The 144,179-nt window shown below is 44.9% G+C and overlaps 1 protein-coding gene across 1 annotated transcript; it reads left to right on the top strand.

The window, feature by feature from the left end:
• Positions 1 to 39,107: 39,107 nt before the first annotated feature.
• On the top strand, positions 39,108 to 126,739 carry LOC147462702 (30-kDa cleavage and polyadenylation specificity factor 30-like). The gene is made up of 7 exons (XM_086485039.1): positions 39,108 to 39,648; positions 118,127 to 118,540; positions 118,628 to 118,790; positions 118,899 to 119,009; positions 124,925 to 124,993; positions 125,077 to 125,163; positions 125,257 to 126,739. Exons 1-7 carry the CDS (start codon positions 39,287 to 39,289, stop codon positions 126,202 to 126,204), a joined length of 2,154 nt encoding a protein of 717 aa, XP_086341165.1. The 5' UTR covers positions 39,108 to 39,286; the 3' UTR covers positions 126,205 to 126,739.
• Positions 126,740 to 144,179: the final 17,440 nt, after the last annotated feature.

Here is a 144,179-nt window from a genome sequence, read left to right as displayed (position 1 = left end):
ACAAGTTGAAACGTAAGGCAAATGGTGTGATTGATCTCTATAAGGCTCGACTTGTTGCAAAGGATTATACATAGCAGAAAGGCATAGATTATGAAGAGAAATTTTCTCCCTCTTGTTGTATGACTACTGTGCATTTTTTATGTGCATTGGCACTTCATTTTGGTTGGGACATCAATCACACATTGTTACTGATTTCTTGAATGGTGACATATTTGAGTAAGTTTATGTAACACAACCTCACAGTTTTGTCAAGAAAGGGCAAGAGGATAAAGTGTGCAAATGTAAGAAATCTTTGTATGGGTTGAAGCAATCTCCTCGTGCTTGATATGAGAAAGTTGACACTCATTTGGTCAAACGTGGCTTTCTTATCAATCTAATAGAAAGCACTTTGTATGTGAAGCGTGAAGGCGATGTATTTCTCATTGTTGTTCCTTGGGCATACAGTTAAAGCAGTGTGATGGTGGTATTGCCTTGTGTCAAAAAAGTTACATAGAGACATTGCTATGTAAGTTTGGACTTGACGATTGCAAACCTATCGACACTCCCATGCAAACAGGTTTGAAATTGAGTCTTCATATGATGCGGGTGATCCTATTGATGTCATTGTTTATCAAATTGCTATTGGATACCTTATTTATGTATGCAATACGAGACCGTATATTTAGTTTGTAGTCTCATTGGTCATTAGATTTACACATAGACCAGGGTCTAAGCATTGACACACTGTCAAGCAGATCTTTTGCTACTTGGGTGGAGCTTTACATCTTGGGTTGTTTTATCCCAAGGGGGGATCATTGTCGCCATATTTACATGCTTTTTTGGACTCCGATTGGGCTAGTTGTTTTGACACTGAATGTCCACGAGTGGTTTTTGTTTCATGCTTGGCAGCTCATGTATCTCATGGTTGAGCAAGAAGAAACCTATTGTGGCCACTTCTAGTTGTAAGGCTGAGTACATGGCAGTCTTCACAGCTACGGTTGAGTGTGTATGGCTCAAACGCCTTATGGCTGACCTGGGTGTTGGACAAGACACTTCCAACACCATCTACACTAACACTTAGAGTGCATTGGCAGTTGTGAGGAACCCAACGTTTCATGCTCACACAAAGCACATTGAGGTGCATTACCACTAGGTCAGGGAGAGGCTCTTAACAGGAGAGATCAACTTGGCTTATGTGCCAACACAGGACAACCTTGCAGATCTTTTCACAAAGGCATTGTCTCGTGAGAAGTTCAAAGCTTTCTGCAAAGCTTTGGGCTTACTCCCCTTTGTGGACTGCTCATTTCCTCAGGGCATGGCACTTCCCTATACTCTATGTGCCATCTCTCGTTCATGGCATCACTCCCAGGGGGGATTTGTTACCATATTCATGTGGTAGTGATGTGTGTGAACACACTTAGGACCACCCGGGTATTTTTTCTCTCATTAGGAGGTTTTTTCCCTTGTGCATTGTATATACGTCCATCAGTCTAGGGCTATCTTATCTTTCTATTTCACACTAAGTAAAACAATGTCTGTTGTGTGCCTTGAGCTTCCTTCATCTTCTCCAAGATGTGTGTGTTCCCTGTAACCCTATTTTCAACATTTATTTATTGTTCAAACCTGACTCTAGCCAAAGATTCTAGTCTAGTGCTTGTGACAAGTTGTCTGCCATTCCGACTGCATGGTATGCAATTTTGGTGAGAACTTCAAGTGCCCCCAGGTACTTTATCCCTTTGGTTTTCTTTGTGTTTTTAAGGGTGTTTTAGCACATAGGCGGCATAATCAATAGGCATTGGTAGCCTGGTCTTCAAAGAAATTATAAAAACAAAAGCCACTCCATGGTTAGGACATATGTATCTCAATGGCCACTTTGTCAAAAAATGGAAGTGCTAATGGAAGAGTTTGGTGGGCTCCTCCGTCGGCTTGTGAATCATGTCCTGGAAGGTCGCTACAGTGGTGTTTCTAGTGAAGATTCCATTTCTTTTCTTCTCTTTTGATCTCATGGATTCCCTTTTTGTCGGCAATTTGAGTGCCTCGACCACTATCTCTTTGGAAATATTAACCTCTGTAGGCTGGCCAGTAACATCTGAGATCTATGCAATGCCATCTTCCTACATAGTGTTGAGCAATTTATATGCCCTTTGGAGATCTACTCCACGTGGCTGCATTTGATAGAATGCATGGATTCCAAGCTTCCATTGTGTTGTTTGTAGCTCTAGTGCTTGAACAACATCATAAATTTCTTATGGTAGCATCTGTAAAACTCAATTGCTTCGTTGTCTATTTTTCTGAATCTCCCTTGGAAGATTGCTACATTTTTCTCTAGGAGGTCTCCAGCAAAAGTCTTTTTTGCTTCCTTGATAGATTCCTCCTCCAGTTGGTACTTTGGAAGGTCGAGTAGCCTTTGGGCTTTTTGAGTCTTTTTCTTTGGGGTGGAAGGCTGGTTCTGCATTGATCCTTGGGCAGACATACCGTATATAGACATAAGGTGCATTTTAGAGTGGAAAATCACTTGCTAAGTTGGAATTGATATTTTGTAGGTCAAATTCAAAACTAAAGCCAAATATTTACCACATTGACCCATACAAACAAAGTATAAACATCAAAAAGATGATTTGACCAAAAAAAAAATCATTAGAGATAATAAGCACACTAATTATCTAGGGCATTATTTTGGCATCAAAATTGGGTTTTGGCTATGTATATGGATTCTAGGCATTGAAAAATAGATAGGATTTGAACTTTGGTTGGATTTGGATGCATAGATGCGTGGTTGGGATCAATTTTTGGCTGAAAGGCTCTAGAAATGACTAAGTGTTGGTGCAAAATTTTTGAGTGTCCAAATTGAACCAAAATTGGTTTTCACACTTGTGAGAGCATGATAAAGCTGACACAAGAACAAAAAAAATCAATTTTTGGCTCATTTTAATAAGCGCGCTGATTATCTACTGCGCCATTTTTTAAAATTTTTTGCACTTTTTTTGGCTTGGGCCGGTTGTACAAGGTGTTTCCTTGTTCTAAATGTGCTTTTGCACTTTTTGGATTTAAAAATGGTTCCCTTATGCTAATTTTTGGAAAGTGGAAGCTCTAGTGCGTTTTTTGGTGATCTAAGCATGATGTGAGTGGTTTTTTGCATGTAATGTGATATTCAGGGCCTTGATACATCATGAGGATAGTGTGCATTAGGAGAAAATGCCAAAATGGGCCAATTTGGGGTCGATAGATACTAAGCATGCTTATTATCTCTACTTACAAAAAATTAGCTTTTTCAACTTCTAATGCTATAGTCTTGTCCTATAGGCCTAGTGAGAAATCCTCAGCCCTAATTTGAATTGATTTTGGTCGCTTTGAGTTTGTTTTGCACTAGACACTTTGATTTTGGCGGTTTTGATCCTGGCACTTGAAATGGATCACTTTTCCTCCAACCTTGAATGGGATGGCATTTCATATGCCTAGAGGAGTGGATCCCTCAAATTTGGTGCAATTTGGAGTGGTTTTGAGACCATATCTCAAAAATGATGCTTTGTGGCCGTCCGAGTCAATTTATTGTGTCTGGATCCTCAGCTAAGATTTCTTTTTTATTCCACCTAGGGGTACATTAGTTATGACACCTATGGGGAAGCTTTCTGTGAAGTCAGATTGTCATTCTGACTCCGGGCCAAATTTCAGTTTATTATTATTTGAGCCTCAAGTCATATGGTCATATGACTCATTGGGAATGTTCTAATAGTGGTCGCTATTCCCCCTTCAAGTTTTGTATAATTTGGTCCACAAATCTAGTAGTTACAGTCGTTTTTCACTTCATGGTTTTTTGAGAAGGTTTTGCTAACCTAGGGTTTTCATGAGCTACCTTGACCCCAAAAACCAATTCAAACATGCACATTAGTAAGTTAGGAACCCAACCCTAGTGTCTCCTACGAGACTGTGTAGTCAAGAGATCAGTAGGAGTGGACGTATGTGCGGAGAAAACAAGCTCTGAGGGCTCTCTCCAAGAAGGTCAAAGTAGAAATGAGACTAGATTTGGCCTATCTTGTTACCATATACATGTGGTAGTGATGTGTGTGAACACACTAGGACCGTCGGGGCATTTTTTTCCCTCTTTAGGAGGTTTTTACCCCTGTGCATTGTATATATGCCCATCACTTTAGGGCTATCTATCTTTCCATTGCACACTAAGAAACACATTCTCTATTGTGTGCCTTGATCTTCCTTCATCTTCTCCAAGCTGTGTGCGTTTCTCTGCAACCCTAATTCCAACAATTGGTATCAGAGCAGGTTACATCCTCCCGGGCTTAGTCGCCAGCTGCTCCAGCACACGCCTTCTCCCTTTCTCTGATTACAGTGAGGTTTGGCGAGCGTTCACAGCTCAACAATTATTTCAGCTAAGCTCGTAGAGCTTAGTTTGCTCAGATTTTTGATTCAGGCTCATTTCGGCCTCCGTTTCCACTACAAGCAGGTCCACACAGGCAACTTTGTCATTTTGTGTAGAATTTCTGTCAGTGCCGATTTCTACATAACAGGTGCCTTACAGTCTTCTGTGGTTTGTGCTATATAGCACGTGTTGTTCCCGCTCCGTTCTCCTATTTTCGGGCAGTTTTCACATCAGGTGTAGCATTTACCATGGTTAACAACAACACAGATTTCTTCAAGATGTTTGCTGCTGAGGACAGTTTGGATGGGGACAATTACCCTATGTTGGCTTATATAATGCAACACGTTCTTGTGCCAAAGGGCGTCAAGAATATTATGCAAGGCATTGATGTACATCCTAGTTCTCAGGATGTAGGCGATGTTGAGGACGTTGCAGGTCTTGCTGCAAGGATTTCTGCTATATGAGTTGTTTTGCCTACGGCAGAACAAGCACGTTGGGATGTAAAGGATGCACAAGCTCATGCATTGATTGCGTTGTCTGTGAAGCGCACCATTGTTCCTCACATCCGTTCAACAAAATCTGCGAAACAAGCTTGGGATATTCTAGCAGGTCTTTATGCAAGCCGCAATGAGGCTAAAATTGCTTTGCTGCGTAAAGAGCTGGAGTCGAAGATTATGCATGAGGAAGATGATATGGACACTTTTCTTGTTGGTGTCAAGGATATCAATGCGCAACTTATTTCGGCAGGTGAAGTCATTTCAGACAGTTCCCTTGTGCAGACTGTTCTTGTTGCCTTACCAGATTCTTACCAGACTTTTGCTAGTACTTGGAGACTTATGACCCAAGGAAATCTAGAAGTTGTCAAGTTTGATGCATTATTCACATTGCTGTTGCAAGAGTCACTTTACAGAAAAAACAGGACAAGACATCGTGCAGTTGAACGGGCTTTTATTGCTTCTCAAAGAAAGGGTGGTAACAGTAATGCAGCCACTTATTATGGTTCTGCTACGAGTGGCAAATCTTCTGTTCCTAATGCTTCTGCTGGTAGCAATTCGTGTGGAAATTATGGTGATAAGGGCAAAAAGAAAATGCGTTGCCATTATTGTAAAGCTAATGATCACTTGATCAAGTTGTGTCATAAGTTGAAGGCCAAAGAGGCTAAGAAGAAAGAGGGTGGTTCCACTGCAAATGCTGGTTCCACTACAAATGTAGCCATTGTTGAGTCTTCTGTAAAAGGAGACTGTAATGCTGATGTTGATGCAGAATGGGCTTTTAGTGCAGAGTGCACTTACAATCCTGTTGTCCATGATGCATGCATGTCAATTGTTGCAGATTCACATGTGTGGTATTTCAACAGTGGTGCTACAAAGCACATTACCTCACATCGTGAATTGTTCACCTCTCTCAAGTCTGTCCCTCATGAGAATTCAGTCACTTGTGCAAACAATGCCTCTTATCCGGTTCAGGGAATTGGAAATATTTTCTTTACTGCTGCAAATGGCAGTTCCTTCACACTTGTTGATGCACTTTATGTACCTGGGATCAAGAAGAATCTCTTGTTTGTATCCGCACTTGCTAGACTTGGACTTGTAGTCAAATTTGTGGATGACAGATGTACAGTTTATGATCTCAGTTTTGGTGATGAAATTGTTGCATCTGGGCTTTTGTGCCGTGGGCTGTATAAGCTCACTTTGTATGACAAGTGTGGAAAAAATTTTGCAAATGTAGTTGCAGATTCAAGGGCTATTTCAAATGAAAAACTTTGGCATGCGCGTTTTGGTCATCTGAATTTTGCCAATTTGCTGCGTTTGCAGAAATCTGATATGGTTTCTTCTTTGCCGCCTCTTGAAGCACCTATCAAACATGTTTGTGAAGGCTGTATTTTGGGTAAGATGCAGCGTTCTATGTTTCCAAAAGATGGTTCAGTTCCGGCCACATGCAGGTTGCATCTTGTGCATAGTGATGTTTGTGGGCCCATGCAAACTCACTTTCATTGATGATTACTCCAGGCATGCATGGGTATTTCCACTTAAAGCGAAGTGCAAAGTTTTTATGTGCTTCAAAAAATTTCTGGCTATGGCTAAAAATGTCTGAAATGTACTATGGGCACCCTCCGTTCCGATCGAGGGGGGGAGTATATGTCTCATGAATTCAATGCATTTCTGGCTAGTCGTGGGATAAAACACCAATGTACAGTGCCTTATACACCTCAGCAAAATGGTGTTGCTGAGAGGAAAAACAGGTCACTTACGAAAATGCACGATGTATGGTCAAAAGTCAAGCTTTGCCGCATTCTTTTTGTCTTGAGGCCATCATGTGTGCCACTTATGTACTAAACAGGTGTCCTACGAAAGCTTTGCAGTCTATTACTCCATATGAAGCATGGCATGATAGAAAGCCTTCTATTGAGCACATGCGTGTTTTTGGCTGTTTGGCATATGCTTTGAATGGTGACATATTTGAGGAAGTTTATGTAACGTAGCCTCGTGGTTTTGTCATAAAAGGACAAGAGGACAAAGTGTGCAGATGTAAGAAGGCTTTGTATGGGTTGAAGTAATCTCCTCGTGCTTGGTATGAGAAAGCTAACACTCATTTGGTCAAATGAGGCTTTTGCAACAGTCCAACAAAAAGCACATTGTATGTAATTTAGCATGAGGGTGATGTACTTCTCATTGTGGTTGTTTATGTCAATGATTTGCTGATCACTGGACCAAATGAGAGACATATTGCTGAATTTAAGGCTGATTTGAGTGCTCCTTTCAAGATGAAAGATTTGGGGATGTTGCATCATTACTTCGGTATACAGTTTAAGCAATGTGGTGGTGGTATTGCCTTGTGTCAGAAAAGTTACATAGAGACATTGCTATGTAAGTTTGGACTTGAGGATTGCAAACCTATTGCCACTCCCATGGAAACAGGTTTGAAGTTGGTAGCATTTAGCATGGCTGACACAACACAAATGTGTTCAAGATGTTTGTTGTTGAGGACAGATTGGATGGGGACAATTACCCTATGTGGGTTTACATGATGCAACATGTTCTTGTGTCAAAGGGCGTCTAGAATATTGTGCAAGGCATTGATGTACGTCCTGGTTCTGAGGATGAGGCGATGTTGAGGATGTTGCAGGTCTTGCTGCTATGAGAGTTGTTTTGCCTACGGCAGAACAATCTCGTTGGGATGTAAAGGATGTATAGGCTCATGCATTGATTGCGTTGTCTGTGAAGCGTACCATTGTTCCTCACATTCATTCAGCAAAATCTACAAAATAGGCTTGGGATATTTTGGCTGGTCTTTATGCAAGGCCTTTATGCAAGTCGCAATGAGGCTAAAATTGCTTTGCTACGTAAAGAGTTGGAGTCAAAGATTATGCATGAGGAAGATGATATGGACACTTCCCTTGCTGGTGTCAAGGATATCAATGAGCAACTTATTTTTGCAGGTGAAGTCATTTCAAACAGTTCCCTTGTGCATACTATTCTTAATGCCTTACCAGACTTTTGCTAGTACTTGGAGACTTATGACCCAAGAAAATCTTGAAGTTGTCAAGTTTGATGCATTATGCACATTGCTGTTGCAAGAGTCACTTTGCAAAAAAGAAACTGGACTAGACAATGTGCAGTTGAACAGGCTTTTATTGCTTCTCAAAGAAAGGGTGGTAACAACAATGCAGCCACTTCTTATGGTTCTGTTGCGAGTGGCAAATCTTCTGATCCCAATGCTTCTGCTGGCAGCACTTTGTCTAGCAATTCTGGTGATAAGGGCAAAAAGAAGATGCGTTGCCATTATTGTAAAGCTAATGGTCATTTGATCAAGCAGTTTCTAAGTTGAAGGCCAAAGAGGCTAAGAAGAAAGAGGGTGGTTCCACTGCAAATGCTAGTTCCACTACAAATGCAGCCATTGTTGAGTCTTCTGTGAAAGGAGTTTGTGATGCCGATGTTGATGCAAAATGGGCTTGCAGTGCAGAGTGCACTTGCAATCCTATTGTCCATGATGCATGCATGTCATTTGTGTTGCATATTCACATTTGTGGTATTTTGACAGTGGTGCTACAAAGCACATTACCTCACATCGTCAATTGTTCACCTCTCTCGAGTCTGTCCCTCATGGGAATTCAGTCACTTGTGCCAACAATGCCTCTTATTCGGTTCAGGGAGTTAGAAAGATTGTACTTACTGTTGCAAATGGTAGTTCTTTCACACTTGTTGATGCACTTTATGTACCTGGGATCAAGAAGAATCTTTTGTCTGTATCTGCACTTGCTAGACTTGGACTTGTAGTCAAATTTGTGGATGATAGATGTATAGTTCATGATGTCAGTTTTGGTGATGAAATTGTTGCATCTGGGGTTTTGTGTTGTGGCTATATAAGCACACTTTGTATGACAAGTGTGGACAAAATTTTGCAAATGCAGTTGCAGATTCAAGGGCTATTTCAAATGCAAAACTTTGGCATGCACATTTTGGTCATCTAAATTTTGCCAATTTGCTGCGTTTGCAGAAATCTGATATGGTTGCTTCTTTGCCACCTCTTGAAGCACCTATCAAACATGTTTGCGAAGGCTGTATTTTGGGTAAGATGCAGCGTTCTAAGTTTCCAAAGGATGGTTCAGTTCGGGTCACATGCAAGTTGCAGCTTGTGCATAGTGATGTTTGTGAGCCCATGCAAACTCCGTCCTTGGGAAATTACCTTTACTTCATGACTTTCATTGATGATTACTCTAGGCATGCATGAGTATTTCCGCTTAAAGCGAAGTCCGAAGTTTTTATGTGCTTCAAACAATTTCTGGCTATCGTTGAAAATGTCTCGAAATGTACTATGGGCACCCTCCGTTCCGATCGAGGGGGGGAGTATATGTCTCATGAATTTAATGCATTTTTGGCTAGTCGTGGGATAAAACACCAATGTACATTGCCTTATACACCTCAGCAAAATGGTGTAGTTGAGAGGAAAAACAGGTCACTTACAGAAATGGCACGATGTATGGTCAAGAGTCAAGCTTTACCACATTCATTTTGGCTCGAGGCTGTCATGTGTGCCACTTATGTACTTAACAGGTGTCCTATGAAAGCTTTGCAGTCTATGACTCCATATGAAGCATGGCATGATAGAAAGCCATCTATTGAGCACATGCGTCTTTTTGGCTATTTGGATTATGGTTTATTGCCATAAGTGCAGCGCAGAAAATTGGATGATAAGGCTGTCAAAATTATTTCTGTTGGTTACAGTGCTGAAAGCAAAGGTTACAGGTTGTCTCATCCGCAAACAAAGCGTATTTTGGTTTCATGCGATGTACTGTTTGTGGAAGATTCTATTCAGCCCTTATTGTCACGTACTAGAGACAGTAATGTAAGCTCACAGGACATTTATGACACCTTGTTGCCTCTTTTTAGTGGTGGAAGTTTGAATGTAAATTCCAATGAGGCATATCTACAGCCTATGGGGGTTTCCAAAAATGTTACAGATCAGCCTATTACCAATCCAAATGTACATGATCTACTTGATGAGGAAAGGGCTGAAATGAGCAGGCTAGAGGTATGCCAAAATGGCTAGTGCATACATTGCGTGACAGTAAATTGGATGCACCTTTGTCTAGTCATATTAGTTCAGGCTCTCGCCATGCATCTTATGCATCAGATTGTTATGCTTTGGCTGTGTCTAGCTTACATGATGTTGAGGAACCTTTGTCTTTTGATGAAGCACAAAATTCAGAAAATTGGATGGCTGCCATGCAATCAGAATATGATGCACTTATAGAAAATGACACATGGACTTTATGTGATTTGCCTCCTGGCAAAAAGGCCATTGGTACAAAGTGGTTTTAAAAGTTGAAACGCAAGCCGGATTGTGAGATTGATCGCCACAATGCTCAACTTGTTGCAAAGGGTTATGCACAGCAAAAAGGCATAGATTATGAAGAGACTTTTGCTCCAACTTGTCGTATGACTACTGTGCGTTATCTATGTGCATCGGCAGCTCATTTTGGTTGGGATGCACATCAATTAAACATTGTTACTGCTTTCTTGAATGGTGACATATTTGAGGAAGTTTATGTAAGGCAGCCTCGCAGTTTTTTCAAGAAAGGACAAGAGGACAAAGTGTGAAGATGTAAGAAGGCTTTGTATGGGTTGAAGCAATCTCCTTGTGCTTGGTATGAGAAAGCTGACACTCATTTGGTCAAACGAGGCTTTTGTATAACAGTCCAACAGAAATCACATTGTATGTAAAGCGTGAGGGTGATGTACTTCTCATTGTGGTTCTTTATGTAGATGATTTGTTGATCATTGGACCAAATGAGAGACATATTGCTGAATTTAGGCTGATTTGAATGCTACTTTCAAGATGAAAGATTTGGGGTTGTTACATCATTACTTGGGTATACAGTTTAAGCAGTGTGATGATGGTCTTGCCTTGTGTCAAAAATGTTACATAATGACATTGCTATGTAAGTTTGGACTTGAGGATTGCAAACCTATTGCCACTCCTATGGACACTGTTGGGGTATAAAGCCCAATGTGGTCGCCCAGGTAAGTGGGCGGGCCACCAGGTATGTACACATATTCTTTTGTAAAAACCTAATAAGAACTCACTATGCTCTACACATTACAGTAGAGCGAGTTCACCATATCGTCGTGCTCTTCTTCTCGCACTCTCTCTCACGTCGCACTTCCGCTCGTACTCCTTCAACTGGTATCAGAGCTCAGATCGAGGCTCGGGGCAGCACTGCAGGAGGCTAGAGTCACCAACTCAGATTGGAGTGAAATTCGACAGGCAAAGACACGGCCCCAAATCTCGTGGGTGCGATCGAAGGACTCGGTGTTCTCAGAATTTCATTCTGAGGTCATCTCGGCCACCGTTAGCCTTCGACAAAGGTCTGCGCAGGCCATTTTCGACTACGTGGTCTCGGCGGGTGCAGATCCGACTCTGTAAATTTGGGGTTTTCGGCCTACAACTACAAGTGCTGAGGATATCGACACTCCCAGAGTGTTGATTTGTGGCTGTCTACACATCGAAGGACGGCTCACAGTTCTTGGAGGCGTGTCACATACGACACGGGCGCATCTACACACAGACTGTAGGCGACATCCACTAGTTCATCAGGTAGCTTTTCTTTGCTGCTTGATATTCCAGATTTCATCCTGACATTGTAGGTACTTACACATGGGGTGTATTGTCAGAGATGATGTATGTCTGTTGAGGGTTTGCTGGCTGTGAGTCACGCAGCAAACAACCGCCGCAGCGGTTACAGCATACAGTGGGAAATTTGTGGATGTATGACTTTGTGGGAAGTCTATGTACTGTCAGATTTACTGCAGCCTTTGTTGAGGGTCGAGTGAGGTTTTATTGAGCTGGGGGATTCTCGAATGTTGAGATCCTTTCGGTGATACAGGTCTTGGAGCGATCCCTCGAGCACCCTTAGATAGGCAGCTAGGATGTATTGACTGTGAGTTAGACAATTGGGATTGTATCTTTGCTTTACTGCCGTTGAGGCATTGTCGCAGTCTATGCTTATAGGACAGTGACAGGATAGTGAGAGACAGTACAGGTGCAGGACAGGTTTACCCACAACTTACAGTGTCAGAGAGACAGTGTTTTTTGGTCTGTTTTTAGTACACCAGAGCCATTTTACAAAGGAGACTCTGCCAAAATTTCTGCAGAATCTGAAGCTTTCTTGGTTCATTTGACAGGTTGATATTGGTTCAGAGGTCAGTTTACAGGGGAAACTCTGCCAAATTTTTCCCAGAAAAGTAAACTACTGTGAAGCGTAGCTATGGCTGGATCACAGGACACTGCTCTTTACAATATCAAGAAGCTGGATGGAACCAATTTCCCATTGTGAAAGAAGCATATTTGGCACGTGTTGGTACAAAAGAAGCAGATAAAACCTATAAAGCTCAAGGGGATAAAACCAGAAGATATGGACGAAGATGAATGGAGCGAAATGGATGAATTGGCACTTTCTACCATTATGCTGACTTTGGCAGAAAGCGTTTACTTCAATGTAGCAGACGAGATGTCGGCTTATCAAGCATGGTTAAAGCTGAGTGATCTTTATGAGAAGCAGAGTGCAGCTTCACAGGTATACTGGCTTAAGAAGCTTGTTGACTTGAAGATGAAAGAAGGGACACCTATGTCCAATCATCTGAATGAATTCAACACAATCTATAGTCAGTTGTCAGCTCAAGGTTTCAAGTTTGATGAACCTGTTAGAGCTATGTTCCTGTTGATCACATTGCCGGAAAGTTGGGACACTTTTCGCACAGCTTTGAGTAATTCTGCACCTCCAGATGGTTTGAACATAGCAGGTGTAGAAGGAAGTCTGCTTACTGAAGAAACCAATAGAAAGACAATGGACAAAGGCAAAGGAACAGCCTTAGTTGTCAGGGGAAGGACCAAAGAAAAGTACAAAGGTGGAAAGAGGAATCAGTCTCGTAGCAAGTCCCGCACTGCTAAAGGCAAGAGTGACATAGAATGCTACCATTGTGGCAAGAAGGGTCACATGAAAAGAGACTGCAGAGAATGGAAAGCAAAAAAAGGCAAAGAGAAAGCTGAAGACCATGGTGAGAAGAACAAGTCCTCAGTGAAGATTCAAGAAATAAATGTGACAAACACTGTTGCAGAGGATGACAGTCTAGTGTCAGGAGACATCTACTTCTTGAAGAATACAATGGACTCAGCTCTTCTTACAGCATCTGATGGAAATGCACTGAGTGACTGGATTATAGACTCAAGGGCATCACTTCATGTGTCTCCAAACAAGGAGTGGTTTACTTCTTATGTGAACACTAAAGATCATGTTCGGCTAGGCAATGGGCAGACATGTGAGATCTTAGGTGTTGGAGATGTTCAATTGAAGTTTCAGAATGGCTCTTCTTTCACACTGAAGAATGTGAGACATGTTCCCGCAATTACAAAGAGCTTGATCAGCACAGGTTTACTTGATGATGCTGGCTACGTCACCACTTTTGGACAGAACATGTGGAAGATATCCAAGGGTTCTATGACAGTAGAACATGGAGTAAATTCTAGAGGACTTTACATGATTTATGTATCAAATGTCTCTAAAAATGTCATCGATGTAACCGAGCAGCCGAACGTTTCTTTGTGGCATAGCCGGTTAGGACATATGTCCAAGAAGGGAATGGAAATCTTGTCTCGTTCTGGTTATTTGCCTGGCTTTTCATTTAATGATTTTGAATTCTGTGAACATTGTCTGTATGGTAAGCAAACACAGCAGCCACATAAGCATAGAAGCAGTAGAAGAGATACACAGTTGGCACTTGTTCATAGTGATTTGTGTGGACCTATGCCTAACCTATCTCTAGGGGGAGCTTCTTACTTTATGACATTTATAGATGATTACTCGAGGAAAGTATGGGTTTACTTTCTCAAGCACAAGGATGAAGCGTTTAGTGTTTTCAAAAAGTTTGTGACACTTGTGGAGAATCAGAGTGGCAAGAAGCTTAAATGCTTACGCACTGACAATGGTGGAGAGTATGTTTCAAAGGCCTTTCAGGACTTTTGTGAGTCAAAAGGTATAAAACGTGAACTTACTGCTCCTTACAATCCTCCTCAAAATGGTGTTGCTGAGAGGATGAATAGGACCATACAAGAGAAGGTCAGAAGTATGTTGTCTAATGCACAGCTGCCAAATGGGTTTTGGGCTGAAGCTGTATCAACAGCTGTTCATCTTGTAAATAGATCTCCTAGCAAGGTTTTGCAGAAGGATTCAGTGCCAGAGATGGTATGGTCAGGCAAAATGCCCTCATACAAGCATCTCAGAGTCTTTGGCTGTGAGGCATATACTCACGTTCCAAAGGAATTTAGGAACAAACTTGAGCCAAAGAGTAGAAAGTGCATCTTTCTAGGCTATGGTAATTCTGGTGAGATGGGGTACAGACTTTGGGATCCCGAATCCAGAAAGGTTGTCCGCAGCAATGATGTTCACTTTAATGAATCCAAATATCATTCTAAACCAGAGAGGGTTGAGGAGATTAGAAGAGTTGTCTTCCAAGAAGATGGACCTGCACGTGCAAGACAAAATGTCAGGGCTCAAGAGGAGCAAGGACAGGATAGAGTGGAACCACAGGTTGTGGCTGAGCCTGAGCCACCTATTGTGCGTAGATCTGGACGTGTCACACGACCTCCTGATAGGTTTGTTCCATCTATGAATTATGTCATGTTGACTGATTGCAATGAGCCTTCATGTTACAAGGAAGCAGTGCAAATGAAGGACTCCGGGAATTGGCAATTGGCCATGCAGTCAGAGATGACAGCTCTGCATAAAAACCAGACATGGAAGCTAGTTAAATTACCACGGGGCAAAAAGGCTCTACCCTGTAAATGGGTTTACAGGTATAAGATCACCGCTCATGATAGTCAGCCAAAGTACAAAGCAAGGCTTGTTGCCAAGGGCTTTAAGCAAGAACAAGGCATTGACTTTGATGAAGTCTTCTCTCCGGTGGTCAAGATGACTACATTGAGATGCTTTCTTGCATTGGTTGCCATATTAGATTTGGTGTTGCACCAAATGGATGTCAAGACAGCGTTCTTGCATGGTGATTTAGATGTGGAAATTTACATGCAGCAGCCAGAAGGGTTTGTTGAGAAAGGCAAGGAAGATTGGGTATGCCAGTTGTTAAAGAGTCTTTATGGCTTAAAACAATCACCGAGGGCATGGTACCATAAATTCCACAAGTTTATGCTTTCTCAAGGCTACAAACGTAGTGAGTTCGATCACTGTCTATATACAAAGAAGGCTAAGGATGGCAGTTGGCTGATCCTTATTTTGTATGTGGATGACATGTTGATTGCTGGCAAGCACTTGGAAGAAATTTCAGCTTTGAAGTCAAAGATGGCAAAATCGTTTGACATGAAAGACATGGGTGAGGCAAGTCATATACTTGGTATGCGCATTGAGAGAGACAGATCAAAGAAGTTGATTTGGTTATCTCAAACAGAGTATATTGACAAGGTTTTGCAACGTTTCAATATGGAGAAGGGAAAGGCATTGAGTGTTCCATTGCCACCATATGTGAAACTTAGCAAACAAGATTGTCCTGTGTCTGAGGAAGAACAGGCTGAAATGGATAAGATTCCATATGCGTCTGCAGTGGGTAGTTTGATGTATGCAATGATTGCTACTCGCCCAGACATTGCATTTGCAGTGGGAGTAGTAAGTCGATACATGTCAAACCCAGGCAAGAAACATTGGGAGGCAGTGAAAGGAATATTGAGATACCTGAAAGCTACAAAGAGTATGCGTATATGCTATGGGAGTCAGGAGCTAAGTGTAAAGGGTTTTACAGACTCAGATTATGCAGGTGACTTAGACAACCGAAGGTCTACGTCAGGGTATGTCTTTACATTGGCTGGTGGAGCAGTATCATGGCGTTCTAGATTACAAGATTGTGTTACTCAGTCTACTACAGAGGTTGAATATGTTGCAGCATCAGAGGCATGCAAAGAATCAATTTGGCTTAATCGACTAGTAACAGATTTGGGAATCAAAGAAGAGATGCCTGTGTTATATTGTGGTAGTCAAAGTGCTATACAATTGGCTCGCAATCCAGTTTATCACTCAAAGACAAAGCATGTGGATGTGAAGTATCATTTCATCAGGGAAATGCTCGAGGATAAGCAACTTCAGCTTCTCAAAGTTCACACCACAGAAAATCCTGCTGATCTACTTACAAAAGGACTTCCCTCAGAGAGCTTTGTGCATTTTTGCAAGCAGTTAGGTGTAGGGTAGTACATCACTTCTCTACATCTCTTGTATATTAGCTTGTATAGTAGCTTCTCTCACACTTAAAGCACCACATTGGACTTTAAGTGGGAGGTTGTTGGGGTATAAAGCCCAATGTGGTCGCCCAGGTAAGTGGGCGGGCCGCCAGGTATGTACACATATTCTTTTGTAAAAACCTAATAAGAACTCACTATGCTCTACACATTACAGTAGAGCGAGTTCACCATATCGTCGTGCTCTTCTTCTCGCACTCTCTCTCGCGTCGCACTTCCGCTCGTACTCCTTCAGACACATGTTTGAAGTTGAGTTTACATGATGCTGGTGATCCTGATGATGTCACTCTTTACCAAAACTGTTGTTGGATGCCTCATTTATGTATGCAACACGAGGCCGGATATTTAGTTTGCAGTCTCACAGGTCAACAGATTTATGCATAGCCCAGGGTCTAAGCATTGGCAGGCTGTCAAGAGGATTTTTCACTACCTTAGTGGGACTTTACATCTTGGCTTCTTTTGTCCCAAGGGGAGATCATTGCCGCTAGACTTACATGCTTTTTCGGACTCACATTGTGCTGGTTGTTTTGACACGCGAGTGTCCACAAGTGGTTTTTGTTTCATGCTTGGTAGTTCATGTATATCATGGTTGAACAAGAAGCAACCTATTGTGGCCACTTCGAGTTGTGAGGCTAAGTACAGGGCAGTCTTCACAGCTACGGTTGAGTGTGTATGGCTCAGACGCCTTATGGCTGTTTTGAGTGTTGGACAGGACACTGCCAACACTATCTACATTGATAGTCAGAGCGCATTGGTAGTTGCGAGGAACCCAGTTTTTCATGCTCGCATAAAGCACATTGAGGTCAATTACCACTATGTCAAGGAGAGGCTCTCACTAGGAGAGATCAGCTTGGCTTATGTGCCAACATAGAAGAACCTTGCAGATCTTTTCACAAAGGCATTGTCTCATGAGAAGCTCGAAGCTTTCCACAAAGCTTTGGGCTTACTCCCCTTTGTGGACTGATCATGTCCTCAGAGCATGGCACTTCCCTTTACTCATGTGACAGCTCTAGTTCACCGCATCACTCCAGGGGGGATTTGTTACGATATACATGTGGTAGTGATGTGTGTGAACACACTAGGACTGCCATTTTTTCCCTCTTTAGGAGGTTTTTCCCCCGGTGCATTGTATATACGCCCAGCACTCTAGGGCTATCTATCTTTCCATTGCACACTAAGTAACACACTCTCTCCTTGAGCTTCCTTCGTCTTCTCCAAGTTGTGTGCGTTTCTCTGCAACCCTAATTCCAGCATATCTGGCTATACATACCTGGTCTTCCCGACTCATTTTCTCCCAAACTCCCCGATATTAGTCCTACTAAAATGTGTAGTACACTTTCCTTTCAAAAACTTTCTCATTAGGACTCTGATTGCTCATTTCCAAGAATTTCACCAAATCAGGCATTGCGGCCCCAATTTAGGGTTTTTGTCATTGTCTTCAAAATTGAACAAGATTTGACATGCTCGTTCATCTTCTCTTCTTGATCATCAAGGTATCTTTTGTTTCTCCATCTAAGCCTATTTACTAGAGTGTTGCTCAGCTTAAATGAAGACCTCTAAAAATGAGTTAAAGCTCACCTTTGTATCCAAGGCTCTAAAAGAATAAAGTATTAGATCATGTAGGCTTGATATCAATCTACTCACCCAGGATCATCATCTATGAATTTATTACAAGCTATATCACTTATTGGGGCCAAGTAATTTGTTACAATCCCACTTTATGAAAAATATATTAAGACTTTACATTTAAATGGGAATACATATCGACTAATCAAGATGTTGTGATTATAAATGATACAACTTTCAACATGTTGACTTGATTGTAACCAACAAGAATACATTTCTCAGCCTTATTATAAAATTTTCTACGTTGATGCTCGTGCACCAAATCATAAGCCCAGCAATCACATACATGTAAGTGACCAGTGGATGGCTTCATGACATGCCAAGCCTCATACAAAGTGATAAGCTACAATGCTTTAGTGGGATACTTGTTTAACCTACTTACATAGCAGACATGGTCGCCTCAAACCAGAAACATGTGGAAAAACTTGGCTTGTGACCATACATCATGCCATCTCCATAAGTGGCCTATTTTTCCTCTCTACAATGTCACTTTGTTGAGGGGTATATGACACTGTACATTGGTGCTTTATCCCATGACTCACTAGAAAGGCATTGAATCCCTTAAACGTCTTGTCCCTTTCTCGTGTGGAATAGAAGTTTCCCACACTACAGTTAGATACACTTTTAGCCAAAAGCAAAAAAAAAAAAATGAAGCACATAAACACTTTGGACTTTGTCTTAAGTGGTTACACCCATGTACGCCTAGAGAAATCATCAATGAAAGGCACGAACTACGAATTCCCAAAAGATGGAGTATGCATCCGGCTAGAAACTTCTGTATGGATAGGCTAGAAAAAGTGAGTACCTCCACATATTCATCCTTAGGAAACTTAGAAACTACATTTTTCCAAAAGGACAACCTTCACATACATTTTTCAATGGTGCCACAAGAGGATCCAATGAAGCAATCACATCAAATTTTTCCAAACAGAACAAACTTTTAAAAAATTAGATAATCAAAACTTGCATGCCGAAGTTTATCATATGAAACCATCTTCAAATCAAAAACTACATATGTTGAACCTTCCACACACAACTTGTAAGCATTGAGCTTGTAAAATCCATGAAACAAAGGGCCAAATGTTACACTATATCACCAAAATTGAGACCATGCATAGTACATCTATCATGATTCCATAAACTTGAATACAAGACCAAGTTTTGCAAGTGGAGATATAGACAAAAGGTTCTTCTTGTTCCCTTGTAAATACAAAGTATCCAAAAGTGTGAAAGATTTGCCACTTGTACTATTAAGCACAATCCTCCCAACTCCTTTGACTAGATAAGAGGCACCACTAGCAGGTAGTATCTCCATTAGGGACAATCAAGATAAGTGAAAAATCACGATGAGACATATTGTTCTTAGTTGCACCACTGTCAAAGGAACACATGCATGATAGATTTTGTAAAACATGCATAATGAACATATGGATTATATTAACACTACACAGTAAAAGCCCATTCTATATCATGCATAATGTTTGCCGATGATTGTGCATTCGAAGAAGCATTTCCAATGGCTTCATTTGCCTCTATCATTTGAGCCTCTTTAGCGCGAGAGCGAGAGAGAGAGAGAGAGAGAGAGAGAGAGAGAGAGAGAGAGAGAGAGAGAGAGGGAGAGAGAGAGAGATCTCACAAACTTATAAAAAACTCACTTTGATCTTTATGGGGACAACTTTTTAAGAAATTACAATTTATCATTAATATGCTCTCAAAAAGTGGAAATTACAATTGTTACTATGTAAGAAGCCACACGTGCCCTACTCTTTGCCAATTTCTCCTCCATGTCGATGCTCTCTCACTTGCCTTTGACCAATGGTATCCTTGCGTTTGTCGGCCACTAACCACTTTCATAATATGGCGCCTAAGAGACAAGTTTCCCCATGCCCTTTGCTTCTTCCTATCGGTTAGTGCATGGTAGAACCAATTGAACATCTCATGGAATGCATTGCTAAAGATCTTGCCACCACCATGCTAAAATAGGTAGCCTTTGCGTGATAGTGTGACCTTTCCATCCCTTGATTTCTCCAAAGTGCAAGGATCCATACTCATCAAGAAAGTATGGACCATGGGCAAACAAGATATGCATGTAATGTGTGATATGGGTTTCACCCCATGCATCGACGATTAGCTCTATGAATTTAGTAATAGACATATTGAATGATTATATCTCATCTTCACTAAGGTGTGGCTGCTCAAGGAGCCTCATCATCTCATTGCATGCTTCCCACACACTCACTCTTCATCCCTAGTGGTGATGTCTCATTGCCAAGGTAGGTTGTTATGTTACACACTTGCTTCCATATCTGAGAAGGAGTATGGATTTGAGCCTCATCATAGTGTGAAAGCAAGTGTCTTGCCTTTGCTCCACTCATACATATCTTATTAAGGTTATTGTGTGTGGTTGTTGGGTTTTGGCGGTCCTTTGAGAGGGTAACTGCACCTGAGGATCAACTAGTTATAGGGAATGATGAACCCACTTAAAAATGCTACTCAAAAGACATAAATTTTCTTTGCAAAGGATTGGGACATTGCTTGATGATGTGATCATTTTGTTGCCATGTATATGGTAGTGATGTGTGTGAACACAAATAGGACCACCAAGGTACTTTTTTTTCCTCATCACTAGGAGGGTCCCCCCCCCCCCCCCCCCCCCCCCCCCCCCCCCCCCCCCCTCTACGCCCCCATGCTTTGTATATATGCCATCACTCTAATAATACCTTATCTTGTATTTTTACACCAAGAATATATTCTCCATTATGTGCCTTAATCTTCTTCTCCATCTCCAAGCTATGTGTGCATTCTTGCAACCCTAACTCCAAAAATTAGTATCAAAGCAGGTTGCATCCTTTTGCGCATAGTCACCAACACTGCCATCACCGGGAAACTTTAGAAATGCAGTTATGGATTCTAAAGATGTTTCAAATCCTTAATATGACATGCACGTTTTGGGCATCTGCATTTTTCCAATTTGATGTGTTTGCAAAAATCTGATATGGTTGCCTCATTGTCCCCTTTGGAGGCACCATCTAAGTGTTTTTTGTGAAGGTTGTATTTTGGAGAAAATATAGCATTTTAGGTTCAAAAGATGGTTTAGTGTGGGCTACTCGCAAGTTGTAGCTTGTTGATAGTGATGTTTGTAGATTGATGCACACTCCTTGTTTTAGAAAGAATGTGTACTTCATGACTTTAATTGATAATTACTCACAACATACATGGGTATATCCACTTAAGGCTAAGTCCAAAGTGTTTATGTGCTCCAAATAGATTTTGTTGTTGATTGAAAACGTCTTCGATTGTAATGTGGGTGCCCTCAATTTTTATTGAGGGGGCCAGTATATGTCAAAATAATTCGATGCGCTTTTGGCTAGTCATGGGATAAAACACCCAATTTAGAGTGCCATATACAGCTCAACAAAATGGTGTTGCTTTGAGAGGAAAATTAGGTCACTTATGGAGATGGCACACTGTATGGTCAAAAGCTTTGCCACATGCTTTCTGGTATGTGGGTTGCCTACATACTTAACAAGTGTCCCACCAAAGCTTTGTAGTCTATGACTCCATCTGACGCATGGCATGATAAGAAGCCATCTATTGGTCATATGCATGTTTTTGGTTGCCTAGCAACAACAATGCAGGAAATTGGATGATAAGGCTATCAAATGCATCTTTGTTGGTTATGGTGCTAAGTTCAAGGGTTACAAGTTATATCATCCGTCATCAAAATATATCTTGACTTCTCAAGATGTTTTTTTTGTGGAAGACGTTGTTTAACCCGTGTTGTCATGTAGTAAAGAGACCGGTGTAAGCTCACAGGACATTGTTGATACCTTGTTGCCTCGTTTCAATCGTGTTAAGTCCAAATATTTAGCCTATGTAGGTTTCAATTCATGTCACAAACCAGCCCATTTCTAATGCAAATGTAAATTACGCACACATTCTACACGAGATGTAAAAATTGTCACGAAAGAGGAAAGCTAGAGTAGGACTAATACATGCTATAAAGCACAAACCAAAGAGGAATGTAAGAAGGTTGTTCTGCAAAAAAACGCACTAGTAAATTTTTTTTGCACAAAATGACAAAGTTATCTGCATAGTATTGCTTGTAGTGGAAATGGAGACCGAAATGACCCTGAATAAAAAATATAAGCTCACCGAGCTCTACGAGTTCACTCAAAGTATTAGTCAACCTGCAATGACGCTCACCAAAGCTTGAAAAAATGTAAGCTCTACAAGTTCACCCAAAGTATTAGTCAACTTGTTGACACTCACCAAAGCTTGCAAACCTCTAGCAACATGAGCGAAGAAGGGGTGCTAGCAACAATACTAGGAGGATGTGACATGCTCTAGTATTAGTCAACTTGTTGACACTCACCAAAGCTTGCAAACCTCTAGCAACATGAGCGAAGAAGGGGTGCTAGCAACAATACTAGGAGGATGTGACATGCTCTGATACCAATTGCTTGAATAAGGGTTGCAAGGATGCACACACAACGTGGAAAAGCTCAAGGCATAGAACCGAGAGTATAGTGCTCAAATACAAAGATAAGATAGCCCTAGAGTGATGGGCATGTATAAAATGCACAAGGAAAAAAACCTCCTAGTGAGGGAAAAAGTGCCCAGGCGATCCTAAGTGTCTTCACACACATCAATACCACATATATGGTAACATGGTGCTACCCTCAAACATTAAGATTGAGCATGTTAATCTGATACTTGAGAACATGTTAGAGCTTATGTCTATAAGAAATAGACTAAGTGGGAGGATTATTGAGTTTTCTCATAACACCATTGAACATGTTTCTAGAGAATTTAGTCCCTAAATACTGGTGTGAATATCAACCTATAGCACCGATTATAGTGGGGTTGGCCAATGAAAGTATTCACTTGGAAAAGTGCCTTCTTCAAGAACACATGGACACTCTACAAATTTATTAGAGTAGGGCGTGACAAGCTAAAGACCACTACAAGGATTTTGCAAATGAGAATAATTGCCATATTTCCCCTAAGGAAGGGGAACCTGTCTTTGTGAAGGTGCCAAAATTCTAAGGACTAGACTTAATACTAAGCCTGACCATGATATTTTGTATCATTGAAAAATATTTAAGAGGGTCAACGAACAAGCTTATAAGTTAGAACTAGTTGTTCACTCTTGTTTTTGTTTTTCATGTGAGGGAGCAACAAGGCATGGAGGATAAGTGGTTGATACAAACATGTTCTAGAGTTTGTTGAGCCTTTAACTCAATCACATGCGTCAAAAAGAGTTCTAGATCATCATGACTTAAGAACACAAAATCATGTTCAAAAGCAAGCTTTGAAGGCAGGTACCACTTGAGAAAACATTACTCCTCTTTGGAATAAATTTTCCTTCTTTTTTTTTGAGGACGGCTTAAAAGGCAGCGCATCTTGCCTATCCACGAAATGTTGGGCAGAGCTTTCTTCTCAACCCAATTTAGAGTTTGGAGGGTATGTCTGATCATGAATCTCCCTTTCCAATTATCATCAAGTAGCAAAGCATGAACGTGGGACAATAAAACTAGAATAAACATGAAGGCATTACCATGAATTTTGACAGTAAGTTATAGAATTTAACATTATAATGGCAATAACATGCTCAAACTTGGATCTTGATACAAACATATGGGAATTGCACAAACAAGTCATGCACGGGATCAAATAATTAGATATATATTTTGCATCAACAAACTTGCTTAACGTGGCCATTGGCATCCTACAATGTTTCATCACAATCTAATAACATCTTGTGAAAAAACTCCAAAAAGTTTTCAATCATATATTACCAACAACTAACATAGTAGCACAACTTTTGGGGTATCTCAAAATTGATGTAGGATCACAAAACTAACTCAAGAAAACGAAATGAACTAGACCAAATTCTACTTGTCTTGTACTAACAAGAATTTTTATTAGTTTTAGTGGTTAGGAGATACGCAAAGTTTCTTTTATCCGAGCTATGTATCCAAGAATTTCTTTTTTGTTTTAATATGAGTGGACACTACAAGAGGTACTTCACATTAGCGACGCTCGCAGTGCGATGTTCAAAAGTTAAAATCCACGGCGTCGCTATTTTTTTTGTTTCATAGCGACGTCTATAGCGATGTCCATATCTCATATCCGAGTTTCGACGTTCAATCCCTCTCTCTCTCTCTCTCTCTCTCTCTCTCTCTCTTTCCCCCCCCCCCCCTCCCCCCCCCACACACACACACACACACACGAGGAGAGGAAGGAGAGCTAGGTATGCTCCTTCCCTCTCCTCTCTCTCATGTTCCCTTCCCCTCTTTCTCTCTCTCGCCCCCCCCCCCCCCCCCCCCCCCCCCTCTCTCTCTCTCATACACACACACACATTGTGTCTTTGAAATAGAGAGAGAGAGAGTACACACATGCATAAACAAAAAACACATACACACACACCTGCATAAACAAAAATTGCATACACACACACATTGAGAGAGAAAAAGAGAGAGAGAGAGAGACATAAAGTAAAGAGAGAGAATGAGATATATATATATATATATATATATATCTATATATTTATATTTATATTTATATATATTTATATTTATATATAAAGCAAAGAGAGAGAGAGGAGAAAACAAAGAGAGAGAGAGAGAGAGAAAAAAAAAATCAAAGAGAGAGAGGGGGGGGGGGGGGGGGGGGGGGGGGGAGAAGACAACAAGAGAGACGTAAGGGGAGAAAACAAAAAGAGAGAGAGAGAGAGATAGATGAAAAAAAAGTAGAGAAAATATGAAATGTTATATTTAGAGTTATGTTACATTTAAAATTAGGTTTAATTAAGATCTAAGATAAAGTTAGATTACATTTAATTTATATTTAAAATTTTAGATAAATTTGAAATTAAGTTAAGATTTAAATTAGATTTAAGATTATGTTAGATTACATTTACGTTAGGTTAGTTTTAGGTTTATGTTGAATTTAAGATTAGGTTAGATTTAGATTTACTTTAGATTTACAATTAGGGCAAGATTTAAGATTAGCTAGGTTAGATTAAAGTTAGATTACATTAGGTTTAGGATTTAAGATTAAAGTTAGATTACATTAGGTTTAGGATTTAAGATTGGATTAAATTTAGGTTTATGTTGAGTTTAAGATTAGATTAGATTTGGATTTAAGATTAAAATAAGATTTAAGATTAGATTAGATTTAGATTTAAGTTAGATTACATTTATGTTTAGATTAGATTTAGGTTTATGTTGAGTTTAAGATTAGATTAGATCTAGATTTATGTTAATTTTAAAATTAGATTAGATTACATTTAGGTTAGATTTTAGGACATGTCAATGAAGGCTTTGCCCAAAGAGCAAACACTAGGTACACAACAATATGTATATTCCCATCAGAATTTGACACCTATTAACTCACCCACTAACCATGTTCAATTAGCTCAGAATCACCATATGTTCAATTAGGTTAGATTTTGAAGTAGTTTTTATATTAAAGTCTACCTTCGAGATTACGAAAAAAAAATTAGAGTTAAACGAACGGTGATCCCTCTCTTCCTCTCTATGGATGCCACCTTAAGTTGGAAAGCTTTCAACGGCATGATACTCAGATTGGAGGCCAACATGTAATGTGCTAAGTAATCCCTCAAACAAGGATCTTTTGTGAAGAGATGTTAAGATGTTGTGAATTGCTACAGCTAGAGAAGAGGCAAAGGGGTTTTGTCCACCACATGCACTATCATGTAGATGTGGGTGTGTAGATTTCTTGTACCCACAAATATATGCATTGACCAATAAAGACAAGATTATAACCCGGTGGTTCTGATCTTCGTGCACCTCTAGACCAAGGTGTGCGGGGATCGGACATGACTAGAGAATGTGAGGTAGTTTACAGTGTGATCAGAGAGAGAAAGAGAGAGAGAGAGAGAGAGAGAGAGAGAGAGAGAGAGAGAGAGAGAGAGATAAAAGATAGAGGATGCCAATAGAAGATTAAATTTATGTACAGGTTATAAGGTTTTTACATTCATTATGAGTAGTGACGAGGATGTGGGGCCGTCCAACCGAAACACCTATCTATCAACAAGGATCTTATGTCCTTGTAATCAATGCAAGCATGTTGTGCGACAAACAAGACGCGTTTCTTTGCAACATGTTTGCAAATTTGGCGAGTTTGATCCATCTATTATAGATCGAGTTGTTGCCAATTATAACTCGTCGGACTCTGGCACTGGTCAACAGACAGCAATCTTGCAACCCAATAGACGTGTTCGGAGGCGCTTTGATCAAGCAGCATACGTGAGGCCACAAGATACAGCCTCTGTGAGACAGATCGGAGGATGATCATGCAGACCACATTTCCAATGAGGCAATGTTTGAGCCCGAGATCGATGAAATGATCGAGACAATCATGGATTCAGAAAGTCTTATCTATGATGATATGAAAAGTGAAGCTGATACGCCATTGTATGATGGAGCGCGTGTGTTTAGATTGAAGGCGCTCCTGGTTCTTCTCAACATGTTGGCAAAGTTTGGATGGAGTGACACTAGCATCACAACGCTTTTCAGGTGATCTATTACAATGTGTTTACTTCAATAAAAAACTATAGATGTATAATGATCTGATAGATTACTTACACAAGTGTACCGCATTTTATTCGTTATGTAGATTGCTCAAAGAGCACATACTGCCAGCTGATAATGTGATGCCAGATTCTAGAGAGGAAGCAAGAAAGATCTTGCGAAACTTGGGGATGGATTACAATTCGATTCACGCTTGTCCTAACGATTGCATTCTTTTCAGAGGGGAATACATAGACATGGAGAAGTGTATGAAATGTGATTCCGAGAGATATTGAGTAGATCTCCACGGAAAAAAAATCCACAAAAGGTTTTGCGACATTTTCCTCGGCTTCCTTGCATCAAGCATTTCCTCAAATGTAAGTCCATGGCCGCCCTAGCATCATGGCACGAGGAGAATAGATCTTCAAATGGTGTGCTACGGATTCCTACAGATTGCACGACCTGGAAACATATAGATGATACATGGCCGGATTTTGCCAGGGAAGCTTGAAATTTGCACATAGGCCTGGCTATGGATGGCGTAAATCCATTTGGTCAGAGATCAACATCTTACAGTGTATGGCCCGTTGTCATCGTCAACTACAACATTCCCCCATGGTTGACTACCAACAAGTAGGGGCACCTGTTTCTAATCTTGATTGTGACGGGCAGTATAAAGTGAAGAATATGGATGTGTATCTTTGTCCACTATTGGGAGAGCTACAACAATTGTGGATTGGCATAGAAGTGGTGGATATGAGCCGACACACAGGTCGACGGAATGCTTTGATCAGAGGCATTCTAATGTGTACCATGCATGACTATCCCGGACTAAAAGAATGCTTAGGTGATTTACACTCAAACTCAAACACTATAAATCTTGGTTTTTCTCAAGCTTATCTATTGTCATGTGTATACATGAAGGGCTTCAAACAAGCGGATACAGAGCATGTGTCACATGTGGACCTAGACTTAATGCATGTCGGGCTCTCTCACTGAAGAAGCAAATCTACGAAGGTCATCAAGCGTATCTTCCAGAGAATCATGAGTTACGTGATGGCTTTTTGGAAAGAGAGCCACCGAGGATGTCTGCACAAGCATGGTTACAGCAGACTCTAGTGGTGGCGGCGGCAGTTGCTGTGGGGATGCCGTCGCTGATGCCTCGGCACCGCCTCGTAATCGACGAGGCTCCATACCTTCCCCTTCTTTGCGCGCCCCCTCACCAGCCACCATATCCCCATCTACGCCAGGTTTTGCACAGCTATCGACCGTTCCTGGCTACACACCACTAGCTACTCCTCCGGGAGTTACCCTAGTCGACACTCCTCGCTTTGGGGCCCACACTCCAGTGGAGACACCTTACGTCCGTACCCCCATCGAGACGCCGCTAGAGACCCCTGCCGAGACACCCAGGTTCACACGTCACATGCTAGAGGGCTTGCCGTACTCGGTCAACATTAGTGACGGTATCATCTTGGATGACGAAGGCAAGAAGGTGATCTCGCGCAAGCGCGGTCTTTGCTCTCAGGTATTGAGACACTACATACTCAACACCTAGAGTGAAGTGCCAAATGAATTAAAAGACAGAGTCATCATGTAACATTCAATGGTCTAGTAACTTGTAGCGGAAAATAGCATGAACATAGTGAGCATTTCATTAGAATAGCTTCCTAATGAGAATAACAAGAGTGCTTGGGTGGAGAGAGAGCAACAAAAAGTAAAACACCTAGTTAGATAGCATGAACAATACTTCAAAAGAGAGAGAAATTAAGCAATTGACAACGGTTGAGGACCAGATTTGCATGGAGCCAGTCCCCCCTCCAAAAGGCTTTGTATTATGGTTTCTTCCATCAAGAGAGACATTTTACAATACAATTCTTTGTGTTCCTTCAATATTAGCTAGTGCAATGAAGATGGAAACTTCATGCACTAAGCAAAACACTAATCAAACACAACATCAATTTCCTCACGGTCTCAGACCCAAGACCTCACACACCTTCGAAGATGGTGAGAGCTAGCGGGGTATGAGAGTAGATTGAGAGGAAGAAGGAGTATTCTTACAAGAAAGATGTACATCTCCTCACATAATCACTCATATTAGCATAGCTTAGCCTAGTAATTATCATGGTAGAGGAGATGAGCATGCATTGAAGCTTGGCTCTTGGTTGGATTTGCAACACAAAGCCAAGAGTTGTTGGTGTAGGCCTCCCTTCTCACAAGTTGGAGTAGGTGGTAAGCTTTCCATTAAAGCTTGAGAAGGAGAGAGAGTCTTCTTTGCTTCACACATGAGATTGTGTGAGTGTGTGTGTGATAATGCCTTGAAAAAATCAGCCCCCTCTCTCTCTTGGTCGACCCCCCTTGCTAAATGCTCATGCTACAACCCTATTGGACCTGCCCGGGCCTAGCCAATGGAAATTAAGCAACATAATTGATAGCCTTCTGACATGTGTCCCCCTTTCCCCTTTTGTGAGAGCTTTAGGTAATTATTTAATTCAACTAAACTCTCATTGGACCCCTTTGCCTCCTGGCCAATAGGAATCAGGCAAGCCATTGGACTGTTGAATGCTCATTGGACCCCGTGGGAGACTATCCAATAGTCTTCTAGAGAGCTTAATTCTTTTATTAAGTGTTTTATAATTAATTAAACTAGATTTACTCTAGCTTAATTCTCATTGGTCCACCTCCAAGGCCATCCAATAGGAATTGAGTACACCTTGTGGATATCTGTGCTAGGGAGCTGACATGTGTCCCTCATTCCCTTTGTGTAAACGGATCTTGTGTGTGTGTGTGTGTGTGTGTGTGAGTTTCTCTCTCATCTCTTACTTCTAGGGCTCGCCCCCTCCTATGTAGGGATGGTTGAAGACTTTTGGGACACACACAAAGCATCCAAATTTCCTAGCTTTGACCTTTGGACACAACCTTTGAATTTTGGAATCTTAGCATTTTGGAAGTCTTAATGGGCTGAACCTTAGGGTCTTTTAAGCCCATTGTTGCACATTTCTCTTTTGCAGATGGCCCCCCCTTTGGATCCCTATTTTCCCTCCTTTGGATCCCTACTGTGGCCGGTCTGCTAGCTTAACCAATATTCTAGCTTTTTCTCCCCTGGCACTTCCCCATATTAAATGATTAGTTTAGCATGAGAAATTATTTAGGAGAATTAGATATTGATTATTATGACATTAAATGCAGATGAGCTAGGCCTAACCATGCTCTTCTCAACTAACTCATGCACTTGCCGCATAATCTCCTCTTGTTGAGCTTGAGAAACTCTATAAGGAGGTTTGTTAGGCGGTGATCTTCCTGGAAGAAGTTCAATTGCATGGTCATCATTGCCTCATTTAGGAGGTAGCTCACAAGGGATGTCGTCAATAAAGACATCTTGAAACCCTTTGAGAATATTGGATAACTTTAATTCCTTTTGATTGTGTATATTCTCTTTTGCTAAAACATTAGATTCATTTTGAGAATCTTTAAAAAAAATCATGTACACGGAAATAGAGCTCTTTATTGACTGGTTGAAAGCTTGTGTATGTACAATGGGTATAGTGTTACCCATTTCCTTAGCATCTATATACATATCTTTTTCCTGGAACTTAAAGGAGATTCTCCTTTCAGGGAATTTAACATTAGCAACCATGCGATCAAACCATGGTGCCCCTAGGATTACATCCTCATGCTTGAGAGGAGAGAGAAAGAAGTCCTCTTTGTCCACATAGCTTTGGACATGGAGCCTCAATTTCCTGATTAAGGGAGTGACTGAAGCTTCTTGCCCCTTGAAAGCACCGTCTGCGGGTAGGACATCTCCCATCTCGTAGGCTTGTATGCCTAGCTTGGTGGCCAACTCTATAGATATAAATTTGTGAGTAGAACCAGGGTCAAAGAGAATAAAAGCATCATGTTCTCTTACCTTTCCCCAAGCATGGCATAGAGGAGATCCTTCGTGGTGAATTTCACCAAGGTAGCTCTAGGAGGTTCATGGCGGGTGTTCTTTTTGGGACAAGCGCGGTACGCATGCCCTTGCTCGCCGCACTTGAAACAACGGTTATCCTTGCGATAACGCTCAAGCTCTTCAGGAAAGAGTTTATTTTTGCCTTTATAAACTCCCTTCTCTTTAGCTTTGTTGGAGTTGCCCTTATGAGACTTTTGGACTTTGTCCTTCCCCTTAGGCTCATTGGAACCCTTGTTGGCTTAGAATTCCTTTTAGTCTCCATTTGGAAATTGATTCGAGAGGCCACCATATTATGGTGTATAACCGCCGATATGGTGCGTGGCCTTTGGGAGTTGACAGACTCCGCCATTTCTTTAGTTAAGCCCGCACAAAATTGTTGCTTTTGCTCTCCAAAGTCCAACTTTTTGAAGACAGTGGCTTTGAGTTGTAGGTCCCAAAACTTGTCTACATATTTGTGAATGGATTCGTAAGGAGAGAGCTTTAAGTTTCTCCATTCAATGAGTACTTTGTCTTTGGGATCGGTGGCCAGAAACTGCTTCATAATGGAAGCTCTTAAAGCTTTCCATGTTTGTGGAGCTTCACCATTGGCCCGTAGGCTAGACCATCATTACCAGGCGGACTTTTGAAAGTGCATAGCTACATGGTGTAGCTTAGAGGACTCCGTGAAGCCCTCATCTCCAAACGCCACATTGAATTGTTGGATAAAGGCCAAGACTTTGTCCATAGCACCAAAAGTGCCATCATAGGTAAGGAAAGAGATGCTCTTCCCTCCCTCTTTGAATTTCTTGAGCTTGGACGACCTCTTCCACATGGCATATGATTTCCTATGGCCTCTTCTTTTTGATGGTTCAAAGGTTGCACCATCAGTTTCTTCAGAAGATGAATAATTTGAGGAAGATGGAGAAGAGGGTGACCTCTTTCTCGCCTTTTTCTTTCCTTGATCTTCTTTGTCTTCACCATCACTTTCATGAGAGGAAGAGGATGAAGAAGATGGAGAAGAGGGTGTCCTCTTTCTCACCTTTTTCTTCTCTTGCTTTTTGTCATCCCTCTTTGAAGTATGGTGTGGAGAACTATGCGATGGTCTTCTCTGTCTTGGAGGTGATGGAGAGCGTTTAGCCCGTGTCTTCGTGGAGCCATCTCCACCGAGGTGGCAGGAGACTCACTTCTTTCTCGTTCCTTTGGTGAAGGCTCTTGAATTCTCCTTTGAGAAGGAGATGCGTCATCAAGGAGCAAATATCTGAGCCCTTCATATGGATCCTCTTCTTCTTTCCGAATCGGAGAGAGGCCTCTTTTGGAAGTCTCGCAAGGAGGCTTCCTAGGTGCTCTCTCGTCATGGTGGGGAGCTTGGAGATTCCCATGAGCACGAAGCTGCCGTTGCACTTCACTTTGGAGGGATGGATTGCCCATGGATTGTTGAAGCCTAGAAACAAGATAGTTAACAAGCATCGGGGCATCATTAGTAGCTTGCTCATTAGCAAAATCAAAGTTATCAACATTAATGTCACTCTTTACTATTGTCAGCCATTCTAACAACTTTTCGGTGTACTTTGGCACTTCAAGCCCTAGTCGCTACTCCTCTTTACCCGTTTAGAAAAAGCACTCAAGCTATTGTACCCGTGGCTTGAATACCATTAATTGCAAGGAATAGAAGAGAGGGTCGTTCAACACCAAAACAACACCGGCTCCTGTCAAGCTTCTAATAGCTCAATAGTGGTTAAGCTGTAGGCAAGCCCGTAGGACTCCACTATTAAGACCATAGCTCTCGACGGTGATGCCCCGTTAACTGCACAAAGGCAGGCGCACTGCAAGACTGAAAAATCCCTATTCTACTTACTCACACACAATTAATAGTACCAACCATTTATAGCTAGCTTGAGGACCTCCCTACTTGAGCAAGAAAAGAGAAACCTTGTGCTCTAATACCAATGTAACATTTAATGGCCTAGTAACTTGTGTGTAGCGGAAAATAGCATGAACATAGTGAGCATTTCATTAGAATAGCTGTCTAATAATAATAACAAGAATGCTTGGGTCGAGAGAGCAACAAAAAGCATAACACATAGTTAGATAGCATGAACAATACTTCAAAAGAGAGAGAAATTGAGGACCAGATTTGCATGGAGCCGGTCCCCCCTCCAAAAGGCTTTGTATTATGGTTTCTCCCATCAAGAGAGACATTTTACAATACAATTCTTTGTGTTCCTTCAATATTAGCTAGTGCAATGAAGATGGAAACTTCATTCTCTAGCAAAACACTTATCAAACACAACATCAATTCCCTCACGGTCTTAGACCCAAGACCTCACACACCTTCGAAGATGGTGAGAGCTAGTGGGGTATGAGAGTATATTGAGAGGAAGAAGGAGTATTCTTACGAGAAAGATGTACATCTCCTCACATAATCACTCATATTAGCATAGCTTAGCTTAGTAATTAGCATGGTAGAGGAGATGAGCATGCATTGAAGCTTGGATCTTGGTTGTATTTGTATCACAAAGCCAAGAGTTGTTGGTGTAGGCCTCCCTTCTCACAAGCTTGGAGTAGGTGGTAAGATTTTCATTAAAGCTTGAGAAGGAGAGAGAGTCTTCTTTGCTTCACATATGAGATTGTGTGAGTGTGCGTGTGTGATAATGCCTAAAATCAGCCCCCTCTCTCTCTCGGTCAACCCCCCTTGCTAAATGCTCATGCTACAGCCCTATTGGACCTCCCTGGGCCTAGCCAATGGAAATTAAGCAGCATAAGTGATAGCCTTCTGACATGTGTCCCCCTTTCCCCTTTTGTGAGAGCTTTAGGTAATTATCTAATTCAACTAACTCTCATTGGACCCCTTTGCCTCCTGGCCAATAGGAATTAGGCAAGCCATTGGGCTGCTGAATGCTCATTGGACCGCTTGGGAGACTATCCAATAGTCTTCTAGAGAGATTAATTATTATTGGTTCTTTATTAAGTGTTTTTGAATTAATTAAAGTAGATGTACTCTAGCTTAATTCTCATTGGTCCACCTCCAAGGCCATCCAATAGGAATTGAGTACACCTTGTGGGTATCTGGGCTAGGGAGCTGACATGTATCCCTCATTCCATTTGTGTAAAGGGAGCTTGTGTGTGTGTGTGAGAGAGAGAGAGAGTTTCTCTCTCATCTCCTACTTCTAGGGCTCGCCCCCTCCTATGTAGGGATGGTTGAAGACTTTTTGGATACACACAAAGCATCCAAATTTCCTAAGCTTTGACCTTTGGACACAACCTTTGAATTTTGGAATCTTAGCATTTTGGAAGTCTTAATGGGCTAAACCTTAGGGTCTTTTAAGCCCATTGTTGCACATTGCTCTTTTACAAATGGCCCCCCCTTTGGATCCATATTTTCCCTCCTTTGGATCCCTACTGTGGCCGGTCTGCTAGCTTAACCAATATTCTAACTTTTTCTCCCCTGGCACTTCTATATATTAAATGATTGATTTAACATGAGAAAATCATTTTAGAGAATTAGATATTGATTATTATGACACATCAGCATGCTGCATGACGAGTTTCCCGTGTCAAGTCGGGATGAGCGCTTCAATGAAGACCTGATGAAGGTTTGAATGCGCGAATACTGCAAGCACAAGCATTCTGAAGTACAAAAAGAAACAAAGCATGGGTGGAACAGATCAGATTGGCTGGCCAAAGAAGATTGGAAGAATGCAAAGCGAGCAGCGCGCGAGAATCCTGACAAGTGGAAGGAACAAAAGGAGGCAGCCAAAGCGCGAGTAGAGGCAGGGAGCTCGCACCACTTGGGGAGCGGCGGGTGGGCATCATTTGAGGCCGATTTTGTAAGTGTTTTTGCATTCCTCTTTAGGTTTGGTAGTTACATCTATTTGTACTTTTAAATTCTAACATATTGGATTCTTTGTATGTTGAACAGTGGTCGATGACAGGACGTGACCCCACACCGTACGAGCGCGAGTATGCAGGCAGAAAGGGCTTAGATGCCGTGATGGACATTCTGAGTTCTCGCGGCGACATGGTTAGTATTTCACTTTACTCTTTTATGTTTGTTGTATTTTAATGATAATAGATTGTTTTGTAGTTATATGTTTATACTTACAGAAAGTCTTATTGTTTTTTTCTCCAGAATCCAACAAATACGCCGCTTGGAGGCGATGAGACATCTGATTAGACGATGTCAGTCTAGCCCTAGCCAGATAGCATTAGTTTCCTTTTGTCATAGCATGTATAATGAGATGACGTGTATACGTCTTTTTGTAACTATTGGAAAACCATGAATTTTCTCAATAATGACAATTGTGTTGTAACTATTACATTTGCAAAGCTTAACAATCAAGTGATTTTGCCTATGATATGTATAATTGTCATTGATTTACTTTCGTCAATTTACTTTCGTCCAATTACTTTTGTCAGTTTTGTATCTTTATTCTGCAAACAATACTATGCATGATGGAGTTAATGGTTATATTGTCTTGTGGGTGATTACTTTGGGTCTATACCTTGCACTTTCTTTCAAAGGTGAATCTGGGCTTATCTTGGATTCATTTAGGTTTACTCTATTTTGGAAACATTCAATATGGTTGATGGGTTGAATGCCCTGCCACCCAGAATTTTTTACTCTCGGGCGTCGCTATAAGCGTCTCTATATAAGGTTCTACTATGTCGCCATAAGCATCGCCTACAGAAGGACTGCAACTGTCACCGCATATAGCGATGGTTATAGCGACGCTTATAGCAGCGTTCCTGTAGCGACGGTCTTAGCGATGCTAGGGAGTATAAAAACCCAATGTATTTTCGTCGCTAAAAGCGTCACAAGTGCACATAACCTCTTGTAGTGGGATCCATCATTAGAACCTTAACCAAACAACATTTAGCATTTGCATTTAATAAAAATTGAAGCATGCAACCATTGAAGAATAACGGACATGAACATCCATACCAATCGCATAGGTTATGTGAGGGTGCAAGTCTTGGTGGCTAAGAGCCTATGGGAATAGAACTAGGGGTCAACCCTATGAGATGCACTTGTGACAAGGAACCTTACTATAAAAGGAAATTCTTGCCTTTTTAGGGATTGATTGTGTAGAGCTTAGCAATTTATTTCTAGCATGATTCGGAGGTCGAGGGTATGCTTGGGTGTGTGCCCTCTCAGTGATATCATTAGCAAGTCGATGTTCTTCTTCAAGACTTGGTTCAAAGAGACAACTTGTTGGTTTCATTTTTTAGTGTAAGTGTTATTTTATAGCACCATATATTGCAGGTGACCCAACTCTATGCACTAGAGGAGACAAAATGGCCATCAAATTGATGGTGGTGGAGTTGAGCTTGTCTACCCTACTATCTAGAGAAAGTTTTGTTTTAATGTCAATGGCCAAAGTGGTCTCTCTCTCTCTCTCTCTCTCTCTCTCTCTCTCTCTCTCTCTCTCTCTCTCTCTCTCTCTCTCTCTCTCTCTCTCTCTCTCTCGTGCGTGCGCACACACATCGTCTATTGATTGGCATCATTGTTGAATGAAGCTTGTCTTTTTATATGAGAATTTGGTGACTTTTCTCATTCCATAGTTTTCAAAAAAAGCTAGCCTTTGAAGTGATATTGGGCGTGTGTTAAAATGCATCTTGAACAACTTGGAGGTCCTATTTTTGTTGTGTGTAGCAATTGCAAAGATCCACAAACAGCAATAGTATTATGTATTGATTTTGGTCATGGAGAAGCAACAATAAAGTGGCAATGAGGGAGCTCAAGTAAAATGGAGTGAGGGTTTGCTAATCGATTCTTTTTGTAAGCAAGAGTAAGATAACCTCTTTCTTATGTCATCGTGCATGACCTGAGATGGCCTATTTTCCAAGTACCAAAACATTTGCTTTTGCCGTTAGTCCAAAAAAAAAAGTGAACTTAGTTGCCAATAGGAAATGACTAAACTTGTTCACTATCGCATAGCCCATTCTCAAACCTTTGCCTTGAGTGGTTGTTTAATTCTTCTTAGCACAATAAACTACTTGCTTGCATAGCAAATAGAGAAGCCCATGTTTCCATCTCTAAGATCTACCAAAATACAACCTATTACAAAAAGAGATGCATCAATATGCACATGGAAGATCTTCATTGAATGCGGTGCTTTTATTAGTAGTGATGAGACAAGAGCTTTCTTGAAAGACTCTTCACATTCTTTAGAAGATAAAGAGGCATGGCAATTTTGGCATACATGTAAATCAAGTTATGGGTAGCCTCTTGATCATCGAAATGATGTCAAATTGGTTTAAGCATCAAGACTACAATAAAATGTTGACTATCAGATTTCTTATCAATGGGTTCTTAGATTTTGTACGTTTTTGGAGAACTCTCTAAGATTGGACCACACTGTACAATATACAATGGTAGTTTTTTGCATAGATAGTGTTATCATTTTCTTGAAGTTTCTAGTTCCAATTTTGGTGTTGTGTTCCATCAAGTACTATGATCCAATCCTCAGCCAATCACATTTTGACTTCAAGCCACTAGATCATCCTCCAACATGATGCAGCTATGTTGAAAGCTACTGTGAAGATGACCTCAACAATGATCGGGTTGGTTGATTTGCAAGATTTCAAGGATCTTGTAGCTCACGCTCAAGCGATCAAAGATAAACTTATGCTACACCATACCAAATTCACTTAATAAACTGAATTGTTTAACAATTTCATGGCATAGTTTATAGCCAATCTCTTTGTGGCCTCTAAGCAAGATGGTATAGCATCAAAAGAGGTCCTTTGAGATTGAAGTTTTACACAAGATGGTAATACTTCAAACTCCGATAGGATTTGTACGGATGAAGTATCTCAAACCTCATGTTTTCTAAAGAGTACCATGAAAACAAGAAGGATGTAGTTAACACTTTTCTCCACACACATATCGAGCATGGTTGACATCATACTTGTCGTCCAAATGAAGCTAGTCTAGCACTTGAAGTAAAGGCTTACAAGTGGTGGATGTTGCCCACATCACAACAAAACCAGAAGACTTGGGCTCAGTTCAAGATTGCATTCTAGAAGAAATTTATACCAAGTAATGAGGATGAGAAAAATTGAAAGGCTTGGGACACTTGCCACATGCAAAACTCTTCTCTTACGTTACATCTTGAAGTAGAAGGAGATTCTTCTCAGACTTGATGAATTGAAATGAATTTCATAATGTTTGAAGTTTCCTTTGAGGTTTATATCTAGATGCCAATGAAAAACTCACTTGTTTTCATCCAAAAAGATATGTTTTACAATGCTGATGAGAAGGATGTGTAGATGCTTGATCTTCAAAGCAAAATTTTTCTTCTGATTCCCATTCTCATGATAAATGTCAAGCGTTTATTATTGAGATGGAGTCTACCGACAAGAAGGGCAAGGGGCCTAGATGTTTTCTCTTTGTTGCAAATTTTAAGTTGGGAAAGAAAGAGAACGTGTGCTTCCATTAATGTCAGACAAGTATAGGAAACAAGATTGTCATTTGCTCAAGACAAAGGAGCATGAATAAGGCCAATGGCAAGGACAAAGACCAAGATAAAGGCAAGGAGACAATTTTACATACCATTTAACATATGCACTAGAATTCTCTCATTGTGAGGAGTCCTATTAGCACTAATTGATAGGTTCAATATGCAAGCGCATGATGGGTCCATGTGATCTTGTCAAGATGCATGACTTCATCAATGCACATAAGGCTAGACCTCTAATTGATGATGGAGCCACTCAAAAATTTCTCAACCTTGCTTTGATGAACAGTTGAAGCTACCATATACCAAGACACGTCATATTTATACACTATATCTTTTGCAAGGTGATGGTGAGGACATTTGGGACACTATGGTTCATAATGTTCCTCTCTAAGTTTAAGGCCATAGGATGAAATTATACCTCCAAGTTATGAATATGTCTAAAGCCAATGTACTGCTTGGACATGAGTTGCTTAATAGTTTTGGGACATCTCTTAGAAGGATTTATTAACATCATTCTATCTAGTTTGATGCCAATGTCACTCATGTTTAGTTATTGGAAGAAAATGATATACCTCCTTCTCCACTTTTTTTTGTACAATTGAGCTATAATTATAAAAAAAACAAATGAACTAAAAGAAAATTATTTGTGTTATTGCTTGTCTCACTCATCTGTTTATTCTCATGATGAAGATAATGCCAATATTGATTGTGTTTCTCAAATTGATAAACTTAATCAAGTATTAGCTAATTAATAGGATGTATTTTCCTCTTAGGTTGCCTCTCGAATGGTCAGTATAACATAGCATGATATCCATTAAGATACTAAACTTCTCACTAAGCCAACATATCGCCTTTGTAGATTTGATGCTATTGAGATGGAACATTAGCTTGCTAACTACCTTAGTAGTTAGGGATTTTTAATTTAAGCCGGTTCTTCCTGATGGGCTTCTCCAATCCCATTGGTGAAGAAAGGATGGTACTATGTGCATGTGGATAAAGTAACGTGGATTGAATACGGTTACAATTAAAAATTAGAATCCTATGCCTAAAGTTGATGAGCATATTTGTAAGATGGCTTTCAAAACAAGGCTTGAGCATTATCGATTTCTAGTTGTGCCTTTTGGTCATACTAATGGACCATCAACATTCATGAGACTTATGGATAGTATCTTATGGCCTTAGTTGGGATTGTCTTTTTTAGACATTCTCATTATGCTAGTAACAAGGTTGTAGGAGTATTTCTACTTCATGTGATAGGAGAGGATCCCGAGACAGGACATGCACAAGTGGAGAGGAGTTTTGATAATCAACCAACTATTCCATGGCATCCACATTTTACAAATTTCTTACTAATTCGATGCAAATACAGCTAACAAGCACTTAAGTTTAATGAAGGCAATGCACTTAAGTTTAATGACCTCACGCAGGCAATTCTAAGCTAACCTCGCTCTCGCTCTCGCTCTCTCTCTCTCTCTCTCTCTCTCTCTCTAACACGCACAGCACACGCGCGCGCGCGCCCACACGCACACACGTACAGGCGCGCACCCGCAGCACCAATTTTTTTTACTCTGGCTCTGCCATGGAGGAAGCAGAGGGAGTTCTGAGCTTCGATTTTGAAAGAGGCCTTGCCGTTAACGTGCAGGCTAATAATCCAGAGGGACAGCAGGTCTCAACAGTAGCCGCAGCAGCTCTTGGGCAAGTGGGTGATCCTACCGGAGCATCGGCAGAAGGCTCAAGGCCGGGAAATCGCAGAAGTATTCGTCAAACTGTTTGCAGGCATTGGCTGAGAGGCCTGTGCATGAAAGGGGATGTTTGTCCTTACTTACATCAGCTTGATCATGCCCGTATGCCCATCTGCAGGTTCTACATTCGTTATGGGGAATGCCGTGAGCCGGATTGCATCTTCAAACACACTTATGAGGATGCCAGAGAATGCCATATGTATGATTCTGACCTTCACTTTTGCAGTAGGTTCAGTGGCAAAATAATTTTCTATTTTGGTACATGGGCACGACTTTTTTGTTATGTCTTTTTTGTTATGTCGCTTTTTAGTCCGTGTCAATGTTCCGCGTCACTATTTTGGAGCTGTTTTCAGGAATTTCTTCTTGAACCAAGGGTTAGGTTTTTGTTGAAGAAGAAGCACTAATTTGCAAGCTTTTATTGAAGAAGAAGCAATAATTTGCAAAGCTTGGTGGACACCTTTATTTTTATGTAAATTGAGAAATAGGTAGTGTAGTCGGGAATACACAGTGCCACATCTCACTTTATCTTCTGGGAGCTAGTCTAGATCAAAGTATGCATCTTCACATTGCTCTCGCATAGCATTTCTATACCTCGTGTGACTTTTTTTGTGTTTAACTGCCCATACTCTCATGGATGCACATGTGGGTGCATGCATTCATATGGTTATTATGTGTGCTTCATAAGAACACATGCATGCTTGTGCACACATAAATATGTAAGGGTGTGCGTGCATGTATTCACACACGTGTGTGGATATGCATTAATACCTATACATATACCGTGTGTAAATGTGTGTATTCAGACTTTTCTTGCTTCGTGTTTTTCAACTAATGTCAGGTGCAACGGAATGGAATATGGTGAAGATCTAGGTTTTACACTTCCACAAATCCTTTTCTTTCTTTCCTTGCATCAGTGACTCCTCTTAGCTTGAATGATGGTTCCTTTTACCTTTCCTTGAAGAGAGGGAATGAGAGAGTGCAGTAGAGATGTGTAGAGGGAGAGAGAAAGAGAGAGAAGAGGAAAATGACACCTGATGGGGTCCTAACCAACCCTCTCAAGGGACCCCCACACCGTTGCCGATGTGGTATTTTCTTTAGATTGCGTCAATGGAATGTATACACATGCAATTTCTCAAGTGTAGACTCTATAACCTCGAATATGACTGTCGTTGTAGTAACTCCTCAAGACGAGGCACCTCTGGGGCTGATTTGATTCGCCTTTGGATCCTTCTTGATGTGGGATTGTGGATGGCCACCAAGGGGTAGATCTAGGGCTGATTTGCACTCTCTGGAAACGCTTATCTCGACGTTGCCGATGATGGACAGCGATGGAGTACTCATTGTCGGCGAGGGATGAAATGCTGGAAACACAGATCTCGACGTTGCTGATGAAAACAATGGAGCACTCAATGTTGGCGAGGGAATGGCTACGAGGAGGCTCGATGGGCTGTTGAAGTACCGGACCGCAACGGGGAGATCGCGAAGGCAGATCCAAGCCATTTTCGGCGACAGAAAGGAGTTGAAATCTGAAATTACTGGCTGTTGATCAGAAAACGTTGGCGCTGATCTGATCTTCTGGCTAGCGCTAGGTGATTTGCAACTTGTTTAAATGCTTGGCTGCCCGGCTCCCTTTATAGGGTTGAATTTTGAGTTATAAACTCCCTTAGGCTTAGGTAGGACAAACTGTCCACCAGACCCAAGAAAATAAATCATAAAAATAATTTATTAAGAGGTTTGGCCAAGGGATCAATTTCTGGGTGAAACTATCGCACATTTGCTGTCACGTGACACATCCAGCCCTATGTGTCCGTGGACAAGCTACAGCATGATCAGTGTTCAGTTCAATCAAGTCAGTCTAGAATAGGAAGTGATCTGGCACTTTTGTGAGTCTATTCGTAGACCGTGCATGCCAAGTCACTTAGTGTAGATGCATATCTTCTGGTTGCACACAGCATGATCATCAATATTCCCACTAGAATCCATCAGATTCCATCAAGGGAATTTTCCAGTGATTTTAGCCTATTTTTCCTATTTTTGACATTTTTCACTTATTAATTTAAGTGACTTCCCAACAAAAGTAGGTAGGGCAATTTGGGTAAGAAAATATATAAGCAAACCAAAGTTAGCACTAAATGGTAGAAGAGGCAACAGGAGCCAAGCTTAGCATGCAACTTCTCACAAGAACCTTGGTGGACTTTCCCCTCCAAGCAGCAGATTCCCTCACCTAGCGTTTTTGTACAACATCCCCAGTCTGGCGTTTTTGCATCAGATCTGCATCGCCAATAGCACCCAACACCTAGCGTTTTGCAAGGACCAATAACTGCTAGCGTTTTTGATCATCAGATCCCCTGGCGTTTTTGGATTTCAGCAGTAGATTAAGACCGGCAATTTTCACCTAAAGTGTAGCAGATTCAGCCCCAGAAAGACCTCAGTTTTCAGCCTTGAAGATCATCAGTTTTCGGCCCTAAACCTGCAGATTTTCAGCGTCAAAGACCCACAAAAAACAGCCCCCTAAATCAGCGTTTTGGACTAATCGCAGATTTCAGCCGATAGCGTTTTTGGACAGCAGTAGAAAGATTGCAGATTTCAGCCCTTAGGTCGACTTCGTCATCTCCGTCGTCATCGTCGACATAGCCTAGACTTGCATCAGTCTCATGCATACCATTTGTACCAGATTGTGCAATCAATAGTAGACGACTCTTGCCGACGGGAGTGGGGCCTTCGGAGAAGGGTTTTACGTCTCTGGTGTCGTATCTCTCTTCTCTCTCTATCTCTCAGTCTCATACACTTGCACGCACAGTGTCCATTCACTTTGTTTGTGATCATAGCATTCTCTCATTAAGAACGGAAGGCTCTACCTTCCATAAGAATAAAAGGAACCTTGAGCACAGTTTGGAGCACTCATCTTGAGCAAAGCGCAAACATTCATTCCGCTGCACCTAACATTGGTATCAGAGCTTTGGCAGTGTTCTGTATCACTCAAGGAAAGAACCACAAGAATCACAAGAATTTTTTTGCTTGTTGCGGTTGCACGTAACCCAAGTCCTCTTAGGCGTGTCGATTCCTAATCGTGTTTTTGAAGAGTGACAGGAAACCCAAGAAAGAAGGGCTTGTCCAACCTCCCCTTGTGTCTCTTTTCACTCATTGAGAGCGGACAGTGCACTTAGTGGCCATCCAATCGACGTGAGGTGGGAAAAAGCAACCTTGGTGTGAGCGCAAGGCCGCCAAGGGGTGCGCCCGCAGAAAGGAGTAGAACTCGGGTGATGAGAAGATCCTTCTCAAACGCGGTTTGCAAGCGAAAGAAAACCTCGAGAACCTCAAGGACTCAAGAGTCAAGACTCGCAAGAACCCAAGTTCCTCGTGAACTTAAGAACCCAAGACCACAAGAACCCACACGAACCCACGACTTCAGAATGATCATCACTCGAAGCGGATTGGATACTTCGCTTAGAGGTGATGAGCACGAGAGAGGCGAAGAAGAATTTTCCCCACCAGGAGGTTTTTTCGACCCTCCCCCTTTCCCATCTACATCAAGGATTGCACTAACTCCTATGGAGGCTTTGAACTAGATATTTATGGAAAGGAAGTTAGAACGCGAAGCAAGAAATGCAGAAATGGATCGCAGAGATGCAGAAAGAATAGCAGAAATGGAACGCACACATAGAAAGAAGAGCTGAAAGAGAAGCAGAACGAGAAGCAGCAAGGAAGGAAGCCAAAGCAATACAAGAACCGAGCGGCCGACAAAACAAAGAGTTTTGGCGACTCTATTCTCAAGTTCAGGCACAGATGCAAGAGATTTGGGGAAAGGAGAGTCTCTCAGTCTCTTCTTCTCTAAAGAATGACACACATGATTTGCATAATGATGATTTGAATGACCATGATTTGCATGATGATTTGGATGACAATGATAAGCATGATGATTTGGATGATAATGATGAATATGATGATTTGCATGATCAAGATGTGATTTCTCACAAGCATGATGAGTTGCATGAAGATGATGTGATTGTTCACAAGGATGATGTGTTAGTGGATGCTTTTTCTAGCGAAGCTAACCTCGTTGTAGATTCGATCAATCATGAAGAACCGATCTTGGCTTTCGAGTCGAGGTCCAAAGAAACCCCACAGGACGATTCGATAATTCAGGAAGAAGCGATCTTGGCTCTCGAGCCTAGGTCCAAGGACCCCTCACAGGAAGTATTATGTGTTCGCATGATTGATACGCACGCATTGTTCGAGTGTTTCATTCGTGATCGTTCCTGTATTTTAGTCAACGTCTTTATGTGATCCCTTTTATTAGGCATGACATATTGTGCGTTGAGCACGTTTCACTCATGGATGAGCACGGATGTATGCGGATTTTTCATGATAAGCTGAAAAGTATTTATGTAAGGAAGTCACATTCCATGTCTCTTCCTTCGCATGACACAGTATGAGCACCAAGCATGGGCATTTCCGTTGTGAATTGCTTCAGTTGATTGCTTTAGATCAAAAGAAAGACAAGATTGGATCTCATTGTTTGCGTGTGTGTGGTGAACGGTTTGGCACTCCGTCTCTTTGTTCATCTACATTGCATGCACAGTCTTTGAGGAAGACAAGATTATTTCCACTCACTTTACATGGAATAGATATGTTCATGGTTTTGTGCTGGAAATGGTTTTAGGAATTTTCAGCCATGGAGATTCTTGATGAAGAAAGAAGCATGACTCTCGACGAAGTTGAAGCATTGAAGGAGCCACATAAGACTTTGTGTCGCTTTCGGCGCGGCCCAAAGAAGCAAGCGTTGCAGACCTTTATGAAGTTCAAGTACTGCACGACCCACACATCAGAGTGGGCAATTAGGGCAATTCGTTAGTGGGGATGTCGTGGTATTTAGTCAATACTATGCATGATGGAGCTGATGGTTATATTGTCTTGTGGGTGACTACCTTGGGTCTGTACCTTGCACTTTCCTTTTAAGGGTGAATCTGGGCCTATCCTGGATTCATCTAGGTATATAAGCAAACCAAAGTTAGCACTAAATGGCAGAAGAGGCAACAGGAGCCAAGCTCAGCAAGCAACTTCTCACAAGAACCTTGGTGGACTTTCCTCTCCAAGCAGCAAATTCCCTCACCTAGCGTTTTTGCACAGCATCCCCAGCCTGGTATTTTTGCATCAGATGTGCATCGCCAAGAGTACCCAACACCTAGCGTTTTGCAAGGACCAACAACTGCTAGCGTTTTTGATCATCAGATCTCCTGGCATTTTTGGATTTCAGCAGCAGATTAAGACCGGCAATTTTCACCTAAAGTGTAGCAGATTCAGCCCCAGAAAGACCTCAGTTTTCAGCCTTGAAGATCATCAGTTTTCGGCCCTAAACCTACAGATTTTCAGCGTCAAAGACCCACAAAAAACAGCCCCCTAAATCAGCGTTTTGGACTAATTGCAGATTTCAGCCCATAGTGTTTTTGGACAGCAGTAGAAAGATTGCAGATTTTAGTCCTTAGGTCGACTTCGTCATCCCTGTTGTCATCGTCGACATAGCCTAGACTTGCATCAATCTCATGCATACCATTTGTACCAGATTGTGCAATCAATAGTAGACCACTCTTGCCGACGGGAGTGGGGCCTTCGAAAGAGGGTTTTTACTATGTCTCTGGTGTCGTATCTCTCTTCTCTCTCTCTCTCAGTCTCATACACTTGCACGCACAGTGTCCATTCACTTTGTTTGTGATCATAGCATTCTCTCATTAAGAACGGAAGGCTCTACCTTCCATAAGAATAAAAGGAACCTTGAGCACAGTTCGGAGCACTCATCTTGAGCAAAGCGCAAACATTCATTCTGCTGCACCTAACCATTGCCAACCTGGGAATTCAATCGACGTGGGGGATGGCTCGTTGGATATCTCTAACCTAACACTACATGCACGTCATGCCAGATGTCCACCGTAGTGTAATGATACCTGTCAGAACGCTCGTTGTCACAAACTGCTGACGTGTCAAGTCACTGAAGAACAAAGCAAATCTTCAGATCACGGCAGAGGGGCCTAAACCCTAAGAAGAAGAAGTAACAGCAATAGAAGAAGTCCTACCAACTTATGGAACCCCATTCGATAGGGGCCAAGTGACAAAGGAAATTTAAATAAAGCGGGACCACACACATGAGAGGAAGGAATTGCATAGCAGTTGATGACGTGGCAACTATATGGAAAAACCTGGATTTCACGTTGGATTGTTGACGTGGCAAATTGTACGGATTTCCATGTTTTGTGTTGACTGCTAACGTGGCAGCTGTATGGATTTTCATGTTTTACGTTGGTAGCTTTTGAGCATTGCTTTTGGACCAGATGCTTTTGAGTTTGAAGGCCTTCTATGTAAACTGCTTTTGGGGCCTAGGGCCTTAAAATATGAGGCCATGGGCTCATTCTCTGGCATGCTTCCTAGAGAAGGTGCAGAGTCTGGAGTACCGGCTTGTACTGTGTTGACGAATATAAAGAAATACTGAAAGGCGCCAAGGTTTGGGGCCAATACTCTCTGTGGTGGAATTCCGCCACTTCGTGTCGCGTGTCGTCTCTCTCTTTCAGTTCAATTGTTATTGAAGTGCTAAAAGTCTGTTTAGTCTATTCTTTTCTATTGGCACGTGGTGCTCGTCTTGCGACAGTGGTATCAAAGCATCAGGCGTGTGCTTTTTTGAAAGCATACCGGTCCTACAAAAGAGAAGACAGAGCAAATCAACGCTTCCAAAGTCTATTGGAATCTTATTTGAAGTATCTTCGGGACCCGATCCCGGACTTATTAGCCACTCCCACCCTTCATACATCGCACATCGGGGGCGCTCCCGTCTTCACCGCTCATGTCTTACAGGGCATAAGCCAAAAAGATCACTTGCAAAGAAGGATCCAAGATTTGTTTCGAGTCACTGTTTTTCTCAAAAGCAATGCTATGCAGATGTTGATGTCTACAGCTACCAAGCCTCACACTCCAAGGACTCGGCAAGCTTTCAAGAATTTTTTTGTCCGAGGTTATATGGTTTCTGACATCTTTCTTCGTTCTGACATCTTTCTTCGGAGTGCAACTTGTGGCAGAGTGGGGTACCCTGAAATGCTTGCCATGGAAACCCTAGCAGATTATAACTTGAAATTCCTCGACATCTCTCAGTAGATGTCTCTTCACGAGCTGATGACCTTGGAGGTCTGATGTGATTGCTATGGCTTGAGACTACCATCACCGCCACAGGAACATTGCTTGTTAAGGTTTGTTTCGACTATTCAAGAGTTTGTGGATCATGCTGCGGTCGGCTACGATCTTATGGAAGGAACCTTACCCTAATTTTTTGGTGCAGGTTTCAGGATGGAAAGTCAGTCGACTTTTTGAGCTCGGCTGATGTTGAGATTGCTTTTTAAGTTTGAGTTCTGTTTGACCTTGTTTGGTGATACTGTTTGGAATTTGTTTGAAATGGATGGTATCTGTTGTGAACCTGTTTTGGTGCCGATTTGAAATGTCTGACTCTGGTATTAATACCGGTTTCAATGATTGGTGATTTTTACTCCTGGCTGGAGTACCGAGAAATGATGTTTGAGAATGCTTGTTCATACTCATGGCCCGGACCCTTGTGGTTATTTGCGGGGGGAGTATTGAATGATTGAAAAGAGCTGTTTTTACTCATGGCCCGGGCCCTTGTGGTTTTTTATGGGGGGAGTATTGTTGTTGTTACTCATGGCCTGGATCCTTGTGGTTATTTACGAGGGTAGTATTAAGAAGTCTGAGCAGTGGTTACTCTCAGCACCTCCAAACGACCCAGGCTGCGGTTTGGAGGGCATTTGGTTGTAAAAGGCCTCTATATCTCATGGCGCGGACCTTTTTAGGTTATTTGCGGGAGGAGAGATGAGGGAGTCGTTGAACACCTCATGGCTTGGACCTTGATGGTTATTTGTGGGGGGAGTGTTCATCGGTGGCTTTATGTTTCTATGTCTTGTAACATGCATATGTGAGCATTTGTGTTGCATTGTGATGTGCCAATGTTAGGTGCAGCGGAATGAATGTTTGCGCTTTGCTCAAGATGAGTGCTCCGAACTGTGCACAAGGTTCCTTTTGTTCTTATGGAAGGTAGAGCCTTCCGTTCTTAATGAGAGAATGCTATGATCACAAACAAAGTGAATGGACACTGTGCATGCAAGTGTATGAGATTGAGAGATAGAGAGAAGAGACATATGACACCAGAGACGTTGTAAAACCCTCCTTCGAAGGCCCCACTCGTCGGCGAGAGTGGTCTACTTACGATTGCACAATCTGGTACAAATGGAATGCATGTGACTGATGCAAGTCTAGGCTATGTCGGCGATGACGACGGTTACGACGAGACCGACCTAAGGGCTGAAATCTGCAATCTTTCTACTTCTGTCCAAAAACTCTATGGGCTGAAATCTGCGACTAGACCAAAACGCTGATTTGGGGGCTGTTTTCTGTGGTTCTTTGACGCTGAAAATCTGCAGGTTTAGGGCTGAAAACTGAGGTTCCTAAAGGCTGAAAACTGATGGTCCTTCTGGGCCGAATCTGCTACTTCTTTATGGCTGATCTTGCAGGTCTTCTGATGATGAAAAACGTTGCCTTGCCGAATCTGAAAACGTTGAATCTGGGATCAAAAACGCTAGAGGTTGAAGTTGGGCCAAAAACGCTAGGTTGATGTTTTTTGCTGGCGAGGATGCTGATGCAAAAACGCTATATACTGTGTTCTTCTGGCGAGGACCTGCTGATGCAAAAACGCTATATGATGAGGATGGCTGGCGATGGTTCTTGTTGGAAACGGTAGGCAATGGGGGGATCTTCTTCTTGGAGGGAACCACCAAGGCTTGGTCTTGCTGAGAAGTGGCCTGTTGAGCTTGGCTCCTGTTGCCTCTTCTACCAAATAGTGCTAGCTTTGGTTTGATTATATATTTTCTTACCCAAATTTCCCTACCTACTTTTGTTGGAAAGTCACTTAAATTAATAAGTGAAAAATGCCAAAAATAGGTAAAATAGGCTAAATGCACTGGAAAATTCCCCTAATGGAATCTAAAGGATTCTGATGGGAATACTGATGATCTTGCTGTGTGCAACCAGAGGATATGCATCTACACTAAGTGACTCGGCATGCACGGTCTACGAATAGACTCACAAAAGTGTCGGATCACTTCTAAATCTAGACCGACTGGACTGACTGAACCCTGATCATGCTGTAGCTTGTCCACGGACACATAGGGTTAGATGTGTCACGTGACATCCTCTCCTTTTCAAAGTGAGGTACTGGTACCGAACTGTATGGCGTCGAGGGAGATCTCCAATAGCATCCGGAATCATGGAAGGGACTCTTTGCCGGCCCACTCTGATGTGTGGGTCGTGCGATACTTGAACTTCAGAAAGGTCTGCAATGCTTACTTCTTTGGGCCGCGCCGAAAGCGACAGTCTTCTGTGGCTCCTTCGATGCTTCAACTTCGTCTAGAGTCATGCTTCCTTCTTCTTCAAGAATCTCCATGGCTGAAAATTCCTAAAACCATTTCCAACACAAAACCATGAACATACCTATTCCATGTAAAGTGAGTGGAAAAAATCTTGTCTTCCTCAAAGACTGTGCATGCAATGTAGATGAACAAAGAGACGGAGTGCCAAACCGTCCACCACACACACGCAAACAATGAGATCGAATCTTTCTCTTATGATCTAGAGCAATCAACTATGGCAATTCACAACAGAAATGCCCATGCTTGGTGCTCATACTTTCATGTGCTCTTTCTTCAAATGTGTTGTGCCAAGGAAGAGACATGGAATGTGACTTCCTTGAATGCATACTTTTCAGCTTTTCATGAACAATCCGCATACATCCGTACTCATTCATGAGTGAAACGTGCTCAACATACAATATGTCATGCCTAGGAAAAGGGATCACAAAAGACGTTGACGAAAATACAGGAAACGATCACGAATGAGACACTCGAACAATGCGTGCATATCAATCATGCGAACACATAATACTTCGTGTGAGGGTTCTTTGGACCTAGGCTCGAGAGCCAAGATCGGTTTTTCCTGAAGGATCGAATCGTCCTGTGGGGGTTCTTTCGACCTCGACTCGAAAGCCAAGATCGGTTCTTTGTGATTGATCGAATCTACAACAAGGTTAGCTTGGCTAGAAAAAGCATCCACTAACACATCATCCTTGTGATCAATCACATCATCTTCATGCAAATCATCATGCTCGTGAGAAATCACATCTTGATCATGCAAATCATCATGCTTGTCATTGACATCCAAATCATCATGCTTAGCAATATCATTCAAATCATTATGCTTATCTTTGTCATCCAAATCATCATGCTTGTCATTCAAATCATCATGCTCATCATTATCATTCAATTCATCATGCTTCTCATAATCATGCAAATTCAGTGTGTCATGCTTTGGAGAAGAAGAGACTGAGAGAGTCTCCTTTTCTTGATTCTATGGAAAGTGCGCTTGCACTTGAGAAAAGAGTCGCAACATCTCTTTCATGTGTCGAGCGCTCTGTTGGCCGCCAAGTGCACTTGCTCACGCTCCAAGTCGGCCTTTCTTTCTGCTTCTCTTTTGGCTTTTCTTACTTTGGCTTCCAAGCGGGCTTGCTCGCTCGCTCGGGCGATGACTACCATTCTTTCTTGGTACTTACGCTTGATGGCTGCAATTCTTTCTTCGCTTTCTAACTTCCTGTCCATCATCCTCTTGTCGAAAGCCTCCATAGGAGTTAGTGCAGTCCTTGTTGTAGATGGGGAAGGGTGAGGGTCGGAAAAACCTCCTGGTGGGGAAAATTCTTCTTCGCCTCTCTCATGCTCATCACCTCCAAGCGAAGTAGCCATTCTGCTTCGAGTGATGACCATTCTGAAGTCGTGGGTTCTTAAGTTCACGAGGAACTTGGGTTCTTAAGTCCACGAGGAACTTGGGTTCTTAGGTTCTTGGGTTCTTGAGGGTCTTGAGGTTTTCTTTCGCTTGCAAAATGTGTTTGAGAAGGATCTTCTCTTCACCTGAGTTCTACTCCTTTCTGCAGGCGCACCCCTTGGCGGCCTTGCGCTCACACCAAGGTTGTTTTTTCCCACCTCACATCGATTGGCCGGCCGCTAAGTGCACGGTCCGCTCTCAATGAGTGAAAAGAGACACAAGGGGAGACTGGACAAGCCCTTCTTTCTTGGGATTCTTGTCACTCTTCAAAAACACGATTAGGAATCGACACGCCCAAGCGAACTTGGGTTCGTGCGACCGTAACAAGCAAAAAAAATTCTTGTGATTCTTGTGGTTCTTTCCTTGAGTGATACAGAACACTGCAAAAGCTCTGATACCAATGTTAGGTGCAGCGGAATGAATGTTTGCGCTTTGCTCAAGATGAGTGCTCCGAATTGTGCTCAAGGTTCCTTTTGTTCTTATGGAAGGTAGAGCCTTCCGTTCTTAATGAGAGAATGCTATGATCACAAACAAAGTGAATGGACACTGTGCGTGCAAGTGTATGAGACTGAGAGATAGAGATAGAAGAGAGATACGACACCAGAGACGACGTAAAACCCTCCTCCGAAGGCCCCACTCTCGTCGGCGAGAGTGGTCTACTTATGATTGCACAATCTGGTACAAATGGAATGCATGTGACTGATGCAAGTCTAGGCTATGTCGGCGATGACGACGGTTACGACGAGACCGACCTAAGGGCTGAAATCTGCAATCTTTCTACTGCTGTCCAAAAACGCTATGGGCTGAATCTGCGACTAGTCCAAAAACGTTGATTTGGGGGCTGTTTTCTGTGGTCCTTTGACGCTGAAAATCTGCAGGTTTAGGGCTGAAAACTGAGGTTCCTAAAGGTTGAAAACTGATGGTCCTTCCGGGCCGAATCTGCTACTTCTTTATGGCTGATCTTGCATGTCTTCTGATGATGAAAAACACAGCCTTGCTGAATCCAAAAACGTTGAATCTGGGATAAAAAACACCAGAGGCTGAAGTTGGACCAAAAACGCTAGGTTGATGTTTTCTGCTTGCGAGGATGCTGATGCAAAAATGCTATATCCTGTGTTCTCCTGGCGACGACCTGCTGATGCAAAAACGCCAATGCTGAGGATGGCTGGCGATGTTTATTGTTGGAAACGTTAGGCAATGGGGGGATCTGCTTCTTGGAGGGAACCACCAAGGCTTGGTCTTGCTGAGAAGTGGCCTGCTGAGCTTGGCTCCTGTTGCCTCTTCTGCCAAATAGTGCTAGCTTTGGTTTGCTTATATATTTTCTTACCCAAATTGCCCTACCTACTTTTGTTGGAAAGTCACTTAAATTAATAAGTGAAAAATGCCAAAAATAGGTAAAATAGGCTAAATGCACTGGAAAATTCCCCTGAAGGATTCTGATGGGAATACTGATGATCATACTGTGTGCAACCAGAGGATATGCATCTACACTAAGTGACTGGGCATGCACGGTCTACGAATAGACTCACAAAAGTGCCAGATCACTTCTAAATCTAGACTGACTGGACTGACTGAACCCTGATCATGTTGTAGCTTGTCCACGGACACATAGGGTTGGATGTGTCACGTGACAGCCAACCAATGAATATTCTAATTGGATGAGATTGCTTGGGTATGTAATTTTAGTGCATCAAGACACCCATGGAAGAATCAGTGTGATCTGGGTGTGATGGCTAATTTTACTACGCCGGAATATTATGAGTCCCGACCTAGACGAGAGGAGAAGCCAACTCCTTGATCAATAGAGCCGAGAGGAGAAGCCAACTCCTTGATCAAAAGAGCCGAAGGAAGAAGCCAACTCCTTAACAAAAAAAAGAGCAAACTTATTGTCCCTCGGAATGACCCTCGAAAATTTTTGAACTAACTTGAGTTGTTTTGCAGATAGGTTGTAATCGCGGACGATTACTCTCTTTCAAGAATGGGAGATGTCACAAATTGCTGACGTGTCAAGTCAACTAAGAACAGAGTCAACCTTCAGATCACGACCGAGGGGCCTAAACCTTAAGAAAAACAAGTAACAGCTGAAGAAGAAGTCCTACCAACTTATGGGACTCCGTTCGATGGGGCCCAAGTGACATAAAGGAAATATAAATAAAGCGGGACCACACACACACAAGGAAGGAATTGCGTAGCAGCTGATGATGTGGCAACTGTACAGAAAAACCCGGATTTCACGCTGGATTGTTGATGTGGCAAATTGTACGGATTTTCGTGTTTTACGGTGGCAGCTTTTGAACATTGCTTTTGGACCAGATGCTTTTGAGTTTGAAGGCTTTTTATGTAAACTGCTTTTGGGGCCTAGGGTCTTGAAATATGAAGCCATGGGCTTCTCTGGCATGCTTCTTGGAGAAGGTGCAGAGTGTGGAGTATTGGCCTGTAGTGTGTTGATGCAATATAAAGAAATACTGAAAGGGGGGCCAAGGTTTGGGGCCAATACTTTTTGTGGTGGAATTCCACCACTCTGTGTCGCGTGTCGTCTCTCTCTTTCAGTTCAGTTGTTATTGAAGTGCTAAAAGTCAGTTCAGTCTGTTCTTTTCTATTGGCACGTGGTGCTTGTCTTGAGACACTTGTACAAACTATTTATGCAAGGGGGTTCCCAAACTGGAAAATTTAATCTAATGGACTCGTTCGGACATTCAGGTCCTGCAAACAGGCTCACAAAATTGCCGGTACTAATCCTCCCAGGATTCTAAACACTCCTATCTAGGAAAAAGGGAAAAATTGGCTTTGGAAGTCGATGAAGCATGTCCACATGGCACACAGAGCCATGTGCACGTGACATCTCCTCCTGCGTAAGGTGAGGTATGGGTACCGATGGATCTTGCGGACATAAAGGTCCTGCAAACAGGCTCACAAAATTGCCGGTACTAATCCTCCTAGGATTCTAAACACTCCTCTCTAGGAAGAAGGGAAAAATTGGCTTTGGAAGTCGATGAAGCATGTCCACATGGCACACAGAGCCATGTGCACGTGACATCTCCTCCTTCTTAAGGTGAGGTATGGGTACCGATGTCACCAACGTGTGACTACTATCTATCCTTTTTGTTGATTTCTTTCTTATTATCTATTTACTTTCACTTTTTGGAAACACCCCTCGGGAAATCTAATTGCCCTGCATTGCATAGCTAGTGTGGAACTGTCCAGAGGGAGTCCAGGCCTGAGGGCAAGAGAGCACTAAGGTTGGACAAGGACTATGGTTAGCCAAGTGGGGTCATTGACTAGCCAAAGTGGAATCCTTTGCTACAGAGGCTACATTTCAGTTCTGGATGTGGCCGCAGTGTACAAAGAGGGTCGGATGACCTAGAAAGATACAATGGCAGCATCTCCTAAAATTTAGGGAACTGCTATTTTGGGACCTGAAAATGTGTTGACGTCATTACCTCCGGAATGACAAGGGGAACATTTTCTTACTCTGCCGTGAAGTCAACTGGGCAACCGGTTGGGATATTTTTAGACGGCAACCCCGAAACGGGAAAATGCTTATAAATGTGCCAAGTGGCACCTTCTGGTGCACTTGCCTCATGCAACAAGAAGTGGCGCTGAATTTGAAGGAGGGAGAGCCTCATTTTCAGTTTTTGTCACAGGTTAAGAGCTATGGAGTGCTTGCTTTCCCTCTTATGCACAGTGCGGTGCCAGGAGTGATGCCCTGCACGCTACGCACTGCCCTCTCTCTCCCCTTTGGCAGTATGTTATGCCCCTCTAGTGGGCTCTTCATTTGACCAATGTACAGTTGTGTGGGTTCATGCGCGATTGCCGAGGCAAGAGCCTCTTGCACAGGTACTGGATTAGCTAGCGGCTAATCCCCCCCGCAGGTACAGGTGAATTCGGAGAGGTTTCACGCTAGAAATCTCGTCTGATTCAAAGGGCAAGTAGCCCTACAAGTGCGGGAGCTCGAGGACTTGCTACGGATGCGACCGGCACGCGAAACGGAGCCCGAAACAGTGAATTACAGCCTGCTGTGTATTTTTGCAGGTTTAGGGTTTTGGCCCTAAACGGACCCTAATACCCCAGGAGGTTCGGGGACGCAAGGGGACCGCTGTACAGGTGATCTGGTGCAATTTCAGGGCTGAAAACAGAGAATTCAGCGTGCTGCAGATTCTCGCCAGGTTTTGCAAAGTGCCCGTATGCGTCGGGAAAGTCAGTCAATGCGTGGGAATACTGACTGTGAAGGGTTCTATTACAGTTATGCTGCCGAAATCGGGCTGGAACAGTGGAAATTCAGCCGAGTTTGCGCGGGGCAGCTTGTAGGGAACCACAGCGTTTATTCCCTCTTTTGAACATTAAAGAAATACCGAAAGGGGCGCCTAAGTTAGGGGCCAATCTGGTGTCCGTCTACTCATACAGGTGCAATCTAGCAGCCTGTATCCCTCTCCTCTTTGTTGTGTCTTGAAAGTACAGGTAAAATAGACGACTAATAATGGGTGAAAGCTAAATCAAGGTTTAAAGTAAAGTCTACCGCCCTTTTTGGATTGAACAGGCCGGTTTCATGGTTCCATCGACGGGATTAAATCACTTTTTCCTATAGAAGTGAGCCTTGGTCAGTTTTGGGCTTGAAGACACAGGGGATCATAGACCAGACACAGGGAATTGCAATTATGGCTGACAGACCAGTTGATGTGACTGAAGAGGTTTCCTCTTCACAGGGTCAACAGACACATGAAGTGGGTGAGTCCTCAAGACCACCACAGACAGATGACGATATATTCAGGACCCAGTTGGCTACTGCTGTGGCTATGTTCACACAAGTAATGCAGAACCCGAGGTTTTTAGTCTTTCTGCAACCTCCTGTTCCGTCTCAGCAAGTTGGGTCACTGGATCATATTCAAAAGCCTGTTAAGGCTCGAGCACAGGTGATTCATACCGCACAGTCAATGGAAACACCTGTACACTTGACGGAGAACATGCAGTCTCCACAACCTGTGCCTAAGATGCAAGAACAGGTGGCTGAGATGCGAGTATTTCAAGCTGTACCAGTTCAGCCCGCCACCTTTCAGCAGCCTATAGCTGGTTCTAATGGGCAAGGAAGCAACCTACAGGCTATGCAACAGGTCTTCCCACCACCTTCAGTACACCCTGGCTATTTTGTAGGTGGATCGGTATTCCAGAGCATGGTTGGTCATGCACCTGGAAATCAGTTTTACACGCCAGGAACAGTGTTTGGGGGTGCTCAAACGATGATGCCTAACCCCATGTACAGTGTCATGGGTATGCAACCAGGGTTTCAGAGCACTCAGGGCCAATTTGGGATGCCACAGGCAAATTTTGGTATGGCTGGAATTACAAATCAGCAGCCAAATATGGCATTTCCAGGTCAAGTTAATAGCAGCCAAGGAACACAGATGAACCCTAATAGTGTTCCCATGTTTCAGTCACTTCCATATGACAATTTAACGCCGCTGGAGAGGCCAACTCCGTACAAAGAAGGTGGCAAAGGTGTGTCATTCACGACCTTTACAGGGTTTGATGACAGGAAGAAGGCTCTCTCATTCCTCCAGCAGTTTGACAAGGCCTATGCAGGGGGAAACTTTACAGAGGCTTCAAAGGTCCGCAAGGCAGCCACTTTCTTGACAGGGAATGCGGGACAATGGTGGACAACTTTATTGCTTCAAGGGCAAGCTCCGTCCACATGGATTTACTTCAAGCAGATTTTTGCAGCAGCATGGTTATCTGATGACTTTGAAGCAGATGTCATGACAGAATGGCACCAGCTTAATGCTGCCACTTGCAGAAATCTGGATGATTACAATCGGAAGTTTTGGAAAGCTCTACTTCCAGTAACTTCCTATAGGTTTGTGCCATTGACAGAACAGATTGAAAAATACTGTTGTGGCCTACCTAAAGGATTGAGAAAGTACTGTACAAAGACAAAAGTCACTACTTTGACGCAGCTCATCGAGGTAGCAAACACTGGCAATGGTTTGCTCAAGGGAGAAGATTGTGAATTTAACACTGGCGTCAAGGCAGGATCAAGTTGGCTTTGGCACCTGGATCAAAGAAGATAAGCACTGTTTGACCCCTGACCTTTCCCCATGCTCTGCAAAGCTCACTTGCATCTGAATTTGGCTTGTCGCCCACCATATCTGGCACTAGACCAGCCATGGGCTTCTTTCCTTTCCTGTCCTCCTTGTCTTCAAAATCAGCTGGCCTTTTCTTTGTAGGACAGTTGTAAGCAATGTGGCCAGGCTGCTCACATATAAAGCATTTGTTTTCTGTCCTCATGACCTTCTTTTGCTCTTCTGACTTGCGAGGAAAACGTCTTTTCCATTTCTTTGCTGGTCCTTTTTCTGATTCAGCCGTAGCTTTGTCTTTCCCTGCGTTGGCTGACTCCTGAGTCCCTTTAGGAGCCTCATTGGGAACGTGCTTCTTGGCTGAATTTTTCTTGCCATTGAAGAGATGGGGTATACAGCAGAGGCAGGTTTGGCATGTCCTGGCCATACAGAGGCTGTGACACCCATCATTGGAAAGTTGCGTCTACATATCCAGTCCTATGTAGATGCTGAAGAATTTTACATCATGCCACTGGACGGATGTGATGTGTTGTTAGGTATTCCTTGGTTGTTTCGTGTACAAGGAATCCTGGATGCCTACAACAAAAAGATCACTGTACAGAGCAGAGGAAAGACTCACATTTTGGATGTAAAGCTTAAAGGGGAGTCTATTCCTACTGTATCAGCTTCTGCTATTACTTCTGTAATGAAAAAGCATCTTTCTGCGTACTTGGTTTTTACACGTGAAGTGTCAGATTGTGATGAATCAAATTTATCTATGCTAGATAAAGAAAGGTCAATGTTTTTACAACAGTATAGTGACTGTTTTTCCAATTCATTACCGTCTCAATTACCGCCAGAGAGACCCGAGGACCATGCGATAGATTTGGTGCCAGGCAGTAGCCCACCAAATAAGCCTCCGTACAGGGTTAGTGCGGCTCAGCAGAAAGAGATAATGGGCCAAGTACAGGAGCTGTTACAAAAGGGGCTGATTCAGCCCAGTTCATCTCCATTCTGCTCTCCAGTGTTGTTGGTGCAGAAAAAGGATGGCTCATGGCGTATGTGCATCGACTACCGTGCATTGAACAAGAATACCATCAAGAATAGGTTCCCTATACCTAGAATTGATGATATTATGGACAAATTAGAAGGAGCAGCTATGTTTAGCAGGATAGATCTAAAGAGTGGGTACCATCAGATCCGCATTAGATCAGAGGATGTGCACAAGACTGCTTTTAGAACGACGTTTGGCCTTTACAAATTTTTAGTGATGCCCTTTGGTCTCACAAATGCTCCTGCCACGTTCAATAGGATGATGGACAGAATTTTCCGTCCACACCAGCAGTTTGTTGGTACATTCTTTGATGACATGATAGTCTATTCAAAGAATGAAGAGGAGCATAGGCATCACTTGGCCATTGTGTTCAAAGAGCTACGCAGTCATAGGTTGCTCATCAATGCAAAGAAAAGTGAGTTTTTTCTGGAAGAGATTCACTTTCTGGGACACATTGTCTCAAAGGATGGTGTCAGAATGGATCCTGCAAAAGTTGAAGCGATCAAGTCATGGCCAAATTTGAAGACGGTGCATGATCTCCGAAGCTTTTTGGGACTATGCTCCTATTATAGAAGGTTTATCCGAAATTTCACTGAGATTGCTTCACCTTTACATGCTCTTCAAAAGAAGGCAGTCACCTTTAGATGGACACAGAAAGAGATTTCAGTTTTTAATCTCTTAAAGGAAAAGATGACTTCGGATCTAGTCATTGTGTTGCCAGATCTTCGGAAGTCATTTGTGGTCCAGTGTGATGCCTGTGGTAGTAGCATTGGTGCAGTGCTAATGCAAGATGGCAGGGTAGTAGCCTATGAGAGCAGAATTTTGCGAGGGCCAGAGATGACCATGCAGGTCTATGAGAAAGAGTTACTGGCTGTGATTCATGCGCTCTTAAGTTGGAAACACTACCTGCTAGGTGCAGATTTCGTTGTCCAAACGGATCATCAGACCTTGCGATACTTCTTGACACAAACAAAGTTATCTGAGAAGCATATGCGATGGGCAAATATCTTGTCCATGTTCCATTTTCAGATTGTGCATGTGGAAGGCAAGAAGAACGTTGTGGCTGATGCCTTGTCAAGGAAGCCACAAATTTCAGCTGTGTCGATTCCTTATCATCATGAACTTGATGATATGAGAGAACAGTATGCAAATGATGAAGATTTTGCAAGGGTCTTCGAGCAACTAATGGATGGACAACGTCATGAACACTATCTTCTTAAAGACGGGTTCATGATGATGCATGGCAGATTGTGTGTCACAAAGCCATTGCGACGCAAAGTTATGGAAGAGAGTCATGTCCCACCGTATGCAGGGCATCGTGGTATCGATGCTACAGTTAAAGCGGTTGAGACATTCTTCTATTGGCCTACATTGAGAAGGGATGTCGATGCCTTTGTGCGAGAATGCCTAATATGCCAAAAGGTCAAGTTTGACAGGCAAAAGGCACCAGGGTTATTGCAACCACTACCTATTCCAGATAAACCATGGGAAAGTATTGCTATGGATTTTATCTTTGATCTTCCGAGAACGCAGACAGGAAACGATGGTATTTGGACCATTATTTGCAGATTCAGCAAACAGGCTCATTTTATTCCTGTCAGGAAGAAGATAAAGCCAGATCAAATGGCACGCTTGTTTATGAGCAATATTTTCAAGTATCATGGCATGCCACAGTCGATTGTTAGCGACTGTGATCCACGCATGACAAGTTTGTTCTGGAGAGGCTTGTTTGAGAATATGGGCACCACGCTCAAATTCTCTTCGTCGTTTCATCCTCAAATAGATGGGCAGTCAGAAGAGGCAAATTCTACTGTCCTAGATCTGCTGAAGTGCTATGTGTCCGAGCATAAAGGAAAGTGGGAGCAGTATTTGCCATTGGTGGAGTATGCATACAATAATACAGTGCATTCATCAACTGGCAAGGCACCTTTTGAGATAGTTGAAGGTGGCAAGAAAGTTCCTCCCATACTGCATACAAAGGACAAGATATTTGAAGCAGATAAGCATGTTCAGGACATGGATGAAATGTACAAGAAGGTCAAAGTGGCCTTAGAAAGGACTCAGGCAAAACAAAAGAAAGCAGCTGATCGTCACCGTCGTGAAGTGGTATATTCACTTGGTGATTGGGTGCTTTTACGCTTTGAAAAGGCAAGGTTAAAGAAGATGAAGGGCAAGGAAAGACTGTTTCCAAAGCTCAGCTTGCGTTACTATGGGCCTTTTCAAGTATGCGACATAATCAGTGATGATGCATATAGGCTGAAATTGCCAGACAGTTGGAAGATTCACAATGCGTTTCATGTGAGTCTTCTCAGACCCTATGTGGGTGATGTGCCAGAAGATATGCCAGCTGAAGATCAGCCGGAAGTCGAGGAACGTGACGAGATCTTGGTCCCGGAACAGATTTTGGCACACAAAGAAAGGAAAGTGAAAGACAAGGTTGCTAGGCGATACTTGGTAAAGTTCAGAAACTATCCACCAATGGATGCTAAGTGGATGGAAGAAGGTGAACTTGCAGAGTCACCAACTGTGTTATCACTTTACCTTGAAGCCTTCGATTTGCAACCTACCTTGACCCCTTGAGTTTCAAAGCTACATGGATTGTCAGTGTGACAATGGCTTCTGAAACAAATGATGTACATGGTATTTAAAGTGAGCTCAAATCAAATACCTGTTACATGAATGTTAGAGCTGTACAGATTGTCAGTTTGGCAATTGCTCTTATGGAATGTCCAAAAGTTTGGTTAGTGCTATAGAAGTGAGTATTTCTTGTCAGTTTGTCAAGGATACAGTGATTGCTTCTATTGAAGAGTACATGTGTAACTGCATTCTTAAACTGTCGGTTTGGGTATGCTCGAAAGTGTTACGGGATCCAACGTGTACTATAAGACAGTGGCAAAATGTGCAGCTACCATTTTGTCATTGGAAAGTTAGTGACTCAAAGCAATGGCAGAGTGCGCAGCTACCACTATGTCATTGGGACAGGGTTCACACGCAGGCAATACATGAGTCGACGAGGTGTTGAATACACCAGGGTTGACAATGAGCATGTATGTGTCGTACATGTGTCAACAAGTGTTGAATACATCAGTGTTGACTAGGAGCATGAACGACATAGATGCAAACGAGGACGTTTGAGATTTCAAGAGGGGGGTATGTCACCAGCGTGTGACTACTATCTATCCTTTTTGTTGATTTCTTTCTTATTATCTATTTACTTTCACTTTTTGGAAACACCCCTCGGGAAATCTAATTGCCCTGCATTGCATAGCTAGTGTGGAACTGTCCAGAGGGAGTCCAAGCCTGAGGGCAAGAGAGCACTAAGGTTGGACAAGGACTATGGTTAGCCAAGTGGGGTCATTGACTAGCCAAAGTGGAATCCTTTGCTACAGAGGCTACATTTCAGTTCTGGATGTGGCCGCAGTGTACAAAGAGGGTCGGATGACCTAGAAAGATACAATGGCAGCATCTCCTAAAATTTAGGGAACTGCTATTTTGGGACCTGAAAATGTGTTGACGTCATTACCTCCGGAATGACAAGGGGAACATTTTCTTACTCTGCCGTGAAGTCAACTGGGCAACCGGTTGGGATATTTTTAGACGGCAACCCCGAAACGGGAAAATGCTTATAAATGTGCCAAGTGGCACCTTCTGGTGCACTTGCCTCATGCAACAAGAAGTGGCGCTGAATTTGAAGGAGGGAGAGCCTCATTTTCAGTTTTTGTCACAGGTTAAGAGCTATGGAGTGCTTGCTTTCCCTCTTATGCACAGTGCGGTGCCAGGAGTGATGCCCTGCACGCTACGCACTGCCCTCTCTCTCCCCTTTGGCAGTATGTTATGCCCCTCTAGTGGGCTCTTCATTTGACCAATGTACAGTTGTGTGGGTTCATGCGCGATTGCCGAGGCAAGAGCCTCTTGCACAGGTACTGGATTAGCTAGCGGCTAATCCCCCCCGCAGGTACAGGTGAATTCGGAGAGGTTTCACGCTAGAAATCTCGTCTGATTCAAAGGGCAAGTAGCCCTACAAGTGCGGGAGCTCGAGGACTTGCTACGGATGCGACCGGCACGCGAAACGGAGCCCGAAACAGTGAATTACAGCCTGCTGTGTATTTTTGCAGGTTTAGGGTTTTGGCCCTAAACGGACCCTAATACCCCCAGGAGGTTCGGGGACGCAAGGGGACCGTTGTACAGGTGATCTGGTGCAATTTCAGGGCTGAAAACAGAGAATTCAGCGTGCTGCAGATTCTCACCAGGTTTTGCAAAGTGCCCGTATGCGTCGGGAAAGTCAGTCAATGCGTGGGAATACTGACTGTGAAGGGTTCTATTACAGTTATGTTGCCGAAATCGGGCTGGAACAGTGGAAATTCAGCCGAGTTGTGCGGGGCAGCTTGTAGGGAACCACAGCGTTTATTCCCTCTTATGAACAATAAAGAAATACCGAAAGGGGCGCCTAAGTTAGGGGCCAATCTGGTGTCCGTCTACTCATACAGGTGCAATCTAGCAGCCTGTATCCCTCTCCCCTTTGTTGTGTCTTGAAAGTACAGGTAAAATAGACGACTAATAATGGGTGAAAGCTAAATCAAGGTTTAAAGTAAAGTCTACCGCCCTTTTTGGATTGAACAGGCCGGTTTCAACCGATCTGCATGGTCTCTTTGTACGAGGCTACCAAATTTGGATAGCTGATGAAAAATTCTTCGTCCATCCAAGGCTCAAGCAACTTCCTGTGTCCCTTGATCCTTTGGAAATATTGCTTTGCCTCCTTCTTCTTATTGCCACGCTATAATGGAAGCATTTGAAAACGCTTCGACTTGGTGACAATGATCTTCGGTGGTTCTTCCTTTGGATTGTTCCTTGGAAGTCCACCCTTGTGGTGGCAACTTGACAGGTCCACTTTGAAAACTCCTTGTGCCTCCAGTAGACGCTTCAAAGGAATGACCATGTGAGATCTCGACTCCCGGAATTCGACCATCCTTGTCTTGAGTGCTGTCATGTGACACATCAGCCCTATGTGTCCGTGGACAAGCTACAACATGATTAGGGTTCAGTCAATCAAGTCAGTCTAGATTAAAAGTGATATGGCACTTTTGTGAGTCTATTTGTAGACCGTGCATGCCCAGTCACTTAGTATAGATGCATATCCTCTGGTTGCACACAGCATGATCATAAGCATTCCCATCAGAATCCTTCAGGGAAATTTTCCAGTGCATTTAGCCTATTTTACCTATTTTTGACATTTTTCACTTATTATTTTTAAGTGACTTTTGTTGGAAAGTAGGTAGGGCAAATTGAGTAAGTTTGTATATAAGCAAACCTAGACTAGTACTAAATGGCAGAAGAGGCAACAGGAGCCAAGCTCAGCAGGCAACTTCTCAACAAGACCCCTTGGCTATTTCCCCCTCCAAGCAAGAACTTTATCCCCTAGCGTTTTCTTCAACAGCCTAAGCCTAGCGTTGTTGAAGGAGCATCAGCCTGGCGTTTTGCATTTGCAACATCGCCACAATACCCCCTTGCCCTAGCGTTTTGTATCAGCATCATCGCCACACATACCATCCATCAGCCAGCGTTTTTGAAAAGCTACATCAACCTAGCGTTTTTGATAGTTTTCAGCAGCGTTTTCAGCCACAACAGTGCAGCGTTTTTCAGCCGTGAAGAACCTTCAAAAGTCAGCCCTAAAAAAAAGTAGCAGATTCAGCCCGGAAGACCATCAGTTTTCAGCCTTAAGAAACCTCAGTTTTCAGCCGTCAAAGACCTATAGAAACAGCCCCGAGAATCAGCGTTTTTGGACTAGCCGCAGATTTCAGCCCATAGCGTTTTTGGACAGCAGTAGAAAGATTGCAGATTTCAGCCCTAGTGTCGGCCTCGTCATCCCCGTCGTCGTCGTCAACCTAGCCTAGGCTTGCATTAGTCACATGCATTCAGTTTGTACCAGTTTGTGCAATCATAAGTAGACCACTCTCGCCGACGAGAGGGGCCTTCGGAGGAGGGTTTTACAATGTCTCTGGTGTCGTATCTCTTTTCTCTCTATCTCTCAATCTCATACACTTGCACGCACAGTGTCCATTCACTTTGTTTGTGATCATAGCATTCTCTCATTAAGAACGGAAGGCTCTACCTACCATAAGAACAAAAGGAACCTTGAGCACAGTTCGGAGCACTCATCTTGACCAAAGCGCAAACATTCATTCCGCTGCATTGTCTAGCCTCCCCTTGTGCCTCTTTTCACTCATTGAGAGCGGACTGTGCACTTAGCGGCCGGCCACTCGACGTGAGGTGGGAAAAAGCAACCTTGGTGTGAGCGCAAGGCCGCCAAGGGGTGCGCCCGCAGAAAGGAGTAGAACTCGGGTGAAGAGAAGATCCTTCTCAAACACAGATTGCAAGCGAAAGAAAACCTCAAGAACCTCAAGAATCTCAAGACCCCCTCAAGACCCTCAAGAACCCTAGTGCATGGTCATCACCTGAAGCGGAATGGATACTTCGCATATGAGAGAGGCGAAGAAGAATTTTCCCCACTAGGAGGTTTTCCGGACCTTCCCCCTTCCCCATTTACGACAAAGATTGCACTAACTCCTCCATAGGAGTTGAAGCAGTTGTTTATGGAAAGGAAGTTAGAACGCGAAGAAAGAAAAGTAGAAAGAGAATCAGAAAGAAAGGCCTACGAAGAACGAAGGGTAGCCATAGATCGTGAATACAAAGAAGGAATGGAAGCGATAGAGCGTGAGGACCAGCAAGCATGCTTGGAAGACAAAGAAAGTCAAGCCAAATTTGATCGCGAGAACAAAGCAAGACAAGCCGAATTTGATCGCGAGAACAAAGCCATAAAAGAAAAGAGCGACCAACACATGAAAGAGTTCTTGCGACTCTTTTCTCAAGTGCAGGCACAGATGCAAGAGATTCAGGAGACGGAGACTCTCTCAGTCGCAGGATTTGCATGATTATGAGAAGCATGATGAATTGAATGATAATGATGAGCATGATGATTTGAATGACAATGATTTGCATGACGATGATTTGATTGACAATGATAAGCATGATGATTTGGATGATAATGACAAGCATGATGATTTGCATGATCAAGATGTGATTTCTCACGAGCATGATGATTTGCATGATCAAGATGTGATTTCTCACAATCATGATGATTTGCATGAATATGATGTGATTATTCACAAGGATGATGTGTTAGTTGATACTTTCTCTAGTGAAGCTAACCTCATTGTAGAGACGATCAATCACGAAGAACCGATCTTGGCTTTCGAGTCTAGGTCCAAAGAACCCCCACAGGATGATTCAATCATTCAGGAAGAACCGATCTTGGCTCTCGAGCCTAGGTCCAAAGAACCCTCACAGGAAGTATTATGTGTTGCATGATTGATACGCAGGCATTGTTCGAGTGTTTCATTCGTGATCTTTCCTGTATTTTAGTCAGCATCTTTATGTGATCCCTTTTCCTAGGCATGACATATTGTACGTTGAGCACGTTTCACTCATGGATGAGCACTAATGTATGCGGATTTTTCATGAAAAGCTGAAAAGTATGCATTCAAGGAAGTCACATTTCCTGTCTCTTCCTTGGCACGACACAGTTGTAGAAAGAGCACATGAGAGTATGAGCACCAAGCATGGGCATTTCCGTTGTGAATTGCCACAATTGATTGCTCTAGATCCTAAGAGAAAGATTCGATCTCATTGTTTGCGTGTGTGTGGTGAACGGTTTGGCACTCCATCTCTTTGTTCATCTACATTGCATGCACTGTCTATTAGGACGACAAGATTTTTCCACTCACTATACATGGAATGGGTATGTTCATGTTTTTGTGTTGGAAATGGTTTCAGGAATTTTCAGCCATGGAGATTCTTGAAGAAGAAAGAAGTAGGACTCTACACGAAGTTTAAGCATTGAAGGAGCCACATAAGACTTTGTGTCGCTTTCGGCGCGGCCCAAGGAAGCAAGCATTGCAGACCTTTATGAAGTTCAAGTATCGCACGACCCACACATCAGAGTGGGCCGGTGAAGAGTCCCTTCCAGGATTTCGGATGCTATTGGCGATCTCCCTCGACACTATACAGTTCGGTACCAGTACCTCACTTTGAAAAGGAGGGGATGTCACGTGACAGATCCAGCCCTATGTGTCCGTGGACAAGCTACAGCATGATCAGGGTTCAGTCAGTCCAGTCAGTCTAGATTTAGAAGTGATCTGGCACTTTTGTGAGTCTATTCGTAGACCGTGCATGCCCAGTCACTTCGTATAGATGCATATCCTCTGGTTGCACACAGCATGATCATAAGCATTCCCATCAGAATCCATCAGAATCCTTCAAGGGAATTTTCCAGTGCATTTAGCCTATTTTACCTATTTTTGACATTTTTCACTTATTATTTTTAAGTGACTTTTGTTGGAAAGTAGGTAGGGCAAATTGAGTAAGTTTGTATATAAGCAAACCTAGACTAGCACTAAATGGCAAAAGAGGCAACAGGAGCCAAGCTCAGCAGGCAACTTCTCAACAAGACCCCTTGGCGGTTTCCCCCTCCAAGCAAGAACTTCATCCCCTAGCGTTTTCTTCAACAGCCTAAGCCTAGCGTTTTTGAAGGAGCATCAGCCTGGTGTTTTGCATCAGCAACATCGCCACAGTACCCCCTTGCACTAGCGTTTTGCATCAGCGTCAGCACCACACATACTATCAGCCAACGTTTTTGAAAAGCTACATCAACCTAGCGTTTTTGATAGTTTTCAGCAGCGTTTTCAGCCACAGCAGTGCAGCGTTTTTCAGCCGTGAAGAATGTGCAAAAGTCAGCCCTAATAGAGTAGCAGATTCAGCCCGGAAGACCATCAGTTTCAGTCTTAAGAAACCTCAGTTTTCAGCCCTAAACCTGCAGATTTTCAGCGTCAAAGACCTACAGAAACAGTGCCTAGAATCAGCGTTTTTGGACTAGCCGCAGATTTCAGCCCATAGCGTTTTTGGACAGCAGTAGAAAGATTGCAGATTTCAGCCCTAGTGTCAGCCTCGTCATCCCCGTCGTCGTCGTCAACCTAGCCTAGACTTGCATCAGTCACATGCATTCAGTTTGTACCAGTTTGTGCAATCATAAGTAGACCACTCTTGCTGACGAGAGTGGGGCCTTCGGAGGAGGGTTTTACGTCTCTGGTGTCGTATCTCTTTTCTCTCTATCTCTCAGTCTCATACACTTGCACGCACAATGTCCATTCACTTTGTTTGTGATCATAGCATTCTCTCATTAAGAACGGAAGGCTCTACCTACCATAAGAACAAAAGGAACCTTGAGCACAGTTCGGAGCACTCATCTTGAGCAAAGCGCAAACATTCATTCCGCTGCACCTAACAAGTGCCCCGAAATCCACAAAACTGAAATTAGTTTTGTTTCTTACGAACAAAGAGAACTGGTAAATCAAAAGACCGTACCTTGGGAGGGCGAAGCCTCCTAAACAAGAAATCACTTGATTTCGGCTTCTCTTTATGCGGTTGAAATTTTTTTTTACCAACGTGTTCCGCGTCATGCAATTGGTCAGAGACAATGTCCATAGGTCGATGGGGATGGTGTGTAGGGGAATGATGATCCTAGGAAAGCATGGAATTGTCCTTGAAAAACCCTTCACTATATTGTTAGGAATACCCAAGTTCCTTGATGTGGGGTTGACATAGATGACCGCTGCTTGGGCTCCTCGACGTAGCTCTCCGTTTTCCTAGACGTGAGAGATGAGAGGGAATACCGCTCTTGCCTCGAATGAGAACGACTGCGACACATTATCTTTGATGAGAACGTGAGCTTCTCCCAAACGATAATGGGCTTGAACGTGTGAAACCACTTAATGACTAAAATGATATCACATCCTGCAAGTTTAGAGGCTACAAAACGATGAGTGAATTGGGTTTGTTGAATGCTTAATTTGACATCATCACATTTTGGAAAAATGGAAGCGTCTACCTTCACTTGGAGGGTGAGGATAGGAGAAGTCTGAAGACGTGCACGTTTCACAACAGATTCAATTATTACATTTTGAGAACTTCCAAAATCAAACAACACAATGATCCTTTGACCATTAACATGTCCATAACATTTTATGAGCTCATCCTCTTCGAAAGTCCTCTCCTGCTTAGCTTCTTGCTCTACTATACTCATAGCATTCACTTGAGGGGTAGAGTCAGAAGTTGATGCAGTAGAATTTTTTCCTTCTGAGATTCTTTCTTAGGACACTCTGTTAGGTGTAGTGGAAGTGTTTAAGGATTTAGCTTGGATCTAGTACTCCGCACAAACACAAGGGAGACTTTACTTCACTTGAAAGAACTAAACTGAACTCAGAGAAAAGAAAGAAAGAAAGAAAGATTTTTAACGTCTATGTCAGGCCGAAATCGGCCTATGAGACAAATCAAATGTACATGGTGTGTATGTCATCCGTCTATCGGAAAGACAAATGAAACAAAAACTGATACAAAACTGAACTGAGTGTAGGTAGTGGGGTATCTGAGGAGGGATGGAGCTCTATCTCTAGGGGTATATGCATGTCTATATGCTCAAGGTAGTACAATCATGAGAATGCATCAAGCTATCTAGCTCCATCCTGTACTAATGGGGGGATGTAAGATGTGGTACATGGGCGGGTCTGGTGCCAAGGCTGCCCGGATGAAAGCTGTCGGGTCGGCCCTCATCCGGGCCACTCGCTCCTCAGTGGCACGGCGCTCCCGGGCTCGGATCTCCTCGATCTGTCGGTGGTGGGAGCTCGCGCCCCTGTAGCCTGTGACTCGTGGTCGTCGTCTAGCTCGGCTCACCTCCGCCTGTGGGAGTGTCACTCCCCTCTGAGTGTCTGGTGGGGGAGGGGCGGTAATCCTCTGAAAGAAGTCTGTGAGCTGCGACTGTCTCCCCTCTGTCTGTGTAGCTGTGTGTGGCTGTAGTAGTGTGTCCCGATGGCTCTGTATCTCTAGTAAGAACCGTCCGAGCTGTCTCTGATCTCGAGAGTCCATGATCTCTCGGAGAGTGGGCTGTCCTCTGAATAGGGCCTCATACCTGCCTCTGATCTCAGTGTATGCTCTGCATCTACATACAAAGTGCTCCTTACTCTCCACCTCCTCTGTGCAGGCTCTGCAGACGCGCTCCTCCCTGGGAACACCAGTATGTCTCCCGATCTCAATCTCTAACCTGTGTGAAGCCACTCTCAGCTGACCAATCGCCACCCGTGAGCTATGTGGCATATATGTGTCCATGTAGCGTGGTCTCTGTATGAACCCCCCGGACAATATGGTGAGAAACTGGTCTCTGTAATCTGACATCCTCGTCCCCAAGCCAGGTGACTCCCAGACTCTCCTCGTGTATAGCTGCCACAGATCCTGTCTCAGTACCAAGTTCCTCTCACTGCGAGAGAGGTGAACATATAGTGAGTGGGGGTCGTACTGGAATGGTGGTAGGCTCTCCATGTCAAGACCGTGTCCCTCAAACCATGCTCTCACCTGTGAGTACCATGCTCTCTCATGCCCACTCTCTGATAGCTGTATAGCTGCCTCAAATGCTCTACGAGTAAGTCTGTCAGGAGGTAGCTCTCTCATCCTCTGGATGAAGCAGGCTGTCTGGAATAGTGCCTCTACCACCATGGGTGGTGTGGCGAGCTCGGCTCTAATAATGTCATGTGGCACTGTCTTCTTGCTGCGGAGCAAGCGTGAGATCATACATACCTGTGGCCTCTCAAGCTGTGTCCACTGGTCAGCTGTCAATCCTGGTGCCCATACTGCCGCCGAGTACATCAAGGCCGGGGTGACTAAGGTGTCGAAAAGCCACCCCTTCGTGCGGTGTTCCTGAAAGTGTGCCTGGTGGCATCTCCGCTCTAGCATGGCCAGAGCTGCATATCCTCGGGTGAGCCTGTCAGCAGCAGCCTGCCTCATAGTGAAGGGTCCTGGTAGGCTGGTGAATGTGATGCCAAGGTAGACATAGGAGGTGACTACATCAACCTTTCCTCCTGCTGCTGTGAAGGTGGCAGCGCTCCTCACTGCACTCGATGTGTGAAAGATCAAAACCTTGGTTTTGCCAAGGTTCACAGTCAACCCCTTGTGTGTGCTGAATTCGTCCAAGGCCTCAAGATGGCGTTGCAAGCCCTCGGGTGACTCTGAAATCAACACAATATCATCAGCATATAACATGATGTGGACCGGAGTACCTGCCAAGTCGCTCCCCTCTCCCCCTGCTCGCAGTATGTAGTCGGAGATCTCGTCGATGTAGAGCCCAAAGAGTGTCGGGGAGAGTGGGCATCCTTGCTTAACACCAATGGTGCTAGCAATGGTCTCTGAAAAACCGCCTGGGCAACGAACTCGACCCGTCACCTTCTCGTAGAGAGCATATATGGCCCAAATCATCTCTGTTGGTACCCCAATGCTGTGAAGGCGCTGGAAGAGTCTCTCGCGTGGGACTGTGTCAAAGGCCTTGCGGAAATCCACAAAGCAGCAGTAAAGCCTCTTCTTCCGCGCCTTTGCCCCATCAATGAGGCAGCGCAGAACGAAGATGTGATCAGTGGTGGAGAAAGCTCGTCTGAAACCTGCCTGGCCTGGAGCTCGTAAACCCTCGATCTCTGCGTAGCAGTTGAGCTGTGCCTCAAGTACTTCTCCATATAGCTTGGCCATCGTGTGGCCAATCATGATAGTCCTGTAGTTCCCTGGATCCAGGGTGTCGCCAGATTTGTGGATAGGCACTATGGTGTGCTGTGTCCACTCCTCTGGGAAGCCCTCCCCTATAGCCCGGTTGAAGACATGTGCAATCAACGGGGCTATAGTGGAGGCCGCATAAATGATGTGCTCACTCTGTAATCCAGTATGGTCAGCTGATCGTCTGTGCTGCATGCGGCGTATGGCCCTCTCTACCATCTGTGCTGTAAAGAAGGAGGAGCACGTGGGGCGTGGCTCGTGTGGCTGTGGGATAGGAGGCTGTCCTGGCACCTCGTAAAGTCGCTCTGCATAATCATGCCATATCTGTAGATCCTCAATAGCTGTAGTCGGACGTGGCTCGCGCAGGGTGCGCCATGCTGTCGCGCTATCCATGCTCATGAATAGGCGGTATAGCTCAAGCTCCTGTGCCTCTTCGAATGCTCGCCGCTTTTGGCGTGTCAGCGTCTTCATATGCCGTCTGGCCTCTCTCTCTGTGATCTCTCCTAAGGCTCGCTGTGCGCGGAGGCGTCGGTATAGCTCTCTGCACTCATCATCATACCAGCGGTTCTGAGGCATAGTCCCGGGGGGGGGAGTGCGTCCTGTGTGAGTGGTGTGTGGAAAGGAGCTAATAGCTGAAGTGTGGAGAACGGAAGAGATATGTGATGTGAGAACTGAGAGTGGTGTGGATGGGTGGAGGAGGCATAGGCCATGCTCGACCTCGGCCGAGTAAAGAGAGGCTGGCTCATGTGTGAAATGGAGAGAGAGAGAGAGAGAGAGAGAGAGAGAGAGAGAGAGAGAGAGAGAGAGAGAGAGAGAGAGAGAGAGAGATTCTTCCTCAGGTACATCTAGAGCAGCCGAGGCTCGACGATTTGCCTTTCTTCGGCGTTGGGCCCGAGCTCCACTCTTTTTCACACTTACAGGTGGTCAGATTATATGGCATTATGCCTCCCCTCAGTGGTTTCTCCTCCACTCATCACACAGACCACCATGAGATTGTACTAGCCGAGTTGTCACTATAGTGGCTCTCACCCTTACATTCAGCTTGTACACCCCACGTGACAGGCTATTTTGGCATCCGTTGGGGATTATATTGTACTCAGTAATATACAGCCCTGGTTTTTCCAAAAAAAAAGAGAGAGAGAGAGAGAGAGAGAGAGAGAGAGAGAGAGAGAGAGAGAGAGAGAGAGAGAGAGAGAGAGAGAGGACATGGCACAATGCTGATACAATGATGCTAAATGTTGAGATGCTGATGCTAATGGGTACTGGTGCTACTCATGCTGGGTACTGGGTACTGATGATACTGTGGGGTACCGTGGTATTGAGAGGTTCTATGTCGACGATGACGACAAGGTACTGTTGGAGTCTATGTCGATGACGATGATGATGATGTCGACGACGGGGTACTGATGGGTCTATGTTGACGATGAGGTTCTATGGATCTAAGTCGATGATGATAACGCGACAACGACGAGGTTCTTGATGGGTCTGTGGATCTGTGTCGACGACGACGACGAGGTTCTTGACGGGTGTGTGGATCTATGTTGACGACGAGGTTCTTGACGTGTCTATGGATCCTTATGCCAAGCCAAGGCACAAGGGGTACTAGGTGCTGGGGTACTGTGTTGACGATGATGACAAGGAGGAGGAGGAGGAGGAGGAGGCTATGGCTGAATGTTGGGACTGCAAGCGACGTCGATGGCTCTAATTTGCAACCATGACGAGGCTAAGGGCTGAATTCTGATAGCAATCAAAAGCTGAAAACACTGGCTGCCTTGGGCTGAAATCTGCGGCGGATGAGATGCTTCAAAACGCTAGGCTTCTGAGGATCTGCTGGCCGAATTCTGCGATCAGCTGCGGGCTGAAGTTTGATGCGATCATAGGTTGAAAACGCTGATCATGCTGGGTTGAAAACGTTGATGATCAAGGGCTGGTCATGCTAAGAAAACGCTGGGATTCTGCTGGTTCTTGCGGCACTGCTTGGTGCCCTGCATCTCCCTGCGTCTTCTGGCTTCTCTCAGCGCCCAAAGGCTGCCCTTATAGGTGCATGAGGCTGGGTCGAGCAGGGATCGCTGAAACCCCATGATTTTGGAATGCCAAGGGTCACTTATTAATAATGCCAGCCAAGAGGTGGTTCACATGCAGTAAATTGCCTACATGCAAAAATGTGGTACCGTGCAAGAGAGGGTATGCAACTGTGACCGGCCTGGACATGCACGTCTTGCTAGAGGCTCACAAAGGTGCCAGGCTAGGTCCTAAGACTGGCGCTAGACTGTAGCAGAAGCATGTCCCGTAGCGCAAGTGAAGTGCACACGTGACATCCCCCCTTGTAAAGGTGAGGCACAATTGCCGAACTTCTATCTTAAGATACTTTTCCGTACTTCTGATGTTGACTGCTTCTGATGCTTGTGGATGCATAACCAAAGAAAGCTCCTCCAAACTTGTAGATAGTGCGGATGTAGGTACTGTGGTGATGTAAACACCGACCAACCGAGTTACTAGGTAGTCTTACTATTGTCGCAGAATACTAGCCTTGGTGTTGACTCTGCCTTGAGAGCAAGTACTACCACTTGAATAGTCTTGTTGTAAGAACAACGCAGGTGAAGGTGAAAGGTAAGGGTGCTCGGACAATGGTTTCATGTCGACGGAAGTAGATGCACGCTACATGCGAATGCGAATGCAGAAAAGGGTTAGGGATCTTGTCTATAACTCCTTTCATATCCACATACAAGCGAGTAGATCTTGGTACTCAAGATCTCGGTTTTTGTGTATCCAATGTCGATCTTCCTTAAATTACATCGTGATGAAGATGGGAGCTAATAAGGTTGGGAGTGCGACTCGAAGATTCATTTAGGAAAAAAAACTAGGAGAGGTTTCATGGGTTCTTGGTTCTTGGTACCTCCCTTGAGTTCATGAAGTCGAAGAGCACATAGAGCTCTGATACCAATGTCAGGTGCAGCGGAAGTGTTTAAGGATTTAGCTCGGATCTAGTACTCCACACAAACACAAGGGACACTTTACTTCACTTGAAAGAACTAAATTGAATTGAATGAAAGAGAGACACGAGAGAGAGAGAGAGAGAGAGAGAGAGAGAGAGAGAGAGAGAGAGAGAGAGAGAGAGAGAGTATGTCGGGTCCCAAACCCTCAAGGGCTCCCTTGCTCTGTTGCAAGTACTTTCTTTATTCTTGCACAATGCTGATACAATGATGCTAAATGCTAAGTTGCTGATGCTAATGGGTACTGATGCTACTCATGCTGGGTACTGGGTACTGATGATATTGCGGGTACTGAGGTGCTGAGGTAGTGAGGGGTTCTATGTCGATGACGACAAGGTACTGCTGTAGTCTGTGTCGACGACGATGTCGATGACGGGGTACTGATGGGTCTATGTCGACGACGAGGTAGTGATGGGTCTTTGTCGACGACAGTGATGTCGACGACAAGGTTCTGTGGATCTAAGTCGACGACGATAACGTGACAACGACGAGGTTCTTGATGGGTCTGTGGATCTGTGTCGACGACGACGTTCTGGACGGGTTTGTGGATCTGTGTCGACGAAGAGGATGACGACGACTAGGTTCTTGACGGGTCTGTGGATCCTTATGGCGAGCCAAGGCACAAGGGGTACTAGGTGCTAGGGTTTGTGTCGACGATGACGACGACGGCGAGGGCTGAGGCTATGGCTGAATGCCAGGACTGCTAGCGACGTTGATGGCTCTAATCTGCCACCATGACGAGGTTAAGGGCTGAATTCTGATAGCGATCAAAAGCTGAAAACGCTGGCTGTTTGGGACTGAAATCTGCGGCGGATGAGATGCTTCAAAACGCTAGGCTTCTGAAAATCTGCTGGCTGAATTCTGCAATCGGCTGCGAGCTGAAGTTTGATGCGATCATGGGTTGAAAACGCTGATGATCAAGGGCTGGTCATGCTGAGAAACGATGGGATTCTGCTGGTTCCTGCGGCATTGCTTGGTGCCCTTCATTTCCGTGCGTCTTTTGGCTTCTCTAAGCGCCCAAAGGCTGCCCTTATAGGTGTATGAGGCTGGGTCGAGCAGGGCTGGGTGAAACCCCACGATTTTGGAATGCCAAGGGTCACTTATCAATAATGCCAGCCAAGAGGTGGTTCACATGCAGTAAAATGCCTACATGCAAAAATGTGGTACTGTGCAAGAGAGGGTATGCAATTGTGACCGGCTTGGACATGCACGTCTTGCTAGAGGCTCACAAAGGTGCCAGGCTAGGTCCTAAGCTAAGACTGACGCTAGACTGTAGCAGAAGCATCTCCACGTAGCGCAAGTGAAGTGCGCACGTGACACACTCCCTTTTCATGTGACCTACTACGTGACAATGGAAACACCTATGTTCCTTTGCGCACAATGCTTGTTCTTCTTCACTTAATTGACCACTTTAAATTCCTTGAGCGATCTTTTCATCAGGTGTGAGTTGAGGCTTATCAGATTTTCCTTTACCCTTATCCTTTGAGTTATCGCCCTTAGAGGTTCACTCATTCTTCCAAATGATGGCATCGCCTATGAGATGCATGGAAGCCAAGAGAACTTTGTAATTATCAGGCTTTTTAATAACCGCAAAATAGGATATAAATTTATGCAACCAAGAATACATGACAATAGCATCCATCTTATTGTCATACTTACTGAACGTAATCTTCTTGGGAATCGGTTCATTGGTCGTCCGTGTAGCATTGGTCGCCGTCTTGGCAAGCTTTTCATAATCGGGCTCCAAAGAAGAGTATCAGATCACACCGGCAAGGTGCATACTAGATCGCACATGGATTCCCTTTCCTGCCTTCGAGCCTAGGCGTCTGCCTTGCGCTCTCATCTACGAGCCTTGGCTTTGGCCGCCAATCGACGTTCCTCTTGCTCCGCCGCTTCTGCATGCTATGATCGACGCGCCTCCTCCGCTTCCATACGCTCTTGTCGTCGAGCTTTGTCTTGCCGCATCATTATCTCCATCATCATGCACATCATAGCATCCATGGGCAAAGAGGGAGGGGTAGGGGAAGGGCTCATGGGAGGATCCGTAGGTGGAACTTGCTCGCCTTCTTGATCGGTGGAGGTCTCCATACCGCTACGAGTCTTGACCATGCAAGGATCTCCGCTCTTGGTTCAAGGAAGGTTGCAGCCTTATCTTGAGGAGACTATCTACCCCCTCGTCGGCGCACCCCGTATGAAACACCCAGTATACAATTGGTTGCTATTTTCCGACGATCAAGGCGCACGGTCCTATACGCAATGGTAGGCGTGCCATTCCAAGAGAGGGAGGAGTATACAGTGAAGGGCTGCCAACACAACCAAAAACGCAAGAGAGAAAAAAAAATGTTTGGCGATTAGCGGATTAGTGCAAAATCTTCAAAGCTCTGATACCAATGTCAGGTGCAGCAGAATTGAATATGGTGAAGATCTAGGTTTTACACTTCCACAAATCCTTTTCTTTCTTTCCTTGCGTTTGTGATTTGTTTTAGCTTGAATGATGGCTCCTTTTGCCTTTCCTTGAAGAGAGGGAATGAGAGAGTGCGGTATAGATGTGTAGAGGGAGAGAGAAAGAGAGAGAAGAGGAGATGACACCCGATGGGGTCCCAATTAACCCTCTCAAGTGCCCCCACACCGTTGCTGATGTGGTATTTGCTTTAGATTGCGTAAATGGAATGTCCACAAATACAATACCTCAAGTGTAGACTCTATTGACTCGAATGATGACTGTCGTCGCGGTAACTCCTCAAGGTGAGGCACCTTCGGGGCTGGTTTGATGCGTCTTTGGATCCTTCTCGATGTGGGATTGCGGATGGCCACCAAGGGGTAGATCTCGGGCTGATTTGCACTTTTGATGTGAGAGGAATGAAGGGCTGAAAATGCAAATCTCGACGTTGCTGATGATGGACAGCAATGGAGCACTCAATGCCGGCGAGGGAATGGCCGAGGGGAGTCTCGATGGGTTGTCGAAGTACCGGACCGCAACAGGAAGATTGCGAAGGCAGATCCAAGCCGTTTCCGGCGACGGAAAGGGGCTGAAATCTGAAAATGCTGTGTTGCTGATCTGAAAACGTTGGCGTTGATCTGATCTTCTGGCTAGCGCTTGTTCAAATGCTTGGCTGCCCGGTTCGGCTGAATTTTAAGTTATAAATTCCCTTAGGCTTAGGTAGGGCAAAGTGTCCACCGGACCCAACAAAATAAATCATAAAAATGATTTATTAACAAGTTTGGCCAGGGGGTCAGTTTTTGGGTGAAACTGTCGCAATCTGCCCAACTGGGAATCCGATCGACGTGGGGGATGGCTCGTTGGATTCCTCTAACCTAACACTACATGCACGTCGTGCCACATGCCCACCATAGTGTAATAACATCTGTCAAAACGCTCGTACAAACCATTTATGCAAGAGGGTTCCAAAATTGGAAAATCTAATCTAATGGACTCGTCTGGACATGGAGGTCATGCGAATAGGCTCACAAAATTACCGGTACTAATCTTCCTAGGATTCTAAACACTCCTATCTAGGAAGAAGGGGAAAACTGGCTCGGAGAGTCGATGAAGCATGTCCACGTGGCACACAGAGCCATGTGCACGTTACAACTAAGGCTTTAAGTATCACTTGGTAACGTAAATTTGCATGGTTGCTCCTCATCCAAGGACTTAACACCATGGAAATGGTCTCCCTTCATGTCAAAGCGCCCATGCGTCCGAGGGTAATTAAAGTACAATACAATTCAATCGCATACTTGGATGAGATTTTTTTATCCTCCTAGAAGATCTCTTCCTTTGACTGTTGCAGGCTATTGATGTCGAGGTTTCATGTTTGTACCTCCAACAAGAAACTTTTTACAAGTGTCAATCTGATCCTACATATGCTCTCAAGTGTAGGAATGTTTGATGTGCCAGTAGAAACATGAAATCCATGCATTGTCTAAGAAGAAGGCAAACGTAATTGCATAGAAACATCGTTTACCTTTGTGATGATTGAGAATTGATCATACATACTAAAAGATAGTCGAGGACATTACTTACCTAGATAGTGCCTCATGATTCTCAAGTATACGTAGTCACTATTTTTAAATGAGACATTCTACTTTTTCTTGTTAGCATGCCTAGAGTAAGACACTTAAATGAGCGAAAGCTTAACACTCTTAATTATGTGAGCATAAATGTCACAAAGTGATGACGTGGCTACCGATAGCAGAGACCCTAATTTCTGCCAGAAACCCTAAATTCTGGAAACCCTAACCCTAGCTGTTGGCTGAAACCCTAAGTGGTAGTAAACCCTAAAAAGGCTGGCGCCAGTGCCACGTGGCAGCAGCAGGTACGGAATCCTGGTTTATACGGAAGCTTGAAAAAAAGCATTAGCGACGCATTCTCAGCTGCTTTTTGGCTACGCAAGAAATTGAGAGAGAGAAAGGGTTAAATTGCTTTATTTTTTGACTCTCAGTGAGAGAGATAGAGAAGTTGCTTTTGCTTTCAAGCTTTTAGGGCTCTGCTTTTGGGCATCCCTTGTAACATTTAAATATGCGGTGAGGGCCTCACTTCTTAGAGCATCTGGACGCAGAGTTTGAGAGTGAAACCCTAACCGCTCTTATACTCTGACATTGATTTTTAATACATAAAGAAATACAGAAAGGGGCGCCAGTCTTTGGGGCATCCGCTGGGCTAGTGCAAATCTTTGTGATCTGTGAATTGTTTTGAAGTGGTTATTTGGTGCTGTCGCGATTGATTCTTGACTTGGAGTGTCCAAGTCTGTTACAGTGGTATCAGAGCACGACCGATTTCTCTTCTACGGGAAACCCGATCCCCAATTTTTTTTTCCGCGGCACCTATGGCTTCACGCAAGGATCGGTCGACTCCCTCTGCATCTGGAGATGCGAGCAAGGATCACAACGAAGATTCAGACAGAGAGTATGGCCCGCCTTGGCCTACTCAGGCAGAGCAAAGAGAGATGAAGCGTCGTCAATTGATCGGCAATGCAACAAAGATGATGCTCAGTTTTGCGAAGGATCCGAAATTGGCAAAATATATGAGCGAGACTTCTTTTCAAGAAGTGCATGCACAGTGGCAGAAAACCACTACACCACCCTTGAAACCCGCTCTCAAGAAACCTTCTGATCACAAATAGTATTCAGAGAAGGAATTACAAGAGGTGGTTGATGCACGGATTGCTCAGCTTTTTGACGCGCAAAAGAAAGCCAAAAAGCACGGCAAAAAGCAGAAGAAAAGCATCGACTTCCCGGGATATTTGGGTCGTCAGTCGACTTTTGACAAGGCAAAGAAACAGAAGAAGCATGTTCGATTTGAAGGAGTACCTAGTTCTTCTTCTTCTGACAATTCTTCTAGCTCTTCAGATTTGAGCGAAGAAGACAGAAAAGGTAAAAAGCGAAGCAAGAAACAAAGCTTCGGAAAGGGCAAGAAAAAGGCAAAGAAGGCTAAATCTCGCCCAGAGCCTTAGAGTTCTACTGAGGACTCGTCTACAGAGAGCTCAGATTCTGATGATGGAAACTTCTATGCGAACAAGAAGAATTTTTACAAAGCCAACCAATATGACTTTCTCGAAGATAAAAGCAAGAAAGTCCGAGAGTTTAAGGAAGGCGGCCACTCGATCAAGTTTGATACTTTTTCAGGATACTCAGATGCTTCGAAGGCTTTATACAGCAGTTTGACATCGCTTTTGCGGGAGGACACTATTCAGAGCACTCCAAGATTGGGAGAGCTACCTCTTACCTTAAGGGGAATGCTCGTACTTGGTAGCCCACGCTTCTTTTAAACAAGACTGCGTAAGTTAAATGGCTGAAATTTAAGAAGCTTTTTATTTCTTCTTGGTTGACGCAAGAATATGAACGAGATATACGAGCTGCTTGGAACCATCTTCGGATGACCAAGAAAGATACAATCAATGCTTATTGTGAAAGATTCTGGAGCTCTTTTCTACCCGCCTCTTCATTCAAGAAGATCACGTTCACTGAACAGATTGAGCGGTTCACCTTGGGTCTACCTACAGAGATTCGAGATCATTGCTTAGAGCAGAAGTCAACTTCTATTCAGGAGTCGATGAGTCATGCGAAGCGGGGCTTTGCCATTCACTCTGGCAGTCTGACTTACCCCACAGGTGAGAACATGACACCACGAGCCGAACAGACTTCTAGGAATGAAAGTAGAAAGAAAAAGAGTAACCTAGAGAAAAAGGATGCACGACCCAAGCTTACTCCTCAGGAGCGAGTTCGATTCATCAAAGAGGGGAAGTGCTTTGGATGCGGGGAACAGGGACACATCTCCGCGAAGTGCCCTAAAAAGGCACAGAAAGAACAGAATGATAAGGACGACGACAGGCCTGAGAGTTCGAGAGCAGTTGAGGAACGTGGACGAAAAGGCAAGATGAAAACAGGACTGGTTCCAGATTGTGTGGGTACCGATCCCGACACCATGGATGAGAGTACAGAACTTTGCCGAGCTTGGGGCAAAGTGAAAGATCAAGAGGCCCTGATTTTCTTTGATGGAGGAGCCAAGGCCAACTTCACACCGGAATTGGCGGCGCGGCTCGAGATTACTTCCGATTGGATGGGACCACTTGCAGAGGCAGTTCTAGCGGCACCCGGCAAGGACGTAGCCATTACACCTGTCATTGGCAAACTTCGGTTGCATTGTCAGGGGTATTTGGGCATGAGGACTTCTTCATAATGCCTTTGGAGGGTTGTGATGTTCTCTTAGGGATTCCCTAGTACCACAAGAACAACGTCGTGGTCGATTATCGGGCGAGAAAAGTGACTTTGACTACAGAAAAGGGCATAACAGTTGTACTTGATATAAAACTGAAGGGCGAGTCTGTCCCTATTGTATCGGCTTCGGCCATTTCAAAATTAATGAAATCCAGTCTGTTTGTTTACTCGATCTTTATGAAAGAATTGAGCGATAAGGATAGGACAAATATGTCTAAACTTGATAAAGAACGCCAAGATTTTCTCCACTCTCACGCCGATTGCTTCTCAAAGGGCCTACCAGAAGAGTTACCCCCTGCTCGTCCTGAAGATCATACCATTGATCTGATACCTGGAAGCACACCACCAAACCGGCCACCTTACCGTGTGAGCCGAGCACAGAATGAAGAGATTATGAACCAAATGAAAGACCTCTTGGAAAAGGGTCTTGTCCAGCCTAGTACTTCACCGTATTGCTCTCCAGTGTTATTGGTTTTGAAGAAAGACGGATCTTGGAGGATGTGCATCGATTATAGAGCTCTCAAGAAAATCACCATCAAGAACAGATTTCCGATTCCTAGGATCGATGATATACTCGACAGGTTACAGGGATCCTCGTGCTTTAGCAGGATTGACTTGAGAAGTGGATATCATCAGATCCGAATCGCACCGGGAGACGTCTACAAGACAGCCTTTCAGACGACTTTTGGGTTATTTGAGTTTCTGGTGATGCCTTTTGGCTTAACCAATGCTCCTGCGACATTTAATCGGATGATGGACAAGATTTTTCGAGAGTACAGGCTATTTATTGGCACTTTCTTTGACGATATCATTGTTTTCTCCAAGAATGAGGCAGAACCCAGAGATCATCTGCTTCAGGTCTTTCAGACATTACGAGATCACAAGTTAGTGATTAATGCAAAGAAAAGTGAATTTTTCCTACCAGAGATATACTTTTTGGGACACATTGTCTCAGCAGTAGGAGTGCAAATGGATTCGGCCAAGATAGAGACTATACGTGATTGGCCCGATTTGAAGAATGTCCATGAAGTGAGAAGCTTCTTGGGACTGTGTTTGTACTATAGGCAGTTCATTCGAAAGTTTGCAGAGGTTGCTTCCCCTTTGCATATCTTGACACAGAAAGGAGTCCCTTTCTCGTGGGGACCCACAGAGGTGACTGCCTTTCAGACATTGAAAGAGAAATTGACTGTGGGACCAGTTTTGACTTTGCCGGATTTACAGAAGTCATTTGAAGTATATTGTGATGCTTGTGGTCGTAGTCTGGGTGCGGTCTTGATGCAAGAAGGCCATGTCATTGCTTACGAGAGCCGATTGTTCTCAAGGCCGGAAATGACAGCACAGATTTATGAGAAAGAGCTTTTGGCGGTTATCCATGCTCTTACTCAGTGGCGGCATTACCTACTTGGAGCGGATTTTACTGTCTTTACAGACCATCAGAGTTTGCACTACTTCTTGTCACAGAAGCAACTTTTGGAAAAGCAGAGCGGTGGGCGAACATCTTGTCAGAGTTTCACTTCCAGATTGTCCATGTGCAGGGACAGAAGAATGTGGTGTCAGATGCTTTGTCTCGGAAGCCGTTGGTTTTGGCTATTTCCGCGATACATCACAGGAGCTTCGAGGTTGTGGTCGATCAGTATGCCACAGATACAGATTTTGCAGATATTTTCACACGGATACGGGATGGGGAGACAGTAGCTGGATACTCCCTTCGGGAAGGCTACTTGATGAGAAAGACTATGTTGTGCGTTACACAACTGTTGAGGGAAAAGGTTATGACTGAATGCCACTGTCCACCTTTTATGGGTCACCGCAGCATTGCTACCACCATGAAGGGGGTAGAGAGATACTTCTTTTGGCTGAGACTCAAAAAGGATGTGGAAGAGTTTGTGCGCAGTTGCTTAGTATGCCAGAAAGTCAAGTTTGACAGGCATAAGGAACAGGGATTGTTACAGCCTTTACCCATACCCACCCGCCCCTGGGAAAGTATTGCGATGGATTTCATTTTTGATCTCCCGAGAACATAGAGTGGTCACGATGGTATCTGGACTGTTATTGACAGATTTAGCAAACAGGCTCATTTCATTCCAGTAAAGAAAATAGTCAAGCCGGATCACTTAGCGAGACTGTTTGTGGCCCAAATCTTCAGATTACATTGCATGCCTGAGACGATTGTCTCCGACAGAGACCCCAGATTCACGAGTTTGTTTTGGAAGGCAATTTGGGAGAACATTGGCACGCGGTTGCAGTTCTCGTCGTCGTTCCACCCGTAGACTGATGGGCAATCTGAGATTGCAAATTCAGTGGTTCTAGATTTATTGAATTCTTATATCTCTGATCAGAAGACTCAATAGGAAAAGTACTTACCTTTGGTGGAATTTGCCTACAATAACACGATACACTCTTCGACGGGGAAGGCGCCATTCGAGATTGTTGAAGGTGCTGCAAAGGTTCCACCCTTCCTAAGCACGAAAGATAAGATCTTTGAAGCCGATGAATATACGCGAGATTTGGATACGGCTTCGCCAAAGTTCGCGAGACTTTGCAGAAGTCTCAAGAACGACAGAAAAAGGCAGCGGATCGCCATCGTCGCGACATGAAATTGAAGGAGGATGATTGGGTGCTCTTACGTTTTGAGAAGGCACGCCTACGAAACAAAAAGGGAAAGGAGAGGCTTTTTCCAAAGCTTAGTATGCGATACTACGGACCTTTCTAGATCATTGAAAAGATAAATGATGTCTCCTTCCGATTGTAACTGCCAGATACTTGGAGGATTCACAATGCATTCCATGTGAGTCTCTTGAAACCTTTTAGGGGTGATGTGCCTGATGAGCAGCCCGAAGTGGAAGAAAACGAGGAGATCCTTGTTCCTGAACAGATTCTGGCACATAAGGATACGAAGAATAAAGGTAAAGTCCGAAGGCGGTTCTTGGTTAAGTTCAAGAACTATCCTGCATTGGATGCGAAGTGGATGGAGGAGAAGGATCTAGCAGATACTCCTCAGATTGTGAAACTTTACTTCGATGCTTTTGGATTAGCATAGTCTATTCCAAATGGAACCCAGAATTCAGCTTGGCCGCAGATCTGGTGCAGTGGGATGCTCAAGAGGGGAGTCGCTCTGCTCCTTTGTCAACAGATGCCTTGGTTTAGATACTAGAGTCACTAATGTCTCTTTGAGCTTCAGGGATACGGAAAGCTGACAGTATTCTGCTGTATGACTTCATGAAATGGAATTCCTGATTATGATACCGATTTGTTCTCGACTTCTCTTAAAGTGCAGGAACTGATAGACGAAATGACTACAGCATTTTGGTCTGATTGATCTCGAATAAACATGGTTGCAATAGGGGTTAGTCAATCGGACATCGATGAGGTCCCGATTGGACCTAGATGTGATTGCTAGCTACATTGCCGATAAATCATGCTCTAAGATCCGAATGAATGTTGAATGTCATGTGATGTCCTGTGATGTCTGGTGATGTCGTGTGATGTGACTGTCGATTTGGTACATGTGCTAGATGTGTGTTCCTAATACGTAGGTACTAACAGTCAGTGTCTACTAAGACGGTTTATGGCTTTTGTCGATTTTGCAGGCGTAATTGCGGTCGATTACAATGCTTTCAAGAGGGGGGTATGTCACAAAGTGATGACGTGGCTACCGGCAGCAAAAACCCTAATTTCTGCCAGAAACCCTAAAAATCCTGCAAACCCTAATTTCTGCCAGAAACCTAAATTTCAGGAAACCCTAATTCCTGGAAACCCTAACCCTAGCTGCTGGCTGAAACCCTAAGTGGCAGTAAACCCTAAAAAGGTTGGCGCCAGTGCCACGTGGCAGCAGGTACGGAATCTCGGATTTTGCGGAAGCTTGAAAAAAAACATTAGCGACGCATTCTCGGTTGCTCTTTGGCTACGCAAGAAATTGAGAGAGAGAAAGGGTAAAATTGCTTTATTTTTTGACTCTCAGTGAGAGAGAGAGAGAAGTTGCTTTTGCTTTCAAGCTTTTGGGGCTCTGCTTTTGGGCATCCCTTGTAACATTTAATATGCGGTGAGGGCCTCACTTCTTAGAGCATCTGGACGCAGAGCCTGAGAGTGAAACCCTAACCGCTCTTGTACTATGACATTGATTTTTAATACATAAAGAAATACCGAAAGGGGCGCTAGTCTTTGGAGCCAATATCTCTAGGCACGGAACTCCGCCGGGCCAGTGCAAATCTATTGTGATCTGTGAATTGTTTCGAAGTGGTTATTTTGGGCTGTCGCGATTGATTTTTGATTTGGAGTGTCCAAGTCTATTACAATAAATCATACTAACTTTATTAGCATTATGCAATTTAAACCAGGTCTAGCTAACAAAGATCGGCAAGGACGACCAGATGCAACCTGATAGGGAGTTTGCCAATATCATTAAAAAATGTGTCATTTAGAATGTTTCCACTTATACAATCGATCATGCACATATGCCTTGAGAACATTAAATGCTATTTGGTTATTGATCCGAGTTTGACCATCAGATTGTGTATGCAATGCACTTGAAAAATCAATCTGCATGTGGAAACTTTCACATGAAGGATGCAAAAAGTGACATAAACTTTATATCACGATTAGACAGAATAGAGTGAGGCAATAACCAGTGTGCTTGTGACATCCTCTATTGCTTAAGGTGAGGCATTGGTGTTGAGCTACATGGCTAACAAATTGAAATATTTGTGAAGAAGTCTTTGTTTACACATGCAGCTTTATGGGACCCTTGAACTTTGGAAATATCGTCTTGGTTCCTAATTCTGTGCTTGCCCCAATTTCATAACCTCGGCTTCGTCAATGATCTCTTTTTGCCCCTCGTATGAAATACTCTTGGAGGATTATTTCAATTAAGAAAGAACATTGTCTAAGAAGACAACAAACATAATAACATAGAAAAATTCTTTGTCTTTTTGACGAGCGGAATGAACTATATATACAAAAAAATAACGTAGGAATTTTCTTATCAACTTGCTTGATAGTCGTTGCTTTATGATTCTCAAAAGTACACCCAATGAACTTTGTAAATGAAGTATCTTCTCTTTTGTTGTTAGCATGTCTATGGTAAGACTCGAGCCTTGGCTCTTGCTAAGCTCAGGTTTAGGGTCAAGTGCAGGGGAATTGAAATGGTGAAGATCTAGGTTCTACACTTCCACAAATCTCTACTTCTTTCCTTGCGTTAGTGATTGCTTTAGCATGAATGATGGTTCCTTTTACTTTCCATGAAGAGAGGGAATGAGCGAGAGTGGTAGAGATGTGTGCTTCCTCAAGACTGGAGATCGGCTCTCAGGGGTGACTCGGATGTGCCCGTGCATGAGGGCTGGTGGGCTTTCTTTGATGATGACAAACGTCCACGCTTGGTGCACAGAGGCACTCTCGTCTTCTCGCTTGTAGATATCGGCCATTATGGAGGCCACATGCATTTGACATTTCAGGGTTTGTTTCATTTGAGTGGTTGGTACGCTTGGCAAGCGCTTATGTGTGGACCCTCTGTTCTCTTATGAGGAGGCAGTCATGTGGCACTTGTGGGTCTGGGAGGGACTTCCACCGACACAACTTGTATGGGATCCTGGAGAGTGGATGTGGCCGGGACATACTATAGGGGAGATGGTATCCTTTTTTGAGTACAGCACTTGCACTGGCTGTAATATCCTTCTCCGCCACCAGCCATCCCGTTATCAGCCACGTCAAACACAACATTGGTTGGAGCAGAAGCTCTCTCATGAGTTCATGTATCAATATTGGCCATGCATTTGGAGTCTTCGTGTCAGTCGTCGCATTTCATACTTCCTCTGGATGCTGGCACATGTAGGCCTACCGGCTGGGACTTGGGTTGCTTGGGTTGGACATGACCCTACTTGTCAGTGTTGTCAGGTACAACAGGAGGAGACACTTCGACACTTTTTTTGGATATGCCCACATGCACACTACATGCGGCGTGTTGTCTGTTGTCTTTTGTGTCGACTTGGTATTCATGAGGGTTTTGTGACGTGGGGGGCTGTCACATGGCTTTTGCGATCTCCGGGCTCACATATTGTGTATGAGGGATCCCCCATAGATTCAATGTTTTTACTTACGGCATTTTTTACTTACGGCATTGGGATATCGACCATTCACACTGGATATGCTACTTGACTTGGTTCATGATGTTGACATACAGCCCCACGACATTCTATTCGCTACTATATGCAATATAGTACTGTGGATTATCTGGAAGGTTCGTTGTGCTGAGATTTTAGGTGATTGTCCCTCCCAAATACCCACTACCTTGGAGGTTTGGTCTGAGCTTTTGCATACTTTGCGCATCCAATGGGATTCTTCAAGAGGCCTCTGTAGGGCAGGAAAGAGGTGCAGACATCAGTTTCTTCGATTATGGGCACACACTACAATTCTCTTCAGTATGGATGGAGGCACTCTCACATTGTATTATGCACCTCCACGATGATTTATTCACCATTCTTCACAGTTTCCACCTTGATGTACATACACTACCCCCACTGTTCTTCTACAACTTGTACTTCCTCTAGATGATAGGCTCCATTGCGCATCTCTAGAGGTCTCTTAATACTCAATATACAGCCACTCTTTGAGAGAGAGAGAGAGAGAGAGAGAGAGAGAGAGAGAGAGAGAGAGAGAGAGAGAGAGAGAGAGAGAGAGAGAGAGAGAGAGAGAGAGAGAGAGAGAGAGAGAGAACCCTGCCCCTGCGTGAACCCTGTGCCTGCGCGCGAATCCTGTGCCTGCGCCGCGAACCCTAACCTTGCTGCCTGCGTGCCGAACCCTAACCCTGCTGCCTGCACGCGTAACTTCACTGAGGATGCGCGTAACTTCGCGCGACGAAACCTGCTGCTACTGCGCGAACCCTAACCCTGCTGCCTGTGCGAAGCCGCTGCAACATCAGCCCCCCTGTCACGCGCCCTGCTGCGTGCTGCGCGCGAAACCTGTTGTTGCCTGCTGCGCGCCCTAATTCCCGCAACCCTAATTACCTCTGCTAACCCTAATTCCGCTGCAAACCCTAATCCCGATAACCTAATTCCCAGAAACCCTACTCCCCTACACCATACCCGCCTCAGCATCAAACCCTGACTACCACCTGCAAGAGAAAGAGAGAAAGAAAGAAAGCGAGAGAGAGAGAAAACGTCCAAGATTCCTATCGGGTTCCCCTTTTTCCCGTTCGTCAGTCTAGCCCATTCTTCATGGCGGCTTTGCCGGTCTCGAGTGCTACGCACGGCGCTCCATCACCACTTGTCTGTCGCGTGGACTGTACTGGCGACCTGTTGACACGCATTGACTCCAAAATACAACACTTGGCACAGCATGCCTTGGTTGGTCGGATGATTGGACAGTCTCCACCTCGCTCTTCCATACGTGATTGGTGTCAGACTGCATTGGGCACTACTCAGGGACGGGTCTCGGAGCTTACGCTTCTTGGCAGAGGCATATTCATGGTACGTCTTTCAGATCCCGCCACTGCCTCAGCTCTCCTGCCTCGGTCTCCGATACTCTCTGATCGCAGGATGATATACTTGACGAGGTGGTATCCCGAGTTTACTACTGAGGAGTTTGACAATCGACACCTTATTCCTAGATTCCCTCTGACTCTCTCCTTCCCGGATATGCCTCTCCATTTTATTGATGAGCATCTCCTTCAGATGATTGCTGCTCATTTTGGCACAGTAGTTCCATGCTCCTGCATCTTTTCCTTTGGTCCACCTCGCATCCAGGTCCTTGTGTTTGGGGATACTTCATTACCAAATACAGTTACTGTGGCTGTGCGCGATCGAGACTACTCTTGCTGAATGGTAGTCACTGGTCGCCCAGGGCAGTGCTTACGTTGTCACGAGATGGGACACTTGGCACGAGATTGCCCCACTCTGCCCCGCCATCGGCGACAACAACAGCCAGCTCCTGGCACTCATGCTCAGTCACGTGGTCAGCGTCAACAACCGATTCCTCCTACTACTACTCGAGCACCTCGACAGCCTGCAGGTGCTCCTCGAGCTTCGACCCCCCATGTCCCTCCCTCTGCTTCAGTTCCTACTGAGAATGCATGGCAGACAGTGGGTCGTAACCATTCATTCCGTCCTCGTCAGCAACCTTCACCGCATGCAGCCCCCACTGTTACCTCTCCTGCTCCCTCTCAAGTTTCCACCACCCCATTACCCCCTGCTTCTCCTCGCCATTCTTCCTCTTCAGCATAGGATCACTTACCTCTACTACCAGCTCCTCCTTCTCTTGCGGTTTACCCGCCCGCTCCTTCTCCTCTTCCCGAGATCCCTATTCCCATGCAGATGGATCTTTCCCCGCTATTACCTCTCCCTTTTCCTCCTCCCCCTCTCGCCCTTGCTCCCCCCCCTCCACCTTCTGGTCCTCCCCCTCCTTCAGCCGCTCATACTTACGTCCCACGCAGTTTTCTCAGCTTCTGTCCTCTTTCCTGGGGCACTCATCGGGCTGAAATGTGTGGTGACTCAGAAGGACCACTGCGGATACAGCTCTACCTTATGCATCACAAGCCATGTTGTGTTCCCTCTTTAATAGGCAGTCGCTCTCAGCCCACCCATTCCTTTTTCCTTCCATTCCACGCAGCTCAGGAATGGTCTGAGGATCAGGTTCTACATTTTGTGCATGCCCAATCTATGGCTCAGCTTCATTCATGGTTGTCTACTTCCGCTCCGGATGTACTGTCTCCACACTTCCCCTCCTGTATTGGTGCTATGGAATGGAGTGATGTTTATGCTTGCTATTCATTGCCTATGGTCATTCATGTATCCTCAGATGTGGTGCTTCCTATGTCTATGCGCATTTGGGGTGTCAAAGCTGCAGCATCGGTAATGCAATGTAAACAAGTTGAGGTCCGTAGTTGGTGCAATGAGACGCCATATTTTAGAGAAGGCTTGCGGGTTGCTTTCCTACCGCCCGAAGCACACTCCTTGGATGGTCCAGCTGGCTCCAAGAAGATGCGCAGTTAGTCAGATGCTTTACCAATTCTTTCATGCAGACTATGGATTTACATGTAGTTTCTTGGAATGCTAATGGTTTACAGACTTCTCGAGTAAGAGGTTCCCGCAAGCTTTTACTTCGCAGAGATTTGCACGCTCATGTAGTAGGCACTGTGGATATATTACTAGTACAGGAGCATAAGATTGCCACTCCCTTTGATAATCTCATGCCCTCCAGCGCCCACACTTTTTGGGAGCTTGCTCTAGGCATTCATGGACAGAGTTGCGGTGTATGCATTTCAGTGGGGCCACGTTACTTGGCCTCAGTTCAGCAGCATGGCACCCTTGTTACTGGCAGAGCAATCTATGTGTCTCTTCGGATTCAGGACTCTATCATTGGTTTTATGTCAGTCTACGCACCCACTACTCCTCGGGAGAGGGCTACTTTTTGGGCCTCTTTGGCTAGTGTTCTACCTGCTGTAGACTCTTGGGTTGTAGGAGGTGACTTCAACAATGTCGAAAGCGACTCTGATTGGCGATCCATCACTCCTCCTGTTCTATCATCCATCTCTCCCGATGAGCAGTCAGATTGGGATCGATTTCTTCTAGCTATTCAAGGTGTTGATGCATGGCACATACCCTCTTTTGGTCATCACCCTGCTACACTTCATTACTCGTGGGGGTTTCAGAGACAGCAAGGGAGATTATTAGAGCGATTTGATCGTTTTTACATTGGCCCTTGGGCAGCAGCTCTAGGTGGATTTACTACTATTTGGAGAGGGACCAGCCTCTCAGATCACTTACCCATCTCATTGTTTATCTCCTTCACTAGATCCTCTGCACAGAGACGGGGCTGCCGCATCCCTGACAATGTTCTCACCATTGAAGTTTTGCAGCAACAAATTCGCGACTTATGGTCCACGGGTGCTTCTTATTGTGGTCCCCCTGGAGAGTTCCTTGCTCATTGCATTACTCAGTCTAGTATTTACTGCCGCGATCAGACTGCTATTATTCATCGACAGTTGAGAGTACGTGAGTCTGATCTTCACATTCCTCTTGGTTCCACACAGCGCTTGCTTGAGGAGTGGCCTCAGGATGCTTATCTCGCTGCTAGACAGACAGAGCTCACAGAGGAAATTCGTCGCGTACAGGAGGCTAGGTCTGAGTTCACTCATCATGCTTCAGTATCTCATTGGATAGCTAAAGCTGATCGAATGAATAAAGCCTTCTTCGCTGCGCATAAAGATCGCCCTCCTGGCACCACCCTTCAGACTTTGTGCGATGCTCAGGGGACACTTCATATGCATCCTGATGTTATTCTCGATATGTCTGCATATTATTTTGAGGCATTGTTCACTGCTGACGTATGCACTATTGAGGTTTTACTTGCCCGTGAGCAGATCTGGCATCACACTCGACGCCGTTGTACAGAAACTATGGCCGAGATCTTGTTGGCACCCTTCACACTTGTAGAGCTTCATGCTGCTATCGAGAGTCTTGATCCATCCTCCTGCCGAGGAGAGGATGGCCTCACTAGAGCTTTCTTTTTGACTTGCTGGGATGTCTTGCATATACCACTGCTTCGCGGTTGTCAGGACATCTTTGCATCAGGATATATGCATCCGGATCTTTGCTCAGGTCTCATATCTCTTATTCCGAAAGGGGGTGACACAACTCAGCTCCGCCAGTGGAGACCTATTACCCTACTCCCTTCGGTCTATAAGATATTAGCGTTACTGATCAGTCATCGCTTGCGACTGTTCTTACCAGATATTATTCATACTTCTCAGACAGGCTTTGTCATGGATGGATGCATACTGGATAATATCTTCACTTTTTATGAGGCAGTAGAGTGGGCCAGATCATCTTCTGAACCTCTCGCTTTTTTCATTCTTGACTTTGAGAAAGCATATGACCGTGTTGAGTGGGACTTTCTCGAACGATCACTAGCCAGGATGGGTTTCCCCTCGCGATGGATCGCAAGCATTTCCGCTCTTTTTAGGACTGCCAGCAGTGCTATTACTATTGGTGGTCGTGTCAGTCGCAGTTTTGAGCTCTCTCGATGTGTCCGACGGGGATGTCCTTTAGCAGCATATCTGTATCTGTTTGTTGGAGAAACTGTGTCAGATTTTCTTCCGACTTAGAGTCATGCATTTCGTGGCTTGACCATGCCAGTACCTTCAGCTCCGGACCTTATCGATCAGGAGTTCGCTGATGACACTATGCTGATGTTGCACTATTTGCTACCAGCTCTTGATGCCATGCCAGAGGCCTTGACGGTTTTTTGCATTGCCAGTGGTGCACGTATTAACTGGCATAAATCCTATGGGTTACTAGTTGGCAGTGATGACATACCTACTTGGGGGGTAGCTGATGGTTTCACATGGCTGCAGCCGGGTCAGACATGCAGATATCTGGGCTTTTAGGTTGGATTTGATGTTTCCTCACAGCAGCAGTTTGCACCCGTTCTACAGTCTATTCGCAGGAAGCTATGTCATTGGTCTTCACGTCATCTGTCGTTGGCTGGCCGTGCATTGGTCATCAACCAGGTCATTCTGGCTACAGTATGGTATACGGCCTCTTGTTGGATGCTACATTCAGGAGTGATAGCTTAGCTCCGCAGACTAGTGCGGAACTTTTTATGGAGTGGCACAGATGGGACTACTGATACTCGTGCTCGGGTTCGCTGATCCACGATTATTCGAACTCGGTCAGAGGGTGGCCTTGGCATTATTGATCCAGAATTACAGAGTCGCGCCCTTCTTACCAAGCTTATTGTTCGGGGTCTTTTTCCGGGCCAAGAGCCTTGGAAGATGCTTCTTCATGCCGCTATTTGCACAGCAACTCCACGCCTTGGCACTAGAGATGGTCATACTTGGCGTACAGGGTATCGTTTTCTCTTTACGGATGCCCCCTTGTCCACCAGCGCTCTCTCACCCTTCATCCGATCACTCCTTCAGATTTGGGTTTCCATGCGACGAGCTCTCATACGCTCACCTCCCTCATGTCGTGAGGAGATTGAGCGCGAGCCTCTCATTTGGAATGATGCAGTTCTTGATTCTTCGGTTAACCCACCCCGTCAGCTTGGAGAGAGGACTCACATTGATTGGGCTGCTTGGGACACTGGCCCTGCTGCCTCTATGGGGTTGTTTCATGAGACGCGTATGCTGGATGCAGATTTTGTAGCAGAACATTATGACATTGGTCGCGGGGTCACGGACAGACTTCGTGAGATTGACTCCGCCATTCCTTCACAGTGGGACGCAGTCATGCGAGGCACGGTTCAAATACCTCCACATAGTGGTTGGGAAGGTCTCTTTGCTCAGAGCACTCTGTTATTAGTTCGTTTAGACGCCATGCTGTTCACAGTTGATTCAGACTCCTCTCAGGGGATTCATGCTAGATTGACATTTGCTCCCACCTCTCCGCACCTTGTCTACACCGGCGCTCGATGGGAGGCCATACGAGTAGTTGGCTCTCGCGGAAAGCGTCGTTGTGTTGACCCCCGTTTCGCATCCGCTGATGCCGCCCTTTGGAGGCTTTGGGTGTGGGAGGGTTGTGCCTTATCTCAGCTTTATTGGGACCCAGGAGAGTGGCATTGGCCTCACTCTAACTCCACCGATGCACATGTATCATTTTTTGAGTACACTGTCAGAATTGGAAGATTAGCATTGATGAGACAGCACCCAGAGCAGCCCACTCGTATGTGTTTCTGGTTACATTCAGGTCTCTCCCATGCCTATCTACAACAGTTTTGGTCAGCCATCTGGGATTTACATGCGGCTCGTCGTATTTCTTTTTTCATGTGGATGATTGCACATGCATCCAGTTGGGACTTGGCTAGCTACTATGGGTCATGATCCGTTATGCACCCGATGTCCTTCGCGACTACACGAGTCACCGGCCCACTGTCTTTGGTCATGCTCCTCTTCTCATACAGTGTGGCTACCAGTTTGCTTTTTACTTAGCAGAGCAGGTGTTCAGGATGGATTTCTCACTCGGGGCTCTGTCTCATGGTTGATGCCGATGCTCAGACCGCATCTTTTCTATGAGGGCTCAGACACAGATCCAGCTCTTATGCTTACCTCGATTGGTTATCGACGAGGAACTTTGGCTATGTTACCACAGATCGCATGGCAGGGGGATCCTCAGACACGTGATGAAGTTTTTTCAGTCATCACTAGCATTATACTATGGAATATTTGGAGAGCTCGTTGTCTTCACATTCTCAGTGCGGCTCCACAGCTCCTTTAGGATATCCTTACTGCCATTTGGCTGGACATCATTCACACCCTGATTTGGCAATGGGATTCTTCCTCAGGTACATCTAGAGCAGCCGAGGCTCGACGATTTGCCTTTCTTCGGCATTGGGCCCGAGCTCCACTCTTTTTCACACTTACAGGTGGTCAGATTATATGGCATTATGCCCCCCCTCAGTGGTTTCTCCTCCACTCATCACACAGACCACCATGAGATTGTACTAGCCGAGTTATCACTATAGTGGCTCTCACCCTTACATTCAGCTTGTACACCCCACGTGACAGGCTATTTTGGCATCCGTTGGGGATCATATTGTACTCAGTAATATATAGCTCTGATTTTTCCAAAAAAAAAAGAGAGAGAGAGAGAGAGAGAGAGAGAGAGAGAGAGAGAGAGAGAGAGAGAGAGAGAGAGAGAGAGAGATTTACATGTGGCTCGTCGTATTTCTTTTTTCATGTGGATGATTGCACATGCGGGGCTTCCAGTTGGGACTTGGCTAGCTACTATGGGTCATGATCCGTTATGTCCTTGCTGTCCATTGCGACTACTGGAGTCACCTGCACACTGTCTTTGGTCATGCTCAGCTTCCCATGTAGTGTGGCTTGCAGTTAGCTTTCTACTTAGCAGAGCAGGTGTTCAACATGGATTTCTTACGTGGGGATCTGTCTCATGGTTGATGCCGATGCCCGGCCCCCATCTTTTCTACGAGTGCTCAGACACAGATCCAGCCTTTATGCTCACATCGGCTGGTTATCGGCGAGGTACTTTGGCTATGCTACCGCAGATTGCTTGGCAGGGGGATTCTCAGACACGTGATGAAGTTTTTTCAATCATCACTAGTATTACACTGTGGAATGTTTGGAGAGCTCGTTGTCTCCACATTCTAAGTGCGGCTCCACAGCTCCTTCAGGATACCCTCACTGCCATTTGGCTGGACATCATTCATACCCTGATTTGGAAGTGGGATTCCTCCTCAGGTACATCTCGAGCAGCCGAGGCTCGCCGATTTGCCTTCCTTCGGCGTTGGGCATGATCCCTACTCTTCTTCACACTTACAGGTGGCCAGATTACGTGGCATTATGCCCCTCCTCGGTGGTTTCTCCTCCACTCATCACACAGACCACCATGAGATTGTTCTAGTCAAGTTGTCACTATAGTGGCTCTCCTCCTTGCATTCAGCTTGTACACCCCACGTGATAGGCTATTTTGGCATCCGCTGGGGATTATATTGTACTCAATAATATACAGCCTTGACTTTTTCCAAAAGAGAGAGAGAGAGAGAGAGAGAGAGAGAGAGAGAGAGAGAGAGAGAGAGAGAGAGAGAGAGAGAGAGAGAGAGAGAGACCCAATGGTGTATTGGGTGTCCCAACCAACCCTCTCAAGGGTCCCCCACACCGTTGCCAATGTGGTATTTGCTTTTGTTTGCGTAAATGGAATGTATACACATGCAATATCTCAAATGCGAACTCTATTGACTCCAATGGTCAATGTCGCCTTGGTAACTCTTCAAGATGAAGCACCTCTGGGGCTGATTTGATGCACCTTTGGATTCATCTTGATGTGGGATTGCGGATGGTCACCATATCAAAGGTGGCAACAGAAGATGAAATGAAGCTCGTGATCCGGTGGGTACCTCGATTCCGATCTAGAACACTTGCAATGCCAAACACATGAACAAGGCACACCTGTGGAGAAGAGAGATCACTGAGAGAGAGAGAGAGAGAGAGAGAGAGAGAGAGAGAGAGAGAGAGAGAGAGAGAGAGAGAGATGCTGATAACAATCTGCTCATACAAGTGACCAAGGGTGGTCTGGCCGGCATAGAACTGACATATCCACTGGATAGACCTGAGGTACACGACTGCGACTGCTACTGACATTGCCAATTGCTCCTGCACACGAGACCATTGACAGGGCCTCGTCATGTGCATCACCTCCAACATGCTCTGAGAGCATAGATCTGGTGCATCTCCTCCTTGCTAGATCTAGATGTGGATCTAGATCTCGGTCGAGAAAACCTACCACTACATGGTCACAAGGCCTACGGAAGGCTGCCTTGAGGTGGTACTGCACCGTGGAGACGATCAACGAGCACTGCTCTTGCTATCCATGAAAAACGCTAGGCTGCTCCCCTCCTACATGCTGCCGGCCGCCTCAAAAACGCTTGAGGTGAGGGCTGCCCAAAAACGTTGGACTGCCCCCCCTCCTGCCCTCTGGCAATCGGCAGAGAACAACCCCCTAGGGCCCCTAAGGAAGGGCGCCGCTAACTGGGGCTGAATGCATACCTGGAAGTGATCCTCCCCTGTTGCATATATAGGCCAAAGCCAAACTGCCCGATCTAGCCACATGCCTCCACAACCTGCATCAATATCCCTAAATAGGGAAAATAGGGGAAGTGAGTTGTGAGCCATAGGATCCTAGGAAAGCAGGGAAAAATACCTAGGGGTACAAGAGCCTATCTGATCATGGAATTGAGCCAAAACCCAAGGCTAAACATGGCTAGACACAACCCGACATGAGAAACCTACCTCACACTGGCCGGGCACAACCACAAAACAGCCCTCACTCCCTATCACCTGGCCCTGGGAGAAACTGGGACCGATTGGACGAATCCGAAGAGATGCCTGAATTCTAACATACCAAGGGCTAGATCTGGGGCTGATTTGCGCTTCAACTGTGAGAGGAACGACGGGCTGAAAATGCAGATCTCTACGATGCCGAAGATGAGCAGCAATGGGAGCATTTGGTGCGGCGAGGGAATGGCCGAGGAGAAGCTTAGTGGGCTACCGAAGTAACGGACCGCATTTGGGAGGCTAGTGCTCGTAGATCTCATGCACCTCCGGCGACGGAAGGGCTGAAAACTGAAAACGCTGGCTGATTTGCATTAGCGCTAGGGCTGAAATCTGCAATCGCTGGCTGATTTGCTGCAAAACGCTAGGGCTGATCTTGTTAAAGTTATGGCATCTCAAGTGAACTGTCCAATGTGATCCCATTTTTTATTTTGGCTTTTAGGTATTTATTTTACTTATTTGTCAAAGTCTGGGTGGTATAATGCAACCCATTGCCTGTAACAAACTGTTGACGTGTCGACCTACTGAAGAACGGAGCTACCGGCCGAGGGGCCTAAACCCTAAGAAGAACAAGTAACAAAAGAAGTGTCACAAAATGATGACGTGGTTGCCCGAGAGTAGAAACCCTAACTGCTGAAACCCTAATTTTGGAAACCCTAAACCTAAAACCTGCAAACCCTAATTCTGGAAATCCTAACCCTAAAACCTGTAAACCCTAATTTTGTTGCTAGAAACCCTAAAACTGTAGAAACCCTAATCCTAACCCTAAGGGCAGATTTTCGCGTTTTGCACTGGCTGATGACGTGGTAGGCTGCCAAGGGCCTTTAAATATGAGGTTAGGGCTCATTCTCTGGCATGCTTCCTAGAGAAGGTGTGGAGTCTTGAGTACCTGCTTGTACTGTGTTGATGCAATATAAAGAATACCGAAAGGGGTGCCAAGGTTTGGGGCCAATACTCTTTGGGGTGGAATTCTGCCACTCCGTGTTGCGTCTCTCTCTCTCTCTCTCTCTCTCTCTCTCTCTCTCTCAATTTAGTTGTTATTGAAGTGCCAAAAGTCTGTTTCAGTCTGTTCTTTTCTATGGGCACGTGGTGCCCGCCTCATGACAGTGGTATCAGACTATCAGGCGTGTGCTTTTCTAAAAGCATACCGGTTCTACAAAAGAGCAGACAGATTTTATTCGAGGTATCTTCGCCTCCAACCCGGACTTATTAGCCACTCCCACCCTTACTGCATCGCGCATCGGGCGCGCTCCCGTCTTCACCGCTCATGTCTTACAGGGCATAAGCCAATTAAGATCACTTGCAATGAGGTTATCACCCTCACCGATGCCTGCTTTTGGAGCAGCAGTCAACTACTCCTGTTCCTGCTCAGGGAGGCTCTTGCCTCAACAAAAATGCATGTAACCACATAGTTGTAAAAAAGAAGAAGACGGACAGGCCCCTATGCGCGCTCGCTGCTGTTGTATACTCACGCTGCGCCATCGCAACCCAGCCCCCCCCCCCCCCCCCCGTGCTGCCCGCTGCCCTCCCTCGCGTTGCTCTCAGCCCCCGCCCCACCCCGTCCGCCCGCCCTCAGCCCCCTGCCCCCCCTCGCGCTACCCTTGTCCCACCCCGTCCGCCCGCCCTCAGCCCCAGCTGCCGCCGTCCGCCCTCAGCTTGCTCCGCCCTCAGCCCCCCCCCCCCCCCCCCCCCCCCCCCCCCCCCCCCCCCCCCCCCCCCCCCCCCCCCCGTCCAACTCGGCCCGTTCGCCTGTCAGTTTGGGTCCTCCGCCTCGGTTACTCCCTGCAGTTCGGCACTTTCGGCATTTGTTTCAACTCCTTGGAGCAGTGTTGGCGCGTCCTATTGCAGCACCCTCCCGTCGTCCCCTTCTTACGCCACAACAGTAGACGCAGATGGAGGCTCCAGCTTCGCCACAGAGGGACTCGCCAGAAGCCCCCTCGCCCGACCCCGCTGAGCCCACCATTCGACTTGCTCTCTCGCCTACAGAGCAAGCGAGCCTTGCCGCAGAGGTAGAGCGATCGCAGGTGACCTCGGTCATCTGCAAGATTCTCGGCACCCGACCTAGCAAAGGAGAGCTGCGAGACCTTCTCTAGGCCCGCCTTCTCGCAGAGGTGGAAAAGATTTTGAATGTCCAGATTCTCAGACGGGGTTACTATCATATCGAGTTTGAGTTCTCCGAGATGGCGTCCAAGGTCATAGTTATGAGTCCACTGGCCATCCGAGCATCACATGCCCACTTTCGACAGTGGCAACATGGTTTTGACCCAGCTTCGGATGTTCTAGTAGAGGAGGCAGACATCCCCATCTCAGTCTGCTTTCTGTGTTTACGGAGGGAGTACCTACCACTTCTTTCCAGGATCGGTTCCGCCATTGGGACTGTCCTGGAGACACCTCGCACGGCAGGATCAGTAGCTGCCAAGGCGGCTGGCATTCCCTCAGTTCGAGTTTTGGTCAGAGATACCAACACGCTCCCGAAGGTTATCCTTTTACCTCGGGTGAGTGGGGGTTGGTTTCGACAGAGTGTGGAGTACTCGGGCCTCCCGAACCAGTGCTTCATTTGCCGACAGATGGGCCATCTAGTGAAGGCCTTTCCACGGAGGAGGCCGCGACCTGCACCGCAGCCTCAACCCCAGCCTGCGAGGGCTGGCCCGCAGCCACAGCCAGCGGCATAGCGTACAGATGCAGAGCCACCCTTTGAGCCTGGGGCTCCATCGGAGGAGGGGTGGCAGCAGGCCCGTGGCCGCCGACGCCAGGGGCCACAGCGTCAGCCTGGCACTCAGAGTGGCCCTCAGGTGTCTACTCAGCAGCAGTGGGTTCCCACGGGGAACCATTTTGGTCCTCTTGAGCAGGAGGAGATCCTTGCGCCAGCCCCCACCTCCGCTTCTACCTCGATAGCCGCTCCCCCCCCCCTAGAGTTCCCCCCCTTTGCCTCATCCTCCCCGGCTTCTGCTCCCGTCGCCTCTCCACCTCGCCCCTCTACCTCTGTCGCCCCATCCCACCCCTCTTCTCCTCCACTCTCCCCAGCTCCCTCTCCCCCCCCTCCTGCTCCAGTTTCTCAGTCGGCTCAGGAGACTGGTCCCTCTCCGGCGGCTAGGAGATCTCTTGGCAGCGCCTTTGCCGCGAGTTGCCTAGCGAGATAGGGTCAGCCCTTCTTGCGGCCCCCTCTGCAGATCCAGACATCCTCCCTTGCAGCCATGCCTCGTGGGCTGACGAGCATTGACATCCGACGCCGCTGGGACTTCGGGTTCACTCGTTTTCTCGGCGATTCCGCAGCAGACCATGAGGCAGCCTGTTTCAGGGTCCAGGTTTTGTTCCTCGCCGCTAGGGGGACAGAGGCCCTGGACTCAACAGCTGGTTTCTCCTTCCTCCTCTGTGGTAGGTCCGAGACAGAGTGGTGCTTGACTCAATGGTGGGATGGTTGCATACGCAGGTCTTAGAGTTCTCTCACCACATGGGAGAACTTGGAGTTACAGATATGCTGCAGACTTTGTGGCCATTGGCCAAGTTTAAGGTGACACCCCCAGACTTAGCAGGATGTAGGCACATTGTGGTGTACTTCTTTGCTGATACGCAGTGTTTGCCTTGCTATGTATACATTCATGAGGACTCCTGGACAGAGGAGGTTGCGTTACGTACGGCTCGCTCTGCTTGGGCTTGGGCTAGGCACTCACTGCAGTCACGCCTATCTAGAGGACGCTCGGATGCGGATTACTCTCCACCCAAGCCTGCCTCGAAGATAGCCCGTCTTGCTGCTGCGGCGACAACATCTGTTCTCTCTCGCTCCCTATGAGGATCGTCTCATGGAACGTGCAGGCACTAGGTGGGCGACAGCAGGGCCGATTGCGTCAGGAGCTTCAGCGTTGCCTTGTGGGAGGAGAGATTGATCTCCTTATGCTTCAGGAGCACCATCTGTGTTAGAGCCGCATTCAACGTTGTGGTCAGATTTTGCGTGGACGTTATGATACCTTTTGGTTAGCTGCTTTTGGACCTAGGGGAATCTAGGGAGGGGTACGTATGACTATTGCGGACTCACTGCAGCAGGCCATTGTGGGCAGAGGGATTATTGTGTCAGGCAGGGCTCAGTGGATTACTATGCAGGTTCAGGGTGGCCTTGTGGGCTTCGTGAACATCTATGCGCCCAATGTGGCGAGTGCTCGTGCAGAGTTTTGGTCACGGATTGTTGAGTCTTTGTTGCAGGCCGATCATTGGTGTATAGGAGGGGACTTCAACATGTTGGAGGACCCTTCTGACAGGATTGGTGGCAGCCATGCTACTGTGCATGGAGTCAAGTTGGCATCTTGAGAGAGATTTTGTATGACTTTGAGGGTCTCGGATACATGGTAGCACTCTGGTTTTGTGAGGCCCCCAGATATCTTGCCTTCTCTAAATCGGACCGTAGAGTGGGAGGAGTGAATCTATCGCGGATAGATCGCTTCTACACTAGTGACGACTTCAGTGACTTGGGGGGTTCAATGGGCATCCTTGCAGGGACTTCCTTCTCGGACCATGCACCAGTGATCCTCACATGGGCAGACAGGCAGAGGAGTGGGAGCACGATGCTCCGCATCCCAGAGAGAGTCTTGTTGGACTCGGCATTCAGAGAGAGGGTAGAGGCTCTCTCGATAGAGGGCATGGACAGACAGGATTCACTTGCAGACAGAGTGGCCTCAGGCCTAGCTCAACTTAGCCACTTTTTTCTGCAGGAGTCTCTGGCTCGTCGGGCTGCAGCGAGAGAGGCGGAGCAGCGTCTCAGACGGGGCATTGCTTCACTACAGAGGATGCAGGAGAAGCATCCAGACAGTCCATGGTTGGAGGAGCAGTTACAGCAGGCTCGACAAGAGCTTGCTAGCACAGAGGAGAGGCGTCATGAGTTTGCCTTCCACCGACAGGCATCTTAGTGGACTCAGGTGGGTGACAGAGTGACTGGTGCTTTTTTTGAGACAGTGGGACCTCGGCACTCGCATGCCAAGGTCAGTTAGTTCAGATGGGTCAGTTGCTTGTGAGCCTGAGGATATGCGTGCAGTTGCTACTGACTTTTACCGTGAGTTACTGTTGGCTTAGCCTCGCTCAGAGCGGCAGGATGCATGCAAGGAGCAGGTTTGGGCACAGATGCCATGTCTTGTGACAGAGGAGATGCGCCAGAGGCTAGAGATGCCACTTCAGCTTGAGGAGCTGCACAGCTCTGAGGGTCCTCCCTCGTGGTAGCTGTCCAGGTGAGGATGGGTTGACTCTTAGCTTTTTCTTGGAGTACTGGGACCTGCTTGGCCTAGATCTTTGTAGTGCTTTTCAGTACATTTTGCACACAGGAGTGATGCCTGACACCATGAGTGAGGGCCTGATGTACCTCATTCCCAAGGAGGGTGGCTCCTTGGATGAGATTCGACAGTGGCGCCCCATCACCATCCTCAACTCAGCCTACAAAATTCTTGCCAAGGCTTTGAGTTTGAGGATTCAGCCACTTTTAGAGAGCCTTATACATGGGACTCAGACAGGTTTTGTCAAGGAATGCAGTATCCTTGACAACATCTTTACTTTTTGGAAGGCTTCTGCCCTGGCACGGCTCTGTGGTGAGGACCTTGTGATTCTTCTTCTCGATTTTGAGAAGGCCTACGACCGGGTTGACTGGGACTTTCTAGAGGGCACTCTCCGCAGGATGGGCTTCTCAGATGCTTGGATCAGAGGGGTGTCAGCTTTGTACAGACAGGCTCACAGTCAGGTGCTTTTGGCATGGGGGAGAGGTGAGCGCTTCATGCTCACACACTCGGTCTGACAGGATTGTCCTCTTGCCCCCTTTCTCTTTCTGTTCTATGCGGAGGCGATGAGCAGATTTTTGGTGTCACAGCAGGTTGGTCTTCGGGGCTTAGCACTCCCTATACGGGGAGAGGATCTACTGGACGCTAAGTTTGCCTTGTACTTAGATGGCCAGGAGGCCAATCTTCACAGATGTGAGCAGGCTTTGGAGACGTTCTGTTGTGCATCAGGCGCACTAATCAACTAGAGAAAGATAGTGGCTTTCTCGGTTGGTAGTGCTTCTGTGCCAGATTGGATGCCAGGAGAGGGTTTCAGGTGGATTCCCTAAGGGACTGCAGTTCGGTACTTGGGTTGTCAGGTTGGTTTGGACTTGTCTCCCGAGCAGGAGATTGCTCCTCTTCTCCTGTCCATCAGGAGAAAGCTGTTACATTGGAGCTCAACACGCGCTCAGCACGTCTGTCGCTGGCTGGTAGAGTAGTAGTTGCCAACCAAGTGCTGTTTGCGACTATGTGGTACATCACGTCCTGTTGGATCTTCTCGAGTTCTTGTATCAGCCAGGTAGAGAGGTTGAATAGGAACTTCCTTTGGTCAGGACGTCACACTCAGATGGCTCGAGCCAAGGTGGCTTGGTCAGTCATCACGCTTCCTTGTTCTCAGGGAGGGCTTGGGATCATTGATCCAGCATAGCAGAGCAGAGCCCTTCTAGGGAAGTTCATAGTCAGAGGACTTCTTCCAGGTGAGGAGCCCTGGAGGGAGTTCTTGTTGCAGAGGCTTCGCGCCAGGGTTCCTCTTTTAGGAGGCCCTTGGCAACCTTCGACCAGATGGATCTTTACAGAGATGCGCGGAGTTGGTTTGAGCAGGAGACTGGAGGACCGCTTCGCTGTGAGTTTGCTTCGTTCTTGGGAGCTCTTACGGCGTGGCCTGGAGCAGTGACAGCCGATGTGCACGGAGGAGCGCCTACGGCAGCCCCTCGTCTGGAACCCCACGGTTAGCACTCAGAGACGCCACTTGGTTGGTAGTCGACCTCATGTTTCCTGGGGTCCCATGGCAGCAGGTCCAGCGCGCTCTCTAGGTGACTGGCTAGAGTTCATAGGTTTGTCAGAGGAGGTGCATGGTTTCCAGCTGTAGGGCATGAGAGGGGTGCAGAGCATGTGTCAGGACATCTCAGAGTCAATTCGAGCTGAGTGGCTCACGCCTCTCGAGCTAGTAGCACCCCGGTGGATGGGAGCCTTCACACGACTGGAGGTTCTCATTTCAGTCAGGGCCTGCTCAGAGACTGTCCCAACCCTGTTCTTTGAGCTTCAGGGTGGGGGACGATTACAGCGAGTTGCAGTAGAGGCCCCGCAGGTAGCAGAGTGCTGTTTTCAGAGGATCCGAGTTGTGGGCATCTGTGGGAGGACTTGCGTCATAGACCCTGACCCAACAACTCTTGAGACTGGACACTGGAGGCTATGGGCTTGGGAGTGTTGTCCACTGGCACGAGTAGAGTGGGATCCTGGTGAGTGGCTATGGAGGGACCCCTTCTCTTGTGCAGACCACTCAGGAGTCCCCTTCTTTCAGTACACTGTTCGGCTTGGACGTCATATACTTGCAGCACAGAGAGAGGCCCGCCCCGCTGCAGCACGTCATTGGCAGGAGGAGGACCTCACAGTAGAGTTCTTGGCAGCCTTTTGGCAGAGGCTGTGGGACTCCAGACAGTCGAGGCACGTCACTTTGTTCCAGTGGTTGGTTGCACACAGAGCTACAGCAGTAGGGAGGTGGCTTGTGCATAGTGGTCTCTCGACCGCATGTGCAGCCTGTGACGAGTTGGTGGAGATTCAGTGTCATTGTCTTTGGGACTGTCCCTCGGCCCAGCAGGTGTGGCTACGAGTTCTTCGGCTGATGCGTACTCTCTCCACGGCTACACAGTACACTTGGGGGGCAGCGGCTTGGTCCACTCTCACGGGCGCGGCACTTAAGTTTGAGCTATCTTCCACTAGCAGGATGATAGTGACACAGGGGGGGCGTCCTACACTCCAGCCTGCTACAGAGCTTACTCCACAGGAGTGGTGCAGTGAGAGAGAGGAGTGTTGGGAGCTCATCAGTGGCCTGACACTGTGGTTCATCTGGCGGGCCCGCTGTTTCCGCATTTTTGAGGTCTGCTCTGTGCCGCCAGCAGAGACTGTTCGTGACTGTTGGCTAGAGCTGATCCATACTCTTAGAGGACAGCTTGAGGGACATCAGGGCAGCTCCGACCGCATGCGGGAGCGCCGCGAGGCTTTCCTTCGACTCTGGCGCCCTGGGCCTTTCTATACCATTGTCCAGGGTGTGCTCAGATAGCACTACCGACCACCTGTGTGGCTCTTCCCTCCTCCCATCCCTTGATTTAGCCTCATTGTACATATGTTGTTCTTTCATTGGGAGAGTCTCCCCATCATGTTTGTTGTAGCCCTCTCTTGGAGAGGTGGTTGTAGCCCTACAGGCAGGTTTCATTAACTAATAGAAGGATCTTTTTCTCGGAAAAAAAAAAAAGATCACTTGCAAGAGAAGGATCCAGATTTGTTTCAAGTCACTGTTTTTCTCAGTAGCAGTGCCATGCAGATGTTGATGTCTACAACTATCAAGCAGCATACTCCAAGTACTTGGCAAGCTTTCAAGAAAAAAAATAAAAATAAAAAAATTGCCCCAAGTTATATGGTTTCTGACATCTTCCTTCGGAGTTCAACTTCTGGCAGAGTGGGTTATCTTGAAATGCTTGCCATGGAAACCTTAGCAGATTATATCTTTAAATTTCTCGACATCTCTCAGTAGATGTCTCTTCTCCAGTTGATAACCTTGGAGGTTCGGTGTGATTGCTATCTCTTGGGACTACCATCGCCGCCAAAGAAACATTGTCTGTCCAAGAGCTGATGGACCATGCTGTGCTCGGCTACGACCTTATGGAATGAACCTAACCCTAATTTTGGTGCAGGTTTAAGGATGAAAAGTTAGTCGACTTTTCAAGCTCGACTGATGTCAAGATTGCTTCTTAAGTTTGAAATCTGTTTGAGAACTTGTTTGGTGATCCTGTTTGAAATTTGTTTGAAATGGATGGTATCTGTTTTGAACCTGTTTTGGTGCCGATTTGAATTGTTTGACTCTGGTTTGATACTGGTTTCAATGATTGGTGATTTTACTCCCGGGTGGAGAAGTGAGAAATACTGTTTTGATATTGTTTGAACCTCGGAACGATGCAGGCTGATGCCTGGGGAGCGTTTTGTTGTATGTTTGAAAACCTTCGAACGATGTAGGCCGATGCCTGGGGAGCGTTTGGTTGTATGCTTGAACCTCCAAGCGATGCAGACTGCGGTCTGGGGAGCGTTTGGTTGTATAGTCCTCTGAGCTCATGGCCCGGACCTTTTAGGTTATTTGCGGGGGGAGTGACGAGGTAGTCATTGAGTAGCTTCATACTGCGGACCGTTTGTCTCGGGGGAGTGCTCAACGGCGCTGTTTGTCGTGTCTTGTAACATGCATATGTAAGCATTTGTGTTGCATTGTGATGTGCCAATTACTGAATATTACTAATTGGATGAGATTGCCTGGGTATGTAATTTTAGTGCATCAAGACACCCGTGGAAGATCAGTACGGTCTGGGTGTGATGGCTAATTTTACTACGCCAGAATATCAAGAGTTTCGATCTGGACGAAAGGAGAAGCTAACTCCTTGATCAAAAGAGCCGAAAGGAGAAGCTAACGCCTTGATCAAAAGAGCCCGAAGGAGAAGCTAACTCCTTGATCAAAACAGCCGAAAGGAGAAGCTAACTCCTTGATCAAAAGAGCAGAAAGGAGAAGCTAACTCCTTAATAAAAAGAGCAAACTGATTGTCCCTCAGAATGTCCCGCAGAAATTTCTGAGCTAACTTGAATATATGCTGTAATCGAGGACGACTACTCTCTCTCAAGAAGGGGAGATGTAACGAACTGTTGACGTGTCGACCTACTGAAAAACGGAGCGACCGGTCGAGGGGCCTAAACCCTAAGAAGAATAAGTAACAGAAGAAGTGTCACAGAGAGCAGAAACCCTAACTGCTGAAACCCTAATTCTGGAAACCCTAAACCTAAAACTTGCAAACCCTAACTCTGGAAACCCTAACCCTAAAACCTGCAAACCCTAATTCTGCTGCCAAAAACCCTAAAATTGTAGAAACCCTAGCCCTAACCCTAAGGACAGATTTTCGCGTTTTGCGCTGGCTGATGACGTGGCAGGCTGCCAAGGGCCTTTAAATATGAGGTTAGGGCTCATTCTCTGGCATGCTTCCTGTAGAAGGTGCAGAGTCTCGAGTATCGGCTTGTACTATGTTGATGCAATATAAAGAAATACCGAAAGGGGCGCCAAGGTTTGGGGTCAATACTCTTTGGGGTGGAATTCCGCTACTCCGTGTCGCGTGTAGTCTCTCTCTCTCTCTCTCTCAATTTAGTTGTTATTGAAGTGCTAAAAGTTTGTTTTAGTCTGTTCTTTTCTATGGGCACGTGGTGCGCGCCTTGTGACATTGCCCCCATTGTACAAGTACGAGTTATTCATTACCAAGGTTGATTGGTTCAGGTGACTCTCTCTCTTTCTCGTGCTTTCTCCCCATGGTCTCTACGCTTACGCATCGTTGACTTTGACATGGTATCAGAGCTAAAGGCTCTGTGAATTTGGGTGAGGAAAGGCACACGTGCGTGGAAAAGAGGAGCCGAAGAGGAGGCCTTGCTGCGTGTTTGGTTGCATATCGACAGGTAGCGAAGAAAGAGGACTTGCAGGCAATGGCGTTCTAAGATGCAAGCAAGCCGGCGCTCTCCCTAGCTCTTTGCAACGTTTTAAAACGCTACTGTAGTAGGAGCTCACCGAAAGCCAATGCATCCCCGTAGCGTTTCAATCCCCCCTTCCCGCCCCCCCCGCTCCCTTTCCCCCTTACTCGCCTGCATGTTGAGAAGCCGACCTCTTATTGTGCGGTTTCTCCCCTTTGCGACAAGTGTTAAAATGCTGCATCCAACAGCCACTAGACTGCGACTACTCCATTCACCTGCAGTATGCTGAAACGCTAGAGCTTGGTCTTGTCCCTTGACATCCCAGCGTGCTAAAACGCTAACCATGGGGAGTCCATCGGGCAGCACCAACAATAGGAAGTGTGGAAAGCGTTTTGAAACGCCTAGTCCTAGTACGCTTGGAGGCAATAGAGAGCCCTGCTTTGGCACGGCTTGAGGACGAGTTTGGGGATCGACTTTCGGAAAGTGGCTTGCAAGAGCCACGATAGTGTTTGTGAAGCGGCTTGGTGGAGTTTATGCGGCCATCTTTTGGAGTACAATAAGGAGATAACAACATTTTTAGATCTTGTATGTACAACATAGGCCCCCTTGCTTGAGTGCCAACAACATCAATGACCAAAACCAACAAAAGGCTATGGATAGCAAATCAATCAGTCCCATGTTAGCAAAGTTCTCAAGGAAACCGTTGGTTTGTTTGGCTCGAGATTGTGAAGCCAAAAGCAAATGTACGAGTTCGCTAGAGAACAAAGGCAAAGGCAAGCTTGACAAGGACGACAGTTAAGTTAGCTGCCTAGGTACCCACAAGGGCCGACAACTGTTGTTATAAATGTGACATGATGCTTTTCTTGGCTCGGGAGTTTGAAGCCAAAGACAAAAGCAGGAACTCACAAAGAGACAAAGACAAAGGCAAGCTGGACAAAGATGACGGTGATGAAGATTTCAGAGAGGAGATCAGCATGGCACACATGGTGGTGACCACGACGCCAGATTTTTAGTCAAGATGCAGTTGCTGCCACTACCTTCAGCAAGAGAGAGGCTTGTGAGTGGCAGAGAAGGGAGAGTAGTTCTCCCTATAAATAATTTGGACCCTTGTGTTGGAGTTCAAGTTATCCATGTTTGAACCTGTGGTCGGAGTTCAAGGCACATGCATCTGGTAGGGAACCAATCATACGTATCTAAAACACTATGGATGAGTGTACCAATCCATTGTTGTTGGCGGGATTATGGACAGGTTATGTTCCAAAGTTCATTATCTTGGAGTATTTTGGACGTGATGTGTTTACAGTTCACGAATGGGGATTCGTGGACGTAGTGTGGTCTACAACTCAAATTTTCTACAAGGCAACCAATGCTCAAGATGGCATTCTTCTAAGGTACAAAGTTGAGGGTAGCAAATCCGAGGTGTATCTAGTGGAAAGGATCCTCTGTTGGGGTGTCCATGTGTCACAAACTGTTGACGTGTCAAGTCATTGAAGAGTAGAGCCAACCTTCAGATCACGACCAAGGGGCCTAAACCCTAAGAAGAACAAGCAACAACAGAAGAAGAAGTCCTACTAACTTAGGGTACCTATCGGATGGGGCCCAAGTGACATAAAGGAATTAAAATAAAGCAGGATCCATACACACACACAAAGACTTGCGTAGCAGCTGATGACGTGGTAGCTTTACGAACAGCCTGGAAATTGCGCTCACATGCTGACGTGGCAGCTTGTTCGGATTTGCGCTGCGCAGTTGTACGGATTTTCGTAAATCACGCTATCAGCTTTTGGTTGAGTTTGAAGGCTTCTCATGTAAACTGCTTTTGGGCCTTGAGCATTTAAATATGAGGCCATGGGTTCATTCACTGGCATGCTTCTTGGAGAAGGTGCAGTGCGTGGAGTATCGGTTTGTACTGGGTTGATGTAATATAAAGAAATACCGAAAGGGGTGCCAAGCTTTGGGGCCAATACTCTCTGGGGTGGAATTCCGCCACTCCGTGTCGTGTGTCATCTCTCTCTTTCAGTTCAGCTGTTATTTAAGTGCTAAAAGTAGTTCAGTCTGCTCTTTTCTATTGGCATGTGGTGCCCGTCTTGTGACAATGGTATTGAGTATCAGGCGTGTGCTTTTCAGAAAGCATACCGGTCCTACAAAAGAGCAGACAGAGCAAGATCGCATTTCCAAAGCTCATTGGAAATTTTATCTTCGGGTCCCGACCCCGGACTTATTAGCCACTCCCACCCTGGACTTATTAGCCACTTCATCGCGCATCGGGCGCGCTCCCGTCTTCACCGCTCATGTCTTACAAGGCATAAGCCAAAAAGATCACTTGCAAGAGAAGGATCCAAGATTTGTTTCGAGTTGCTGTTTTTCTCAAAAGCAGTGCCATGCAGATGTTGATGTCTATAGCTACGAAGCCACATACTCCAAGGACTTGGCAAGCTTTCAAGAATTTTTTTGCCCGAAGTTATATGGTTTCTCACATCTTCCTTCGGAGTGCAGCTTCTGGCAGAGTGGGGTATCCTAAAATGCTTGCCATGGACCCTAGCAGATTATAACTTGAAATTTCTAGATATCTCTCGGCAGGTGTCTCTTGTTTATAAGCTCAGAGGTCCGATGTGACTGCTATGTCTTGAGAGTACCATCAATATACTGTAATGTTTGGCATTTGCTTGAAATGGATGGTATCTGTTTTAAACCTGTCTTGGTGCCGATTTGTACTGTTTGATTTTGGTTTTAATACTGGTTTTAATACTGGTTTCATTGATTGGTGATTTTACTCTCGGGTGGAGAAGTGAGATATACTGTTTTGGTATTGTTTGAACCTCGGAACAACGTAGGCCGATGCCTGGGGAGCGTTTCGTTGTATGTTTGAAAACCTCGAACGACGCAAGCCGATGGCTGGGGAGCGTTTTGTTGGATGTTTGAAAACCTTGGAATGCCGCAGGCCGATGTCTTGGGAGTGTTCCGTTGTATGCTAGAAAACCTCCGAATGACGTAGACTGATGTCTGGGGAGCGTTTGGTTGTGTGCTTGAACCTCCAAGCGACGCAGACTCCGGTCTGGGGAGCGTTTGGTTGTACAGTCCTCTGCGCTCATGGTCCGGACCTTTTTAGGTTATTTGCGGGGGGAGTGACGAGATAGTCGTTGAGTAGCTTCATACCGCAGACCATTTGTCTCGAGGGAGTGCTCAGCGGTGCTGTTCGTTGTTTCTTGTAACATGCATATGTGAGCATTTGTGTTGCATTGTGATGTGCCAACCACTGAATATTCCTAATTGGATGAGATTGCTTGGATATGTAATTTTAGTGCATCAAGATACCCGTGGAAGATCAGTGCGTTCTAGGTGTGATGGCTAATTTTACTACACCGGAATATCAAGAGTTCCGTTCTGGATGAAAGGAGAAGCCAACTCCTTGATCAAAAGAGACGAAAGGAGTAGCCAACTCCTTAACAAAAAACAGCAAACTGATTGTCCCTCAGAATGTCCCTTGGAAATTTCTTGAGCTAACTTGAGTTGTTTTGCAAATATGTTGTAATCGTGGACGATTACTTTCTTTCAAGAAGGGGGATGTCACAAACTGCTGATGTGTCAAGTCACTGAAGAGCAGAGCCAACCTTCAGATCACGGCGGAGGGGCCTAAACCCTAAGAAGAACAAGCAACAACAGAAGAAGTCCTACCAACTTATGGGTACCCGTCCGATGGGGCTCAAATGACAAAGGAATTTAAATAAAGCAGGACCCACTCTTTGGGGCCAATACCTCTGGGCGCGGAACTTCATCGTGCCGTGTTCTCTCTCTCTCTCTCTCTCTCTCTCTCTCAGTTTTGTTTAGTTCTTTCAGTTTTCTCGCATGTGTTGCACTAGATCTTCAGCTTGAAGTGTCAAAGTCTATTACACACAGAGCCAAGTGAACGTGACATTTGGCACTTGCAAGGACCTCATCATAGACTGGCTAACTTGACGTAGTTGACAAAGACTAAAAGGACGACTGATTGCAGCATCATAAGTTGTGCTATCAATAGCACTAGTGCTGGATTTAGAAGGTCAAGAATAGAGAGAGAGAGAGAGAGAGAGAGAGAGAGAGAGAGAGAGAGAGACGCTGGAAGTCCAGAGACGTCAGGAAGCAAAAAGAGCGCATATACTATGTACTAATGATCAATAGTGAAACAAGTGTGCATGGTGGAGGTTTATGTAAATCCTAGTTAAATAAGTCTCCATCCAGAACAAGTTTTGCCTTTGCACTGAAGACCATGCTCGCTGTTGCTGCCCGCTCCCTCCCCCTCGCCATCGTTGCTTCCCCCCTCCTCCCCTCCTCCCCTCCTCGCCATCGCTGCCCCCCACCCCAGCCCTCCGTAACCTCTTGCGCGCAAGCCCCTGGCCGGCCCCGCTGCACTCAATCCAGCCCGCTGCCCCTCCCCGTCGCCTGCACTCTCACATACACCCCCCCCGCGGCCCAGCGCCCTGTCCCCCCGCCGCTGCTCGGTCAGCCTGCCTGCCCAGTCACCCTCACCCCCGCCGTTGCCCTGTCCGTCCACCATCCTTTTGCCCGCCTACCCGCAGTTTTTTGTTTTTTGGCCCTTCGTCTCGCCTTTCCTGCTTGTCGAGCCTTGCCAATTACCTTGGCGTGTTTGGTCCAGTAGGAGCTTCCCCCTTCGTCTTCAATTTTTCGCCTCTTCTCCGCAGCAACAGACACAAATGGAGGCTCAAGCTCTGCCACAGAGGGACTCACCTGAAGCCCCCTCGCCCGACCCCGCTGAGCCCACCATTCGACTTGCTCTTTCGCCGACAGAGCAAGCGAGCCTTGGCGCAGAGGTAGAGCGTTTGCAGGCGACTTCGGTCATTTGCAAGGTTCTCGGTACCCGACCTAGCAGAGGAGAGCTGCGAGACCTTCTCCAGGCCCTCCTTCTCGTAGAGGTGGGCAAGATCTTGGATGTCCAGATTCTCGGACGGGGGTACCACCAGATCGAGTTCGAGACTTTCGAGATGGCCTCCAAGGTCATAGCTATGAGTCCACTGGCCATCCGAGCATCACGCACCCACTTTCGACAGTGGCGTCATGGTTTTGACCCTACTTCAGATGTGCTAGTAGAGGAGGCAGACATCCCCATCTCAGTCTGCTTTCCGGGTTTACGGAGGGAGTACCTTCCACTTCTCTCTAGGATTGGCTCCGCCATCGGGACTGTCTTGGAGACACCTCATACGGCAGCATCAGTAGCTGCCAAGGCGTCTGGCATCCCTTCAGTTCGAGTTTTGGTCATAGATACCCACACGCTCTCGAAGGTCATCCTTCTGCCTCGGGTGAGTGGGGGTTGGTTTAGACAGAGTGTGGAGTACTCGGGTCTCCCGAACCAGTGCTTCATTTGTAGACAGATGGGCCACCTAGCGAAGGCTTGTCCACGGAGGAGGCCACGACTTGCACCTCAGCCTCATCCCCAGCCTGCCAAGGCTGGGCCGCAGCCACAGCCAGCGGCACAACGCACAGATTCAGAGCCACCCTTCGAGCCTGGGGCTCCAGCGGAGGAAGGGTGGCAGCAGGCCCGCGGCCGTCGACGCCAGGGGCCACAGCGACAGCCTGGCACTCAGAGTGGCCCTCAGGTGCCTACTCAGCAGCAGTGGGTTCCCACGGGGAACCGCTTTGGTCCTCTTGAGCAGGAGGAGCCCCTTACACCAGCCTCCACCTCCGCTTCACCCTTGCCACCCGCCCCACCTTCAGAGTTCCCTTCCTCCTCACCCCCCCCCCCCCCCCCCGCCCTCTGCTCCCGTCCACTCCCCATCTCGCCCCCCTGTCTCTGTCGCCCCACCCCGCTTTTCTTCTCCTCCACCCCCCCCCCAGCTCCTTCCCCCCCTCCACCTGCTTCAGTACCACAGTCGACTCAGGAGATTGGTCCCTCGTCGGCGGCTAGGAGATCTCTTGGCAGCGCCTTTGCCACGAGTCGCCTAGCGAGAGAGGGTCAGCCCTTCTTGCGGCCCCCTCTGCGGATTCAGACATCTTCCCTTGTAGCTATCCCTCGGGGTCTGACGAGCATTGACCTCCGAAGCCGCTGGGATTTCTTCGATTACGGGTTCACTCGCTTTCTCGGCGATTCCGCAGCAGACCACGAGGCAGCCTGCTTCGGGGTCCATGCTTTGTTCCTCGCCGCTAGGGGGACAGAGGCCTTGGACTCAGCAGTTGGTTTCTCCTTCCCCCTCTGTGGTAGGACCAAGACAGAGTGGTCCCTCGACTCAGTGGTGGGATGGTTGCATACACAGGCTCTCGAGTTCTCTCACCACATGGGAGAACTTGGAGTTACAGATTTGCTGCAGACTTTGTGGCCACTGGCCAAGTTTGCTGTGACACCCCTAGACTCAGCAGGATGTAGGCACATTGTGGTGTACTTTTTTGCTGATATGCAGTGTTTGCCTTGCTATGTATACATTCATGAGGACTCCTGGACAGAGGAGGTTGCTTTACGCATGGCTCGCTCTGCTTGGGCTTGGGCCAGGCACTCATTGCAGTCTCGCCTATCTAGAGGACGCTCGGATGCGGATTACTCCCCATCCAAGCCAGCCTCGAAGATAGCCCGTCTTGCTGCTGTGGCAGCATCTGTTCTCTCTCGCTCTCCATGAGGATCGTCTCGTGGAACGTGCAGGGACTAGGTGGGCTCCAATTTCAGCGACAACGGGGCCGATTGCCTCAGGAGCTTCAGCGTTGCCTTGTGGGAGGAGAGATTGATCTCCTTATGCTTCAGGAGCACCATTTGTCTGAGAGCTGCATTCGGCGACGTGGTCTGATTTTGCGTGGACGTTATGATACCTTTTGGTCAGCTGCTTATGGACCTGGAGGCATCCAAGGGGTATGTATGACTATTGCGGACTCATTGCAGCAGGCCATTGTGGGCAGAGGGATTATTGTGCCAGGCAGGGCTCAGTGGATTACTATGCAGGTTCAGGGTGGCCTTGTGGGCTTCCTGAACATCTATGCGTCCAATGTGGCGAGTGCTCGTGCAGAGTTTTGGTCATAGATTGTTGAGTCTTTACCACAGGTTGACCATTGGTGTGTAGGAGGGGACTTCAACATGTTGGAGGATCCTTCTGACAGGATCGGAGGCAGCCATGCTACTGTGCATGGAGTCGAGTTAGCAGCTTGGGAGAGGTTGTGTGTGACTTTGAGGGTCTCGGATACATGGCAGCATTCTGGCTTTGTGAGGCCTCCAGAGAGTCTTGCCTTCTCTAGATCGGACCGCAGAGTGGGAGGAGTGAATCTATCGCGGATAGATCGCTTCTACACTAGTGATCACTTCAGTGACCTGGGGGGATCAGTGGTCATCCTGGCAGGGACATCCTTCTCGGACCATGCACCGGTGATCCTCATAGTGGCAGACAGGCAGAGGAGTGGGAGCACAATGCTTCGCATCCCAGAGCGGGTCTTGTTGGACTCAGCACTCAGAGAGAGGGTAGAGGCTCTCTGGACAGAGGGCATGGACAGCCAGGCTCTACCTGCAGACAGAGTGGCGTTAGGCCTAGCTCAGCTTAGCCACTTTTTTCTCCAGGAGTCTCTGGCTCGACGGGCTGCAGCGAGAGAGGAGGAGCAGCGTCTCAGACGAGGCATTGCTTCACTACAGAGGATGCAGGAGCACCATCCAGACAGTCCATGGTTGGAGGAGCAGTTACAGCAGGCTCGACAGGAGCTTGCTTGCACAGAGGAGAGGCGTCATGAGTTTGCCTTTCACCGACAGGCATCTCAGTGGACTCAGGTGGGTGACAGAGTTACAGGTGCTTTTTTTGAGACAGTGGGACCTCGGCACTCGCATGCCAAGGTCAATCAGTTGAGGAGACCCGATGGGTCAGTTGTTTGTGAGCCTGAGGATATGCGTGCAGTTGCTACTGACTTTTACCGTGAGTTACTGTCGGCTGAGCCCCAATCAGAGCGACAGGATGCATGCAGGGAGCAGGTTTGGGCACAGATGCCTTGTCTTGTGACTGAGGAGATGCGATAGAGACTAGAGATGCCTCTTAAGCTTGAGAAGCTGCACACGGCTCTTAGGGCCCTCCCTCGTGGTAACTGTCCCGGTGAGGATGGGCTGACTCCCAGCTTCTTGGAGTACTGGGACCTGCTTGGCCCAGATCTTTGTAGTGCCTTTCAGTACATTCTGCACACAGGAATGATGCCGGATAGCATGAGTGAGGGCCTGATTTACCTTATTCCAAAGGAGGGTGGCTCCTTGGATGAGATTCGACAGTGGCGCCCCATCACCATCGTCAACTCAGCCTACAAAATTCTTGCCAAGGCTCTGAGTTTGAGGATTCAGCCACTTTTGGAGAGCCTTATACATGGGACTCAGACAGGTTTTGTCAAGTAACGCAGTATCCTTGACAACATCTTCACTTTCTGGGAGGCTTCTGCCCTGGCACGGCTCCGTGGGGAGGACCTTGTGATTCTTCTTCTCGATTTTGAGAAGGCATATGACAGAGTTGACTGGGACTTTCTAGAGGGCACGCTCCGCAGGGTGGGCTTCTCAGATGCTTGGATCAGAGGGGTGTCAGCTTTGTACAGACAAGCTCACAGTCAGGTGCTTTTGGCAGGAGGTAGAGGTGAGCGCTTCATGCCCACACGATCGGTCAGACAGGGTTGTCCTCTTGCCCCCTTTCTCTTTCTGTTCTATGCGGAGGCGATGAGCAGATTTTTGGTGTTAGAGCAGGTTGGTCTGAGGGGCTTAGCACTCCCTATACGTGGAGATGAGCTTCTGGACGCTGAGTTGCCGACGACTCAGCCTTGTACTTAGAGGGCCAGGAGGCCAATGTACACAGATGTGAGCAAGCTTTGGAGACCTTCTGCTGTGCATCGAGCGCATTGATCAACTGGAGAAAGACAGTGGCTTTCTCGGTTGGCAGTGCTCCTGTGCCAGATTGGATGCTAGGAGAGGGTTTCAGGTGGATTCCTCCCGGGACTGCAGTTCGGTACTTGGGTTGTCAGGTTGGTCTGGACTTGTCCCCCGAGCAGTAGATTGCTCCTCCTCTCCTGTCCATCAGGAGAAAGCTGTTACATTGGAGCTCAGCACGACTTTCGCTAGCTGGTAGAGTAGTAGTTGCCAACCAGGTGTTGTTGGCGACTATGTGGTACATCACTTCTCGCTAGATTTTCTCGAGTTCTTGTATCAGCCAGGTAGAGAGGCTGATCAGGAACTTCGTTTGGTCAGGTCGCGACAGTCAGATTGCCCGAGCCAAGGTGGCTTGGTCGGTCATCACACTTCCTTGTTCTCAGGGAGGGCTTGGGATCATTGATCCTGCACAGCAGAGCAGAGCCCTTCTTGGGAAGTTTGTCGTCAGAGGACTTCTTCTAGGCGAGGAGCTCTGGAAGGAGTTCTTGCTGTAGAGGCTTCGTGCCAGGGTGCCTCAGTCAGGAGGCCCTTGGCAACCTTCGACAAGATGAATCTTTACAGAGTTGCGCCGAGTTGGTTTGAGCAGGAGACTGGAGGACCGATTCGCTTTGAGTTTGCTTCGATCTTGGGAGCTCTTACGGCGTGGCCTAGAGCAGAGACAACCGACGTGCACGGAGGAGCGTCTACGGCAGCCCCTCGTCTTGAACCCCATGGTTAGCACTCAGAGAGGCCACTTGGTTGGGAATCGGCCTCATGTTTCTTGGGGTCCCATGGCAGCAAGTCCAACGCGCTCTCTAGGTGACTGGCTAGAGTTCATAGGTTTGTCAGAGGAGGTGCAGGTTGTTCAGCTACAGGGCATGAGAGGGGTGCAGAGCATGTGTCAGGACATCTCAGAGTCAGTTCCAGCTGAGTGGCTCACGCCTCTCGAGCCAGTAGCACCCCGGTGGATGGGAGCCTTCACACGACTGGAGGTTCTCATTTCAGTCAGGGCTTGCTCAGAGACTGTCCCAGCCCTGTTCTTCGAGCTTCAGGGTGGGGGACGATTACAGCGAGTTGCAGTAGAGGCCCCGCAAGTAGCAGAGTGTTGTTTCCAGAGGATCTGAGTTGTGGGCATCTGTGGGAGGACTTGCGTCATAGACCCTGACCCAGCAGTTCTTGAGACTGGACATTGGAGGCTATGGGCTTGGGAGTGTTGTCCATTGGCACGAGTACAGTGGGATCTTGGTGAGTGGCTATGGAGGGACCCCTTCTCTTCTGCAGACCGCCCAGGAGTCCCCTTCTTTCAGTACACTGTTCGGCTTGGACGTCATATAGTTGCAGCACACAGAGAGGCCCGCCCCGTTGCAGCACGTCATTGGCAGGAGGAGGGCCTCACAGTGGAGTTCTTGGCAGCTTTTTGGCAGAGGCTGTGGGACTCCAGACAGCCGAGGCGCATCACTTTGTTCCAGTGGCTGGTTGCACACAGAGCCACAGCAGTAGGGAGCTGGCTTGTGCATAGTGGTCTCTCGGCCGCATGTGTAGCCTGTGACCAGTTGGTGGAGAGTCAGCGTCACTGTCTTTGGGACTGTCCCTCGGCCCAGCAGGTGTGGTTACGAGTTCTTCGGCTGATACCTGCCCTCTCCACGGCTCGACAGTACACTTGGGGGGCAGCGGCTTGGTCCACCCTCACGGGCCCGGCACTTCAGTTTGAGCTATCTTTCACCAGCAAGATGATAGTGATGATGATAGTGATGCAGGGGGGGCGACCTACACTCCAGCCTGCTACAGAGCTTACTCCACAGGAGTGGTGCAGTGAGAGAGAGGAGTGTTGGGAGCTCATCAGCGGCCTAGCTCTCTGGTTCATCTGGCGGGCCCGCTGTTTCCGTATCTTTGAGGCTCGCCCTGTGCCACCAGCAGAGACTGTCTGCGACTTTGGGTAGAGCTGATCCATACTCTCAGAGGACAGCTTGAGGGACTACAGGGCAGCACCGACTGCATGCGGGAGCGCCGCGAGGCTTTCCTTCGACTCTGGCGCCCTGGGCCTTTCTACACTCTAGTCCAGGGGGTGCTCAGATGGCACTACTGTCCACCTGTGTGGCTCTTCCCTCCTCCCATCTCTTGATTTAGCCTCATTGTATATATGCTGTTTTTTCATTGGGAGAGTCTCCCCATCATGCTTGTTGTAGCCCTCTCTCGCAGAGGTGGATGTAGCCCTATGGGCAGTTTTCATTAACTAATAGAAGGATCTTTTTCTAAAAAAAAAAAAAAAAGTCTCCATCCAATTAGGGTGAGTGAATACAAATGAACATAACTTGCACACTATTTGTTGTTACGGGGGAAAACCCAATCTGGAGAAAAAGTCTCCCTCTTAGCTCATTACTATTGGCATTGCCCTAGAGAAAATAATAACCCTCAGTTCTAACAGTAGATGTATGCATGTATGTACTTTTAATCGATCATCTTTGAACTGGCCTAGTGTAATTGGTTGCACTACTCACTCTGGTACTACATGTTGATTGGCACCATTAAAACTTTTCTTGCTTAGCTGCACCCAAGTGTCGTCCGAAAATTTTGATATGACTACACGGTTCTTGGTGTGTGCGCCCTTATTTGCCTCCTCACTAGTTGTCTTACTTTTCTTGCTTAGTTGTCTTTCTCACACCCAAGTGTTGTCCTAGAATTTTGATACGACTACACGGTTCTTGGACCTTGGTGTGTTATTTGCCTCCTCACTATGTACATTCAATATCTCAAGTTAATTTGCTGTCTTGTGGATGACTACCAAGAGTCTATCTATTGATTTTTTAAATAGGTATTGATCTTAACCTGGATTCATCTAGGTGTATGTGTATATCTGCTGTCTATTGATTTTTTGAATGGTCCACTGTTTGTCAGGCAGCAGGTGTTCTGTTGTGTGGTGCTGCTATCCATGACAGGCCTGGAGTCCTCTGGCTGCTTTAACTTTTTAAAAAAAAAAACCTTCAAGGGATAATGCATTTATTGGGTTTGTTGGTCATGCAATACCTTAATTAGTTCACATTCCTTATTTCTACTTGTCAAGTTTCAACTGGTGAAATTGGTCCGTGCACTTAAATTTAGTTAGAATTTATACGAAAGGAAAGAGAAGTGCAACTTATTGTAAATGGCAGATCTCCCTGCAACGGGTAATGGAGTACCTTATCCATGCTTTTGATTGCCAGGTATATGCTAGGCTTCTGTCCCAACGGTCCAGATTGTAGGTATAAGCATGTGAAATTGCCTGGTCCAGTTCCATCACTTGAAGAGACCTATAAAAAGATCCAGCAACGCTTGGCAGCAGCACTTACTAGTACTCAAAACGCCAGATACATGGCACAGAGGCAAGGCACAAGTTCTTTGCAAGGGGATGTTAAAGTTTTCCCACCATCGCAGGCAGATCCAGCAGCTGCAAATGCAACAGATTCTCAAAATTTGCAACAAGAGCCTCCTCCATCCTCAATTTTGCATCCCCAAGGAATGAAGGAGGCCCAAAGAGCTATGTCTCAAGTTACTCCTCCTTTGCCAGTGGGCATGCCAACAACACAGTTGCCTCCTTTTATTTCTGCTTCTACACCCCTTCCTCAGGGCTCCTCCAGGTGAGCTAGCACATCATTTATGTTTATGGAAGATTAGCATCTTCCAGAACTGTGGAAATAATATGTCATTGTTTGTACTTTAATTAGGTACTTTGTGGTTAAGAGCTGCAACAGGGAGAATCTAGATCTTTCAGTGACGCGAGGCATGTGGGCCACTCATCGTAATAATGAAGCCAAGCTCAATGACGCATTTGATTCTTGTGACAATGTTATTCTCGTATTTTCAGTCAATGAGACTGGCCATTTTCAGGTGAGACATAATGTTAAAGATGTGTGATCACTTAAGTTAAGAAGTGTCTTTGTTCAAAGAAAGTTTCCGCCATATAAAAAGAATGAGATCCTTGAGGCTTGAATATAGGGATGTGCAAGGATGATGTCGAGGATTGGAGTCATTTCAGGAGGTGGAAGTTGGAAATATGCTGACGGAAATGCTCGCTATGGCAGAAACTTTCTACTGAAATGGTTAAAGGTGTTTTTCTCTAACGCTCAAGGTGTTTTGAGTGTTTCTTATTCCTACTTGCAAATCTTAAACACTAGTTTTGCAATTGGACTCGTGTCTTAAGACACTAAATTGTTTTGTTTTCTTACCAACATTTTGGATTTATATCGTAAAGCTAGAAACAAAATTTTGAGGTGTTTCTCATCAACTAGTTAAATCATGAGATCATGATTTTTTCTATGTCAAATGGAGGCTACATTAAGAGATTCATGAAAAGCTTTAACTTTTGCCAAAATTTGAAGCTTTTTTCTCAAAGAATTCTTAAAAAGCCTATAACTTCCTAAAGAAATTGTATTTCTCATGTTTATAAAGATTTGACAATATATAAGACTTTCAAAAGGAAAAAGAATCCTCGAAAGCCTAGTTTCCATGCTACAATATTCCAAAAAGGATATCATTGAATATGTTGACTAGGAGGCAAATTTTTGTCTTTCAAAGCTTCTTTTTTGTTTTAGTATAAAGCTATGATCCAAAGTGATTCAACAAGTGAAAACCAAGAACACGTTAATTATTTTTTGGGGCTCTAACCTTGCATAAATTGTATAAAGGAAGTCACTTTTTGAAAAATTTTCATGCATAATTTGTCAAAAACATAAGCGATAAACCATGTTAATGAGATAATAGATCTCCAACCATGTGATATTGACAAGATGTTTTGAGATTTTAGCCATTTTCAAGGCTAATGTCTCTTAAAATACTGTGTACACAATTTTGTTTAAGATATCCTACTTGCATTTCACATGAACACCATGCACTATTTACCTTAAGTATATCTTATATAGGATACATGTCTACATAGCATATTGCAAATGGAAGTTCATATATAATGTTGCTAAATCAGCTTTATTTGTAGGGGGGTTTCTTGCTTGGGATATCAAGAAATGTAATCCTAAATGATCTATTGGATTTATAAGTGAGAGCGTTGTTCTCACTTGAGACATCGGAGTACAGATATTCCTAGTGCGTCATTCAGAGTAATGATGGGAGTACTGTGAATATGAATATCTGTAGGGCCACCAAGAATGGGTACTTCAGATGCGCCGCATTGGATGGGTGACAGAGATCATCGAGAAGAAGCATTCGACCATCCAAAATGGACTTCTTTGATGCGTCATGGGATAGGTGACTAGAGCATCGTGAAGGAATTGTTCTTTAAGTTTGGTGAGAAAGGACTAAATGATGTGTATTGCTAATGCGTCACATGGTGGGTGACGGGAGCATCGAAAAGGGAATATTCCATAGTCGGGAGGTATTCCAAACTGAGTTAGAATTGTGCACAAGAGATGAGATCAGCACTTGAATGAAGATGGGTTCATATAGGAAATTTTGAAGAAATGCAGTTGCTTTTTGAAAAAGCGGGTTGCGTTTTGGGAAAGCTGATTCTTTTCCGTAAAGATGTCTATGTTCACATTGCATCTGTTCTTGAGACTACATCCAGGAATACCTCGGCTGTGATTAAGTTTTTGACAGGCTCAAACATTTTTTAAGCGTGTCGGGCCGCCCACTGGGCAGCCCTTGGGAAAAAAAGCAGCAAGAAACTGGGCGCCCCCCTAATTATGCAGATTTGACCTCTCCCTCCCTCCAAAAAAGCAAGGTGCCAGCCCTTCATGTTGCTGTAGATTTCAGCTGCCAAGATGATGCCCCTGATGATTCCCATGGCTGCCCCAAGGGCACTAGATGTTGCCAGGACCAAGTAAGCGAGTTCCATCGCGAAGAAGGGCCTAAGGAGATTGTTTCCATCGCGATAAGATTCTTTTTTTCTTTGTTTCAAGCCCATAGATGTCGTAGAGGGGGCTGACTTACGAGAAGGAACCCGGGAGCACACCTCTTGTGAGTGTAAGATCGAAAGAAAGGTTTCTCTGCATAGAGATCTCTTCCTGGGAATAGTTTCCAGTACAATGCGGCAGAAATGCTGACGTGGCAGTACGGCAGGCTCCGCAATCTGCGTTGGAAAATCCGCTGACAGCTGATGACGTGGCAGAGCGTACAGAACCCGCTTTTTTGTGCTGACTGTACGGCAGCTGTATGGATGCTTTTCCTATGCATGGCAGGGCTGAAAATTCTACGCAAAAGCTTTTTGGAAGGTTGCTTTAATTCCCAAGAGGCTTGTGAGATGAATTGCTTTATATTAAGCCTAAGTTAAAAAGATGGCAGCTTTTGGGGCTCTGCTTTTAGCATCCCTTGTAAACTTATAAATAAGTGGGCAGGGCTCCCACTTTGCAGAGCATCTGGACGCAGAGTTTGAGAGTGAGACCTCTCCCACTCCCTTGTACTTTGAACACAGATTAATACAAAAAGAAATACCGAAAGGGGCGCGAGTCTTTGGAGCCAATATCTCTAGGCACGGAACTCTGCCGGGCCGTGTCGAATCAATTGTGAACTGTGAACTATTTTGAAGTGAATCTCTGCTGTGTTGCGGTAGAATCTTGACTTGGAGTGTCCAAGTTTGTTACAGTGGTATCACAACACGACCGATTTCTCTTCTACCGAGAAATCCAATCCTTTTTCTCGCGACACTTATGGATTCAAACAGAGATCAATCGAATTTCTCTGCATCTGGGGATGGGGGAAGAGATCACGAAGAAGATTCTCACGAGGAGTACGGCCCGCCTCGGCCTACTCAGACGGAGATTGAAGGGATGGAGGGTCGACGATTGTTTGACGATGCGACAAAGATGATGGTCAATCTTGCGAAGGATCCGAAATTTGCTAAATTTTTGACTCAGACATCCTTCGACGAAGTGCATTCTCAGTGGCGGAAGGCCACAGAACCCCTCAAAACGGCACTCAAAAAACCTCCTACTCCGAGGATGTTTATAGAGTAAGAATAAGAAGAGGTGGTTGATACACGGATTACCCGAGCTTTTTGACGCAACCAACAAAGCCAAAAAGCACGATAAAAAGCAAAAGAAAGGAACTGTCTTTCCAGGTTATTTGGGTCGTCAATTTGCTTTTGCCTCGGCAAGAAAACAGAAGAAGCATGTGCGACTTGAAGGATTATCCAGTTCTTCCTCTTCTTCTTCTTCTGACAAGTCTTCTAGCTCTTCTGACTCGAGCGAAGAAGACAGGAAAGGGAAAAAGCGAAGCAAAAAGCAAAGCTTCGGAAAGGGCAAGAAAAAGGCAAAGAAGCCTAGGTTTCGCCCAGTTTCTGACAGTTCTATAGAGGACTCGTCTTCAAATAGTTCGGACTCCGATGATCACAGATTTTATGCAAAGAAGAAGAATTTCTATAAAGCCAATCAGTATGACTTTTTGGAGGATAAAAGCAAGAAAGTTCGAGAATTTAAAGAAGGTGGACAGTCAATTAAATTTGACACTTTTTCTGGATTCCGAGATGCTTCGAGGGCTTTGGCCTTCATACAGGTGTTTGATATAGCTTTCTTTGGAGGGCATTACTCAGAGCACTCCAAGATTCGGAGGGCTACCTCTTACTTCAAGGGAAATGCTCAAACTTGGTGGTCCACTCTTCTATTAAACAAGAAAGTGCCAGTTAAATGGATGAAATTTAAAAGGCTTTTTATTTCTTCTTGGTTGACTCGGGAGTACGAACGCGACATACGAATTGCTTGGAACCATCTCCGGATGACCAAGAAAGATACCTTGGACGCATATTGCGAGAGATTTTGGAGCTCTTTTCTACCCGCTTCTTCATTTAAGAAGATCTCGTTTAAAGAACGGATTGAGCGGTTTACCTTGGGACTTCCTACGGAGATCCGAGATCACTGCTTCGAGCAAAAGTCAAATTCTATTCAAGAACCGATGAGTCATGCGAAACGGGGCTTTGCGAAATGTGCCTCTTGCCATGTGTGATACCAATTAATGGCATCGCCGGCAAGATACATGGCTGCCGTCAAAACTTTGCTATTCCCTGTTTTCTTAGTTGTTGCAAAGTAAGCATTAAATTGATGCAACCAAGAATGAATAACATTAGCATCCATCTTACCATCATACTTATGAACGTCAACCTCTCAGTGACTGGATTCTTGGAGTCCGCATCTCTACTTGTGCTACCTGATGAACTGCCCACATCTTTGATCGGTTTGGATTTCGAGGTGAGTACCTGTAGGACCAACCTGCTGAACATTGACACTGTGTTGGCGAGGATGGTATTAACGTCTTCAAAAGGCCAAAGTGACCTATGAGACCAAAAAGTTACAATGTGGTGGATCTGATACAAAGTCAGAGTAACAAGATGACAAAATGACAAAATAAAATACTATGGAATCCTAGACTGCTAGGTGTGGACTAAGCAGCTAAATAGCTAGCTGGGATAGCTAGATCACAAGAGATCCAGCATTGGTCGCTGGCGGATCTCATCAATCTCCTCCGTGGTTAGTAGTCTGATCGGGCGTCGTGCATGTCGAGCCAAAGTGACCCGAATCCTCTGATGCAGCCTCTGTCGATTGTGTGTGGTCCTCCGCAGTCGTGGGCGTCTGGATCTCCCCAACTCAGTCGCTCGGTCGATCAGTATGCCTCTGGTGTAAAGCGACGAGCTCTGCTGTGGTAGTAACTCCTTCGGGTGTCCAGTGGCAGCTCTAAAGAAGTCTGTGATCTGTCTTTGAGACTAGCTAGCCTCTCCTCTCATCAGGCTCTCTCTGTGTCTGCACAGCTCCAGCAAAAACAAACCCAGGCATCTCTGATCCTCGTACCGCATGACTCTAGAGAATGGTCCAAAGGCCAATAGTATCGTATCCCATGAGACAAGTGGGTGTCCATGTATCTGGGCCTCGTCACAAAACCATCCTCCGTAAGCTGGAGGAGATGCACTCTGTAGAAAGCCATCTTCGTGCCCAGCTCCTGTACTGGCTGTATCCATGTCCTCTTGGTGTCTAGCTGAGTCAAGTCCTGGCGAATGAGCCTGGTGATCTCGGACTGTGTAAGAGTCAGAGAGGGCGCATCCAGCAAGTACTAGAAGGAAGGCAATCTGTCTATGCTGAACCCATGCGCCTGAAACCATGATGTCATCTCCCCATACCAGCATGTTGTATCTCCCTGCATGGCTAACTGTCGAGAGGACTCAAGTGCAAGGCGTGCATATCTGTCTGTGGGAAGTTCCCACATGCGGTGTATGAAGGAGACAGATCTGGTGAGCGCCTCAACCACCAGTGGGGGGGCAGCTAGCTCTGCTCGTATAATAGCACGTGATATTGAAGCCTTGGCCCTAATGAGCCGTGAGATTATAGAGACTAGAGGCTTCTCCATGCCCCCCCATCCATCACTGCGGCCTGTCCTCCCGTGATGATCCAGTGAAGGTCCCCAAATCTCAGCTCCATAAAGCAATGCAGAAGCCACCAAAGTGTCAAAGAGCCAGAGCTTCGTCCGAGGCTCCTGAAACTGAACCTGTGAAAACAACCTTTCCAATCTACCCAATGCTGCATGGGCTCTGGTCAATCTAGTCTCTGCTGCCCTCCTCAATGAAAATGCTGGCCCACTAAAAACCAATCCAAGGTAAGTGTAAGCATCTGTATACTCCACCTTCTCCTGGCCGTATGTGAAGGCGGGCGCTGACCTCCTGATCCACTGTGGGGTGGTATTAAATACCATGACCTTGGTTTTACCAAGGTTGACGGACAAATCACTTTCTTGGGCAAACCTATGCAAAGCATTCAAGTGACGTTGCATCCCCTTTGGTCAGAAACCTCATCTACATACATACCAAATAGAGTAGGAGAGAGCGGGCAGCCCTGCTTCACCCCAATAGTGGAGTAAACCCGTGTGGATAGACCCTTTGGGTGCGTACATGCCCCACTACTGACCTGTATAATGCCATGACCCCCCAAATGAGCTCTGTGGGTACTCCCATCTGCTGTAATCTGCTCTGAGAGAGAGAGAGAGAGAGAGAGAGAGAGAGAGAGAGAGAGAGAGAGGTGTTCTTTGTTCTCCAGTTATGTGAATTGTCTTTTCACAAGACCTGGCATTTGCGGAACACCTACAATGACAACCTCCCAGTAAAGGTACGATTTTTACTTCTGTAGTTGATTAATTTGTTTCAATAATTGTCTGAACTGATGTTCCGTTGATTCCCTTACATTGATAGATTAGTCGAGATTGCCAGGAGTTAGAACCCATAGTTGGTGAGCAGCTTGCATCTCTTCTGTACGAAGAACCTGATAGCGATCTCATGGTAGACACTCTTTCTATCGATGATTCAGAAAAATTTCTCCGATTGAAACTTTTCTATCTGCATTTTGTATTATCGTATGGTGTGCTTGTTTAGAAAACTGCAAATGAAGCTGAGGCCAAACGGGAGGAAGAAGCCACTAATGGAGTAAGCGCCGTTATGGACCTAGATGGTGCTGATGTTAACCAATGTGACAATGATGATTACAGGGATGAGGAACTGGGTGACGAAGATAATAGCTCTACTCCCATCATCAATCTCAATAAAGAAAGTAAAAGAATACCGACTTCGGGCAGGGCGACACTGCCTTTTGGAAGAGGAATCAGAGGTAGAGGAAGGGGCTTGATGAGCTGTGCATATACAGTGGGCTATGACAATATAGCTGCAAATCCAACAGAATGTTTCGCTTTGCCAGGCGCAGGAATAGGACGAGGTTTTGCTCCTTATTTCCCTCTACAAAGATATGGCGGGCAAATGTATCCGAATGTAGGGCCCACGTCTGCTTTGGGATTTGGACCGATTGATGCTTCGGGAATGCCATTTCCTGTCAGGCAGCCTTCAATTGGGCTTTATTCACAGAAAAGATTGAATATTATGAGGCCTCCTGGAGCAGCTGGTATGGCTGGTCCAAGACCAAGGAGTATGCCAACAATGTCAAAACCTAGACCTGGACCAAGTAAGCTTGCCAGGTTGCTAACGAGGGTAACCCAGAATGGCAGTCGAAGTATCGGTCAGACTAGCTTAAAAAATCAGCAAAAAAGGGCACGGAATGAGACGAGTGCAGCTGGAGTTGCGGAGGTGAGAAACACAATGAAACAGACAAATTCCTCATTGGCTGGAGGGACCCCGGGGTTCGGTAGTATGGAAGCAAAGCAGGCCATTTTTACAAGAAACTCTCTTTCTAATGAGGTAGCTGAGAGCTCAAGCGAAGACGAAGCTCCTCGACGGTCTAGGTATGGGGAAGGCAAGAAGAGGAGGCAGAATGGCCATTTGCAAGGAGAGCACTGGGCTGGGAATGATCGACCCGAGGAGGTAGCCTTTTGAGGAACTTACTCAATCATAGAGGAGGCAGGAGCGACAAACAGACCTTTTGCAAGGATAGCACTGGGCAGGGAATGACTGAGGAGGGCTAAGCCATTTAAGTAACTTACGTCCATCACAGTCAAAGTGTAAAGTATATCAAAATAGATCTCCATCAATAGCAACTAACCTTTTTAGGGGCCCATTAACTTTTGCAGAAAGTATACAATTAATAGTATAAATTATTCAGTCCATCAGTCTTTGTATGAATTTTGAGGATCGCAGTTTTTTGGGTGACATTGTCTTGAAAAGCCCGTCGACCCACTGATTGTGCTGGGATCTTTTACGTAGGTAGATGAGTGCCTGAGCAAGACAGGATTCCATGGAAATTGGATGGCATTTTTTGTAAAGGATTCTTGAAGCAGTCCTATATGTGACAAGAATTGTGTACTATATTTGTGCGTAAATTACAGGCACATCTGTACTTAAATCGCTTGAGTTGATTGTCATTTTTAGCCCACATAAGGCCTTAGTAAACCATGGATTTCTTGGGAGCAAATTTGTTGGATATAGCTTGTCAAGTAGTGACATATGGCAAGCTAATGATGGCAAACCTTTTTTGTGCCTTTTTCTTGTTAGAGGGGCAATAACTAAGCATTGTCTTATGTATATGTAGGCCACATGAGAGATGATCGACATTTGTTTGCTCAAAATGCTTGCCCTTTTTCACAAGCGGGAAACAATCTTTTGTAATTTGTGTTGTTAGTTATGTAAATGGGTATCATTAGATGCTTTATATATAGAGGGGATCCGGGTGCTATACATAGAGTAGACCTTCGGAGACCTCATTCTATACTAGATAGCGTGGCAAATGGGTATCATCACATGATAAAGTGTATATCGATATCATGACACACATATATGTGAAGAAAAATAAATATCCTTAGTTGATATACAAAGCATTAACTACAAATAAAAGCCCCTTTCCGATATTAAAGTAGTAGAATAAAAGTCATATGTTTCATCCATGTGCTACATATTCTAGTGTCGCATTCTAATATCATTGGCCATAATAATCATGCAATTGGTTTCCACCAAAAATTTATGTTCATAGAAACCACAATTTGTATCTACAAGATTGCACCATCCTATTTTTAATAAACCAATAATGTAGCAAGGTTTGCAGAGCCACTTTTTATACGATGCTTCCATTAGAGAAAGTTTGGGCTCAAATTTGGTCCTCTTGGCACTAGAGAGAGAATGCTCTCAATCCATGTAGGTCAAGCAACCATGATGGTCACTTTGGTTTATCTTATTTATATTTTAAATTTTTTGCGTTTTTGAAAAACATAGTTCAGTCGCTAAAAAAATGTGATTGGGGATAGACAACAATATGTGTGAATCTTTCTTCTGTAAAGACCAAGATAGAATGAATGTGGCATAGATCACATTGAATGTCCCTCTCATTTATTCTTTGCTTACAATTTTCTTTATAGTCGATTAAATTCTCACGTTGCTCTTTCAGCTAAACTATTGCTTGCGTCTCTCTATTCTGTGTTGTGCCATTAAGCACGGAGAGAAAACAAGAATGGAGAGCACACGACCTCCACCTGACTAGAAGTATATGTCATATCCTGATATATCAGGATACCATTGGTGACAATCATCATTAAATAATCAATTTTCATAAATTTCAAGTGCAATTTAATAAACACTATCGACATCAAATCATCATAAACCAAATCCAAATCCACATCCACATCCAAGTCTACATTTATTCAATTATATGTCCGGATAACAAAATTTGTCATAATAACTAATATCTAATTCTCCAAATGATTTTCTCATGTTAAACTGATCATTTAATATAGGGAAGTGTCAAGGGAGAAAAAGTTAGAATATTGGTTAAGCTGGCAGACCAGCCACAACAGGGATCCAAAGTAGTCATTATCACACACACTCACACAATCTCATGTGTGGAGCAAGAAGACTCTCTCTCTCTCTCTCTCTCTCTCTCTCTCTCTCTCCCCTTCTCAAGCTTTAATGGAAAGCTTATCACCTACTCCAAGCTTGTGAGAAGGGAGGCCTACACCAACAACTGTTGACTTTGTGATGCAAATCCAACCAAGAGCCAAGCTTCATGCATGCTCATCTCCTCTACCATGCTAATTACTAAGCTATGCTATGCTAATATGAGTGATTATGTGAGGAAATGTACATCTTTCTCGTAAGACTACTCCTTCTTCCTCTCAATCTACTCTCATACCCTGCTAGCTCTCACCATCTTCGAAGGTGTGTGAGGTCTTGGGTTTGAGACCGTGAGGGAATTGATGTTGTGTTTGATAAGTGTTTTGCTTAGTTCTTGAAGCTTCCATCTTCATTGCACTAGCTAGTATTGAAGGAACACAAAGAATTGTAGTGTAAGATGTCTCTCTTGATGGGAGAAACCTATAATACAAAGCCTTTTGGAAGGGGGACCGGCTCCATGTAAATCCGGTCCTCAACTGTTGTCAATAGATTAATTTCTCTCTCTTTTGAAGTATTGTTCATGCTATCTAACTAGGTGTTATGCTTTTTGTTGCTCTCTCCACCCAAGCACTATTGTTATGCTCATTAGGAATCTATTCTAATGAAATGCTCACTATGTTTATGCTATTTTCCGCTACACACAAGTTACTAGGCCATTAAATGTTACATTGGTATCAGAGTTTTTTTTGCTCAAGAAGGGAGGTCCTCAAGCTAGCTATAAATGGTTGGTACTATTAATTGCAATTGAGTAAGTAGAATAGGGATTTTTCAACCTTGCAGTGTGTCTGCCTTCGTGCAGATAATGGGGCATCACCGTCGAGAGCTATTGTCTTTATAGTGGAGTCCTACGGGGCTTGCCTATGGCTTAACCACTATTGAGCGATTAGAAGCTTGACAGAAGCCAGTGTTGTTTTGGTGTTGAAAGACCCTCTCTTCTATTCCTTGCAATTAATGGTATTCGAGTCACGGGTACAATAGCTTGAGTGCTTGTGTAAAATGGGTAAAGAAGAGTATTGAACTAGGGCTTGAAGTCTTGGCCTATATCCAACAATTTGATACGACGTTTGGAGATGAGGGCTTCACGGAGTCCTTTAAGCTATGCCATGTAGCCATGCACTTTCAAAAGTCCGCCCGACAATGGTGGTCTAGCCTACGGGCTAGCCTACGGGCCAACGGTGAAGCTCCACAAACATGGAAAGCTTTAAGAGCTTCCATTATGAAGTAGTTTTTGGCCACCGATGCCAAAGACAAAGTACTCACCGAATGGCAAATCTTGAAGCTCTCTCCCTACGAATCCGTTCACAAATATGTAGACAAGTTTTGGGACTTACATCTCAAAGCCACTGTCTTCAAAAAGATGGATTTTGGAGAGCAAAAGAAACAATTTTGTGCGGGCTTAACTGAAGAAATGGTGGAATATGTCAACTCCCAAAGGCCACGCACCATATCTGCGGTTATACACCATACTATGGTGGCTTCTTGAATCAATTTCCAAACAGGGGCTAAGAGAAATTCTAAGCCCACGAAAAACAAGGGTTCCAATGAGCCTAAGGGGAAGGAAAATGTCCAAAAGTCTCCTAAGGGAAATTCCAATAACAACAAAGCTAAGGAGAAGGGAGTTTACAAAAGAAAAAACAAACTCTGTCCTGAAGAGCTTGAGCATTATCGCAAGAATAACCGTTGTTTCAAGTGCGGTGAGCAAGGACATGCGTACCACGCTTGTCTCCAAAAGAACACTCGCCATGAGCCTCCTAGAGTTACCTTGGTTGAAATCCAAGAAGAGGAAGCTCACCACAAAGGATCTCCTCTATCCCATGCTTAAGAAAGGTAAGAGAGAATAATGCTTTTATTTTCTTTGACCCTGGTTCTACTCACAATTTCATATCCACATAGTTGGCCACCAAGCTAGGCATCCAAGCCTATGAGATGGGAGATGTCCTACCCACAGCTGGTGCTTTCAAGGGGCATAAAGCTTCATTCACTCCCTTAATTGGGAAATTGAGGCTCCATTTCCAAAGCTATGCGGACAAAGAGGACTTCTTTATCTCTCCTCTCAAGCATGAGGATATAATCCTAGAGGCACCATGGTTTGATCGCATGGCTGCCAATGTTTAATTCCCTGAAAGGAAAATCTACTTTAAGTACAGGGAAAAAGATACGTACATAGATGCTAAGGAAATGGGTAACACCATACCCATTGTCCATACGCAAGCTTTCAATGAGTCAATAAAGAGCTCTAATTTCTTGTACACGATTTTTGTTAAAGATTCTCAAAATGAACCTAATGCTTTAGCAAAAGAAAATATAAACAATCACAAGGAATTAGAGTTATCCAATTTTCTCAAGGGGTTTCAAGATGTCTTTATTGACGACATCCCTTGTGACCTACCTCCTAAACGAGGCAATGATGACCATGCAATTGAACTTCTTCTAGGAAGTTCACCGCCTAATAAACCTCCTTATAGAGTTTCTCAAGCTCAACAAGAGGAGATTATGCGGCAAGTACATGAGTTAGTTAAAAAGGGCATGATTAGGCCTAGCTCATCTCCATTTTTCTCACCCGTGTTACTAGTGCAAACGAAAGACTGCACATATTGTATGTGTGTCAACTATAGAGCACTAAATAGGATCACTATCAAAAATAGGTTTCCCGTTCCACGGTAGAAGACCTATTTGATAAGCTACTAGGGTCCACATACTTCAGTAGGATTCACATAAAAAGTGGCTATCATCAAATAAGGATTGTTGATCAAGACATTGTAAAGACCGCATTTCGCACTACGTTTGGTCTTTACGAATACATTGTCATGCCTTTTGGCTTGACCAATGCACCAGCCACATTCAATCGCTTGATGGAGAAGCTATTCAGGCCTCACCAAACCTTTAATGGAGTGTTCTTTGATGATATTATCATCTACTCTAATTCACTAGATGAACACAATTAGCAACACCTCCAGGTAATATTTCAAGTCTTAAGAGAGAATAAGCTTTATGTTAATTGAAAGAAAAGCGAATTTTTCTTACAAGGAATTGGATATTTAGGTCACATTATCTCTCAAGATGGCATCCAAATGGATCCATCAAAGTTAGAGGTAATAAAAGGATGGCTTAAACCAAGGAATATTCATGAACTAATAAGCTTTATAGGTATGTGTGCATACTATAGACGCTTCATAGAAAAGTTCTCACAAATTGCAGGACCATTACATGACCTAACAAAGAAAAACATTAGGTATACATGGTCTGCCAAGGAGAACAATGCTTTCAAAAAGCTTAAAGAAAAGCTTCTCTCTCAATCTGTGCTTACACTTCCGGATCTCTCAAAGCCATTTGAGGTCCAATGTGACGCTTGTGGTGATTGCCTTGGAGTTGTCTTGCTCCAAGAAGGACACGCCATAGCATATAAAAGTCGACAGCTCGACCCTGTTGAGCAAGCTCTAGGCATATATGAAAAGAAACTCCTCGCAGTTCTACATGCCTTAGACTCATGGAAGCACTATTTATTGGGGACTCCTTTCATTCTATGAACTGATCACCAAAGTCTTAAGTACTTAGTTACGCAGACCAAGCTCTCCAACAAATAAATGAGGTGGGTAAATTTCCTTTCTCAATTTCATTTCCATATTGCTCACATTGCTGGCAAGCATAATCAAGTAGCCGATGCACTCTCAAGACGGCTGAGAGTGAATGCGGTTTCCATAACAACTCACAATGATCTATCTTCTATGATAGATGAGTATGCTATTGATCCCGATTATAGAGATGTGATTTCAGCCCTTGCACTAGGGAAGAAAGAGGAACCATTTACCTTACAAGATGGTTATCTTCTCTATGGAAATAGATTATGTGTTACTAACTCACTATGTGAGAAAGTAATGTATAAATCTCATGCTCCTCCTTATGCGGGGCATAGAGGGATTCAATCTACCTTAAAAGGGATTGAAACATATTTCTATTGGCCTATCATGAAAGCAAACATACAAGAGTATGTTTCTAAATGTGTGGTTGCCAAAAGACAAAGTTTGATGGAGGGAAGCAACCTGGATTGCTTCAACCTTTGCCAATCCCTAGTTCACCATGGGAGAGCATATCCATGGATTTTATCTTTGGATTGCCTAAGTCTATCCATGGGAATATGGAAATATGGACGATAGTAGACATGTTTAGTAAACAAGCTCATTTTGTACCTGTCAAAAAGACTATCAAAGCCCATCAAATGGCAACCCTCTTCATTTCACAAAATCTTCAAGTACCATGGCTTGCCAATGTCCATAGTGTCAAATAGAGATCCTAGAATGACCAGTAATTTTTGGAAGGGTCTCTTTGAGAATTTACGGACAAGGCTAAACTTCTCTTTGGCCTATCACCCGCAAACGGATGGCCAAAGTGAAATAGCTAACCTAACAATTCTTGATCTACTAAAATCCTATGTAACGGAAGTAGATCAAAGGTCCCAATGGGAGAAGTACTTAACCTTAGTGAAGTATGCCTACAATAACACTGTACATACTTCCAAGGGAAAAGCACCTTTCGAGGTAATGGAGGGAAGATAAAAAGTCCTGTGCTACTTAAGGTACACGGGAAGATCTTTGTTGTAGATGAGTATAGCCGAGACCTACAAAAATCTTTCCAAAAGATTAAGGATTCTATTTGTATCTCACAGCAAAGGCAAAAGGCTACTGCTGATAAGCACAAAAGAGCCCAAGCCTTTAAAGAAAATGTTTTGGTCTTACTTAAATTTCCCAAGGCTTGATCAAGGGACACGATGGGCAAGAATCCTACGGGACACCAAAAGTACTATGCTAAGTTAGCAAAAAGGTACTATGGTCCCTTCCAGATTCTTAGGCCAATCAATGAGATGGCCTATCAACTCAAGTTGCCCAGCCACTGGCTCATACACAATGCTTTTCATGTGAGCCTACTAAAGTCTTACAAAGGAGAGCCACCTCAAGAACCAACTATTGAAGACCCACCGGAGATCGAGGACCAAGAAGAGGTGCTACAGCCCGAGTCCATTCTCCAACATACAGACAAGGTATTAAGAGGCGGTAAGGCTATCTGAAGATATCTTATTAAGTTTAAGAATCATCCTTTTGAAGATGCTAGATGGATGCAAGGCATACAATTAAAGGATAACCTAAACCTTGTCAATGCTTACAATGCTTCCCTAGAGTAAGCAAATGTACAAATGTTTAAAATGAACAAAGTTTTTGTCTTATAAGACTCTCTTTTTCTTTATTGTGCACAAAAATGAAGTAGTATGCATGCTTAGAATCAAGTTTGCGGAGACGACGTCTCCCAAACACCAAGTAGAGCTTGTCACTCTACTATGGAAGATTGATAGGACTAATGTGCAGACATGCTTGCGGCAGCCTTAGTATCTCAAGTGCAAAATGGATTAGTCATCCATTCTGGAATGATGTCATAGGGTAAGGTAGTGATCCTCTACCCGCTAGAAAAAGGACTAATGAATAGGCTTTATCTTCTCTACCCCATAGTTGAAGATGACTATGATTTCAAGAGAGAGGTAATGTCATAATAACTAATATCTAATTCTCCTAAATGATTTTCTCATGTTAAACTGATCATTTAATATGGGGAAGTGCTAGGGGAGAAAAAGCTAGAATATTGGTTAAGTTGGCAGACCGGCCACAGTAGGGATCCAAAGGAAGGAAAATAGGGATCCAAAGGGGAGGCCATATGCAAAAGAGCAATGTGCAACAATGCAATTTAAAGACCCTAAGGTTCATCCCATTAAGACTTCCAAAATGCTAAGGTTCCAAAATTCAAAGGTTGTGTCCAAAGGTCAAAGATTAGGAAAATTGGATGCTTTGTGTGTGTACAAAAAGTCTTCAATGAGTCCTACATAGGAGGGGGCGAGCCCTGGAAGTAGGGGATGAGAGAGAAACATACATACACACACACACACACACACACACACACACACACACACACACACACACACACACACACACACACACACACACACACTCACAAGCTTCCTTTACACAAAGGGAATGAGGGACACATGTCAGCTCCCTAGCCCAGATGTCCACAAGGTGTACTCAAATCCTATTGGATGGCCATGGAGGTGGACCAATGAGAATTTAGGCTAGAGTAAAGCTGGTTTAATTTATTTAAAAACACTTAATAAAAAAACAATAAGAATTAAGCTCTCTAGAAGACTATTGGACAGTCTCCCAAGGGGTCCAATGAGCATTCAACAGCCCAATGGCTTGCCTGATTCCAAAGGGGTCCAATGAGAGTTTAGTTGCATTAATTAATTACCTAAAGCACTCACAAAAGGGGAAAGGGGGACACATGTCAGAAGGCTATCACATATGCTGCTTAATTTTCATTGGCTAAGCTGGGAGAGGTCCAATGGGGTGTCAGCATGAGTAAAATGCAAGAGCGGTCGACCAAGAGAGAGAGGGGGCTGAATTTGTCAAGTCATTATCACACACACACTCACACAATCTCATGTGTGGCGCAAGAAGAATCTCTCTCTCTCTCTCTCTCTCTCTCTCTCTCTCTCTCTCTCTCTCTCTCTCTCTCTCTCAAGCTTAAATGGAAAGCTTATCACCTACTCCAAGCTTGTGAGAAGGGAGGCCTACGCTAATGACTCTTGGCTTTGTGATGATAATCCAACCAAGAGCCAAGCTTCAATGCATGCTCATCTCCTCTACCATGATAATTACTAAGCTATGCTATGCTAATATGAGTGATTATGTGAGGAAATGTACATCTCTCTCGTAAGGCTACTCCTTCTTCCTCTCAATCTACTCTCATACCCCGCTAGCTCTCACCACCTTCAAAGGTGTGTGAGGTCTTGGGTCTGAGACCGTGAGGGAATTGATGCTGTGTTTTATAAGTGTTTTGATTAGTGCTTGAAGCTTCCATCTTCATTGCACTAGCTAGTATTGAAGGAACACAAAGAATTGTAATGTAAGATGTCTCTCTTGATGGGAGAAACCTATAATACAAAGGCTTTTTTGGAGGGGGGACCGGCTCCATGTAAATCCGGTCCTCATCTATTGTCAATAGCTTAATTTCTCTCTCTTTTGAAGTATTGTTCATGCTATCTAACTATGTGTTATGATTTTTGTTGCTCTCTCCACCCAAGCACTCTTGTTATGCTCATTAGGAATCTATTCTAATAAAATGCTCACTATGTTCATGCTATTTTTCGCTACACACAAGTTACTAGACCATTAAATGTTACAAAATCATACTAGAGGTAGTGGTTGTGGCCAACCACTATAGCATGATTTTGTAATCTGTGTTGTCTAAATCAGCGAATTGACACTAATGATGCATGCTGCCTAAATTGGTGAATTTACACTTGTGCTGTCTAAACCGAAAAATCTGCAGTGATATTGTTAAAATTAGTGAATTTATTGTTTCTTGGTATGTTGTCTAAATCAACGAATCTGCACTTGTTCCGCCTAATCGACGGATCAACATTGATAACTTGTGCTAGAATGATTAGTAAACTAGCACATTGGTACTTGGTTAGTATCAAACTAAAAGTGAGAAAAATTTTCACTGTATGGATATATAGGAAAAATCATACCTTGGTATAGTTCCTTGTGTTTAGCTCTCTTAGAATATGAAGTGTGTGAGTAGGGAAAGACTTACAAGTTTTGGTGATAATTCCAAGTCACTGTAACTCATAGTTTAGCTTTACCTGCAAATGTATTTTTTCAAAGACAAAGCACTAAAGATGATTTCTAGTTAGAATCAACCAAGGATTTAACTATAAGTAAATATATGAACACTTTGGAAGTGCTTAATGACAAAATTGATGAGAAGGTTTGGTTGTTTATTAGTAACACTAGTAATAATGAAAATGGGTAAACTCAAGTACATACAAGTGGATAATAAAAGAGCTGTATAAATATGCAAAATGTTTTGGAAGGCTAGGACATTGAGTGGATAATATGGGTACTTTATGTAGACAACATTCATGAAATCCGTCTCACAATACTTGATATAAAGTACAAAATCCTATACAAGTGTCCCTAGTGTGCTACCCTCCATAGTTTTATAAAAAAACTTTGTTTAAAAAAAGAAAAATTGAAGATGATTTACCTAATTGCATATCTCTAGGACTTTTATCTTGAATGTAATGACTGATGTAGCAAACTTGAAAAGGTGAACATGCAACTTTAACTACGATTTCTATGGGAATTGAGAAAGTTTAACAAGCTATTAATCACAATAATCATAATAGGAAGACGAACATCGTCAAAACCATTTGATTAGTATCATTTAGAACAAAAACCACTATTGTGTTAAACTATATATATACTAACAACAAAGCTTGGGAATATGAACCAAATTAACCTAGCCACAAGTAGGAAAAAAATGATAGATCTTTTGAATGAAAATAAAATGTAATAATAATAACAATAAATCAAGAAAAAATGTATCATATATACTATAGCCATGTCTAGACCATTTGACAATACTCTAGGTTTGTAGTTTGGAACTTGCTACTACAACTACTTATAGTTTCATAAGTAACAAGGACTTATCATGTGGAGTGCATTGCTCCAAATTTTCCTTAGCATATTTGCTTTATCTTGTTCAAGAAACATAGGTCAAAACAACATCCTCCAAAGATAGGAGAGAAATCACCCTTAGGATGAGATCACAATTTTAATTATCATTGAAATCCATTCGGGGTAAGGTTAGGAACTTAAGGTTAGGACCTTAAGGGCATGGGAGAGCCCTTAAGGTCCATATTTTTTTAAATGGGAGAGAATCATGTTGATAATTTATAAAGACGATATAGTCTTGATGAGGGAGCACATTATGTATCCAATATGAGAGAGTAGTTGAGGATGTAAGAGGCACACAAAGAGTTGATAATGATTAAGGCATCTTCTTTGATCCAAGTAGCAACTTAAAATTCAAATTGGTTCACAATAATAATAATAATACTAGTAAAGGTGGTAAAATGTTGAGGAAAATGGTTAGGAAAAGTGTGTCTCAACGTACAATCTTGTCGTGTCAAATTGAAAAGGTTGCGGTAGGAAGGAAGAGGAAAGGAAAATTCTCACCTCATTTTTTTTGAGGAAAATACTGTAAATTTTAGGTCATCGCCTCAGAAAAATCCATAAAAAGGAACTATGTAAGGTTACAAAAGTGAATTTTCCAAGCTATGTTGAAAGCATGCTCTTATTTTTGGCTAGCGTGCAGTGCACTTGCACCTAGAAAATTGGTTGCTTCTTCTTCATTAAGTTTCCATAGTCATTTTATATGTTTATGTTGTCTCTAAGGCATACTTATATCCCTTTTTTCTTGAAGGTATTAAAACACCTTTGAGGCAAAATTTTGAACATTTGATTTCAAAGTCAGTCTTCAAATTGTGTTGGTTGAAGAATTGTAGACTTGATTTCATATGGGTCTGGGCCCGGCAACGCATTGTTCCTAAGTGGCACATTTTTCTTCACGTCCACATGCCAAACATGGCATGAGGCAAGTAGGAATTGCTAGAGGTAAGAGCCTGGGAGTGTGCCAAAGATGAGGTCAACACCGATGAGGTCAACAATGTTGCCAGAGACAGCAGTGGTGGCAGGAGCATGAGGTGGTCTAGCGCTGCGATAATTTTCACCAAACAAAGAAGACACTGATGATTTATGCAAGCTGAAACTCTATTTTTGAGTTGTTCAACATATAAGGACGGGGTCGAGATAGTGCTCGACGAGATTAAAGGCCCTTGATCTAGCTTCATTGCACCTCACGCATCCTCTAATTAAAGACCCTTGATCCAACTTCATTTAACCCTCTCATAATTCTCTATGGAGTATTCATCCTTTAGAGCTACCTTGAAAGTTTTCCAATCTTTGCCATGCTCAACCCTTATAGTCTTCACGCGATCTCAAATCTCTGGCACCACAAATGAGCTAAAAACTCATCATTTTGATTCCTAGCACCTTGTTTAACTCCATCTCCTTCTCATAGTGATGGAGATACTTTGTGATATTCTTTCCATCAAAGTGATGAATCTCATTGAAAATTGAGTGAAGCGCCTTTGTGGTAGCTCAATTCATATCTAATCATGGGTTGGATAAAAGGGGCTAATGATGCTTTAATGAGGCTAATCTTTGCGGCCCAAACATACTACAAATTGTCCTTTTGAATTGTAGTTTAGTGCTCACAATGATATATATATATTTTGCCTAGAAATTGGGACTAGCTATGTATATAAATCTTCTTGGTTCATAGCAAAACCATCAAAGGCTCAACTCTTAGAGAGAGAAGACTTTCCCACCGTTGTTCATGCTTAAAAAGAAACACTGATAATTGTCAGAAGTGAGTTAACACAAGTAAGCAAGATGAGAGATTTCTAAGTGCTAGGCACAAAAAAAAAAGGATTGGAAGAGAAAAGAAGAAAAACACTCTATGTAGCTCTTGCACAAACATGGGTGTGAAACAAGGAGTGTGGCACACCTTTTATAACTCAATTTCCACAAGCTTAATGCTGATTTGATGAAGGAATAAGAAGTGATTTTCTTTTACACGCTTCTTTAACCACCAACAATAAGGATTTATTGATAAGAGATAATTACATAGAGCCTATGAGAGTTTACAATGCTAAATGTGATGGCAAGAGTAGTACATGAAGATAGTAGTATGAGCTTGACTTAATAGAGTCGAAGAGCTTGGCTTGAGAGGTGGAGGAGCTTGGCTTGATAGTATGGAAGTGCTTGGCTTGACAGGTGGAAGAGCATTAGGGAAAATTTGGACTCTCAAAGGGGCCCTATAAGGAGGTTTGACTTTGCCTCTCTTGTCCAAAGTGGGCAACCCGGTGAAGTACATAAACATTTAGTCAAAACCCTATCAACCATCACATCATTGGAAAGATCTTAGAAAGTAGGTTCTAAATTCCCAAATTCTGACACATTTGGAGTTAATTTGTAGAAGCTATGGCCTCTCCATTGAAGCTAAAATGTGGGGAGAGATTCCATTTATAAGATGGAGTTGTCACATCAAAAAATGGAATCTTTTAGAATATAAAGAATCTGATGGCATACTATATATCAATGGATAGATCTCGATGAGTACATTCTAAATCCAAAAGCTCTAACAAGTTTTGATTTCATTTCCTTAATGGCTTGTCTCATGAAAACTTAGCTTGAAAGGTGGAGGAGCTTGGCTCGCGAGAGCTTGATTGGAGAAGTGGAGGAACTTGGCTCGTGAGAGCTTGTCTTGGTTTGATGAAAGTGTGGTTGAGAGGTTAGGGATTATCTTGATCTATAATACGATATAATAGAATCCCCAAGTGAGGGAAGAAGGGCCCTATTTATAGGTAAAGTTTCTTCCTTAAGGAGAAGATATTTGGTAGCATTAAAACAAGTTTCAAGCCAAGTGTTAGCCATGTGAAGAATATGAGTGATACTTGTCTTCTTGTTTCTCCACTTTATTTCAAAATATCCCCTTGTTGGTGATGACACTTGTCCTTCTAGAGGTCTTTTTGTCCCACTAGAAGTCTTCTTCTTGCCACTTGCCCTCTCTCTTAGATGATTCTAGCCTTAAAAGTCTTAGGTATGCTTAAGTTTTCATTTGCTTCCAAAAGTAAACACATCATGGTGGATTTAAGCATGCCATGTAGCCCTTGACTAAAGTTAATAAGAGGATTAAAAAATGATGCATGGTAGGAAAAATAAAAACTAGTGCATTGGCTTATGTAGTGATGGGTTCATACTAAATATGCATGAGGGTTAAATATCATGAAGTAAGAAAATGACTCTCATAGTAATTTATTAGATGAGGTATATAATTTTACCTTGTTTATGTGTTCATATGTACATTATAGAGAATGTTCCCATGCATCTAAATACACGTATCACGATGCTCATCATCCTCTCTTGTTATATACGTGTTATCGCATGACAACACATAAATTTGAAACCACGCTTCCCACAATGTAACTGTGACGGCGGCATCCTTACTAAGATAAGGCTTTTGAAGGATTAATTTGGGGGGGGGGGGGGGGGGGGGGGGGGGGGGGGGGGCGAGCATGGAAAAAGACAACATGGAGGTGAGGAGAAGAAGAAATAGTACCTCTGAAGGAGGAAGGGAGGAAAGGAGTATCAACACTCTCTCTCTCTCTCTCTCTCTCTCTCTACTACTACTACTACTACTACTACTACTAGTAGGTGTGATCTCTTCTACTGGTAGGGAAACTACCTACACCACGCAAATCTGGAATGTCCATCACCCCTTTATGAAGTGTGGTTGTGAACATGTGGGTCAGTCTGACCATGGCAAGGATGGGAATATATTATGGTTTGACCACACATTATGGATGATGATGCATTATCTTCCCATCTTCTTCCCGGGCTCAAGTTTGAAAATGTCTACTATTGCCTTTCTCTCTTGGATTGAGAAAGAGGCCCAAGAGGCCATAAAAGCTTTGCTGATTCACCTTTTTTACAAGGAGAAGTTGAAGGATGTTATCAAGCATCGAGTTTTGTTTAATTAACAAGCACTCACTACTAGTCTCAATCTTGAGGTTGATAGCTTTATACAACAGGCCATTATTCCAGGGAGAGACACTGGAGATGCAAGAACAAATAAGCGTGCTCGAGGAGGTTTTGCAAAACAGCCCCGAGGTCGAGGACGATAGCCGTACATCCCACAAAGATCGACCGGTTCCATTGCAACCAACTCTCGATGGTCGTAAGCCTCACTTGCTGACTTGGCTAATAGCTCTCGCACACCATTCAACACCCCCTTTTATCCTACCTACTCCTCTCAAAATTCTACGCAGCCCCCCTGTCTCGTTCCCACCCCTCCTTTAACCCTCAGTGTGCAGCTTATGCAAAAGCCCTATTGTATGATTGAAATCTGAATCTACTTCCCCGTTGTTTGCTATGGGCTATTAGAGATTTGCATGGAAGGCTATGCTTTTAGAAAAAACCTCAAAACAAAGGCATCTTTGTTCCTGTCCATTCTGTTAATCCTTTGCTGGATTTATGTAATGTCAGGGCCTTTTTTGAATTTTTTTTCTTTGGATTGAATATTGTCACCACTCAAATTTGAAGTGATTGCCTATAATGGTATTGGCCTATTAACTTGAGAGTAGTGGAAATTAATGAGAGTACTTTTGAGAACTTACTTTGTGAGCATAGTGGGTGAACATGATTGAAGATAACAACATAGGCATAGCAATTAGTTAGCTTGGCATGAACAATAATTTTGCAAGAGATAGAATTTAGAGAACATGACAAAAGTTGAGGACCGGATTTATGTGGAGCCGGTCCCCCCTCCAATAGGCATTTGTATTAAGATTTCTCCCATTAAGAGAGACTTGTTACAATACAATCTTTGTGCTCCTTGTGACCTAGGTGATGCAATGAAGATGGAAAGATTCATGCATCACAAGCATAACATAAACTTTGAAGAAAGCTTTAACTATCCCAAGCCTCAGTTCCAAGACCTCAAACACTTTCGAAGGTGGAGAGAGCTAGCAAGGAATGAGGGTAGGGAAGAGGAAGAAGAAACATTTCATAGGATAAAGAATTAGTTCCTCACTTATCATAACTCTTCTTGTTAGCATACATAATAGCATAGTAATGAAGATGGAGAAGATGGAAAGCTTAAGCATTGGAGCATGGCTCTTGGTTGGATTTGCACTGCATAGCCAAGAGTGTTGGTGTAGGCTCTCAACCTGTACTTGTTTGGAGAAGGAAAGGGAGCTCTTGCACTTTGCACAATGCATAATGAGAGAGTGTGTGAGTGTGTTTGGTAGAGTATACCCCCTACGAAACCCCCTAGCTTGCTTTGGTCGACCCCCCCTTGTAGCTCATGGTTGAAGCTCATTGGACCCCTCCAGGCCTACCCAATCACAAGCAAGAGGCATCACAAGCAACAAGGGTAACCTTGGGACAAGTGTCCCCCTTTCCCCTTTGAGAGAGAGGACTTGATAAATGCAAAGATAATTAATTAAATCTCCTAAATTATCATTAGACCCCTTGGGTGGCCAACCAATAGGCTTCAGGCACACCATGAGGGCAACATGAGGGCGAGGAAGTTGACAAGTGTCCCCTTTGCTTTCTTTGTACCACGCATGACTTGTGTGTGTGTGTGTGTGTGTGTGTGTGTGTGTGTGTGGGTGTGGGTGTGGGTGTTCTCTCTCATCCCCCCTCTTGTAGGGTTCGCCCCTCCTTGTAGGGATTGGATTTGACCCTTTGACACCTCAAGCCCCTCATGCATAGGTTCAGCTCCTACCACAAGCTTGGCCCTTAAGCACTTCAAGCTTGGGCTGGGTTCTCACCTCAAGTACAGCCCTAGCATCTCAAGCATGTTAAGCACCTCAAGCATCTCAAGGACCTCAAGCACCTAGTCATCAAGCACGACAAGCACCTGAAGCACCTTAAGCTTAGGCCGGGTTCCCACCTCAAGCACCTCAAGCTTGGGCCGGGTTCCCACCTCAAGCTCAACCCTAGCTTACCTAAGGTCAAAGGACTTTTACACACATTATTGGAGGTCTTCAATGAAGCTAACCCTAAGGTCTTACGCTCCATTCGTTAGCCTTTCTCTTTGATAGACCATCTCTCAATTGGGCCACTTTACCATTGGTCTCGTGTTGAGATAGATCTATAAGCACATGTCTATATCTTGTTAGTGCCTGATCTGTCAGGGCATTCAGGGTATTCAGGATATTATATTTTGAACTATAACTAAGACCTTTAACTTTTGAACCTTAGGGATATGTGGACATTAGTACTTATAATTTTGGGTAGTTGTGAATGTACCTTATGGTAACTGATGGCGTGAGGCAGTTTTGGGATAACTATCGAGGCAGTTCTCTTTCTCCTAATCTCGTACTGCTGTTTATGCTCTGTAATTGGGTGACGATGATGAAGATAACCTGATGGCAGTCTCTTTTCCTCTTCCTTATGGTGTTCTTTTCTTATTTACTTTACAGTATTGTGTATGAATACTCAGTTTACTGTTCCTAATTCCTGTAAACTGCATGTTTCCTGCATTGAATACCTATTAGGGCTGTGTGCCCCTAACATTTAGCGATCCTGCTTTCGATTTGAATTTCTCCTGAACCATGTGGGCCTAAGGAATGAAGCAGGGAACTGAACTGCTGGTTGACATCGACCACTTGCGGGAATTTTTGAATTGGGCAACCCCGTGGGAAGTTTCTGACGAGTATGCAACGCAATTCTTGAAGGAGTTCTTTCCACAATTGCCAAGGGAAGTCAGAATTCTAATCGCTGACAAGTATTTAGGACATATGAGAAGAAACAATGCATGAGTGGATCAGGGCGAGGGTCCAATGTACCACAACATTCATATGAAACAAGGCTTAATTAAGAAGGGAGTTCTGTGCAAGAGGAAGACAAGGAGAAGAGTCAGGTAATGATGACCAAGAAGAACCAGTAGGGGAACTTGCTGCAGGGGCAAAAATTGTTGGGGAGGGGGCTGAACTGCATGAACCTCAAAACAGGCTGCAGGAAACCCCACCTGCAAACCAAGAAGGCCAACAAGCAACTCCTCCCATAGCAGACTCACTTTTGGGACAATTGGTCAATGCATTACTAACTCAAACAATCTTAAGGTCAAGAAGACAATTGCAATTTGTACATACAGGGACAGGTACTTTACCTTTTAATCTACTCCCGATAAGAGTACCTAGAACACTTCCAGTACCTCCAATGTCTGCACCAAATCCCAAAGTGGGCGCGGCTAAGTTCAGCGGGAAAAAAACCCAAGATACTGACAGCCACGTTGGTCAGTTTCAAACAAGGTGGTCTGCAAGTGGATATGAGGCACTACATCCGGATGCAGTTAAAAAAGAGCACTTTGCAGCAACACTGCAAGGCAAGGCCATGGATTGGTTCATTCAGTATGGCATGGGAGCTTTTGCTGATTACAATGATTTGAAGTTGAGATTTCTCTTAAGGTTCAGGGAAGACAAGACCTTAAGACATTTTGAAGAAATTGAG

The sequence above is a fragment of the Adiantum capillus-veneris genome, chromosome 2 (assembly GCF_014529385.1).
Source record: "Adiantum capillus-veneris isolate H3 chromosome 2, ASM1452938v2, whole genome shotgun sequence".
Taxonomy (NCBI): domain Eukaryota; kingdom Viridiplantae; phylum Streptophyta; class Polypodiopsida; order Polypodiales; family Pteridaceae; genus Adiantum; species Adiantum capillus-veneris.
This window is presented reverse-complemented; position numbering and strand designations above follow the sequence as displayed.

Bases quoted from the DNA above. Each gene is read 5' to 3' on its own strand.
- LOC147462702 (XM_086485039.1), top strand. From the start codon at position 39,287: ATGGAGGAAGCAGAGGGAGTTCTGAGCTTCGATTTTGAAAGAGGCCTT. The intron at 118,791-118,898 runs GTGAGACATAAT...GCTTGAATATAG, and splicing joins ATGAGACTGGCCATTTTCAG to GGATGTGCAAGGATGATGTC. The intron at 125,164-125,256 runs GTAGACACTCTT...GTGCTTGTTTAG, and splicing joins AACCTGATAGCGATCTCATG to AAAACTGCAAATGAAGCTGA.